The sequence below is a fragment of the Cryptomeria japonica genome, chromosome 3, assembly GCF_030272615.1.
Source record: "Cryptomeria japonica chromosome 3, Sugi_1.0, whole genome shotgun sequence".
Lineage (NCBI taxonomy): Eukaryota > Viridiplantae > Streptophyta > Pinopsida > Cupressales > Cupressaceae > Cryptomeria > Cryptomeria japonica.
In genome coordinates, this window is record NC_081407.1 from 913,133,311 (window position 1) to 913,277,489 (window position 144,179).

Here is a 144,179-nt window from a genome sequence, read left to right on the forward strand (position 1 = left end):
TATTTATAACTTTTTGCCAGCCAAATTCAAATTAAAATGCTCTCCAAATGCGCCCAAACCAAATGCCATTCCATTTCTTCCACATTTGGCGTTGCATTTCATTTCATTTCCTTGCACAAGTTCGCCCAACTCACATTCACCCAAAATCGCCCTTTTTAATAAATATAAGTGTCATAAAATAAAGTGTAAAGTGGGTGCCCAACTATGACTTCCAAATAAAAAATATTACTAAGGCAATATACTTAGAAAATCACCCCATTTGCCTTGAGTTATAATTTAATTATTAACACCATGATGACCCCCTTGAAGTCATATGCAAATTTCGCCCAAATAAACTTAGGAAAAAATTGATATTTTCTCCCCTCCTAAGTCGTCCATCCTTAAAATAATCAAATATTAATACCTCATGCCTAAGGTATTAATATATTAAAAATACTGTCTCCTTAAATACTCATTATTGCCAAATTGAGTCAGAGACTGAAGTGCTGGAAATCACCAAAACTAAACTGAGTTGGAGCTCTGAACTGAACTACTAAAAATAGTCATCTAAGTGAATACATGATCTTGCCAAAATAATAATGCCAGAAATAGCCATTGAGCTGAGTTGCAGAATCCCTACCAAAAATAGTACTTACTATAAATAGCATACTGCTAAAAATAGTAAGTGTTTCCAAAGTGATTTTTACCACATTCTGAGCAGCTACCAAACTTACTAAAAATAGTAAGTCCCAAAAAGGTCCTCAGATTGGTTTGCATGTTATACCATCACAAAGCTCTTAGAAAACCCAGAAAAACCTAGAGAGCTCAATTGCTTTTGTCTTCACTTACTAAAAATAGTAAGTTTGTCAAACTCCATAACTGGCTATGTATGTACCCCCATTGCGAAGCTTTTTGAAAACCCAGAAGGAATCCAGAATCCAAACTGACAAATTCCAACACGTAAGCCTTCAGAACTGTAGAAACATCCTCCCAGAGGTAGGAAACCCTAATTTTTGCTTCCGACTAGCCTATGGGTCTCCAGAATAGGCTAATAACCCCCAAAACAAACTAGAGTGGAAAAGAGGACATTACATATCTTGCCTTGAAGCAGTGTGCCCTAGTATTGCAAGTCCATGAATGTTACTCTAAGGTAGTGCGCCTTAGTCTTGCAAGTCCATTAGGTGCATGTTGCTCCTTGGCAGTAAGCCTAAAACTTTGTAATCAATTCTATTTATATTTTAGTATGATTCTCAGCATGGTTTTTCTTTGATTGGGTTTTCCACATAAATCTGGTGTTCATGTGTTGATGGTTGATGTTTTTAGTGTTGTTATTAAATATTGTTTAAATTAGTTAGATAAGATTATAAGTGTTTCAGATTGATTCACCCCCCTCTCAGTCCTGTCGTGGGTTTAATAGTTTCCTGCTTGATCTAGAACCCAAAGCTAATGTCTTCTTGTGGGTAGCTTGAAAGCGTAGAGCTTTGACTAGGGATATATTGTAGCTTTTGGGGCGTATGGGTCCTTCCTAGTGTGAATTATGCAAAGAGAACAATGAAGACAATGACTATCTCTTTCTACATTGTGGTTTTGTAGCTAAACTTGGCGCTCTTTTTTCTAAAGAAGGGGAATTGGTTGGTCAATGTAGTGTAATATCCCTTGTCTTTTAGAATGTTGGAAGTTTAAGATCTTAAGCCCCAATTTGCGCTTCATCTAGAATATGGATCCTACCATCATTGTTTAGCAAATTTGGTTGAAAGAAACTGTAGAGTGTTTTAGGATAAGGGAAAATCTGTTAGTAGAATATGGAGAATATGGGACATTGTGGAGTCCTCTTTAGTTGAAATTGGTAGTATCCATAGCAAGGATGCTTGGAAATTCAAAAGAGAGGAGAAAGCTTGGGTAGATGCTTGTCTGAATTACAGATGGTTGGGTGGGAGGTGACAAAATGACAACGGTGGTAGGTGGAAAAATGACAACACCAAAATTCCTCATAGTATGTGGTAGCTCCCTCGTGCCGACTGGGTTAAACTTAACTTTGATGATGCTACTAATGGGAATCCAGGTAGGGCGAGTGGTGGTGTAATTATTAGTGATCATCTTGGTCAGTCTCTTGGTTGGTACTAGCAATATTTTGGTGAGACCTCTAATAACATTGCTGAAGCTCAGGCTCTCTAGTCTAGCCTCAAGATTGCTAGAAATTTCAAATGGGGAGTTATGAGTAGAAGGAGATTTAAAGCTCATTATTGACCTTGTGAAGGGTGGCTCCTCCCACCACTAGAAACTGAATGCCATTATTGATGAGGCTTGATGCCTTGTCTCCATGTTTGTTGAGATTATTTTCCCTCACAACAAGGACAATAATAGAGTGGTTGATGTCACAACCCTCCTTTATCACTTTTTGATTTAAGTACAATTCTATTATATTTTTGGTTAAGCTATTTAAAATGATTGAATAAATGTTATAAAATAATAATAAACACACACACACTTGGAGAGTATAATTCAAAGGCATTATTTTTATTTTTATTTATTTTCCCACTCCCAATTATGGCACATGTTGTAGGAGGAATTAGAAGCTTCTAGAGGAATCTCCACCACCTTGCATGTAACTCCCCCACTAAGTTTTTAATCAATTTGCATGAGTCCAATATTGGAAAAGAATCTCCTTTTTTAATTAAATTCTCTAGATAGTGGAATTGAGGGATTTTTCTTATAAAATTGTATGCAAGTTTCAAAGAAGGGAGTTGATTGTGTTTTGGAGAAAATTTCCCAAGTTTTTAGTAGTAGGATCTTCTTTGGTAGTCTCATTTTTGTTGCAGGATTTTTAAGCTATTGTTTGAAAGATTTCTCTCAAGTTGCAAGGAAGGATCTAAAAAGGATAGTTAGAGGATTCAACATCAAGCTTCGATAAGCCAGGTTCTCTCCTTTTGGCATCTCTCATTTACGTATGAGAAATTTGCATTATCAAATAAATATAGTTTCTAGATTTTCCTTTATTGTAAATATTTTCTTCCTTTCTTTTTAGGAATAAATATTGATAAAATACTTTCACATAATGCATGTAAAAGATAGCTTTATTATTATTTTATTTCCTTTAGAAAATATACATATGATCTTGCTTTTGCTTTTCCAAGGATTCTAGATCTGTGCAAAAATCATATTCCCCTTATTTAAAATCCTTTTCTGAGACTAAAAATCTTCTCTGTGTGATTTAAAGCTAACCATTTGTGCATGAATCCTATCCCTGTTTTCTCCTCTTAAATTCATCACTGGATTGGGGATTTTAATATATAAAAATTTGCTTCTTGCATTCAATCTTCTTTCCTGTGAATAAATTCTTGTTATCATTTGGTTACATTAATATTTTATATATCTGGTTATATACTTCTCTCCATGAATGCAGAAATAAACCCTCTCTTTCTGTGAATATTCTGATTACTGTAAAATCAAATTAAAACAATTGCCTACCTCTGTGATAACTTGATTATCTATTTTATTCTTGTTTTTATTTTCATAAATACTCTTTTTTTGTATATCATAAATAATCTAGAAATGTAAACCACATATATATATATATATATATATATATATATATATATATATATATATATATATATTTATTTCAAACAATAAAATATATTAAATCGCAATTTGGAATTTTTAGTAATTACTTTGGGTTAAATTTTAAGTTAATTGCTAATAATTGTTTTAGTTAAAATTTAAGTTAATAAATTAGGATTATTGTGTAAAAGATTTGAAATTTAAAATTATTGTCTCAATCCCTTTGAGGATTTATTGGATTTCTTGATAGGTGATTTTAGGCTCACTTAAAAACAAATAAGTCTTATTATTATGATTTGATCCAAAAATTTCCAAAAGTATAAACTAATTGCTCATTTGGAACTAGTAACTCTATAATTAAATCATTCTCATGATAGAAGTAAACACTTCTTCATTTTGTATGTAAATGACACTATTTTTGCATTACTTATATATTAATTTGCATTCATTGATGAGGAAGTTACATTTCCATCATCTTCATAAGCTCTTAGTTAAGAAAACTAAACAAAGGAAGTTGGAAAACCAAAACCTAGCAGCATTCGGTATACACAATGCCTCTGGGTCATGCTTACAGGTAATGTCGTTGTGTTGAACTACTGCACTTAACGCCTAATAAAGCTACATCAACGACGTCTGTGGCATCGTCCCTATAAATCGTCGAGGAGTAATAAGGGACACTTGGAAGTTAAAATCCAAGGGGCGGGTAATTCCTCTTGGATTGATAATCTAACAAGATAATCCTTAAATAATTTTTACATCCGTTGAGTTAAACCATAGTAAACCCCCTTTAGGGTTGATTAAGTAAAATGATTTTATGAAATTGATTTAATCTTGAAGAGATATTGGTGATTGACAATTTGGTCAAGGGTGACGCTTATGATAGGTGTTAGGATGTAGTTGTTTTAGGCCACAAACAATAGGCCATCTTGAGCCTTTGTTTAAGTGCTACCACCGTGGGTAGCAACCGCAGAGAAACTGTTTGGGACATTGACCCTAGAAAGGGTTGCGTACCCACTAATTAGTTTACATCAAACCATAGAGTAGAATATAAAACTACATATTTTACGCCTTGATCTCGTGCCGAAACGAGTATGTAGGCAGTCTTGGGACAGAGTTGTCCCTAGTACTCAGGCATTCGTGGGTGGGGTCTAGGCTTGGTATAGAAGGATTGAATAGAATCCTAATTTGAAAGATAAGTAAAATAAAAAGGGAAAAAGTAATTCAATGCTACTCGGAAGGAATCCCGTATGGATTCGCTTGACTTCCCGAGGCTTTAAGCCAAATTCCGAGGCAGGATTCAAACTTGTATTATGTTATTTTATTACTCCTAAGGACGACGACCTCGGTGCACTTCTATTAGAATAGTGTAGTACTTAGTGAGTGGCTCAGGACCTGAATGGTCCTGATGAGTCTAAGTCTCTGGCTAGAGCACCTCCTATCCCGATTGGATAGATGCCTACCTCGTATGGGTAGATGCCTATCCCGTATTGGATAGATGAAATCTTATGTCCCGTATGGACTGATGCCTAACCCGTATGGTTAGATGCTCATCCCGGATGGATGAATGCCTAATCCAAATGGATGGATGCCCAGAGTATGCAATTGAATCAAACACAATGATTAAATTAAACAAAAAAAAAAGAATGGTCAATTTTGTTGGGTTAATTAAGGTGGGTTATTACAGTTGATTGGGCAACCAATTTTGGTGTAGGATAGAAGGACAAGTATGGTCCAAATGATGTAAAGTGGATGGTGTCTTTCCCTTAGCCTTTGTTAAAGCTCATTTAATATGACATTAAGGAACATTTGTTGGATCTTGGGACAATTCAATAACCTTATTTCATTCCTCTACCTTGGTTTTTTGTTCCTTGTGTGGGTGATCCTCAATCTAGTTCCTTTCTTGTTTGTTGTCTTGTGTGGGTGATCTTTGTTGTGGGCTATGTAGCTCGCGTGTGTATTGTATTTATGTTGTTGCTAATTCTTTGGCCTTTAGCCCTTCAATTCAATTGTTCTCAGACCTTAATAACCAGGTTATACTTAACAAAAAATAAGTATAATCATTTATAAAATAATATAAAATAAAAATATTTATTAGTATTAAAAATTAATAATATAATGTACAACTTGAGTTGGCCTAGTGGTGGAGAAATTGTGCTCTTGAAAGAGAGGTCACAAGTTTAAATTCCACAAGGGGGTAAGGTATGTATGCCTTATCGGCTTCAGCTTGTTAATATAAAATAAAAATATTATGTTTATAAATATGATATATAAAATTAAATAAAAAAGCAACATCAAAATAACTATATTTGAAATTATGTTGGGCAAGGGATTTTGGGCGAGATGGGATTTTTAAAAAGTGGTTACACTTAAATGAATGCCTTGTTATGATATGTTAGACATGCCTTTTTATACGAAAAATAATTATATACATGATTTTTTAAGTAGGACACATCCCAGTACAACATCATATTGCTTCCCCAATTTTTTTTGACTTCAATTGATCCTCATTTTAATCCTTTATTTATATTAAGATAATAAACTAAATGAAAATATCACATAATGTATATCATATTGACCTCCTCTTTAGTCACAAGGTATAGGCATAAATCCATGCATTTCCTCTTGGCACTTCCACTTGATAAAAAATAACATAATAATATATACAAGTCAATAGAAGTTAATGCATTGACTCCCACCATAATTAGAATTAAGATATTATCGAGTGTTTAGCATGAGGTCCCATGAAACAAAAAAAAAGATGATATGTGATTATTTAATATCTTTTCCTAAAAAATAGTTGCCCTTATGAAATTGGGGTGGAGCTAAAAATTGTCCCACAACTTAGGAATGTTATTTGCCACTTGTCAAACATCTAAGTTTAGATTTCTATTAAAAAATAATTTTAAAGGGGAAATGAGTTTTTTACCTCATGTTCCCATGCGATTTCTTAAGTGAAAATATCACATAATGTAGTGGTTACACTTAAATGAATGCCTTGTTATGATATGTTAGGCATGCCTTTTTATACGAAAAATAATTATATCCATGATTTTTGAGTAAGACACATCCCAATGGAACTTTATATCATAAACTAAATGAAAATATCACATACTGTACATCATATTGACCTCCTCTTTAGTCACAAGGTCTAAATCCATGTTGACCTCCTCTTTAGTCACAAGGTATAAATCCATGCATTTCCTCTTGGCACTTCCACTTGATAAAAAATAACATAATAATATATACAAGTCAATAGAAGTTAATGCATTGACTCCCATTATAATTATAAGTAAGATATTATTCAGTGTTTAGCATGAGGTCCCATGAAACAAAAAAAAGATGCTATGGGATTATTTAAGATCTTTTCTTAAAAAATAGTAGCCCTTATGAAATTGGGGTGGAGCTAGAAATTGTCCCACAACTTAGGAATGTTATTTGCCAATTGTGAAACATCTAAGTTTAGATTTCTATTAAAAATTAATTTTAAAGGGAAAATGATTTTTTTACCTTATGTTCCCATGCGACTGCTTAAGTCCATTTTTTGCTTGATTTTAAGCAGTTGGAGTGTTCCCATGCAAACTTAAAATTGTTGGGAAAGGATAATTTAGATTCTTTTGCTATTTTAGTGGAGCAGCTATTATTTAGGAATTGAAAATAAGTTGTGGGAAATAAGCAGCAACTGCTTATTTCCAAAAATACCATGTGTCTTCACAAATTTGTTTCCCTCTTTTTTCTTAACATTTTATTTTTTATTTTTTCTTGCGCACAAATTATTACTAATATTATTAATATCAATTTTAAGATGTCGCGTAAAAATAAGCAGAAAAATAAATACTCATGGGGCCACCACCTCCACAAATATTTCCTAAAAAAGTTGACCAACAGCTGCTAGCCAAAATGAGCTAAGCAGTTGCATGGGGAACATGCCCTTAACTTGTTTTTATCGATAGACAAAGCTTATGTATTTATGAAATCACCAACTTTCTTAAATTTAAGAACTTAAACTTTTAAGTTGAATTGCACTACAAAATTAATAGGACCAATAGCTCCAGTTCTAACTGTATTGCTGAAACTTTATTTTTTAAAAAGCCCCTCCATGATTACCAACCTAAAACACCAAATATTTGAGATACTATACACAAGAAGGCATCTAAAGCAATAAAAGAACTTTAAAGTTTTGCCAGATGACTTAACGTGCATGCTTTGGCTATACACAATATTACACTAATTGGTCACTGTAGACAATTGTTTATATGTGCATTGTCAAACAGCTTCTGCAAAGCCTACTCTTAAGTTCCCGTAATCAAAAACTGTATGGTACAAGCTCATGAAAATATCTCCGAGAATCCTGCCAAAAAAGAAATAAGAGACTAAAAAACTACATACTCTGAATCTATATTTGCAAATCGATAAGAAAATGTAAATGGTGCAACATACCATGTAGGCCCTAGTGGTGGAGGAACATCCAAGCCCACGAATCCACTTATGCATCGAGCTCCAACACCTTCGCCAACTTTTAGAATGTACTGTCAGCACAATTGTCATATAAAGCAATTATTACTAAGGAATACTAAAGGTTGTTTAGTTCATTTTGATTAGGTTAAATTTTCTTGGAAGTAATGTTGTTTAGTTCAGTTTGGTTAGGTTAATTTCCTTGAAGTAATTTGTAGAGTTGGTGATTTTATGAATATTCAATTTTAGTGTCTATTTATAATAAGGGTAAGGTCATATGGAGGAGGCTTCCTAAAAAATTTCAGCAAGCGTTGTTGAGATTTTTAAAGTATTTTAAATCTGGTGTCTTATAAATTTAGTATGTAGATTAGCTTAAAAGTTTAAAGAATATTTTAAATCTAGTGTCTCATAAATTTAGTATGTAGATTAGCTTAAAAGTTTAAGCTCCCAAATTTACGAAAGCCCTGTGAAATTTTCTTTTGGTGAGAATCTAAACTTTAAGATGTTTGACAAATGGTAGATTAAATTCATAAGCTGGTAAGAGAATTTATAGCTCCACTCCATTTCAACCTTCTTAGATATGCAGATCTAAAATGTGGGGCAATTATTTTTCTAGAGAAGATTTTAAATAATCACATAGCAATCTTTTTAATTCTTCATAGAACCTCCTCGAAAATAGAAACTGAAGCCCCTCGTAGAACCTTACTCTAATCATCTAAATTTTAATTTTCTAAATCTATGAATAAATAGTATTAAATATTGATTTTAGCGTTGGAATACTGGTAGTATATCCTTCTTAGAGTTTTTCACCTATTTGGGTTTTTTCAAGTTGAAAACTCGTGCTATGCATTTTCCATTTTGTGTGCACCCTATTATTTAGTAATTCTAATATTTATGTTGTTGCATGTTGAATGGCCTTTAGCACGTCGTATGGTGAGAGATACAATCTGGAGCTAGTGAAAAATTTGTGTTTGTATCCCTAAGAATTTAACAACAACAATTAAGGATCATTTAGCCTTCAGAAGTGAAAATTTGATTATGGGATTTGGGGTAGATCACTCTTGAAAGACTAGCAATTCCTCATCAATTCTGATACACTGAAGATCAAAGACATGTAATTGATTGCTCACTCACCATGTACTAGCACTGTGTTAGTCAATAGATGCTAGCATCTTGATGTAACAACAAAATACTCTTGCCTATAAACTTCAAATTCAAACACAAAACAACAAAACACAAGAAGAACTTTCAGCAACAATAATAGTATTCATCAAATCTGCAACATAAAGTTTACATTAGTAGCCTCACAATGGCTTCTCAATCCATCAATTCCACTTGATTACAATCATCTGGAACACTCTCTAAATAACTCAAACAATCTGATTGACCATAGCAAGGAAGATGGATTCTAACTTCTAATCTATGCAAACAGACTCCTTGAAAATTTCACTAAAACCACAAACAATCTTACAAAATCATTAGCCAAATCCATTGGCTTCATAAACCACTATCCAAATCTGCTATTGGTCTGTATAGACCTGCAATAATGGAGTTTTTGTAGAAGCTACAATGGCTTCCCAAAAGCCTTCTCTAAGTCCTCTCAACCCACACTTCAAATCTCCCAAGCTACCCCTATAAATCCCCCCCAAAACAAAAAAAAAGAAAAACCTCTCTTCTAAATACTACCCATGTTTCAAACTTCTAAACTGCTGCCCTGAATGCTATGCAACCCTCTCTAGAAGCCTCCACACACCAAAAACTAAAAGAAAAAAAGGAAAAAAAAAACCCATTAACTCCTATACGTAACTGCAGTCCTCTTTCAAAAAAATTTCTAAGAATGGAGCCTTAAGGGAGGTCTCCACTACTTTGAAAACGTCAGACTCAAATTTGAAACCCCCATTGTCGTTGGTCAGAGCATATCAATGATTAAAGGATAAAATTTGAATTTCAAATATGGGTTGCTTCCACGTGGATGCTCTGCATTAGACTCCCATGGAAGAAAGAAAAGTGACCCTATCACTTCTCAAGAGGGAAACCAAGTCCTTTAATTTCAGATTCTGATAACCAATATGAGTCTTCAATTGGTTTTCCAAGCCACTTAACCAAATATCTAAAGTATTGCTTGTTCCTTGTGCCCTTACTTACCCTACTATCCAAAATTGCTTCTATCTCCTCCTTTGGTGTGGTAGATGCTAGAATGTTCATCTGTGCTCCTGTTACATCTCCCTGAAACTCACCTCCATGATACTCTGTTAGATCTAAAATATTAAAAATAGAAGATATATTGAATCCTTTAGGCAACTCTACTTCATATGCATTACCTGAATCATGTTTACTTACAATCTTACATGGGCCAAATTTCCTCATTTTGAGCTTATTGTAAGTACCCACTAGAAATCTTTCTTTTCTCAAATGAACCATTATGTCATCTCCAACCTAAAATTCCTTATGTCTCCTCTTCAAATCAACTTTAGACTTATACAATTCATTTTCTCAATATGTTTTCTGACCTCATCATGTAGGCTCTTCATATGTTCAGCAAAGTCCTCTGCTTCTACACTTCTTCTATCACTTCCATCCAACCTTTTCAGATTTGAAACATCATTAGGATTGCTGCCATAAACAATTTGAAATGGTGATTTACCTGTACTCCTATTGATGGAGTTGTTGTATGCAAATTCAGCTTGCGGTAGGATCAAATCCCACCCTTTTGGCCTATCACCAACTAGACTTCGTAGCAGATTACCCAGGCTTTTGTTTACAACTTTAGTTTGTCCATTTGTCTGTGGATGGTACACTGAACTAAACTTCAGATCATTCTTCATCTTCTTCCATAATGTTCTCCAAAAGCAGCCAACAAACTTTGTGTCCCTATCAGAAACAATGCTCTTCGGTAAATTGTGAAGCCTCACAATTTCCCTGAAAAAACAACTCTGCAACATGGACAACATCATTAGTTTTTTTACATGGAATAAAAAGAGCATCTTGGAAAACCTATCAACCACCACAAATATAGAATCATAACCCCTTTGTGTTCTTGGCAAACCAAGAAAAAAACCATATTGATTTCTTCCCATGGCCTCTAAGGTATAGGTAATGGCTGATATAAACTAGTATTTTGGGTAGCTCCTTGTGCCATTTGACATATCCTGCATCCTTGAACATACTTTCTCACATGTTGTTGCATTTGAGGTTAATAATACTTCTCATCCACAAGTGTCATGGTTTTGTCAAAACCAAAATGTCCTACAAGACCTCCACTATGTTTTTCCTTGATTAAATTCAATCTTATAGAACTTTTTGGAATACATAACTGGTTACCTTTAAACAACATACCATCTTGGATTAAATAATCTAACCATCTTGTCCTATTTGCTGCAATAAGATCCTTACATGCCTTCCATACTTACTAAAATCTAGATCTTCATTGTGTAGCTCCTTGAGCTTATCAAAACCAACAACTTCTACCTGCATTTAAATTAACAAATTTTGCCTCCTACTCAATGCATCTGCAATCTTGTTAGATTTCCCACTTCTATTTTTTAAAACAAATGTATATCTTTGTAAAAACTCTACCCATTTCATGTGCATCTGATTCAACTTAACTTCACTACTTAAATATTGTAGTACTTGATGATCAGTGTACAAAACAAACTCCTTGGGTAAAAGATAATGCCTTCATTTCTTAAGTGCTTGAACTATGGCATAAAATTTTTGATCATAAACAAAATACTTTTTCTTTGCATCATTCAATTTCTCACTGAAATAGGCAATGGGTTTACCTTCTTGGCTTAAAACAACCCCAATAGCATTTCCGCTTGCATCAAAATCTACTCGGAACACCTTGTTGAAATCTAGGAGTGCTAACACTGGTTGCTATGTCACCTTTGCCTTCAACAACTCAAAACTCTTTGCTGCCCTTGTTGTCCATCTGAACTCCTTCTTATCTCCTCTCATTGTTTCAATTAGTGGTGAACATATACTACTGAAACCTCTAATAAACTTTCTGCAAAAACTAGCTAGACCATGAAATGATCTCACCTTTGTTGCGCTTTTCGGTGTTGGCCATTCTAGGATAGCCTTCACCTTCTCAGGATCCATTCCAATACCATCACCTGATACAATAAAAGCCAAGTACACCAACTCTCTCTTTGCAAAGCTGCATTTCTTGAGATTCATTAACAATCTTTCTCCTCTAAGCCTTTCAAATACTAATCGAATATGCATTAAATGTTCATCCATAGTCTTAGAGAATATCAAAATATGGTCAAGGTAAACTATAACAAACTTTCCCAGGAATTATTTCAATACCTCATTCATTAACCTCATAAAAGTATTGGATGCATTGGTAAGTCCAAAAGGCATGACCAACCATTCAAACAAATCTTCTTTCGTCTTAAATGCAATCTTCCGCTCGTCTCTTTCTTTGATCTGAATCTGATGGTACCCACTTTTCAAGTCAATCTTAGTGAAGGATTGAGCTCCACTCAACCAATCCATGATATCATCCATCCTTGGGATTGGAAATTTGTACTTGATTGTAATCTTATTGATGGATTTGGAATCAATGCACATCTTCCATTCTCCGTTCTTCTTCGGTGATAACACCGCAGGCACTGCACACGGACTCAAGCTCTCTCGAATCAAGCCCTTCTCCAATAACTCTACTACTTGCCTATTGAGCTCTTTTGTCTTGGTAGGAGTCATTCTGTGAGATGTCTTGTTTGGAAAACTGGCTCCTGGAACCAGGTCGATCTAATGACTTATCTTCCTCATCGGTGGAAGTCCCTTAGGCACATAATCTGAGACAATGTCCCCAAACTCCTGCAACAAATTTGCAATCTCTCCTGAAACATCTCCCACATTTTCAATGTTAGTTTTTGGAATCAAAGCCAAACTATAAGAACCCTGCTGGTTCTAACTCTCCTGAAATACTATTGTTGATGTGTTTTTGAATTTTCAAGGTTTTTGAACAATTTTAAAGCAAAAAATAACACATGTGCCAGGCAAGAATTGCACATAGAACCAAATAGAAATGAAATTGAAAGCAACTGCAACTATATTATAAATAAGAAATAAATTCTACTGCTAATTGCATACTCGTAGGTCCTTAGCTTATTTTAAATGAATAATTTTGGTGTTTGCTAGCCAAAATTGGGAAACTGACCAAAATTGGTGTACAAGTCTAGAATGTGATTTCTCTGAGCCAGAAAGTTGATGGAATAGCCTGAATAGGCTAGGCGTTGGGAACTGTGCACTCAGAATGCAAATGAGGGAGGCGTTTCAACCTTTAGCCAAAAAAACGTCCTTCCTAGAACCCCCACGTGGCAAGCTAAAAGTGTACGACCAACAAAGGAGAAGTGTATGACTGCTTTTATTGAATTCAAAATGCTGCTAATGAGGCGTCTAACCTGTATTGCCTCCTTCCTTATTCAAATTGTGCAAATAACTATCACAATTAACCTCTGGTGAAGCACATAAAGACTTCTGAATGAAACCCTCTCAGTTTGCAATAGTTCAACTGATCTTTTACAGCCTCAAAATCACAGATCCATGAAGAATGAGCGTTCTTCATTAGCAAACTCTCTGAAACCCTTGTCTCAGACAATCCACAGAGAAATAATCAAGCAATGTCAAATAATCAATAATGAGTATGAATTGCCTTCAAATCCCTTATAACCCCCAAATGCACAAATTCCAAGAAAGTATGCCCAAATGCAATTTTAAATACATTAAATGTATTTCAATCACTTTCAATAGTTTAAATTCATCTTGGACGCACTTTTTCATTTAAATGATTTAAAATTACTTTTAATATTTTAAGTGACCTTTTAATTTTTTATAAAGTCACTTTATAATATTTAAGTGGCTTTGTTACCCCTATATTTTTGCTCGCGCCTAAAGCCTCATAATCAGCTAAAAAACAGTTATTGCTAATGTTTTAATGTTGAAAGTGTTGGTCACCTTTGTTCAAACTTTCAAGGACCCTCATGGACATGCTCTACTTGTCAGTCACAAAAAAAAAATCATTATTTTTCAAATTATGTGAAAGATGACACAATTTTCTTGTAGAGATAATTTTAACCTCATTTTCTCCAAAATGACTAGTTTTTATGGCTAAACTCCATGTTGGCTGAGAGATTTTAATGCTTTTATTTTTGGGTTACCCATATGCCCAAACAATTAAATCCCAAGTCTTATGTGTCCTATGCAAAAATGATTTTTGGGTTATGCTCTACTTGGGTTACTAATTCTATAGTTAAAATTTCACAAGAAACGAAGCCCTCAGTACAAAGTTATGCAAGTTTTTCTATGGAAGCCCAAAGGAATAATGTCATGCCTTAGGTTTAACATTGAACCATTGAACCAATTTCAAAAGTTCAAAATTCAGGTTCAAAGTTCAGGTTCAACCAGAGCGGGTTGTATCACAGCTTTAGTTTTTATGAGTGTAAGGTCTTTGTATTTTTTTTGTCATTGAACTTGAACTTTGAACCTTCTTTGGTTCAAGGTTCAAGGTTCAAGGTTTAAAGGTTCAACGCGCAGCTAAATATGAAGACAAAGTGATAAATGAAGCATATTGTGGGCAAAGTCTATAATTTTGAACCTTCTGATTGAACCCTGCATGTTCAAGGTTCAAGGTCCGTAGGTTCACTTTCAGAGGTTCGAATTTAGAGTTCAGAAATTTATCAGATTAAACAGATGCAGGTTCAGAGTGTGTGAGTTCAAAATTCAGCAAGTTCAATAATCCAATAACATTGGCATGTATATTGTTTGTAGTTTTCAATGCAACCTATAACCACGAATTTTCTGAGTCTTTATTTTTAGACAGAAAAATCAAGATTTGTGCGGGGGGCATAACTATCAATTCAACTGTTGGATCACGCTGAAATTTTGATATGTTTTATAAAACTTAGTTTTCTAAATCCTCACTGGAGCTATTGGAAAAATATTATTGCGTTCAAAAGTTATTGATCTCTGAGTACGAGTCTATAAAAAATTCTGAGAAAAAGATTATTATGAGAAGCTCACAGTGGGGACTCTTTTGAAATGGAGATCCAGATAATAATTTATCCTGGAGATATAAAAAATATGTCCACCTATCAACCACATAATTAGATGTGTTTAATTTAAATTTTCTACAAATATTTCTTAGAAAAGAATGGAGGATAAAAAATTTGAAGCTAGAAAAAAGAAGAGTTGTTGGGAAGAAGGTAAAAGATAAAGAAAATATTAATTAATAATCTTTTCAAGAATCAATTATTGATAACTAAAAGTCTTTTAAAAAATAGAGGCTATATATATGTAAAGAAAAAAAAGAGCAGGGCTTCTTTTTTTTCTTTTTTTTGCTGTAAAAAAGAGGGGGGAACATTGTTTTCTGGACTGCACAGTTTTATTTTTCAGAAGTGTTGAGTCTGTGAGCTCACATTTTGGCATTGATGGAATGAAGAAGATTTTGTTGATCTATGCATTTGTCAATATTTTCTTTTGATTACAATGAGCTTTGTTTCTCTTGTGATTACCTTTCATTGCCTTTTCTGTTACATTAAACTGTGTATGCATTTAATTCTGAAACTTTGATTTCATAAATAACTTATATATTGGACAAAAATCTGATGTTAGCTCTTTGCCTGGGCATTCTGATCCCCCTTGTCCTTTCAGGCATGAGAGAGACTCGATCAGAGTCCAGGGCATTTTGATTCTATTGGAAAGGGTATTTTCTTGGGTGTGGGTAATTAAACTGTGTTTTACTTATCTTCATTCACTTCATTATAAATCTGTTATTCGCATCTGTGTCATGGCTATGAGCAGATGTTAGTTGCCTTTATTGTTTTCCGGTTAAAAGAATATTCAGAAAATATGCATTTTTATCCAACGAAGGGAGTTGTACCTTCATATCAAAATTCAGAGAGCACTTGCACTCACCATTGCAAGTGACTCAACTGTTGGTTCTTGTTTTTGTCTTTCAATTTAGGCATTTGGGAGTCATTTATTGAAAGGTATTTAAGAAGGACAAATCTGTTAACCAATGGGCTTATAATTTTAATAGTCACTTTATGACTTTATAATATCCATACAAGTTAATTAAATAACTTAGCCACTAAAATATTAATATCTCCCTCAATATACAGTCTTTTGACGTATCGTCAGAAGCTGTGGGGTCAACATTGAATAACCTCCATGTGTCTAGGTGCCCTGACTAAAAATATCACAACTGCCAGATTGTCTTACTATAAATAGCAAGTCCCTCAACTAAGCCCATACATTGACTGCAAAGGCCTTGGAACTGAAACCAAGACTGAATTGAAGAAGTGGAACTTCCACTGAGACTCTCTATCCAAAATGTTACCCTACGAGAGTCCAAAATAATAAGCTAACCCATCAGTCAGTGAGACTGACTAGAGTGGGGACATTACAATCCGCCCTCCTTGAATTTGCTTGTCCTCAAGCAAACTCAATGCTGGATGCTCTAAAATACTGTCACTCTCCCAAGTAGCATCCTCTGCTAGTAGATCTGTCCACTTAACCAAACATTAACCCGCCTCCGAAGATGACGCTCTCTGGAATCTAGAATGGCCTCAGGTGCTAATATCAACTCCCCCTCATCATCCAGGGGTGCTAAGCCTAAAGAAGGAATCACATGTTGTTCCAAAGCTAAAAGTTCTTTGATGGTTTTCTCAATTTCATCTTTCAAACGCTTTGGGTGCCTATAAGGTGTAATCATGATGGGCTTGGTGCCCTCCTTCGACTCAATGATGTGCTCGATGCCTCTATCAGGAGGTCTACCAAGCAGTATGCCATTGAACACCTTCGTGTGCTTAACTCTAACCTCCTAAACATCTGAATGATAGGATGTTGTATGCTGCTCCTCATAAGAAAACATCAATTTATACTCTGTTGCCTGCTCTACCATATCATGTTTGATAAGTCTCTCCATTCTTTTGAGAGTTATAACTCTCAAGTTGCTTTCCTTGATGGCCTTAAGTATGTGAATTGTCCCATCAACGTTAAATTTCATTTCCATGTCCTTAAGGTTTAGTGTAAACTCTCCAATTGCATGAAGCCACTTCATACCAAGAACCACATCTGTGTTTCCCATGTTAACCACATAAAAATATGCCTTAAACTTACAGTTATTAAGTTTCATAGGCAGATCCAGAATCATTCTCTCACAATTGAGAGTGCAACCATCAACAACTTTTACCTTAAATCCTTCAAACTCTTGAGTTTGAATACCACGTTTTTCCACCAGTGGTGCATCTATGAAATTGTGTGATGCACCTATATCAAGTAAGGAAATGACTCTTTGACCAGCCAAGAGTCCACGCAACTTAAATGAGCCTTCCCTTTGCATGATAGATATATGAGCTTCCTGTAGCTCCAATTTCTCTGCATTTGCAACTTCATTTTCTAAGTTTTCAGACCTTGAATCCTCTTGATTAGTTTGCTGGTCTGTATTTTCACTCATGTTTTCTCCCTCATAAAACCATTCCATATACCTATTTTGATCCTTAGGCTTGAGGGGACAATCATGGTTTGATCATAAGGGCCCTTGCAATAAAAACACAACCTCTTCTTATGCAAATCATTCATTGTTTCCCTATCCAAAGGTGCTGCAAATTTCTTCTTTTGATCACCATTTTCTGATTTCTTTGAATCAGATTTGTTGTCATTAAAGGATGAAGATGGTTTTGAATTGTTTGAGTTGAACTTACTACGTGGAGCTGTAAATTCCATGCTACATGCTTTCCTCATAGCTTCTTGTAAGGTAGGGGGATCAAAAGCCTTAATCCAACCCTTCATAGGCTCGTAAAGACTTTCAACAAAAAGAATGGCCAACCTTCTCTTTGAGATATTTGTTACCATGACCGAGAGCTTTTGAAATTCACTAATGTAAGATTCCAAGCTACCCATTTGTTTCAGCTGAAATCTTTGAAATACAATTCTGGATCTTTTTTGTCAAAATGTTCAACCAATCTATTAGTGAATTCTTGGTATGTAGTAATAAGGTCATGATGCAAGGTAACCATCCCATGGTGCCACTAGTCATGGGCTACCACATCCAAATGCAAAGCTGCAAACTTAATGGCATCTTCTTCTGACATAGGACGTAAGGTCAAGAAGGTATCCGACTTTCTAATCCAAGCTCTGGCTGTGAGTCTACCGCTGCCATCAAAAGTAGAAAGTGTAAGCTTGTTGATTGCATATTTGAGATCATTAGTTGTATTCCAAGGTTTCCTCTCATTCCAATTCCACTTCTTTCTATGTTCCCTCTTCTGACTCATGAACATGTCAAAGTTAAGGTGTTCCTTAACTCTTGGTGGTAATGCATCCCATTCATCATGAAGTGTCGTCATATTAATTGTAAAGGCTACCCCATTTTCCTCCTCAACCATGTCCTCTTCTTCAGGTTTATCCCTCACAAAGGTTGGGCATGTAGGCCTATCATAGGTGTGTGTGGGTGCCACTCTTGCCCTTGGGCGACCAACAACACTTCCATTTTCTTCCTGGTTCAGGTTATGTTCCCTTGGCATAGTGATCTGTTGTATGGCTGTAGTCAACTACTGCAACATATTTGTCACCTGTCGTTGTCCAGTTACTAGACCCCTCATAATAATTTCGGCTTCTTGGTCCTCATTGTTAACAGGCTCTCTATGTGGCTCACCATCATTCCTATCCCCCAGAATTTTCAATGGCATCTCTTCAATTTGATCTGGATCCCCCTACAAACCAAGTCTCTTGCGTGTATAATACCTGTGAGGCCCAAACTGTTGTTGATGCATAAGAACTCCTAACCCTCTAGGAAGGCAGGAACTTGGCTCTGATACCACTGTAAGAACCCTAGTGGTTCTAACTCTCCTGAAATACTATTGTTGATGTGTTTTTGAATTTTCAAGGTTTTTGAACAATTTTAAAGCAAAAAATAACACGTGCCAGGCAAGAATTGCACATAGAACCAAATAGAAATGAAATTGAGAGCAACTGCAACTATATTATGAATATAGATAACTACTGCAATAAATTCTACTGCTAATTGCATACCCATAGGTCTTATTTTAAATGAAGAATTTTGGTGTTTGTCAACCAAAACTGGGAGACTGGCCAAAATTGGTGTACAAGTCCAGAATGTGATTTCTTTGAGCCAGAAAGTTGATGGGATAGCTTGAATAGGCTAGGCATTGGGGACTGTTCACTCAAAATGCAAATTAGGGAGGCGTTTCAGCCTCCAACCAAAAAAACGTCCTTCCTGGAACCCCCACGTGGCAAGCTGAAAGAGTACGACCAGCAAAGGAGAAGTGTACAACTGCCTTTATTAAATTCAAAATGCTACTAATGAGGCGCCTAACATGTATTGTTTCCTTATTCAAATTCTGCAAATAACTATCACAATTAACCTCTGGTGAAGCACATAAATACTTTTGAATGAAGCCCTCTCAGTTTGCAATAGTTCAGCTGATCTTTCACAGCCTCAAAATCATAAATCCATGAAGAATGAACATTCTACAATTGCAAACCCTCTAAAACCCTTGTTTCAGACAATCCACAAGGAAATAATCAAACAATGTCAAATAATCAATAATGAGTTTGAAATGCCTTCAAATTCCTTATAACCCCCAAATACACAAATTCCAAGTAAGTACGCCCCAAAGCAATTTTAAATACATTAAATGTATTTAAATCACTTTCAATAGTTTAAATTCATCTCGAACACATTTTTTCATTTAAATGATTTAAAATTACTTTTAATATTTTAAGTGACCTTTTAATTTTTTATAAAGTCACTTTATAATATTTAAGTGGCTTATAATTTTAATAAAGTCACTTTATGACTTTATAATATCCATATAAGTTAATTAAATAACTTAGCCACTAAAATATTTATCTCCCTCAATAATTAGTGTTTTGACGTGCCGTCAAAAGCTAGGGTCAACACTGAATAACCCCCATGTGTCCAGGTGCCCTGACTAAAAATATCACAACTGCCAGATTGACTTACTATAAATAATAAGTCCCTCAACTAAGCCCATACATTGATTGCAAAGGCCTTGGAACTGAATTGAAGAAGTGGAACTACCACTGAGACTCTCTATCCAAAATGTTAGCCTACGACAGTCCAAAATAATAGGCTAACCCATCAATCACTGAGACTGACTAGAGTGGGGACATTACAAAAACACACATTTTTATGTCTCATACCTTGAAGGAATTTCCTAGCATCAACCAAACACACTCTTGCATTACTACAAACTTGAACTGAATCTTCTTTTAAAGGCTTCAACTTATGTCTTTTTCCATCCTTAGTTATTGTGTAAACATTATTATACCCATCATGCAAATCTTTTCTATCATATTGCCAAGGTCTTCCTAACAAGATATGGCATGCATCCATTGGAATTATATCACATAATATCTCATCAAAATAACCACCTATTTTAAATTTTACCACACATTGTTCATTTACCAACAATTTCTTCTCATCTTGCACCCATGCTATCTGATATGGATTTGGATGCTTCTTCTTGTCCAACTTCTTCACCGTCTCATTTGACACTAGGTTGTCAGTGCTCCCACTATCAATAATGACATTACAAACTTTACCCTCGCACTTGCATCTTGTCTTGAACAACTTCTTCCTTTGTGCTGGTTAATTGTCTTCACTTATTAGTGCTCTTCTAGTCATTAGGATTTCTCCTCCTTCAGCTTCTTCTAACTAGGATGAAGGCTCTCCTTCTTCATTTATGTTCTTTGAGCTATTTTTATTTTCAGACCTTCTTTCTTGGTCTCTCCTCTTCATGAGAACAATCATAGGATTTATGATCTTCTTCACCACATTTGTAGCACGTTCCTTTGAAGGTTCCTCTTCCGAAACCTGTTCCGGATCTTCCTCGGCCTCTTGAACTTTGATCTCTTGACCCATATTTGTCTTCATATTTCTGACTTTTATTGCTGCCTCCCTCATCAAATTTTTGATTTTTCTGGGGGTTATCATCATTTTTTAATGTTCTTCCACCGTTCTTTCCTCGGCCTTTTCCTCTCTGTTTATTTTCAAATATTTTCTTCATTTTCTCCTCAATCTTCAAGGCAATTTGGTATGCATCTTCCATTGTAAGGACTCTCACCAAAGTCATTTCCTCTTGTATGCTTGGCCTCAAGCCATTAATATACCTTGCCACCACCTCCTTAGTTGCTTTAGCATGCCCGGTTCTAATGAGGATTTTGTGAAACTCCTTTGTATGCTCTTTTACTGTCTTGGCTCCTTGTTTCAATCCTTGCATCTTCTTGAGTAGATCTAATTCATAGTCTACAGGAATGAACTGTCTCTTCATTTTCTCCACCATTTTGTCCCACTTTGTGATTCTTTCTTTTCTTTTTCTTCCTCTTTCTAATTGGACTTCTCTCCACCAAATTGAAGCATGTCCTTTTAGCTTGGTTTTAGCAAAACTCACTCTATCAGGATCCCCTATTTTCTCAAACTCAAAATACACTTCCATATCATTCAGCCAATCTACCAATTCTTCTGGATTTAAATTCCCACTAAATGTAGGAACATCGATCTTGGGTCTTTTTCCTATCCTTGATAATGCAATTAGTAGTGGGTCATTTGCAACTACTGCCGCTGCTTCTCTTTTCTCAGTTGTTTGGCTGGCATTATCCAAATTCCCTTCTTCTTCATCACTCACTGTGTCTCTTATTCTTGCAAACCCTCTTTTAATCTCTTCTTGTAAGGTTTTGACTTGTCTTCTTAAGGCTCCAAAATCATCATCATGAACAAAATTACCACCTCTTCCCCTGCCTCTAACTCCAACTCTACCCCAACCATGTGGGAGTCCTCTTGCATTCATTTTCCTAACACCCACAAACTCGAACCTAGTGCAAGCTGCCTCCCTTTGGCAAATCTGCTTGCACTAAGATCTTCTAGCTCTGATACCACTGATGTAACAGCAGAACACTCCTGCCTATAAACTTCAAATTCAAACACAAAACAACAAAACACAAGAAGAACTTTCTGCAACAATAATATTATTCATCAAATCTGCAACATAAAGTTTACATTAGTAGCCTCACAACGGCTTCTCAATCCATCAATTCCACTTGATTACAATCATCTGGAACACTTTCTGAATAACTCAAACAATCTGATTGACCACAGCAAGGAAGATGGATTCTAACTTCTAATCTATGTAAACAAACTCCTTGAAACTTTCACTAAAACAACAAACAATCTTACTAAATCATTAGCCAAATCCATTGGCTTCACAAACCACTATCCAAATCTGCTATTGGTCTGTAATATGTATAGACCTGCAATAATGGAGTATTTGCAGCAGCTACACTGGCTTACCAAAAGCCTTTTTTCTAATTCTTCTCGATCCACACTTCAAATCTCCCAAGCTGCCCCTATAAATCCCCCCCAAAACAAAAAAAAACCTTTCTTCTAAAAGCTGCCCCTATTTCAAACTTCTAAACTACTGCCCTGAATGCTACGCAGCCCTCTCTAGAAACCTCCACATGCCAAAAACTAAAACAAAAAATGGAAAAAAAAAACCATTAACTCCCATACGTAACTGCAGTCCTTTTTCAATTTTTTTTCTAAGAATGGAGCCTTATGGGAGGTCTCCACAACTCTGAAAATGTCAAACTGAAATTTTAAACCCCCACTGTCGTTGGTCAGAGCATATCAATGATTAAAGGATAAAAACTGAATTTCAAATATGGGCTGCTTCCATGTGGGTGCCTGTTGTGACCATTTCACACATCGCCCCATCACAAATGGGGACCCCCTCTTTTTGCTTGTTTTCGCTCGTTTTCGCTTTCGTTTTTAGGGTTTTGTTAGTTTGTTAGTCGTCTGGATTTAGGGCTAAGCCTTAGGGTTTTAAATTTTGCCTTTTCAAGCCAAAATCCAGTCGTTTTTGAGAGCTTTTGAGCTTCCTTTTCTAGAATGCAAATTTTGAATGCAATGAATTCGCCAAAATGGTCTAATTTTCAATTGGAATGTTCATGCAGAGCTTAAATTTGTCTAAGTGTTGGCCGTCAATGTGAATTTTTGTCCGATTGAATATTTTGACCAAATTTTGACTTTTTTGAATTTTGATCCTGGGCATTGGAATTGATTTGTTTTCGCCTCGTGAAGTGTTAAAATGTGAAAAATCTTGTTATTTTGGCCTGTAGGAGCAAAATCGCTCCTGTCCCTCAGTGAAGGACGGGAGCTCATTCTCAAATATCTCATCATCCTTGCAGAGTCCAGACAAATTTTACGTTTGAAGTGATGGAGAACGACAAGATCTTTCCATTGAATATAAATTGAAGATTTTCGTGAGCACAGAAATGCCTCCAGGAAGAAAATCGCTCCTGTCCCTCAGTGAAGGACCGGAGCTACAATTCAAATTTCGCCTTGTCCTTGCAAGATTTTGAAAACTTAATGATTTGAGGACGTCCAAGGGAAGATGCTTTGCCAAATGAATATAATTTGAGATGCAAAAACGAAGGAGAATGACCTATATTGACCAAATCGCTCCTGTCCTTCTCCAAGGGACCAGGGCGAGGTACCTTGTAGCTCTCGTCCCTCTCCCAGGGACCAGAGCGATTTCCTTCATTTTGCAAAATCCAAACAAGGGTCAAGGCAAGTTTACGTTCAAAAGCAAGGGAAAACATGAGGTGAACGCATTGAATATAAATTGAAGATTTTTGGGACGTCCATAACAGTGTTAAATGCCTAGTTCGCTCCTGTCCCTCAGGAAGGGACCAGAGCGATTTTTGATATAATTGCTTTTCTTGCAAGGTTGCGGATGATGTCGGGGCATGGATGAATGGAGTAGAGCATGACAAATCCATTGAATATAAATTTGGAAGGTGACAAAGTGAAATGAAGGCCACAAGAGCAAGTTCGCTCCTGTCCCTCTCCAAGGGACCAGGGCGATACAATGGTTGTATTGCTTCTTGTTCAAGTTTAAACCGATCCAAGTCAAGACGAAGGGTGGCGAAGACATTTTAGGGCATTTCCATCAAGCGCAAGGTTGTAAAGGTCATCACATGGAAGGAATGTGCACTCTAAGAGCAAGTTCGCTCCTGTCCCTCTCCAAGGGACCAGAGCGATATTTCCATTAAGGCATCGATTCCAAAAGACAAGCAAATATTAAGCTACCAAGAGGACTTAAAGGACGTCATTTCACGCAATGAAGATAATTGCAAGTTGGTAAAAACAAGAACAAGCTTGCAATGATGAACTTCGCTCCTGTCCCTCTCCAAGGGACCAGAGCGATATTAGATATATTTGATCAATTCATGCAAGATTTACGTAAGGACAAGATTTCGCAAGGTCTTAGAGGGTCCACGGAAAGGTAGAAAGGTGATGCATGAAGATTTCAAACGTTAAATAATCACCAAAATGGACCTAGGGACCATATCGCTCCTGTCCCTCTCTAAGGGACCAGGGCGATTTGCTTTGGATTCCTTGTTTGTTTCAAGTTCAAACTAAGTCAAGACGTCCTAAGATTGCATATGGTCCAAGGCATCGTTTGAAGATAATTCGCAAGGGTTTGAACGTCCAAGCATCGCCAAATAATGTAAAGGCTTCACATCGCTCTTGTCCTTTGGACAAGGACCAAGGCGATACTATTAAAAACACGCATATTCCTTCACGATCATGGTTTAGAAGAGGATAAGCAAGGTAAGGGACATCGTTGGGAAGACATTGCAAAGGAGATCGAAGTTTCAAGTCGCCAAGATCAAGGAAAAATCATGGATCGCTCCTGTCCCTCTCCAAACCACAAGGGCGATGGTCCCTTTAATACGTCCAAACACATAATAAAAGCAAATGGAATAAGCGCGAAAGGAATGAGCATAGATGTTATTCGCCTTACAATGGAAGTTCGAAGGTCAAAGATACAAGATGAACGTGAGGACATGGAGATCGCTCCTGTCCCTCTCCAAGGGACAAGGGCGATGTTGGACAAAACACATGATATTCTTTGAAAATCACGTTAAGGCAAGGACGCACAAGGTTTCAAATGGCATTTGGAAGATGATACAAGGAAAGGATCGTACCAAAATGGAGAATTTCAAGCAAAAACCTTAGGATCGCTCCTGTCCTTCTCCAAGGGACCAGGGCGATAATGATCATGAGATGCACTTGCTCGCACAAGAAAGAAATTCAAATTCGAAGGACCACCAGATGATCGATTTGGAACGTGGAAATGAAGGAGTTGAACGTTGAAAACGCAAGAATCAAGACCAAAATAATGGATCGCTCCTGTCCCTCTCCAAGGGACCAGAGCGATGAGGTACGTCCCTTTGTTTTCCAGTTTTGGCGCCAAATTAAACAATTCAAATTTTCCTTAAATGCTAAATCAATTTAAAAATTTGAAAATCATTTTTATTTAGCATTTAATATGGCGTTAAACATTTATTAATTATTTTTTGCCTTATTTAAAAATCGAAATTCTCATTTAAAAAAAACGCAAGGCATTAATAGTTAATAATTTAATTAATAAAAAAATCGATTTGAGCGCTCAAATAGGCAAGTCGGCCTTGTTATTTTATTGCAAATCATTTAAAAAATGGTTTTATTTTTATCAAGTCGGCCAAAGGGGTGAAGGATGAGAGCGCTATATAAAGGGGGGTAAAAACTATCATTTCTACATCATTATTTTACCTCTCTACATGCGAATTAAGGAGGACGAAGGAAAGTGTTAAGTGTGTTCAAAGATAGTGCGAATATTATCCAAGGTGGTGCGAGTTTCATTCATCCAAAGGTGGCGCTTCGATCCAAAGGGTGGCGCTTTATCCAAACCAAAAGTGATGCGAAGTATATCATCAAGTATAGAGTGCGAATTGCGTTGAAGACCAAAGGTGGTGCGAATTTGAAGACCACACCAAGTGCGAACTTGAGGATACATTGAGGCGAATTTGCTAAGGACTTGGAGATTTGTTTATGCGAACTTGAAGATCCATTTGAGACCACGTCAAAGGCGATAATTGAAGATCACGTTCTCTCCAGAGGTGGCGAAGTCAATTTTGAGGAGATCATATTGAAGATTACTTTATACCTCAATTTTGCCTAGGCAAATTTTGTTTTTGCATTCTAGAGTTAGCTCTCCATCGAGGTATGGCGATTTAATTATTATTGCTTTATTCATTCATCGTCATATTTCAAATTTTGAATTTTGAATTTTGAATCTCTTGGCTCAATCGTTGTATTTTAGGAAATGATAACTCTAGAGACTTATCATGAGGTTTCCTAAAATTTATCTCTCTTATTTACGTTATTTATTGCAAAATCTATTTCTTATAATGAAATGTTGTGTAGGTATGGCGACCCCAAAGGCGGGAGCATCCACCAGTCGCTCGGCTCTCATGAAAGAAGATCAGAAGACCGAAGAAGTGGAGACCAAGATCGTGTCAAAGTGGAGCAACATTGGAGATACAAACTTGGGGAACTTTAGCACGAAGAAGTTTCGAGAGGTCCCTTACATCGGCAAGCCATCACCTGTCGCCCGGAGAATAATAGAGAGTGGCATCATTAAGGCGGCCGGCTTTCCTCCAGCTATTCAGTGCCACGAATTGATGCTCGAGTGTGCCCGTCATTACAATCCACAGTCCAGGACAATTGTGTCCAACGAGGGAAACACTTTGGCGTACCTTTCAGAGGAGGCCATAAGTGAAGCCTTCCATCTTCCAGAGCATAGGGACATGATATACAAGAGCATTGAAGGAGCCAGATCAGTGTACGATGATGATCCAGATGCTTGCCTAAGCATAATCAACAAGAACTGGTTACTCAAGAGTCGTCCCCGTCTGAGCAAAGTACCGAACACACCACACAGGATTGATTTCCAAGAGGAGTACAGAGATTTGATTACTATGCTCAACAGAGTTACAGGAGCACCTCATGCCTTCTATTTTGAGAAATGGATGTTTTACTTCATCCAGGTGATTGTTCAAGGAAAGGGTACAATACATTGGGCTAGGATAATTAGCCATTGCTTAGACGTACAGTTGAGAAGACTCGGGGCTACTAAGTCCTTCCACATGAGTTCATACGTCATCTATGCCTTAATCAGGAGCGTTGAGTACGCAGGACTACCTCACAGAGGAGTGATTGGAAGAGGACCCGGCGAGGTCAGAGTTTGTGAATCCTATACCTACTTGCATCATCCACCAGGGAAGAACTACAAGTTAATCAATGATACTTTCATGATGAACATCACCAGGACGTTGCAAGGAGGGATTCACAACAGATTATCTCAGGATGCCCAGGAGTTCATCAAGAGGTACGGTGCTTGGTTCATTCAGTTTCCCAAGTTCACTTACATTAGAGTGCATGGATGTCCTTTACCTCCATACATGTTGCCGAGGTACCCGACAGACAGAATTGTGTTACTTGAAGTAACAAGGCAGTTGGCAGCATATGTGAAGGCATTCAGACATAGACATCAGAATGGAGTTCAGGTACCTATTATTTTGGGTAATTCAGTTGAGGTATGTCCTAATGTCTTAGCCATGGATGACGCAGAGAAGGAGTTAGCCTTGTATCCTTTTTCATCTTTTGCTTGGAGGAATAGTTTTGATCCACATGGACATTTAGAGGAGACGGTCGGTAGAAGATTTAGACATGAGTACCAAATTGAAGATTTTATGATGAATCTCCTAGATGATCTCGAAGTGAAACGAAAGATACATTCTAGATTGCCTTTGGATTTCATCAGGAAATGTAAGATTTACAGAGTGGCCGACCAAGCTCAGGACAACGGCAGGCACATCCAATCTTCATATGATAGAGAAAGTAAAACAATTAGTTTGAATTGGAATGAGCCCGAGGCCGTGGATTTAGATGATTTGATGGCACCAGTCTTGTCTTGTACTCGCAGATGGGTAGACGTTCAGCATCAGAAGTTGAGAGAACAGGGCATAGCTATGTCTTTTACTTTGGAAGAGAAACCAGCTGAAGGTGGAGCCAGTGTTAGTGAAGGCAATCCTAATCCTAGGAATTCAGGTGAAGGTAACCTTCGATGTGCCAATGAAGGCAATCTCCATTCGAGAGGATCGAAGAGAAAAGAAAGATCAGAAAAGAAAGAGCCTTCCAAGAAGAAGCAAGGTGCCAACAAAGATCAAGCACCAGGTACTTCTTCCAGACCAGAAGATAGAACAGTTCGAGTGGAAGAGTCCATGGAGTCGATGGTACAGAATGATAGACAGGAGGAAGGACAGGCACAGCATGTTTCATCCGATGGATCTCTCCAAGACTATGATTTAGATAATGATAATGAAGTAACATCTCCTCCCAGACAAGAAGAAATAGTACATAAAGAAATTCAAGTTCAAGAGACAAGATCAAATATCCCAGATTGGTTGAAGGAAAGATTGACTAAGGTGATCCTAATTGAGGACGAGGACAGTGCAATTGATTTAGAGAGCCTCGTGGGACGTTCACATATGACAACAGAGAAGAAGAAGGCTTCAAAGATGTCCAAGATGATTCGAGATGAGACTGGATCTAGAAAACTGCAGATAGCTACACCGACAGCAGACAAATATGAGGGTGAGATCCTAGCAGAAGACTATCATATACAGACTATTGAGTTAGGACCATCCACAGCAGAGCAGACTTTAGATGATGCCACCGACACATTTGAGGCATTGAAGGACAAGCTTAGAGAAGAAGTAGAAAAGAATAGAAAGCTTGAGAGAGAGGTCGGTGCATGGAGGACATATTTCAGTCACATCAATGAACCTTTGGGACGTCAGGATCCAGTTAGATCACCATTGCAGGCATTGCCCCTTCAATCAATCAATGAAGCAGAAAGGTTCAGGAACCTGGTCCAGCGTACATGTGGTTGGATGGATAGATCTCACACGGTGGCCATTGAGTTTGTTACAAGGATGTCGAAGATCACCCATCAGGCTATCCAAGTTCTTGAGATTATTCACAGATTGATGGCAACAGTAGCTGCATTTGCCCATACCAAGGACGTTGTCATCCCTGTCTTGAAGGTTATAAGACACACATCCAGAAGAATTTTAGCGCAGGAGAGGATCTTAGAAGGTGATTCTCACAGTTTGTTTCAGTGGTCAACCTTACTCCATATAAAGAGTGTTCTCTTCGAGGACATCAGTGTTAGATGTGGTCAAGTTGAGGAGGTGATCAATCCGATCCAGGACAGAGTATTTGAGGTACTTCGTACCATTCTTGGCAGAAGGATCGAGGTCGAGACAGATGTGGATTTACAAGAATTTGAGGATAGAATCAAGATCATCTTTCGCAAGGACGCAGATGTTACAGATGAGCAGTATGATCAGATGTATGCCACCATGCTCCTGATTGATAGAACAAAGGAACTTGAACCTACTTGGGACACAGCTCTTCTAGATGCATTTGATCAGGTTATCCACTTAGAAGAGAGTATCAAGAATCTTCCCGAGATTCCAAGCACAGAAATCGAAGGAATCGTGACAAAATTCATTGCATATGCTAAGAAAGAGAATTGGAAAGGGAATAAGATTCTAGATGAAAGGTTGTTACAGATGACATGACATCTTATTTCTCATTGGTTGATACCTCCTAGATTTTTGTGCCGAATTTAATATTTGGCTATGTATTTAATGTTGTTCAGTAAAAAGGAGGTCATTTGTAACAAACCCTAATTAGGGTTTAGGTGTCATGATCTTGTCCATTGATTTACTTTCAATCTGGACCTTTCATTGTAACTGGGGATGCTATTTATACCCCCATTTTTCATTTCATTTGGGGATAGTTAATAGTGAATAGTGTAAGAGATAATAGTTGATGTAATAGAGAGATTAGAGTTAGAAGCAATTTTTATTTTGTAGCAAGATTGAGTCTTGAAGAGAGAAATTCAAGCAATTGTTGTATATGATGACTTGGAAATCAATAAAATATTGAAGTTATGGTGTTTTGTTGCAAGTTTCTTGAGTTATCTTCATGGTTGTTGGATGTACTTGAATCACGCTCAATCAAGGTAGTTTGTTAATTTGAAAGACTAAGTGTGAGATTTGATATTTGGTGGGATTCGCAATCCAAACCACTAGCTTCTTGCTGATTGTAGGAACGCCTTGCGTGGTCGACTGGAGAACACTTTGAGCCCTTAATCTTCGATTATCATTGTGTCTTGGATATGTACCTTCGTAGTAGTGTCCTTGGTCTTTGATGCATTGAATACCATTATATTACCTTAGAAGATCGCACTAATTTCAATTGAGTTGTTACCTTATGGCAAAATTGAAGTTAGTTGAGTCTTGCCAAATCTCATTCACGCTAAGTCATTCATAGGGTTAGGCTAGATTAGACTTCCTTAAACCCTGTCCTTTTGCCATTTTTTGAAAGTTCCTTTTAGATTAATAAAATCTTCGAGTTTTTGGAATCCGTAAGACGCCTTGGAGGAAACAGCAAATCACATCATACCACTAAAAAGCTTGTCCACACGTGGAGACCCCACTAAAAGAACCTTGGAGTCCATCTAACTGATCCTTTTCGCAGATCTTCAGCAGTTAGAGACTATTTTCTCAAGAGAGGATAAGATGCCTGTCGGTATTTTATTCTGTGTATGATTGTGTAGAAAATACACGTCAACAGAATTGGCGCTAGAAGGAGGGCTCTTTAGTTCCGAAGTTCGAAGTCCGAAGATTTTGAAAAGAGAAAAACATTGCAAACATGATCATGAAGTACGATGGTGTTGCCGAATGAAGGACGGAATCAAGTAGTGCAACCCAATTTGCAAATAGGCAATACCCAAGAAGACATCATTTCCGAATTGAATCAAGTAGCTTGGAACGCAAGGAGAAGTCAAGTCGAATATAACAGAGTCAGAATCATCTTAGAGCAAGAGGAAGATATAGCCGAAGAACATCAAAGGGTCATAGCTAGAAATCTTCGCAACCAAAGGAACCCACAATAATCCTTGCAAGACTTCACGCTGGATCGCATTGGTTCTTTCTCGCCCGAGAAACATCAGAGGTTGTTGAGGTCCACACCAGGCGTTAAGAATCTAAGTGAACTTCAATTTACTTCCAAGGCGAAGCGAGCTAAAAGAGAGGACACTCCCAAAGAGTTCGAACTAAGATTGGAAGGATCTCCTGAGTCATCACAAGTTCTTCAAGAACAAGTCCAAGCGGCAATCCAATCTAGTATCCAGGCAATTTCACAAACAAAGAGCCAAGCTAGTTCATCAAGTTCAGTTTCAAGGAATACAATGGCTCAACGTGCTCCACCTCCACCTCCTCCTCCTCATGTACTTAATGGTGCGACTTGGCTAGTCAACAATCCATCACCGTTGGAATTTGCAGTTTATCATGATATGCCGAAGAATCCAGAACACTTTTGCTCCAAGTTCAATGTTAGTGATTTCCATCGCATGGCAGAAGATCACATCAAGATGTTCGAGGACCTTCTTCGTAACAGACAAATTGAATATGGAGATGTGGCATGTAGACTTTTTCCCTACTCATTGGGAGAAGAGGCATACTTTTGGTTTATTCATTTGCCTACAGGGTCCATCAGGACTTGGGACGCGATGAAAGACGCATTCATTGCTAAATTTGGCATCCCAACTACACCAGCAGAGTTATATAGACAGTTTGTTGAGGTTCGAAGGAGAGAACATGAACCTATTACTTCCTTCAACAACAGATTTCACCGAGCATACACAATGTTACGTCCTCCTTATCTTATTGCAGATCCAAGGGAAATTTACTATGGAGCCTTAGATCATCTCACAGCTATGTTCGTGAGGACACATCCGACTCCGAATGATCTAAATGCAGCTTATGCAAAGGCCATTGAAGTGAGTAAGCACATGGGACAAAACATCACTGGACCACTACTACATATGGGACCCGTCGCAGCACCTAACCAGATGCAGGCAGTTGGCACGGCTTTGGCCAACCAAACTCCAGTCATGAACCCAATTCCGCAAGCGACCTACCCAAGCATACAGCCGGCGAATCAGTTGGTCCTTCACCCAGGAGCTCCAATTTCTCAAGCCCCACCCGCTCAACCTGTGTACCTGCAAAACGCTACAAATTCGTCAAGGACACAAGAAGAAAAAGATGAAATGAAAGAATTGATTGAGCAAGTCAAGAGGCTGTCAACCGAGGTAACCCACCTGAGGAATCAGAATAATCAACTCCAGAGCATGCAGAGGGCCAACCATGGCCAACACACGAACAACCAGAATTTCCAAGGGAATAATAATCAAGGATTCAGAAACAATTATCAAGGAAATAATAATCAAGGTTTCCAAAGAAGACCATGGAATACAGCTCCAAACAATGGAAATGTGGTGACACCTTTGGACAATCCACCAAATGCGCAAAGTCAAGAGAACCCCTCTTCGAGCAAAGTGTTTTTAGCCGAAGCAGCCTTGTCCAGTTGGTGCAGACTCCACAACACGAACCAGCATTCCGAGTTGCAGTGTCCTGAATTCAAAATTGCAGCCGACATTTTCCAACAGGAGATGCGTACCACCAATCCACCTGAAAATCCTCCCACCACAGGGTACGAAATTGTTCCAACCATGCAGTACGGTCAAGCTATGATTGTTGAAACCTGCAGGTATTCACAAGAAGAAATTAGTCAAGTACAAAATGGGAGATTTCCTCCAGAATCGGCCAATGGACCGATGGTGCCACCAGGATCTCAGTTTCCGCCAGCATCTGCAAATGGACCTGTAGAGAATTCAGAATACTATTTCCCACCATTGAACGACAGTGTCTTAGTAGAGGGAATAAAGGAAGTGTTTCACCAATCATCAGGAGGAGTCAACCAAAGAGTTTACCACAGGAATCAGAGGAATCCTGAACCTTTAACAACATCGATTCCCCCAAACAATTTTTCAACTCCGCCAGATCCCCAAGCCAGCAATGTTCCAGAGTACCCGCAAAACACCCAAGAATACAGACAAAGGAATATTTCACCTCCCGCGGGAAATGAAATGAAAAGATTGGCCGCCTTGGTGTTAGATGAACTTAAGAAAGTCAAGGTAAGTTTACCGCTCTATGAGTTGCTCAAAGTGTCAGAAATTAAAGAGGCAGTGATCAATAGTTTGAGTGAACCTAGCGCAACAAGGTCAAATGTTCAAGCCACTATCAATATGACTCAAGAGGAGGCCGATTCTCAAGAACAACCCGAACAAAATGAGTGCATGGTCCAAACTATAACCTTCCCAGCTAAAAAGGAAGATATGTTGGAAGGAAAAGTATTACTCAAAAGAGGCGAGATAAAGAGAGCTCAGCCTATAGTCAAAGAGAACCTCACTACTAACTTGGTTCTTCCCGAAAAGGAAGTCGCAATCAAGAAAGATGTTGTTAAGAGGGATAAATCTACAAACAAAACCAGTCACTCGAAAGAGGAGAGTCCAGCAAAGGAAGATCATTCAAGGATTAATCAAGTTAAACATCAAGAATCAAGTGAAGAAAATTCAGCTCCTTCTCAAGGAAAGGACGAACCGGCCCCGTTCCTGTTATCAGTCAGAATATTTGGAAAGCTATTACACAATTGCCTTTATGATTCCGGAGCCTCAAGCAATGTCATGCCCCTGGCTGTTTGTCAAAGGCTTGGAATAACTCCCGCACCTACCAAGAGAAAGGTCACTCAGCTTGACAAGACAGAAGTTCCAGTCATGGGAGAATTGAACAATATTCATATGCAATTGGCCGCAGACCTAAGGGTCCAGAATTTTATAGATATATCAGTGGTGGATATTCCAGATTCATATGGAATGCTCCTAAGTCGAGATTGGTCCCGAAAGTTGAATGGATATGTATCGACCGATTTCGCACACATGTGGCTACCATGGAGAGGAGTCCCGAACCAGATTAAAATTGATAGCACCCCAAGGTTGAGGTTGATGATAACTGAATATGGGGAAGACAATGAAGTCCTATTTTTAGAGTCCGATCTAGGAACGTACAAGCCCAAAGTGGAGGAGATCTTGATGATACAAGATGTGCGAGATGAAAATACCCAGCAAGAGGTCATGGAATCAACGGAGATGGTCATTGAAAGCGATCAAGGATCCGATCAAGAGGACGAAGGCATGTTTGAAAACTTCAGAAGGTTCGTACAAAGAAACATCCAGCAGAGTGTGCAACTTGGCAATCTAGCATCTGTCCGAGATTTGCTCCTTCCGAATTGGTGTAGAATTCACAATGCCGTCCACTCAGAATTATCTTGTGCTTTATGCCAGACCGCATTGGAGCAAGTAAACAAAAGAGTCTCGCAGACATTAATTATAGAAGAAACTCAAGACTCAGAGAATGAAAGCTCTATAGACACCGAGAGTTCTGTGGAAGATGAAGTTTTGTCCGACTCATCGAATGAGAGTCATGAAAGTCCAGAGACAGACAATCAAGAAAATCAGATATGGACATTAAGGTTCGACGGATCTAAGTCCAAACAAGGATCCGGAGCCGGATATGAATTAATTGGTCCTAAGGGAGAAACATACCTTGCCGCTCACAGATTGCAGTTCCCTTGCACCAATAACGTAGCCGAATATGAATCTTTGGTTCATGGATTACTGCTAGCCATCCAAAAGGGGGTGAAGATACTGCAAGTATATGGAGATTCAGAAATTGCAATAAGGCAAATCAGAAAGCAATACGTTTGCCATGATAAAAGGCTAACTAAATATAGAAATCGAGTCTGGGATCTAATTGAAAGTTTCGATGCTTTCAATATCAATTCGATTTATAGACATCAGAATCAAGTGGCCAATTCACTTGCACAGGCCGCGAGCTCATTGATTCCATTAGCAATGGAAGGATTAAAGAAGTTTACAATCGAGTTAATATCAGTCCCTTCGGTCCCAGATAACATTACCAATTTCCAAGTTTTCGAAGACGACAAGCACATTCTAGACTTCCTAACCAGCACGGACGTCTTCTTAACACAGATCATAGATGAAGATGAAGTAGGTGAAGCTGAGTTCGATGCCGAAGGAGTCCTGAACTTAAAAACAAACACTATTCCGAAAGGAATGGTTGAATTAGAAAGGATTTTTGATCCTGACAAGCTGAAAGAAAAGAAGAATCACAACGTAGAAGGCAATATGTGTGACGCAATCAATCTAGGTGACGAGACACAAGTTAAGAATGTTTTCATTGGAAAGTCCTGCACAGCGACTGAAAAAGATGGAATCCTGAAAAACATGAGGGACTTCCCAGACGTCATCGCATGGAGCTATGAAGATCTTAAGACCTACGACACTGCGATTATCACTCACACAATCCCGTTGAAGCCAGGAAGCAAGCCATTTAGGCAAAAACAAAGACCCGTCAATCCTTTGTTGGAACCACTGATATACCAAGAAGTGAAGAAGTTACTCACAGCTAAAATCATCTTCCCAGTGAGACATTCGACGTGGGTCGCCAACCTGGTACCTGTTAGAAAGAAAAATGGAGAGATCAGATTGTGTGTGGATTTTAGAAATCTTAATAGAGCATCAGAGAAAGACAACTATCCGCTCCCATCATTAGATGAAGTATTGCAGATCGTCAATGGATCACAGATGATGTCCTTCCTAGACGGATATTCAGGATACAATCAAGTCCTAGTCGAACCTGAAGATCGACTAAAGACTGCTTTCACTACCAAATGGGGAACATTTGCCTATAAGAGAATGCCTTTTGGACTCATAAATGTCGGGGCCACATTCCAGAGAGCTATGGATATCGCTTTCAGAGATTTAATTGGTAAAAGCATTATTATATATATGGATGACATCACAGTTTTTTCCAGACAGAGAGAAGATCATGTGGATGATTTGAGAAGAGTCTTCCAAAGATGTAGAAGATACGGTGTCTCCCTTAATCCAAAGAAATGCATATTTGGAGTCACGGAAGGAAAGCTTTTGGGACATGTCATTTCAGAAAAAGGAATATCTATTGATCCTGAAAGGGTGAAGGCCATATCTACTATCAATTTGCCAGCAAGCAAGAAAGAGCTCAAATCATTTTTCGGCAAGATCAACTTCGTCCGAAAGTTCATTACCGGATTTGCCGAGATTGTCAGACCACTAAATGAAATGTTAAAGAAAGATGCAAAGGTTGAATGGACTCCACAAGCCAGAAGGGCATTTGAAGAAATAAAGACTGCAATTTCAGAAGCACCAGTTTTGATTAGTCCTGATTATCTCAGGCCATTCTATTTATATTCCTTCGCTTCCGATTACACTTGTGCCGCCATTCTCACCCAAAGAAGTGAAGAGAGGGATGAAAACCCGATTGCTTTCATGAGCACCCCGTTGAAAGATGCGGAACTCAGATATCCAAACGTTGAAAAGCAAGCATACGCATTAGTAAAGGCAGTTAAGAAATTCAGACATTACCTCCTGAGAGCCAAGATTTATGCAATAGTGCCTGATGCGGCAGTCAAGACTCTTCTCATGCAAAATGAATTAGGAGAGAGAAGAGGAAAGTGGGTCGCCATTATCCAAGAATTTGATATTGAGATACAGCCCATGAAACTTGTCCGAGGACAAGCTTTGGCGCAGACATTGGCAATAGATGGGCCAGGATTAGTCCAACAAATTTATGAATTAGAAGATGTCACACCTGATGAATGGTACAAAGACATTGTGACATATTTGCTTAATCACAGATGTCCTGTTCATATGACACCTACACAAAAAAGAGCATTAAGATTAAAGTGTCAACATTACATGCTTCAAGGATCTATTTTATACCGTAAAAACTATGAAGGAGTGTACCTGAGATGTGTTGGCAAAGACGAAGCAAAGCAGATAATTGAACATTTCCATTCCAAGTTTGGAACCGGACATGGAGCCAACCTCGCCACAGCTCACCAGATCCTAAGAGCAGGATATTACTGGCCTACGCTTTTTAAAGATACATTCAATCACATTAAGACTTGCCACACATGTCAAGTCGCAGCTATTAGAGAAAGAAATCCTGCCATGCCACTGAATCCAGTGATTGAAGCCAGACCATTTGCCAAATGGGGAATGGACTTTATTGGTGTCATCAACCCCGCATCTTCAGCACAACACAAGTACATCATTACAGCTACAGATTATTGTACCAGATGGTCAGAGGCACAGGCACTTAAGGTTTGTTCTACGGAAGTTGTAATCAAGTTTCTAGAGGAGAACATAATCACGAGGTTTGGATGTCCCTATGCATTGGTTTGCGACAATGGATCGGCATTCACATCATTGAGATTCTCAAATTGGGCTTTTGAGTACGGGATAACCCTCAAGTTCTCATCGAATTATTATCCTCAGGGTAATGGATTAGCAGAATCCACCAACAAAAATTTGCTCAGTGTTATCAAGAAATTATTAGAGAGAAGCCCCAGAGAATGGCACACCCAGTTGAGATTTGCTTTATGGGCAGACAGAATCAGAACGAAGAACGCATTAGGCATTTCGCCTTATTTTCTAGTTTATGGCCAAGACCCAGTCTTCCCCATGCAACTCAGGATTCCGACCTTGAGATTCATTCAGGAATACATGGAAGACACTGATGCAGTGCAGGCCAGGTTGACACAGTTGATGAACCTAGAAGAGAAAAGAGATCAAGCACTAGAAACCTTTGCTAAACACCAAGGAGTGGTGAAGAGATGGTTTGATCGACAAGCAAGAGTTAAGGCGTTCCGAATTTCAGATCTCGTCCTGTATTGGGACAAAGCACATGAGAAAAGAGGAGAACATGATAAGTTTGATAAGCTTTGGAAAGGCCCTTATCAAATTTCAGAGATATTGGGAGAAAATGCATTTAGGTTGCAGACTCTAACCGGAGAAGACATCCCGTTGCCTGTCAATGGGAGATATCTCAAACATTATTTCCAATCCTAAAATGCCAAGGCCTTCCCTTGTACATAGTTAGTTTAGTTTGCTTTCGTTTTGTTTTTTTGTTTTTCGTTTGTTTTGTTTTGTTTCCGTTTTGTTTTTAGTTTAGGCGTTTTTGTTTGTTTTAGGTTAGGTTTGTTTTGTCCTGAGGGGTATCCATTTGACATTGGGTGATTTTGTTATGTAACGCTCTGACTTCCTGCTGGATTGTTGGATGCATTTGGAAAATCATGAGGTCTTTTGGAATTACCAAGGGAGTTTCTTTTAATAAAGCTTTGAGTCAGGACGTATTTGCATTGAAGTAGATTAGCTTATTGAACTCACGTATTTTTGTCCTTCAGTTATTATATTTTCACATACTTATAATCTCCGAGTCATTATGGTTTACAAGCGAAACTGTGATCAGTGAAAAATCTAAAGTCTAGCTTCAGCGCCACCGCAATCCTCAAACCCTAGTGAGTTTTCAATACTCACGAGCCAAAGAATTGACAGAACTGAAAAGCAGTATCAAAGAAAAGATGAAAAAATGAGAAAAATCAAAAGAAAAGAAATGAGCTAAAAGGAAATATCAAAATTGGCTAAAGGGAATTTACGAATAACTCCATCGGGGCTATAGACGCCTGACTGGCAATGGAGCAATGTTCGTGAGCTTGCGGCGATAACCTCGTCGGGACTATGGACGTCTGACTGGCAGCGAGGCTCTATCCAGGATGCTTTTGGAGTTTAGACGAACTACGTAGCTTATCACAGGGGAACCTGAAGATCATGATTGTCTTGTTGAGGGGAATTAACGCATTTGCACACACATGGGTAACTGTGGACTTGATACTTTGTCTCAATATGATGGTCTCTTCTTGTAAGTGTTTCTTAACTCCTGGATTTGTTGAGGGAAGTTTTCTGAGTTTTCTTTTAGAAGGATTGATTCCCAAATGTTTTGCAACATTTCTCAGTGGTGTCGCCAGATGTTGTGACCATTTCACACATCGCCCCATCGCAAATGGGGACCCCCTCTTTTTGCTTGTTTTCGCTCGTTTTCGCTTTCGTTTTTAGGGTTTTGTTAGTTTGTTAGTCGTCTGGATTTAGGGCTAAGCCTTAGGGTTTTAAATTTTGCCTTTTCAAGCCAAAATCCAGTCGTTTTTGAGAGCTTTTGAGCTTCCTTTTCTAGAATGCAAATTTTGAATGCAATGAATTCGCCAAAATGGTCTAATTTTCAATTGGAATGTTCATGCAGAGCTTAAATTTGTCTAAGTGTTGGCCGTCAATGTGAATTTTTGTCCGATTGAATATTTTGACCAAATTTTGACTTTTTTGAATTTTGATCCTGGGCATTGGAATTGATTTGTTTTCGCCTCGTGAAGTGTTAAAATGTGAAAAATCTTGTTATTTTGGCCTGTAGGAGCAAAATCGCTCCTGTCCCTCAGTGAAGGACGGGAGCTCATTCTCAAATATCTCATCATCCTTGCAGAGTCCAGACAAATTTTACGTTTGAAGTGATGGAGAACGACAAGATCTTTCCATTGAATATAAATTGAAGATTTTCGTGAGCACAGAAATGCCTCCAGGAAGAAAATCGCTCCTGTCCCTCAGTGAAGGACCGGAGCTACAATTCAAATTTCGCCTTGTCCTTGCAAGATTTTGAAAACTTAATGATTTGAGGACGTCCAAGGGAAGATGCTTTGCCAAATGAATATAATTTGAGATGCAAAAACGAAGGAGAATGACCTATATTGACCAAATCGCTCCTGTCCTTCTCCAAGGGACCAGGGCGAGGTACCTTGTAGCTCTCGTCCCTCTCCCAGGGACCAGAGCGATTTCCTTCATTTTGCAAAATCCAAACAAGGGTCAAGGCAAGTTTACGTTCAAAAGCAAGGGAAAACATGAGGTGAACGCATTGAATATAAATTGAAGATTTTTGGGACGTCCATAACAGTGTTAAATGCCTAGTTCGCTCCTGTCCCTCAGGAAGGGACCAGAGCGATTTTTGATATAATTGCTTTTCTTGCAAGGTTGCGGATGATGTCGGGGCATGGATGAATGGAGTAGAGCATGACAAATCCATTGAATATAAATTTGGAAGGTGACAAAGTGAAATGAAGGCCACAAGAGCAAGTTCGCTCCTGTCCCTCTCCAAGGGACCAGGGCGATACAATGGTTGTATTGCTTCTTGTTCAAGTTTAAACCGATCCAAGTCAAGACGAAGGGTGGCGAAGACATTTTAGGGCATTTCCATCAAGCGCAAGGTTGTAAAGGTCATCACATGGAAGGAATGTGCACTCTAAGAGCAAGTTCGCTCCTGTCCCTCTCCAAGGGACCAGAGCGATATTTCCATTAAGGCATCGATTCCAAAAGACAAGCAAATATTAAGCTACCAAGAGGACTTAAAGGACGTCATTTCACGCAATGAAGATAATTGCAAGTTGGTAAAAACAAGAACAAGCTTGCAATGATGAACTTCGCTCCTGTCCCTCTCCAAGGGACCAGAGCGATATTAGATATATTTGATCAATTCATGCAAGATTTACGTAAGGACAAGATTTCGCAAGGTCTTAGAGGGTCCACGGAAAGGTAGAAAGGTGATGCATGAAGATTTCAAACGTTAAATAATCACCAAAATGGACCTAGGGACCATATCGCTCCTGTCCCTCTCTAAGGGACCAGGGCGATTTGCTTTGGATTCCTTGTTTGTTTCAAGTTCAAACTAAGTCAAGACGTCCTAAGATTGCATATGGTCCAAGGCATCGTTTGAAGATAATTCGCAAGGGTTTGAACGTCCAAGCATCGCCAAATAATGTAAAGGCTTCACATCGCTCTTGTCCTTTGGACAAGGACCAAGGCGATACTATTAAAAACACGCATATTCCTTCACGATCATGGTTTAGAAGAGGATAAGCAAGGTAAGGGACATCGTTGGGAAGACGTTGCAAAGGAGATCGAAGTTTCAAGTCGCCAAGATCAAGGAAAAATCATGGATCGCTCCTGTCCCTCTCCAAACCACAAGGGCGATGGTCCCTTTAATACGTCCAAACACATAATAAAAGCAAATGGAATAAGCGCGAAAGGAATGAGCATAGATGTTATTCGCCTTACAATGGAAGTTCGAAGGTCAAAGATACAAGATGAACGTGAGGACATGGAGATCGCTCCTGTCCCTCTCCAAGGGACAAGGGCGATGTTGGACAAAACACATGATATTCTTTGAAAATCACGTTAAGGCAAGGACGCACAAGGTTTCAAATGGCATTTGGAAGATGATACAAGGAAAGGATCGTACCAAAATGGAGAATTTCAAGCAAAAACCTTAGGATCGCTCATGTCCTTCTCCAAGGGACCAGGGCGATAATGATCATGAGATGCACTTGCTCGCACAAGAAAGAAATTCAAATTCGAAGGACCACCAGATGATCGATTTGGAACGTGGAAATGAAGGAGTTGAACGTTGAAAACGCAAGAATCAAGACCAAAATAATGGATCGCTCCTGTCCCTCTCCAAGGGACCAGAGCGATGAGGTACGTCCCTTTGTTTTCCAGTTTTGGCGCCAAATTAAACAATTCAAATTTTCCTTAAATGCTAAATCAATTTAAAAATTTGAAAATCATTTTTATTTAGCATTTAATATGGCGTTAAACATTTATTAATTATTTTTTGCCTTATTTAAAAATCGAAATTCTCATTTAAAAAAAACGCAAGGCATTAATAGTTAATAATTTAATTAATAAAAAAATCGATTTGAGCGCTCAAATAGGCAAGTCGGCCTTGTTATTTTATTGCAAATCATTTAAAAAATGGTTTTATTTTTATCAAGTCGGCCAAAGGGGTGAAGGATGAGAGCGCTATATAAAGGGGGGTAAAAACTATCATTTCTACATCATTATTTTACCTCTCTACATGCGAATTAAGGAGGACGAAGGAAAGTGTTAAGTGTGTTCAAAGATAGTGCGAATATTATCCAAGGTGGTGCGAGTTTCATTCATCCAAAGGTGGCGCTTCGATCCAAAGGGTGGCGCTTTATCCAAACCAAAAGTGATGCGAAGTATATCATCAAGTATAGAGTGCGAATTGCGTTGAAGACCAAAGGTGGTGCGAATTTGAAGACCACACCAAGTGCGAACTTGAGGATACATTGAGGCGAATTTGCTAAGGACTTGGAGATTTGTTTATGCGAACTTGAAGATCCATTTGAGACCACGTCAAAGGCGATAATTGAAGATCACGTTCTCTCCAGAGGTGGCGAAGTCAATTTTGAGGAGATCATATTGAAGATTACTTTATACCTCAATTTTGCCTAGGCAAATTTTGTTTTTGCATTCTAGAGTTAGCTCTCCATCGAGGTATGGCGATTTAATTATTATTGCTTTATTCATTCATCGTCATATTTCAAATTTTGAATTTTGAATTTTGAATCTCTTGGCTCAATCGTTGTATTTTAGGAAATGATAACTCTAGAGACTTATCATGAGGTTTCCTAAAATTTATCTCTCTTATTTACGTTATTTATTGCAAAATCTATTTCTTATAATGAAATGTTGTGTAGGTATGGCGACCCCAAAGGCGGGAGCATCCACCAGTCGCTCGGCTCTCATGAAAGAAGATCAGAAGACCGAAGAAGTGGAGACCAAGATCGTGTCAAAGTGGAGCAACATTGGAGATACAAACTTGGGGAACTTTAGCACGAAGAAGTTTCGAGAGGTCCCTTACATCGGCAAGCCATCACCTGTCGCCCGGAGAATAATAGAGAGTGGCATCATTAAGGCGGCCGGCTTTCCTCCAGCTATTCAGTGCCACGAATTGATGCTCGAGTGTGCCCGTCATTACAATCCACAGTCCAGGACAATTGTGTCCAACGAGGGAAACACTTTGGCGTACCTTTCAGAGGAGGCCATAAGTGAAGCCTTCCATCTTCCAGAGCATAGGGACATGATATACAAGAGCATTGAAGGAGCCAGATCAGTGTACGATGATGATCCAGATGCTTGCCTAAGCATAATCAACAAGAACTGGTTACTCAAGAGTCGTCCCCGTCTGAGCAAAGTACCGAACACACCACACAGGATTGATTTCCAAGAGGAGTACAGAGATTTGATTACTATGCTCAACAGAGTTACAGGAGCACCTCATGCCTTCTATTTTGAGAAATGGATGTTTTACTTCATCCAGGTGATTGTTCAAGGAAAGGGTACAATACATTGGGCTAGGATAATTAGCCATTGCTTAGACGTACAGTTGAGAAGACTCGGGGCTACTAAGTCCTTCCACATGAGTTCATACGTCATCTATGCCTTAATCAGGAGCGTTGAGTACGCAGGACTACCTCACAGAGGAGTGATTGGAAGAGGACCCGGCGAGGTCAGAGTTTGTGAATCCTATACCTACTTGCATCATCCACCAGGGAAGAACTACAAGTTAATCAATGATACTTTCATGATGAACATCACCAGGACGTTGCAAGGAGGGATTCACAACAGATTATCTCAGGATGCCCAGGAGTTCATCAAGAGGTACGGTGCTTGGTTCATTCAGTTTCCCAAGTTCACTTACATTAGAGTGCATGGATGTCCTTTACCTCCATACATGTTGCCGAGGTACCCGACAGACAGAATTGTGTTACTTGAAGTAACAAGGCAGTTGGCAGCATATGTGAAGGCATTCAGACATAGACATCAGAATGGAGTTCAGGTACCTATTATTTTGGGTAATTCAGTTGAGGTATGTCCTAATGTCTTAGCCATGGATGACGCAGAGAAGGAGTTAGCCTTGTATCCTTTTTCATCTTTTGCTTGGAGGAATAGTTTTGATCCACATGGACATTTAGAGGAGACGGTCGGTAGAAGATTTAGACATGAGTACCAAATTGAAGATTTTATGATGAATCTCCTAGATGATCTCGAAGTGAAACGAAAGATACATTCTAGATTGCCTTTGGATTTCATCAGGAAATGTAAGATTTACAGAGTGGCCGACCAAGCTCAGGACAACGGCAGGCACATCCAATCTTCATATGATAGAGAAAGTAAAACAATTAGTTTGAATTGGAATGAGCCCGAGGCCGTGGATTTAGATGATTTGATGGCACCAGTCTTGTCTTGTACTCGCAGATGGGTAGACGTTCAGCATCAGAAGTTGAGAGAACAGGGCATAGCTATGTCTTTTACTTTGGAAGAGAAACCAGCTGAAGGTGGAGCCAGTGTTAGTGAAGGCAATCCTAATCCTAGGAATTCAGGTGAAGGTAACCTTCGATGTGCCAATGAAGGCAATCTCCATTCGAGAGGATCGAAGAGAAAAGAAAGATCAGAAAAGAAAGAGCCTTCCAAGAAGAAGCAAGGTGCCAACAAAGATCAAGCACCAGGTACTTCTTCCAGACCAGAAGATAGAACAGTTCGAGTGGAAGAGTCCATGGAGTCGATGGTACAGAATGATAGACAGGAGGAAGGACAGGCACAGCATGTTTCATCCGATGGATCTCTCCAAGACTATGATTTAGATAATGATAATGAAGTAACATCTCCTCCCAGACAAGAAGAAATAGTACATAAAGAAATTCAAGTTCAAGAGACAAGATCAAATATCCCAGATTGGTTGAAGGAAAGATTGACTAAGGTGATCCTAATTGAGGACGAGGACAGTGCAATTGATTTAGAGAGCCTCGTGGGACGTTCACATATGACAACAGAGAAGAAGAAGGCTTCAAAGATGTCCAAGATGATTCGAGATGAGACTGGATCTAGAAAACTGCAGATAGCTACACCGACAGCAGACAAATATGAGGGTGAGATCCTAGCAGAAGACTATCATATACAGACTATTGAGTTAGGACCATCCACAGCAGAGCAGACTTTAGATGATGCCACCGACACATTTGAGGCATTGAAGGACAAGCTTAGAGAAGAAGTAGAAAAGAATAGAAAGCTTGAGAGAGAGGTCGGTGCATGGAGGACATATTTCAGTCACATCAATGAACCTTTGGGACGTCAGGATCCAGTTAGATCACCATTGCAGGCATTGCCCCTTCAATCAATCAATGAAGCAGAAAGGTTCAGGAACCTGGTCCAGCGTACATGTGGTTGGATGGATAGATCTCACACGGTGGCCATTGAGTTTGTTACAAGGATGTCGAAGATCACCCATCAGGCTATCCAAGTTCTTGAGATTATTCACAGATTGATGGCAACAGTAGCTGCATTTGCCCATACCAAGGACGTTGTCATCCCTGTCTTGAAGGTTATAAGACACACATCCAGAAGAATTTTAGCGCAGGAGAGGATCTTAGAAGGTGATTCTCACAGTTTGTTTCAGTGGTCAACCTTACTCCATATAAAGAGTGTTCTCTTCGAGGACATCAGTGTTAGATGTGGTCAAGTTGAGGAGGTGATCAATCCGATCCAGGACAGAGTATTTGAGGTACTTCGTACCATTCTTGGCAGAAGGATCGAGGTCGAGACAGATGTGGATTTACAAGAATTTGAGGATAGAATCAAGATCATCTTTCGCAAGGACGCAGATGTTACAGATGAGCAGTATGATCAGATGTATGCCACCATGCTCCTGATTGATAGAACAAAGGAACTTGAACCTACTTGGGACACAGCTCTTCTAGATGCATTTGATCAGGTTATCCACTTAGAAGAGAGTATCAAGAATCTTCCCGAGATTCCAAGCACAGAAATCGAAGGAATCGTGACAAAATTCATTGCATATGCTAAGAAAGAGAATTGGAAAGGGAATAAGATTCTAGATGAAAGGTTGTTACAGATGACATGACATCTTATTTCTCATTGGTTGATACCTCCTAGATTTTTGTGCCGAATTTAATATTTGGCTATGTATTTAATGTTGTTCAGTAAAAAGGAGGTCATTTGTAACAAACCCTAATTAGGGTTTAGGTGTCATGATCTTGTCCATTGATTTACTTTCAATCTGGACCTTTCATTGTAACTGGGGATGCTATTTATACCCCCATTTTTCATTTCATTTGGGGATAGTTAATAGTGAATAGTGTAAGAGATAATAGTTGATGTAATAGAGAGATTAGAGTTAGAAGCAATTTTTATTTTGTAGCAAGATTGAGTCTTGAAGAGAGAAATTCAAGCAATTGTTGTATATGATGACTTGGAAATCAATAAAATATTGAAGTTATGGTGTTTTGTTGCAAGTTTCTTGAGTTATCTTCATGGTTGTTGGATGTACTTGAATCACGCTCAATCAAGGTAGTTTGTTAATTTGAAAGACTAAGTGTGAGATTTGATATTTGGTGGGATTCGCAATCCAAACCACTAGCTTCTTGCTGATTGTAGGAACGCCTTGCGTGGTCGACTGGAGAACACTTTGAGCCCTTAATCTTCGATTATCATTGTGTCTTGGATATGTACCTTCGTAGTAGTGTCCTTGGTCTTTGATGCATTGAATACCATTATATTACCTTAGAAGATCGCACTAATTTCAATTGAGTTGTTACCTTATGGCAAAATTGAAGTTAGTTGAGTCTTGCCAAATCTCATTCACGCTAAGTCATTCATAGGGTTAGGCTAGATTAGACTTCCTTAAACCCTGTCCTTTTGCCATTTTTTGAAAGTTCCTTTTAGATTAATAAAATCTTCGAGTTTTTGGAATCCGTAAGACGCCTTGGAGGAAACAGCAAATCACATCATACCACTAAAAAGCTTGTCCACACGTGGAGACCCCACTAAAAGAACCTTGGAGTCCATCTAACTGATCCTTTTCGCAGATCTTCAGCAGTTAGAGACTATTTTCTCAAGAGAGGATAAGATGCCTGTCGGTATTTTATTCTGTGTATGATTGTGTAGAAAATACACGTCAACAGAATTGGCGCTAGAAGGAGGGCTCTTTAGTTCCGAAGTTCGAAGTCCGAAGATTTTGAAAAGAGAAAAACATTGCAAACATGATCATGAAGTACGATGGTGTTGCCGAATGAAGGACGGAATCAAGTAGTGCAACCCAATTTGCAAATAGGCAATACCCAAGAAGACATCATTTCCGAATTGAATCAAGTAGCTTGGAACGCAAGGAGAAGTCAAGTCGAATATAACAGAGTCAGAATCATCTTAGAGCAAGAGGAAGATATAGCCGAAGAACATCAAAGGGTCATAGCTAGAAATCTTCGCAACCAAAGGAACCCACAATAATCCTTGCAAGACTTCACGCTGGATCGCATTGGTTCTTTCTCGCCCGAGAAACATTAGAGGTTGTTGAGGTCCACACCAGGCGTTAAGAATCTAAGTGAACTTCAATTTACTTCCAAGGCGAAGCGAGCTAAAAGAGAGGACACTCCCAAAGAGTTCGAACTAAGATTGGAAGGATCTCCTGAGTCATCACAAGTTCTTCAAGAACAAGTCCAAGCGGCAATCCAATCTAGTATCCAGGCAATTTCACAAACAAAGAGCCAAGCTAGTTCATCAAGTTCAGTTTCAAGGAATACAATGGCTCAACGTGCTCCACCTCCACCTCCTCCTCCTCATGTACTTAATGGTGCGACTTGGCTAGTCAACAATCCATCACCGTTGGAATTTGCAGTTTATCATGATATGCCGAAGAATCCAGAACACTTTTGCTCCAAGTTCAATGTTAGTGATTTCCATCGCATGGCAGAAGATCACATCAAGATGTTCGAGGACCTTCTTCGTAACAGACAAATTGAATATGGAGATGTGGCATGTAGACTTTTTCCCTACTCATTGGGAGAAGAGGCATACTTTTGGTTTATTCATTTGCCTACAGGGTCCATCAGGACTTGGGACGCGATGAAAGACGCATTCATTGCTAAATTTGGCATCCCAACTACACCAGCAGAGTTATATAGACAGTTTGTTGAGGTTCGAAGGAGAGAACATGAACCTATTACTTCCTTCAACAACAGATTTCACCGAGCATACACAATGTTACGTCCTCCTTATCTTATTGCAGATCCAAGGGAAATTTACTATGGAGCCTTAGATCATCTCACAGCTATGTTCGTGAGGACACATCCGACTCCGAATGATCTAAATGCAGCTTATGCAAAGGCCATTGAAGTGAGTAAGCACATGGGACAAAACATCACTGGACCACTACTACATATGGGACCCGTCGCAGCACCTAACCAGATGCAGGCAGTTGGCACGGCTTTGGCCAACCAAACTCCAGTCATGAACCCAATTCCGCAAGCGACCTACCCAAGCATACAGCCGGCGAATCAGTTGGTCCTTCACCCAGGAGCTCCAATTTCTCAAGCCCCACCCGCTCAACCTGTGTACCTGCAAAACGCTACAAATTCGTCAAGGACACAAGAAGAAAAAGATGAAATGAAAGAATTGATTGAGCAAGTCAAGAGGCTGTCAACCGAGGTAACCCACCTGAGGAATCAGAATAATCAACTCCAGAGCATGCAGAGGGCCAACCATGGCCAACACACGAACAACCAGAATTTCCAAGGGAATAATAATCAAGGATTCAGAAACAATTATCAAGGAAATAATAATCAAGGTTTCCAAAGAAGACCATGGAATACAGCTCCAAACAATGGAAATGTGGTGACACCTTTGGACAATCCACCAAATGCGCAAAGTCAAGAGAACCCCTCTTCGAGCAAAGTGTTTTTAGCCGAAGCAGCCTTGTCCAGTTGGTGCAGACTCCACAACACGAACCAGCATTCCGAGTTGCAGTGTCCTGAATTCAAAATTGCAGCCGACATTTTCCAACAGGAGATGCGTACCACCAATCCACCTGAAAATCCTCCCACCACAGGGTACGAAATTGTTCCAACCATGCAGTACGGTCAAGCTATGATTGTTGAAACCTGCAGGTATTCACAAGAAGAAATTAGTCAAGTACAAAATGGGAGATTTCCTCCAGAATCGGCCAATGGACCGATGGTGCCACCAGGATCTCAGTTTCCGCCAGCATCTGCAAATGGACCTGTAGAGAATTCAGAATACTATTTCCCACCATTGAACGACAGTGTCTTAGTAGAGGGAATAAAGGAAGTGTTTCACCAATCATCAGGAGGAGTCAACCAAAGAGTTTACCACAGGAATCAGAGGAATCCTGAACCTTTAACAACATCGATTCCCCCAAACAATTTTTCAACTCCGCCAGATCCCCAAGCCAGCAATGTTCCAGAGTACCCGCAAAACACCCAAGAATACAGACAAAGGAATATTTCACCTCCCGCGGGAAATGAAATGAAAAGATTGGCCGCCTTGGTGTTAGATGAACTTAAGAAAGTCAAGGTAAGTTTACCGCTCTATGAGTTGCTCAAAGTGTCAGAAATTAAAGAGGCAGTGATCAATAGTTTGAGTGAACCTAGCGCAACAAGGTCAAATGTTCAAGCCACTATCAATATGACTCAAGAGGAGGCCGATTCTCAAGAACAACCCGAACAAAATGAGTGCATGGTCCAAACTATAACCTTCCCAGCTAAAAAGGAAGATATGTTGGAAGGAAAAGTATTACTCAAAAGAGGCGAGATAAAGAGAGCTCAGCCTATAGTCAAAGAGAACCTCACTACTAACTTGGTTCTTCCCGAAAAGGAAGTCGCAATCAAGAAAGATGTTGTTAAGAGGGATAAATCTACAAACAAAACCAGTCACTCGAAAGAGGAGAGTCCAGCAAAGGAAGATCATTCAAGGATTAATCAAGTTAAACATCAAGAATCAAGTGAAGAAAATTCAGCTCCTTCTCAAGGAAAGGACGAACCGGCCCCGTTCCTGTTATCAGTCAGAATATTTGGAAAGCTATTACACAATTGCCTTTATGATTCCGGAGCCTCAAGCAATGTCATGCCCCTGGCTGTTTGTCAAAGGCTTGGAATAACTCCCGCACCTACCAAGAGAAAGGTCACTCAGCTTGACAAGACAGAAGTTCCAGTCATGGGAGAATTGAACAATATTCATATGCAATTGGCCGCAGACCTAAGGGTCCAGAATTTTATAGATATATCAGTGGTGGATATTCCAGATTCATATGGAATGCTCCTAAGTCGAGATTGGTCCCGAAAGTTGAATGGATATGTATCGACCGATTTCGCACACATGTGGCTACCATGGAGAGGAGTCCCGAACCAGATTAAAATTGATAGCACCCCAAGGTTGAGGTTGATGATAACTGAATATGGGGAAGACAATGAAGTCCTATTTTTAGAGTCCGATCTAGGAACGTACAAGCCCAAAGTGGAGGAGATCTTGATGATACAAGATGTGCGAGATGAAAATACCCAGCAAGAGGTCATGGAATCAACGGAGATGGTCATTGAAAGCGATCAAGGATCCGATCAAGAGGACGAAGGCATGTTTGAAAACTTCAGAAGGTTCGTACAAAGAAACATCCAGCAGAGTGTGCAACTTGGCAATCTAGCATCTGTCCGAGATTTGCTCCTTCCGAATTGGTGTAGAATTCACAATGCCGTCCACTCAGAATTATCTTGTGCTTTATGCCAGACCGCATTGGAGCAAGTAAACAAAAGAGTCTCGCAGACATTAATTATAGAAGAAACTCAAGACTCAGAGAATGAAAGCTCTATAGACACCGAGAGTTCTGTGGAAGATGAAGTTTTGTCCGACTCATCGAATGAGAGTCATGAAAGTCCAGAGACAGACAATCAAGAAAATCAGATATGGACATTAAGGTTCGACGGATCTAAGTCCAAACAAGGATCCGGAGCCGGATATGAATTAATTGGTCCTAAGGGAGAAACATACCTTGCCGCTCACAGATTGCAGTTCCCTTGCACCAATAACGTAGCCGAATATGAATCTTTGGTTCATGGATTACTGCTAGCCATCCAAAAGGGGGTGAAGATACTGCAAGTATATGGAGATTCAGAAATTGCAATAAGGCAAATCAGAAAGCAATACGTTTGCCATGATAAAAGGCTAACTAAATACAGAAATCGAGTCTGGGATCTAATTGAAAGTTTCGATGCTTTCAATATCAATTCGATTTATAGACATCAGAATCAAGTGGCCAATTCACTTGCACAGGCCGCGAGCTCATTGATTCCATTAGCAATGGAAGGATTAAAGAAGTTTACAATCGAGTTAATATCAGTCCCTTCGGTCCCAGATAACATTACCAATTTCCAAGTTTTCGAAGACGACAAGCACATTCTAGACTTCCTAACCAGCACGGACGTCTTCTTAACACAGATCATAGATGAAGATGAAGTAGGTGAAGCTGAGTTCGATGCCGAAGGAGTCCTGAACTTAAAAACAAACACTATTCCGAAAGGAATGGTTGAATTAGAAAGGATTTTTGATCCTGACAAGCTGAAAGAAAAGAAGAATCACAACGTAGAAGGCAATATGTGTGACGCAATCAATCTAGGTGACGAGACACAAGTTAAGAATGTTTTCATTGGAAAGTCCTGCACAGCGACTGAAAAAGATGGAATCCTGAAAAACATGAGGGACTTCCCAGACGTCATCGCATGGAGCTATGAAGATCTTAAGACCTACGACACTGCGATTATCACTCACACAATCCCGTTGAAGCCAGGAAGCAAGCCATTTAGGCAAAAACAAAGACCCGTCAATCCTTTGTTGGAACCACTGATATACCAAGAAGTGAAGAAGTTACTCACAGCTAAAATCATCTTCCCAGTGAGACATTCGACGTGGGTCGCCAACCTGGTACCTGTTAGAAAGAAAAATGGAGAGATCAGATTGTGTGTGGATTTTAGAAATCTTAATAGAGCATCAGAGAAAGACAACTATCCGCTCCCATCATTAGATGAAGTATTGCAGATCGTCAATGGATCACAGATGATGTCCTTCCTAGACGGATATTCAGGATACAATCAAGTCCTAGTCGAACCTGAAGATCGACTAAAGACTGCTTTCACTACCAAATGGGGAACATTTGCCTATAAGAGAATGCCTTTTGGACTCATAAATGTCGGGGCCACATTCCAGAGAGCTATGGATATCGCTTTCAGAGATTTAATTGGTAAAAGCATTATTATATATATGGATGACATCACAGTTTTTTCCAGACAGAGAGAAGATCATGTGGATGATTTGAGAAGAGTCTTCCAAAGATGTAGAAGATACGGTGTCTCCCTTAATCCAAAGAAATGCATATTTGGAGTCACGGAAGGAAAGCTTTTGGGACATGTCATTTCAGAAAAAGGAATATCTATTGATCCTGAAAGGGTGAAGGCCATATCTACTATCAATTTGCCAGCAAGCAAGAAAGAGCTCAAATCATTTTTCGGCAAGATCAACTTCGTCCGAAAGTTCATTACCGGATTTGCCGAGATTGTCAGACCACTAAATGAAATGTTAAAGAAAGATGCAAAGGTTGAATGGACTCCACAAGCCAGAAGGGCATTTGAAGAAATAAAGACTGCAATTTCAGAAGCACCAGTTTTGATTAGTCCTGATTATCTCAGGCCATTCTATTTATATTCCTTCGCTTCCGATTACACTTGTGCCGCCATTCTCACCCAAAGAAGTGAAGAGAGGGATGAAAACCCGATTGCTTTCATGAGCACCCCGTTGAAAGATGCGGAACTCAGATATCCAAACGTTGAAAAGCAAGCATACGCATTAGTAAAGGCAGTTAAGAAATTCAGACATTACCTCCTGAGAGCCAAGATTTATGCAATAGTGCCTGATGCGGCAGTCAAGACTCTTCTCATGCAAAATGAATTAGGAGAGAGAAGAGGAAAGTGGGTCGCCATTATCCAAGAATTTGATATTGAGATACAGCCCATGAAACTTGTCCGAGGACAAGCTTTGGCGCAGACATTGGCAATAGATGGGCCAGGATTAGTCCAACAAATTTATGAATTAGAAGATGTCACACCTGATGAATGGTACAAAGACATTGTGACATATTTGCTTAATCACAGATGTCCTGTTCATATGACACCTACACAAAAAAGAGCATTAAGATTAAAGTGTCAACATTACATGCTTCAAGGATCTATTTTATACCGTAAAAACTATGAAGGAGTGTACCTGAGATGTGTTGGCAAAGACGAAGCAAAGCAGATAATTGAACATTTCCATTCCAAGTTTGGAACCGGACATGGAGCCAACCTCGCCACAGCTCACCAGATCCTAAGAGCAGGATATTACTGGCCTACGCTTTTTAAAGATACATTCAATCACATTAAGACTTGCCACACATGTCAAGTCGCAGCTATTAGAGAAAGAAATCCTGCCATGCCACTGAATCCAGTGATTGAAGCCAGACCATTTGCCAAATGGGGAATGGACTTTATTGGTGTCATCAACCCCGCATCTTCAGCACAACACAAGTACATCATTACAGCTACAGATTATTGTACCAGATGGTCAGAGGCACAGGCACTTAAGGTTTGTTCTACGGAAGTTGTAATCAAGTTTCTAGAGGAGAACATAATCACGAGGTTTGGATGTCCCTATGCATTGGTTTGCGACAATGGATCGGCATTCACATCATTGAGATTCTCAAATTGGGCTTTTGAGTACGGGATAACCCTCAAGTTCTCATCGAATTATTATCCTCAGGGTAATGGATTAGCAGAATCCACCAACAAAAATTTGCTCAGTGTTATCAAGAAATTATTAGAGAGAAGCCCCAGAGAATGGCACACCCAGTTGAGATTTGCTTTATGGGCAGACAGAATCAGAACGAAGAACGCATTAGGCATTTCGCCTTATTTTCTAGTTTATGGCCAAGACCCAGTCTTCCCCATGCAACTCAGGATTCCGACCTTGAGATTCATTCAGGAATACATGGAAGACACTGATGCAGTGCAGGCCAGGTTGACACAGTTGATGAACCTAGAAGAGAAAAGAGATCAAGCACTAGAAACCTTTGCTAAACACCAAGGAGTGGTGAAGAGATGGTTTGATCGACAAGCAAGAGTTAAGGCGTTCCGAATTTCAGATCTCGTCCTGTATTGGGACAAAGCACATGAGAAAAGAGGAGAACATGATAAGTTTGATAAGCTTTGGAAAGGCCCTTATCAAATTTCAGAGATATTGGGAGAAAATGCATTTAGGTTGCAGACTCTAACCGGAGAAGACATCCCGTTGCCTGTCAATGGGAGATATCTCAAACATTATTTCCAATCCTAAAATGCCAAGGCCTTCCCTTGTACATAGTTAGTTTAGTTTGCTTTCGTTTTGTTTTTTTGTTTTTCGTTTGTTTTGTTTTGTTTCCGTTTTGTTTTTAGTTTAGGCGTTTTTGTTTGTTTTAGGTTAGGTTTGTTTTGTCCTGAGGGGTATCCATTTGACATTGGGTGATTTTGTTATGTAACGCTCTGACTTCCTGCTGGATTGTTGGATGCATTTGGAAAATCATGAGGTCTTTTGGAATTACCAAGGGAGTTTCTTTTAATAAAGCTTTGAGTCAGGACGTATTTGCATTGAAGTAGATTAGCTTATTGAACTCACGTATTTTTGTCCTTCAGTTATTATATTTTCACATACTTATAATCTCCGAGTCATTATGGTTTACAAGCGAAACTGTGATCAGTGAAAAATCTAAAGTCTAGCTTCAGCGCCACCGCAATCCTCAAACCCTAGTGAGTTTTCAATACTCACGAGCCAAAGAATTGACAGAACTGAAAAGCAGTATCAAAGAAAAGATGAAAAAATGAGAAAAATCAAAAGAAAAGAAATGAGCTAAAAGGAAATATCAAAATTGGCTAAAGGGAATTTACGAATAACTCCATCGGGGCTATAGACGCCTGACTGGCAATGGAGCAATGTTCGTGAGCTTGCGGCGATAACCTCGTCGGGACTATGGACGTCTGACTGGCAGCGAGGCTCTATCCAGGATGCTTTTGGAGTTTAGACGAACTACGTAGCTTATCACAGGGGAACCTGAAGATCATGATTGTCTTGTTGAGGGGAATTAACGCATTTGCACACACATGGGTAACTGTGGACTTGATACTTTGTCTCAATATGATGGTCTCTTCTTGTAAGTGTTTCTTAACTCCTGGATTTGTTGAGGGAAGTTTTCTGAGTTTTCTTTTAGAAGGATTGATTCCCAAATGTTTTGCAACATTTCTCAGTGGTGTCGCCAGATGTTGTGACCATTTCACACATCGCCCCATCGCAAATGGGGACCCCCTCTTTTTGCTTGTTTTCGCTCGTTTTCGCTTTCGTTTTTAGGGTTTTGTTAGTTTGTTAGTCGTCTGGATTTAGGGCTAAGCCTTAGGGTTTTAAATTTTGCCTTTTCAAGCCAAAATCCAGTCGTTTTTGAGAGCTTTTGAGCTTCCTTTTCTAGAATGCAAATTTTGAATGCAATGAATTCGCCAAAATGGTCTAATTTTCAATTGGAATGTTCATGCAGAGCTTAAATTTGTCTAAGTGTTGGCCGTCAATGTGAATTTTTGTCCGATTGAATATTTTGACCAAATTTTGACTTTTTTGAATTTTGATCCTGGGCATTGGAATTGATTTGTTTTCGCCTCGTGAAGTGTTAAAATGTGAAAAATCTTGTTATTTTGGCCTGTAGGAGCAAAATCGCTCCTGTCCCTCAGTGAAGGACGGGAGCTCATTCTCAAATATCTCATCATCCTTGCAGAGTCCAGACAAATTTTACGTTTGAAGTGATGGAGAACGACAAGATCTTTCCATTGAATATAAATTGAAGATTTTCGTGAGCACAGAAATGCCTCCAGGAAGAAAATCGCTCCTGTCCCTCAGTGAAGGACCGGAGCTACAATTCAAATTTCGCCTTGTCCTTGCAAGATTTTGAAAACTTAATGATTTGAGGACGTCCAAGGGAAGATGCTTTGCCAAATGAATATAATTTGAGATGCAAAAACGAAGGAGAATGACCTATATTGACCAAATCGCTCCTGTCCTTCTCCAAGGGACCAGGGCGAGGTACCTTGTAGCTCTCGTCCCTCTCCCAGGGACCAGAGCGATTTCCTTCATTTTGCAAAATCCAAACAAGGGTCAAGGCAAGTTTACGTTCAAAAGCAAGGGAAAACATGAGGTGAACGCATTGAATATAAATTGAAGATTTTTGGGACGTCCATAACAGTGTTAAATGCCTAGTTCGCTCCTGTCCCTCAGGAAGGGACCAGAGCGATTTTTGATATAATTGCTTTTCTTGCAAGGTTGCGGATGATGTCGGGGCATGGATGAATGGAGTAGAGCATGACAAATCCATTGAATATAAATTTGGAAGGTGACAAAGTGAAATGAAGGCCACAAGAGCAAGTTCGCTCCTGTCCCTCTCCAAGGGACCAGGGCGATACAATGGTTGTATTGCTTCTTGTTCAAGTTTAAACCGATCCAAGTCAAGACGAAGGGTGGCGAAGACATTTTAGGGCATTTCCATCAAGCGCAAGGTTGTAAAGGTCATCACATGGAAGGAATGTGCACTCTAAGAGCAAGTTCGCTCCTGTCCCTCTCCAAGGGACCAGAGCGATATTTCCATTAAGGCATCGATTCCAAAAGACAAGCAAATATTAAGCTACCAAGAGGACTTAAAGGACGTCATTTCACGCAATGAAGATAATTGCAAGTTGGTAAAAACAAGAACAAGCTTGCAATGATGAACTTCGCTCCTATCCCTCTCCAAGGGACCAGAGCGATATTAGATATATTTGATCAATTCATGCAAGATTTACGTAAGGACAAGATTTCGCAAGGTCTTAGAGGGTCCACGGAAAGGTAGAAAGGTGATGCATGAAGATTTCAAACGTTAAATAATCACCAAAATGGACCTAGGGACCATATCGCTCCTGTCCCTCTCTAAGGGACCAGGGCGATTTGCTTTGGATTCCTTGTTTGTTTCAAGTTCAAACTAAGTCAAGACGTCCTAAGATTGCATATGGTCCAAGGCATCGTTTGAAGATAATTCGCAAGGGTTTGAACGTCCAAGCATCGCCAAATAATGTAAAGGCTTCACATCGCTCTTGTCCTTTGGACAAGGACCAAGGCGATACTATTAAAAACACGCATATTCCTTCACGATCATGGTTTAGAAGAGGATAAGCAAGGTAAGGGACATCGTTGGGAAGACGTTGCAAAGGAGATCGAAGTTTCAAGTCGCCAAGATCAAGGAAAAATCATGGATCGCTCCTGTCCCTCTCCAAACCACAAGGGCGATGGTCCCTTTAATACGTCCAAACACATAATAAAAGCAAATGGAATAAGCGCGAAAGGAATGAGCATAGATGTTATTCGCCTTACAATGGAAGTTCGAAGGTCAAAGATACAAGATGAACGTGAGGACATGGAGATCGCTCCTGTCCCTCTCCAAGGGACAAGGGCGATGTTGGACAAAACACATGATATTCTTTGAAAATCACGTTAAGGCAAGGACGCACAAGGTTTCAAATGGCATTTGGAAGATGATACAAGGAAAGGATCGTACCAAAATGGAGAATTTCAAGCAAAAACCTTAGGATCGCTCATGTCCTTCTCCAAGGGACCAGGGCGATAATGATCATGAGATGCACTTGCTCGCACAAGAAAGAAATTCAAATTCGAAGGACCACCAGATGATCGATTTGGAACGTGGAAATGAAGGAGTTGAACGTTGAAAACGCAAGAATCAAGACCAAAATAATGGATCGCTCCTGTCCCTCTCCAAGGGACCAGAGCGATGAGGTACGTCCCTTTGTTTTCCAGTTTTGGCGCCAAATTAAACAATTCAAATTTTCCTTAAATGCTAAATCAATTTAAAAATTTGAAAATCATTTTTATTTAGCATTTAATATGGCGTTAAACATTTATTAATTATTTTTTGCCTTATTTAAAAATCGAAATTCTCATTTAAAAAAAACGCAAGGCATTAATAGTTAATAATTTAATTAATAAAAAAATCGATTTGAGCGCTCAAATAGGCAAGTCGGCCTTGTTATTTTATTGCAAATCATTTAAAAAATGGTTTTATTTTTATCAAGTCGGCCAAAGGGGTGAAGGATGAGAGCGCTATATAAAGGGGGGTAAAAACTATCATTTCTACATCATTATTTTACCTCTCTACATGCGAATTAAGGAGGACGAAGGAAAGTGTTAAGTGTGTTCAAAGATAGTGCGAATATTATCCAAGGTGGTGCGAGTTTCATTCATCCAAAGGTGGCGCTTCGATCCAAAGGGTGGCGCTTTATCCAAACCAAAAGTGATGCGAAGTATATCATCAAGTATAGAGTGCGAATTGCGTTGAAGACCAAAGGTGGTGCGAATTTGAAGACCACACCAAGTGCGAACTTGAGGATACATTGAGGCGAATTTGCTAAGGACTTGGAGATTTGTTTATGCGAACTTGAAGATCCATTTGAGACCACGTCAAAGGCGATAATTGAAGATCACGTTCTCTCCAGAGGTGGCGAAGTCAATTTTGAGGAGATCATATTGAAGATTACTTTATACCTCAATTTTGCCTAGGCAAATTTTGTTTTTGCATTCTAGAGTTAGCTCTCCATCGAGGTATGGCGATTTAATTATTATTGCTTTATTCATTCATCGTCATATTTCAAATTTTGAATTTTGAATTTTGAATCTCTTGGCTCAATCGTTGTATTTTAGGAAATGATAACTCTAGAGACTTATCATGAGGTTTCCTAAAATTTATCTCTCTTATTTACGTTATTTATTGCAAAATCTATTTCTTATAATGAAATGTTGTGTAGGTATGGCGACCCCAAAGGCGGGAGCATCCACCAGTCGCTCGGCTCTCATGAAAGAAGATCAGAAGACCGAAGAAGTGGAGACCAAGATCGTGTCAAAGTGGAGCAACATTGGAGATACAAACTTGGGGAACTTTAGCACGAAGAAGTTTCGAGAGGTCCCTTACATCGGCAAGCCATCACCTGTCGCCCGGAGAATAATAGAGAGTGGCATCATTAAGGCGGCCGGCTTTCCTCCAGCTATTCAGTGCCACGAATTGATGCTCGAGTGTGCCCGTCATTACAATCCACAGTCCAGGACAATTGTGTCCAACGAGGGAAACACTTTGGCGTACCTTTCAGAGGAGGCCATAAGTGAAGCCTTCCATCTTCCAGAGCATAGGGACATGATATACAAGAGCATTGAAGGAGCCAGATCAGTGTACGATGATGATCCAGATGCTTGCCTAAGCATAATCAACAAGAACTGGTTACTCAAGAGTCGTCCCCGTCTGAGCAAAGTACCGAACACACCACACAGGATTGATTTCCAAGAGGAGTACAGAGATTTGATTACTATGCTCAACAGAGTTACAGGAGCACCTCATGCCTTCTATTTTGAGAAATGGATGTTTTACTTCATCCAGGTGATTGTTCAAGGAAAGGGTACAATACATTGGGCTAGGATAATTAGCCATTGCTTAGACGTACAGTTGAGAAGACTCGGGGCTACTAAGTCCTTCCACATGAGTTCATACGTCATCTATGCCTTAATCAGGAGCGTTGAGTACGCAGGACTACCTCACAGAGGAGTGATTGGAAGAGGACCCGGCGAGGTCAGAGTTTGTGAATCCTATACCTACTTGCATCATCCACCAGGGAAGAACTACAAGTTAATCAATGATACTTTCATGATGAACATCACCAGGACGTTGCAAGGAGGGATTCACAACAGATTATCTCAGGATGCCCAGGAGTTCATCAAGAGGTACGGTGCTTGGTTCATTCAGTTTCCCAAGTTCACTTACATTAGAGTGCATGGATGTCCTTTACCTCCATACATGTTGCCGAGGTACCCGACAGACAGAATTGTGTTACTTGAAGTAACAAGGCAGTTGGCAGCATATGTGAAGGCATTCAGACATAGACATCAGAATGGAGTTCAGGTACCTATTATTTTGGGTAATTCAGTTGAGGTATGTCCTAATGTCTTAGCCATGGATGACGCAGAGAAGGAGTTAGCCTTGTATCCTTTTTCATCTTTTGCTTGGAGGAATAGTTTTGATCCACATGGACATTTAGAGGAGACGGTCGGTAGAAGATTTAGACATGAGTACCAAATTGAAGATTTTATGATGAATCTCCTAGATGATCTCGAAGTGAAACGAAAGATACATTCTAGATTGCCTTTGGATTTCATCAGGAAATGTAAGATTTACAGAGTGGCCGACCAAGCTCAGGACAACGGCAGGCACATCCAATCTTCATATGATAGAGAAAGTAAAACAATTAGTTTGAATTGGAATGAGCCCGAGGCCGTGGATTTAGATGATTTGATGGCACCAGTCTTGTCTTGTACTCGCAGATGGGTAGACGTTCAGCATCAGAAGTTGAGAGAACAGGGCATAGCTATGTCTTTTACTTTGGAAGAGAAACCAGCTGAAGGTGGAGCCAGTGTTAGTGAAGGCAATCCTAATCCTAGGAATTCAGGTGAAGGTAACCTTCGATGTGCCAATGAAGGCAATCTCCATTCGAGAGGATCGAAGAGAAAAGAAAGATCAGAAAAGAAAGAGCCTTCCAAGAAGAAGCAAGGTGCCAACAAAGATCAAGCACCAGGTACTTCTTCCAGACCAGAAGATAGAACAGTTCGAGTGGAAGAGTCCATGGAGTCGATGGTACAGAATGATAGACAGGAGGAAGGACAGGCACAGCATGTTTCATCCGATGGATCTCTCCAAGACTATGATTTAGATAATGATAATGAAGTAACATCTCCTCCCAGACAAGAAGAAATAGTACATAAAGAAATTCAAGTTCAAGAGACAAGATCAAATATCCCAGATTGGTTGAAGGAAAGATTGACTAAGGTGATCCTAATTGAGGACGAGGACAGTGCAATTGATTTAGAGAGCCTCGTGGGACGTTCACATATGACAACAGAGAAGAAGAAGGCTTCAAAGATGTCCAAGATGATTCGAGATGAGACTGGATCTAGAAAACTGCAGATAGCTACACCGACAGCAGACAAATATGAGGGTGAGATCCTAGCAGAAGACTATCATATACAGACTATTGAGTTAGGACCATCCACAGCAGAGCAGACTTTAGATGATGCCACCGACACATTTGAGGCATTGAAGGACAAGCTTAGAGAAGAAGTAGAAAAGAATAGAAAGCTTGAGAGAGAGGTCGGTGCATGGAGGACATATTTCAGTCACATCAATGAACCTTTGGGACGTCAGGATCCAGTTAGATCACCATTGCAGGCATTGCCCCTTCAATCAATCAATGAAGCAGAAAGGTTCAGGAACCTGGTCCAGCGTACATGTGGTTGGATGGATAGATCTCACACGGTGGCCATTGAGTTTGTTACAAGGATGTCGAAGATCACCCATCAGGCTATCCAAGTTCTTGAGATTATTCACAGATTGATGGCAACAGTAGCTGCATTTGCCCATACCAAGGACGTTGTCATCCCTGTCTTGAAGGTTATAAGACACACATCCAGAAGAATTTTAGCGCAGGAGAGGATCTTAGAAGGTGATTCTCACAGTTTGTTTCAGTGGTCAACCTTACTCCATATAAAGAGTGTTCTCTTCGAGGACATCAGTGTTAGATGTGGTCAAGTTGAGGAGGTGATCAATCCGATCCAGGACAGAGTATTTGAGGTACTTCGTACCATTCTTGGCAGAAGGATCGAGGTCGAGACAGATGTGGATTTACAAGAATTTGAGGATAGAATCAAGATCATCTTTCGCAAGGACGCAGATGTTACAGATGAGCAGTATGATCAGATGTATGCCACCATGCTCCTGATTGATAGAACAAAGGAACTTGAACCTACTTGGGACACAGCTCTTCTAGATGCATTTGATCAGGTTATCCACTTAGAAGAGAGTATCAAGAATCTTCCCGAGATTCCAAGCACAGAAATCGAAGGAATCGTGACAAAATTCATTGCATATGCTAAGAAAGAGAATTGGAAAGGGAATAAGATTCTAGATGAAAGGTTGTTACAGATGACATGACATCTTATTTCTCATTGGTTGATACCTCCTAGATTTTTGTGCCGAATTTAATATTTGGCTATGTATTTAATGTTGTTCAGTAAAAAGGAGGTCATTTGTAACAAACCCTAATTAGGGTTTAGGTGTCATGATCTTGTCCATTGATTTACTTTCAATCTGGACCTTTCATTGTAACTGGGGATGCTATTTATACCCCCATTTTTCATTTCATTTGGGGATAGTTAATAGTGAATAGTGTAAGAGATAATAGTTGATGTAATAGAGAGATTAGAGTTAGAAGCAATTTTTATTTTGTAGCAAGATTGAGTCTTGAAGAGAGAAATTCAAGCAATTGTTGTATATGATGACTTGGAAATCAATAAAATATTGAAGTTATGGTGTTTTGTTGCAAGTTTCTTGAGTTATCTTCATGGTTGTTGGATGTACTTGAATCACGCTCAATCAAGGTAGTTTGTTAATTTGAAAGACTAAGTGTGAGATTTGATATTTGGTGGGATTCGCAATCCAAACCACTAGCTTCTTGCTGATTGTAGGAACGCCTTGCGTGGTCGACTGGAGAACACTTTGAGCCCTTAATCTTCGATTATCATTGTGTCTTGGATATGTACCTTCGTAGTAGTGTCCTTGGTCTTTGATGCATTGAATACCATTATATTACCTTAGAAGATCGCACTAATTTCAATTGAGTTGTTACCTTATGGCAAAATTGAAGTTAGTTGAGTCTTGCCAAATCTCATTCACGCTAAGTCATTCATAGGGTTAGGCTAGATTAGACTTCCTTAAACCCTGTCCTTTTGCCATTTTTTGAAAGTTCCTTTTAGATTAGTAAAATCTTCGAGCTTTTGGAATCCGTAAGACGCCTTGGAGGAAACAGCAAATCACATCATACCACTAAAAAGCTTGTCCACACGTGGAGACCCCACTAAAAGAACCTTGGAGTCCATCTAACTGATCCTTTTCGCAGATCTTCAGCAGTTAGAGACTATTTTCTCAAGAGAGGATAAGATGCCTGTCGGTATTTTATTCTGTGTATGATTGTGTAGAAAATACACGTCAACAGTGCCCTGCATCACAGCTACCCTTCCTAGAGGTTTTCATCCATTTGGGTTTTCTCCAAATGAAATCTCGTGCTTTGAGTTTTGCATTTTGGATGCCCTGTGTTATTTGGTATCTCAAATATTTGTGCTGCTGCATGATGATTAGCCTTTATGGAGGCATATGCTGTGAAGAATTTGTGTTTGATGTGTACCTAGTAATACAAACTCAGGGATTACGGATCATTCAGCCTTCAAAAGTGAAAATTTGATCATGGGATTTGGGGTAGATCACTCTTCAATGACTGGTAACTTCTCATCAACTCTGATACTCTGAAGATCAAGACATGTCATTGTTTGCTCACTCACCATGTACTGGCACTGTTTTTAGTCATGCGATGCTGGTAGCATACCCTTCCTAAGAGGTTTTCTCTAATTGAAATTTCATGCTGTGAGTTTTGCATTTTGGATGCCCTGTGTTATTTGGTAACTCAATTAGCTTTTATAGTGGCATATGCTGTGAAGAATTTGAAATTGATTTGTCACTAGGAATATAAACCCCACAATTAGGGATCATTCGGCCTTAAGTGAAATTTTGGTTATGGGATTTGGGGTAGATCACTCATAAAAGACTGGTGATTCCTCATCAACTCGGATAATGTCTTTCTTTGTTCACTCAACATGAACCGCGACTGTTTTTAGTTATGGGATGCTGGTAGCATACCCTTCCTAGAGTTTTTCACCCATATGGGCTTTCTCCCATTAAAATCTTCTTCTGTGAGTTTTGCATTTTGGATGCCCTGTGTTATTTGGTAACTCGAACATTTATGCTACTGCATGTTGATTAGCCTTGATGGCGGCGTATGCTGAGAGAGACAATTTAGAGCTAGTGAAGAATCTGTGATTGATGCATCCCCCTAGGGCTACAAACCCAGGGATTATGGATCATGTGGCCTTCAGAAGTGAATATTTGATTATGGGATTTTAGGTAGATCACCTTTTCAAAGGCTGGCTGGCAATTCCTCATTAATTCTGATACACTGAAGATCAAATACATGTCGTTGTTTGCTCAAAAGTTGACAAGAAGATGTGCAATGGACCTACATGAAGATCTGCATGGGCCTTGTCAGAATTGCATTGGTTCCTTCTATGCCTATATACATATAGGATGTCATTCAATGGACCCACCTGCAGATCCACATGGGCCTTGTAAGAATTGCATTGGTTATATATATATAATTTGTGAAAATGCCTAACAACTACCACTGTCATACTACATCTACTGAGATTCTCTGCCTAACTCTTCAATTTCTCTTCCTGGTGTGCTGTCTTGACTAGCATTTGGAGAATCTCTGAGAATTCATATCTACTTTACATTTCACGTCAACTGAATAGATGTTTCGTTTCATTTCAAGGAACCCAAAGTCTGGGAAATCCTTCCTACACAGGTTGTAAGTACAAAATGCTTAGAAACCAAGGCCAAGTTGGAAATATGGAACCAACCAACTTGAATTTCTGATTTCAAAAGTATCGGGTCTAGCCTCCAACAGGTTTATCACCTGTAATTGTATTAAGAATGTTTTCAGACATCGGATGGGCTACAAAATTTCATGTCTACTTAACCACTGATGTGCAGAAGGTTAAACACTAAATCTTCTAACAAGTGGATAGTTTTAACTGAAATTCCTTTATGGACAATTTTCTCCAGTACTATTTCAGGTTTCAACTTGCAATCTTTCAAAAGAAGGAATTTAAAATCCAGAAGAGTAAACAAACAAGATAGCCATTTTGCAGGCATGGATAGACAATAAATCCATTTTACACTAAATGTCAAGTCTTTTGTGGTTGAAACAAACCTGGTCTGCTGTGAGATTGAATTTTTTACTTCCAATAGAAAATGTAACAGTTGGCATGCTTGATATTTGATCACAGTCAACAACAGATTCTCCATTTGGGCTTGGCAACCGTTCACATAGCTGAACATGACAAATTCAATGGTCTTGAGCATCATCTCAAAACACCCTATCCATGTTATTTCAACTATCAACACCTAACAGTAGCATTGCATCCAAAATGATTAAATCAAGACAACAAGGAAGTCTTACAACCTGATTACGACCAGATAGTATAAAAGAGAACTTATAACCTAATGGCAGTATTGCATCAAAAAATGACTAAATAGAATACAAGGAAGTCTTATAACCTGATTCATTGAGCTGAGAATCAGTTCCTTAGTCTGCTTTAGGTAGAATTGGTTTTTCATTAACGTGACTGCCATCTGACCAGCAGTGACTGCCAGCTGACTGGTAGTGAGCATTGCATAATTCTGCATCCACGTGACTGTCATCTGGCAAGCAGTGCACATTGCATCATTGGAACCAGAAGATGCCTCTGTTTTGTGAACTTCTTTATCTAGTATGCCAGCTATACCCATGCTGCAAAGATCATACCTTGTCTTAAAATGGAAGAATCGTGAATGTCAATAAGCAGGCAAAAGGAGTTAAACATGTATGTTTTCCATAATCAAATGTAAAGTGCAAGTTCACTAAATCTTTTCAAATGATGAATTTACTGAAAACTAAGCTGCCCCTAGGATTATAACAATCACAGAAAAGTACAGTTTGAGATATCATGGAAGTAGGCTTGGCAAATATGATAGTGAACAATTCCTATCAAATTAAACTAAAGGGAATCTGACCTGGCATCTCTTTGACCATCATAAGAGCACAAGCCAATCTGAGAACAAACCTTTTGAGGACTTGTCTGCAAACATGTCATCCATTTTAGAGCACATCAACATCAAACCATATATCCACTAAACACACAAGGAATGTCTTTCAATAGTCAATTCTGCTAGTAGCAAAAAGTGAGTAACTACTTCACATGGTAACTATGTTATGCCACAACCATGTCACTAGTTGTATTATACATGCACTAGTCTTAATAGCATGTTCTGAGAAATAAAGAACAATTTTTTACATGCTTTTTTGCCAAGCATTGGTCATAATAACATATTAAATAAAAAAACAGACCTGTGACATCAAGAGCTCAAACATCATATCACCATACTGTGATATTACAGTTTTGCATTCTTGGCTTACAATACCGGATGCACCAATTGCATGGTTGATCTGTGTTACAATACCCTATATCACAAACAACACAGACATGTGCCTCAGTCAGTTTGCTTTCAAACTATGAAGAGCAGAATCCACAACGATTACAAGATTAATCTATGTCAACTTCCCTAACATGTTGATGGCAAAATTATATCTCTTATTATATTATATACTATAAACAATTTACTATCCAACAATTTGATATTCATATTATCCATTCCATATTGGTTATAGCCATTGTTACAGCTCCATCTTGAGTGAAATAATATTCTTTGAAGTTGTCCAACATTATTCATCAAAGCCATTATTGATATCCACTCTATGATGACTATTGTATTCTTATCAAAGCCATAATTTCTAATAACCTGTTGTTTATTTTTTCTTGAAAAGTTTTCAAAGCCCTATTTCAAATCTTCCTAACAAATCTCCCTGTATTATACCCGTACAAAAAGGTTTTCTTGTGAAATTCTCTTACACCCGAATAAATACTTTATGCTGCAGTATTCAAACCATTTTCTACTACACTAAAGAACTTTTTTATTTTTATATCTAAAATCAAATATTTCTGATTGCTATTATATCTTTGAATCTTTCCGTTTAAGAAATGTTATTGTCCTCTTAATTACACAGCATAAAAAGAATCAAATTAATTAATAAGTATCCTCATTCACTAGTACTTTTACACAAAAAAGTTGCAACACACTATATAAGATTTTCTCCAAGGCATTGGCTCATCGCCTGAAAGTGGTTTCCCCCAATCCCATTTCAAAAGGTCAAAGTGGTTTTGTTCCAAACAGAGCAGTAATTGAAGGGATAATTAGTATTATTGCTTCTGAGAGTCTACATTTTATCTCAATCAACAAATCAAGAAGCACGGTGATAAAACTGGATGTTAGTAAATCCTATGATAAGGTTAACTGGACATTTCTTATGTTGATTTTGGAGAAATTTGGATTTAGTTTACAATAGTGGGAACTCATTTATGATTTAATTGCCATAACTTAGTTCTTGGTTCTTGTCAATGGGGGTCCTGAAGGCTTTTTCTACGCCACTGGTGGATTGAAAAAGGGTGATCCCATCTCCCATTACCTTTTTGTACTAATGGTGGAAGCTTTGGGCAAATGTTATTGTCCAATCACAGCAGGAGGGTCTGTGGAAAGGGCTTGTTGCTACTGAGGATCTGAAGGCATTCACACAGTTACAATTTGCAGATGACACCATTCTCCTTGGGGAATGTTGCATTAGGAAAGCTTTGCACATTAAGGGGATCCTCTCTTCCTACTCGTTTGCAAATGGACAGCCGATAAATGAGTAAAAGTCACTTTTTTCCCTTTAAATCCCCCATGCATCTTCAAAAGCAGATTGTGGACATACTTGATCTTAGATGTGGGTGTTTGCCCAGTAAGTACTTGGGGATCCCACTATTCACTGGGGCCTATAGAGCTGTGCTATTGGATTCCATGGTGGATTTATTCAAAGGCAAGACTTGCTTCCTGGAGGGGAAAGTGGCTGTTATTTGCTGGGAGAATTATGATGATCAAGTCTGTATTGATTGCTCTCCCAATCTACCTTATGTCTGTCTTAAAAGCCCAAAAGAATCTCATTGAGACGATGAAGAAAATTATGAGGGATTTTGTTTTGCAAGAACTTGAAGATAAAAATTGGTTTCCCCTTATAGCCTAATATACTGTTTGCCTACCACAAGGTGTGGGTGGGGCAGGGTTATAGAGAATATCTCTCCACAACCAAGCATTGGGTGCCAAGTTGTTATAGAAGATTTTTTCTGACAGGGATTCTATCTGGAGCAAACTCATGAGAACGAAGTATTTGGACTCCATGGATGATAAATGCATCTTCACCACAACTATGCTCCCTCTGAATTCTCACATATGAAACTTCATAGCTTTGTGCCGCTATATCATCATTGACCACCTCTAAGGGAAGTTAAGGATGGAAAAACTGCAGATTTTGGGGATAATACTTGGAACTGTTATTAAGGCAGGATTTAACGGACATCAAGAAGAACTTCGCTAAAAATGGGGATCCAAAGTGAAAAATTATGGGGAGTCTATGGTAGAAAATGGAATCAAACTATGTAGGTGGAAGGCCCTTTCCTCCTTGCTTGCCCTTGTGGCATAGATTGATGCTCTTGTGGGCATCCTTTCCCTCAAGAAGGTGAACTTGCAATCACAATAAGATACATTGTGGTGCTTCTACTCTTCCAGTGTTGATTACTCAATAAGTTCAGGATATATCTCACTCATGGAACAGCCTGAGGATGAGGACTGGCCAGCTATCAAGTGTTGGCATAAGGATAAGTGCATTTGCATGGGCTGCAATCAAAAGGAAAGTGCTCACTGGAGACAGACTGCAGAAGATAGGTTACAATGGCCCCCTTAGATGTGTTTTATGTAAACAGGCTGAGGAATCAAACAAGCATCTTTTTATTTCTTGCCCCTTCACAGGAAGAGGTTGCAGTGGTTTGGTGATCAGCTAGAATTTTCAGTCATTTTGCCTGATTCTCTACTGTAGCTCATTAAGGTCTGGCCTTCCTCAAAGCTGAAAGCCTTATTTTCCAGTTTGTGGATGACAAACCCCTCTCTTTTGATCTGGCATGTTTGGAAGCTTGAAGTTGCCATATCAGAGGTTGTGATGTGTTGGGCGGCTCTGAAGGCTGGGAAAAATGGAGTATTCACTGCATGGAATGGGAGCATGATTATAAATGGAAGAACCTCTCTCCCTCCCTGGTTCATGGGGTTTGCGAGCTCAACTGGCTAAGGATTGATAGATCTCTGATCAGATCGATTCCCCCTTCTCAAGGGGAATGTAAGCTCAAATTTGATGGTGCTTCTTGAGGCAATATTGGGGCTTCGGGGGGCAGGTGTATTATCAGAAATTCTACGGGAGATATTGTAAAAGTGGCTTCCAAAAGATTAGCCCCAGGGACAAATAATGATTCTGAAGCTGCTGGCATTGCTGCTTGGTTTGCAACTTGCTCTTTCTTGCAACCTCAGTAAATTACATATTGAAGGTGACTTCTTGGTGGTCAACAATTCTATTGGGAAAAAATCCTCGTCAGGGTGGTGCTTCATTAGCATTCTAAGGGAGATTTGGAGGTATCTGGAGAGTTTTTCTTTCTTCACAATAAATCATATTTATGATGAAGGAAATAAAGTCGCTGATTTCATCTCAGACCAGTTAATTGATAATTTGAATGACCTCGCCATTGGTTCATCCCCAGATGATTGTAACGGGAATCCTGAAATCATTGCAAGGGACGATCTATCACTTAATTTGCATTCATGATGCAGTTGCTTCGTGTGTTGTTGAGTGGCAAAAATGTACTCTCTATGTCACTGTCTAGCTCTTGACAGGGATCAATTTTGTAATCTTTCTTTTTATAGTTAATGGAAATGGGACAGGGCCCTTTCCTCACTTGAATTATAATAAAAAACAATTTAAGGTAATGCAGAATTACCATTGGACCAACCAGAAGGGAAGTTCCAGAATCTGCAATGGCAGCACACCCTCCAGCACAAAAGCCTGTAATAAAATGTCATTCATTATTTCTAAAATGTTGTTACACTAATATTGACCTATTATAACAAAACACAAAAGGTCCAGAAAGCCTATTGTTACCTGTTGATTCACCACTAATGAGAAAGTCTCCCATGTTAAACTGAAACGAACTACAATAATAAGTTAGAAAAGTGGAAGGATTTACGACTCTCCAACTAATGTATGGTATACTAAAATAATACAATCCTTGCCAAGAATATCAAAATCATTCTACACCGTACCTGCCAATATCCTTTTCTTGTAACAGGCACATACGTATGGTTTCCCTTGAAATGTTCAGTATCAACGCCTCCAAAAACAATCTCACCGCCATCCTCTTCATCTGCATTTTTGTTCATCCAAATGGAAAAGACTGGATCTTGGACAAGGCCCTGGTAAACCATGTTATACCTGTTGAGAAACGGAAAAATAAACCAGTTAAAGACTGTAAAGCTGCACAGGCTTATGCAGTGACAAAAGGCTAACTTATTATCAATCATAAGAGATCAAGCATCATAAAAATTTAGCTTGTTAGAGAGGCTAAAAGAACTATGACAACATTTTGTGTGTGCTAAATGTGCTCGCACTACAGGAGGAGACAGAGATTCATGCAATCAAGCAGTTCATTCTAGAGAAGAGAAAACAAGACTCACCAAACTGGAACAACCTCGTCAGCAGAAATTTCAGGAAATCCAAGCCCTAGAATGCCATCAAACTTGGCCACCGAGAATGTCCCCGGTTCATTTTTTGTCTCGGTAAAAACCTGCACAATAGAAATTGAACTTCCACACAATTGTCTATACTGTTAAAACATGCGATTCAAAAGTATTTAATAAAAATACAGACCTGGTTTTTCACAACAAGGTCACCAACAGTAACATGATCTTTACTCAAGAAGCCAGATATGGAACCACTGCCATACTGAATATCACAAGATTTCCCTTCAAGATCAACAAATATAAACATATGAATTGTGGAGCAGGTTTCCAAACATTCCTCCTCAAACGAAATATCTAAAAGAAAATACACCATTGAAAAACCAAAAAAATTGCACAGTTCACATCATTTAAAAACTGCATTTGACGGTTTTATGCTTTTAGAAACAATTTAGTAAAATTCAATTACATAGTTTTAAGTCAATTTTCACTAATAAATAATGAATGAGAGGCCGTCTCTTACTAATATGAATGATCTTATTGCATTCAGGTGATGCCCACAAAGGTAGTTGAAGTGCCAAGACTTCCTAGGAGGTCATCCATCACAAACTAAAATGTACTTAGTCATTGAGTTTCTTCTACAATCAATCCCACCTAGCTTACTACTGCATTTGCAAAACATTCAGCAAGTGTTGTGTCTTATCAATCAATCAAAATAGAGCTCCCTAGCTCCTTCATTTTTATGTAAGTGGAGTTTTCAATAGTGTATCAAATCGTGTTATGATAATTTAGAATTCAACAATGTAGCTTTGAGTCAATCTTCATCAACATATTTTTCATGAGCAAGTTTTATTTTGAGTGTTGGGGATTGTTTTAGAGTGAAAGTTTAATTTGTTAGCTGCAGGTGTGGCTTTAGGTGGAGAGTTTGAAGAAGGCTTTTGTAGAAGCCCTTTGCTGTTGTTAATGTACTTTGTTGCAGGTCTATGTGCAGACTCATATCAGATTGGGATAATGAAATGTGAAGCCAATAGGCTCAAGTTTATGTAATAAAAGGTGATTAAAAGTTTAATAGAAAATCTCAAGCTTTTGTTTGCGCAGAATTGGTGTCCAATTCTTAATATTTGTTGCTTCAAGTCAGATTTGCATAGCGCTGGAAGTGTGTTTCAGGTTGTTGTTGTGTGGGTTTGTTTTCCCACTGCATCAACCCAACTCCCACGACCATGAATGGACCACTTAGCACTTATTGCATTTAGGTGATACCTCCAAGGAAGAATGTTGAAGAGGTCAACCATACCTATACTACTTTGGTTCAAGTGGGCTTGATTTTGGTGGATGATGAAGTTTCCATCAAAATCAAGCCCGCTTAGTTTGCTACCCCATTTGCAAATCTTCAACAAATGTTATCTCATGAAGCATTCATTACAAAAGTTCGCATAACTCCTTCATTTCATCTAATTAGCATTTTTTATAGTGTAATGATTTATCAATATTCAGTTGTGTAGTTTCAACTCCATCTTCATCAACACATGTTTCACAAAAATTACATCACAGAAATACACAATCACTAATTTTTTATTTATTTAGAAACATGCAAAACATTTTTGCAAATTTGGAAATTCATGTGTGTGTGCGTGTTCAGATGGGCTTGATTGTGGTGGATGACAAAGTTTCCATCAAAATCAAGCTCACTTAGCTTATTACCCCATTTGCAATCATCTCATGAATCATGATAAGGTTCCCAGAATCCCAAGCGAATTCATTTCATCTAATTAGCATTTTTCATAGTGAATCAAATTATGTAATGATTCATTAGTATTCGATTGTATAGTTTCAATTCCGTTTTCAGCCACACATATTTTACAAAATTTAGTTCACAAAAATACAGTCATAAGAAAACTTTTGATTTAAAAACATACAATTTTTTTTTTTAAATTCTCACACACAGGCTTGATTTTGGTGAATGACGAAGTTTCCATCAAAATTAAGTTCACTCAGCCTGCTAAGACATTTGCAAAACCTTAAGCAAATATTGTTTCATGAATCATTTAATTTTATTTAATTAACATTTTCAACATTAAATCAATTCAGTTATGTAATTTCAACTCCATTTTCATTGAGACATTCATTACTTCATAGAAATATAAAATCACTAGAAAGATATGAAATATTTCACAAATTTGAAAATTATATATATGTGTGTGTACAGCCCAGCAATCAGCATATGTCCTAAAAGTGAATACCCATATAAGTGCGAAAGACATGTCCAAATTCTCAGAAGGTTGATGTCTTAGCAAATGACAATAACCATTCAAGAAGAATAAACTATGAAATGCAAGGAAAATTATTCAAAATGAAAGAAAACCAAGGAGGCCTTTGACCACATAAAATGAAAAAAATAAAGTGTATAGAAAACTCCCTCAAAAGGTGACATAATGCTTCAAAAGTATATTTTGGTGGTCTTGCGAGGTAAACAGAAAGCTGGTTCATTTCATAATGCCAACGTAGCAAGCTCACCAGGCTCATTGAACAAAGGGCAAACAAATATTCTAGACACATGCATTTTTAAATAAAGAAACAAGACCAGCTCAACGCATAGAGGTGTGTAGAGGCTAACAAGATGTTCCTGCATGACACCAGAAAATGATTTTAACTTCATACGAGCAAATATTATCCATACACTTCAGAAAAACAGAACCAGTCATCTTTCCGGGATTGCAAAAACATAAAAAAGATAATAAAAGCTGGATATGTAAACCAAAGTTCTGTTCAATTTAAAAAAAAATTAAAAAAACAAAAAACCAATTGTCAATAGAAACTGGAAGCAATCACTGATCAAACAATTCAAAATTAGAAAATAGTTTTAGCAGCACAGAAAAGAATCACAGAAAGGATTCAATAAAATTCTACCAACACCTAAATACCCGTGGTATTGAAAAATATGTGCTGATAAATAATATTGAAAAGCCAGAAAAGAACATCCCTTGAAACCTCCTTGAGGTTGAACTTATAACATCAATTATACAGATAGCAAAAAGCAGAAGTTCTCGGCAAAGATAACCTTAAAGACTCCCGGAGAAAAAATCCTGAAGCAACGGCGACTAAAGTACTAGGCATGCCCGTGAACATTATATCGAAGGAGAATTAAAAAACTTAAAGTCAATTAAAAACCAAATGTTTTTCATCGTTTCTATAAACTGCTTATATAATTTAAAACTTTAGAGGTTAAACTCGGCAAAATTTCACTTCCTTTATTGAATTTAAAAGCATGTAGGAAAATAAAACCCTTCAAATTACAGTTAATATAAAATATCTTCTGATAAATTGAAAGCAAAATATTTTGACAGGATTGTAGGGCCTGTTACAAGGAATTTTTTTATTTCGAAGAAAGTTTACTAATAAGAATGTAAAGTTGAAAATATAATTTATTTGTATGATAATGTTTAATTATAAAATATTTTAAATTTAGAAATCAATAAAATTATATGTTCATACATCTAAAATAAATAAAAAAGTTGATTGTCATGAGTATTTGTCTTTGTAGTATTGTAATAAAAATATTTGTTGTCAATTTAGAAATAGATAAGTAATAGTTTGAGATCAATAGACTCTTGCAACTAATTTTATCCCAATATTAATAGGTTAGTGGATATTATAGTTGTTAGGGATTACCTTGACCTCAAGATTTGTATTAGGTGCAAGTAAAGTTGAGTTTCAATTGTGACTCACTATTAAAGTTGAGTTTGATCTTTAAAATAAAAAAATAATTGATTAGTTGATTGTAAGTTTGATAACAAAATCTCTAGAAGCATAGTCTAAATGAGAATTGTGATAATTTCAACTATTTGATTGATTAGTTGATTTTAAGTTTGATAACTAGATACTTAAAATTGTAGTTGAAGTTGAGTTTGTAAATGAGAATTGTGATAATTGCAAGTTTTCACTATGTATTATGTAACTGATTTTGTTTTTTATTAAGGTAAGTAGAGATTTTGAAAGGGTCCAAACCCTTCTACAAAAAGACCAAAGAAAAATAAAAGAGAAAGTGGGAAACTAGGGTCCCAACCCTATTCAAAGTTGCCATAAGGCAAGGCAAAATAGACAAAGTTGTATTTGTTTTGATGTTGATCCATTTTCAAAAAATCAGTCATGCTTCCATGAACACGCTTGATGCACCATCAGATGAGTCTAGCATTTATTTGTTGTGGTTGCAATACAATGATAAATTAATGGTGGAGTTAATCTCCATTACATAGGTAATATCTATAATGTGATGCGTGTAGGAAAGGGGCTTCATTAGTTGCAAATGGGTAGTGAATGCAATTATGACTTGATGAAGATCAACTCCTTTAGGAGGCTTGTCTTTGATAGAACAAGTTTGGTATTCCAGATTGTAAATCATGTACATATGAGATTAGATATTGTTTTTTGAAGAAATGTTGTTGCACACTTTGCATTCTCATTAGGAGGATGCAAGATTTTTGTTGTCTATTTTCCTCCAAGTGCAATTTAAACATGTTGTTTCTTGTTTTACTGTGTTTAAAGGCATTCTATAGTTTTTTGTAAGGCTAGTCATGTTTTGTTGTTTGTAAGGCCTCAGTGACTCCATGCCCAATGGACTAATAATGCTTATGGATCCTTTTGTTTGGCAAAAAAGCATGCATATAGGTCACCAAAATGTTGACTTATTTTATTTCACCACTCCAAAAATCATGTTTTGTTTAGAAAATGTTAAATCTAGATGGTCGTATATAAAAAATTTCATCATAGTTGGCTAGAGCATAAAAATTAGACTCTAATCCTTTAAAAACTTTCCCAAAATTCTCCAAGATAAAGAATATTATGCTTGCAAGTTTTACCTATCTAACTAGACCATGAATAGTTCATCTAGCTTTCCCTATAAGGCTCGGATCAATTGGTATCCCCAAAAGAGAAGCTAAAATGAAGAAAATAACAAAGTTAGCCTTTTATAGGAACTCAAGTGAACCTCCCCTCTTATGTCTAGTTAACTTAGATTTTCCTACACCCAATTTGCATTTAGCCAAATTCTAATGTTTGTGGAACTTTGACGCCTATAGGAACTTGGCCTGCACATCCAAACTAAACCTTTTAAATAGATAATTATCTAGGTTCAATTAGTTTTTTTTGCATTTAACCATTTGTAAATCCAATTTAAAGTGTTGCAAAAGTTCGAGGTCCTTTTGGATTGAATTAATAAACTTGTTCACTCTCTAGGTTTACTAGAATTTGCATGCTTCCTTGTTGATATCATGAAGATATCATCCATGGAGATTCTTTTCCCATTTGAACTTAACCTTTTTAAAGCCCATTTCTTGATTGGTTTAGTTAGACTTCCCCACATATTGAGTTCACCCACATCTTCCCACACATAGCCATTTTCTAACATCATGTTGATGCTTTGTTGATGTCATCCTCATTTGCAAATACCCCTTACCCATAAAAACCAACTCTTGTCAAGGTAGCATTTCAAACCAACTCACTTGCATTTTTTTTGAAAACCATCCAATACTAACATCATCGATCTTGAGCAATCCCAATCCATGATGATAATGTCATGTTGATGTCATCAATAAAACTTTCCTTTCAAAGTAGATACTGAAGGTTAGTGAGGTTGATAGGTTCAATTCTACAAGTTTTTCTATAGATATGGTTTTATGCGACTTTCTTGCAAGTACAATTTATATGGTATTCCTCACAAGGGTCCAGTTGCACTTCCAAGACCCATAAAGGCACTAGAATGACCATATTTATGCCATTAATACTTTTCAATGACCACTACCTACTAGATCAAATCATATGGCACCCAAAAACCATTTTAAATTTAAATTTGCACAAATCTAGAGAGGAATTTCAATGATTGCCCATACGTGGACATTATTATTTGCAAAGCCCAAATTCAAAATTCCATCCCTAGGCCATATTTTTTAATGGATTTCTTGGGTAGGTTTGATGTATTCACATATCATACATCAATAATATTCATTACACCTTAGTCATTAGATCATGTTGTACACCTAATTGCATTTCATTGGTTGACTTGTGGTAGCTAGGATTTCTCTATAGCTTTCCACATTCTCGATAGCCTCTAGTGCCACTTCTAGAATAAAATGCTAGTCGTCCTCATTTTAGGAGGTTCCTTCTCAATTTCTCTTTAGAGACTTACATTCTATGCAATTTTACTATTATAAATATACTCAATTCCTTTGATAAATTTTCTTGTTTCACCTCTTCTTAGTTCTAGTATGTTGTGAAATCTTTGTTACCTTCATGTTTGAATGATTTGGCTTCTTTTCTATAGATGCACGATGTGTATAAATGATTTATAGGAATTTGTTGTCTATTCCTTTCCTTCTCGATCTTTATTAAATCTCTTACCTCCATACCATCCACATGAACTAATAAATGAAGACCTGTGTGAATTTATGGTCCTCTCTCCTACTGTGAGAAAGGAGGAACCTCATTAAATCTTCGTGCATCACAACCCTTTCATTTCCTATAATTATTTCTCTCCCTTTTTCTCTTGTAAATCGATAGAATATGTGTAGTTTCTAGGTTTAATCTACATGTTGGGTTGGATCAACTCATGCATCTTGTCTTAGTAAAGGAGTTGGCCTTCTTTGGAGATTTGATTCCATCTACAAGGGTCCCACACCTTGAGGCCATTCTCATTGTTTCATTGGAATGTTGAATTTTATTTAACAAGGGTACAATTTCAAGTGATAATGAATCCCTAAGGTTAATTTAAGCAATCATCATACCTAGTACCATCAATAGATCATATATCCAAAACCCTTTGTGTTCTTTGTATATATGTTTGTCTAACTATAAAATTTGATGGGGAAGAGTACATTATAGTGGTATTAAAACCACCTTTTTATACTAGCTTGTGGGTGTGTGTGATGTACATTTATGTAGGAAAGTGTTTGATAAATTAAGTACCAATGAAGGAAAAAAAGAAAGGAAGACATTATGGGTGATATGCATTAGGAAATTAGCCTCTAAGAAGTCATTAGAAATGAAAATAGAGAGTTGGCTAGGGAATTTCAATATACCATGAAGGAGTCTATGCAAAATATTGTGAGCACTTAGAAAGGAATAAAGAAACAATGGAGTGTTGGGAGATGTAATCCAAATGGTGCTAAAGGAAGTCACTTAGACAATAATGGGGTTTTAATCAAGTGACCAACTAAAACATTCAAAGCCATTTTTTTCAAAAAGAAGAAGAGGATCCATTTGGGGAAAAACAACAACTTCCACCAAGGCTTGAGGATGATATGTAAAGGCATCATACTGAATATAGTGCAGCAAACCCAACCATCTATTGTGACATGTCACATGGAGTATTATAATACGAAAAAAAGGAATGATCATCACAAGGGAATAAGATATCAGGATCAACAAATGAGAGATATACAAAATTGGTTGGGAAAGATCATTACATACACTCATGATGGATTCAATGGGGTCACAACAAGAATTTGGTTGCAAAAGTTGAATATTTATTTCTCCTTAAAGCCCATGTATGACGAGGAAGAAATCAAGTTTGCAGTAGTTCACCTAGAGGGTGTGGCTCATGAGTGGTGGCGCCATGGAATGGTGGCCCAAAGACATGGATCAATCACTACCTTAGGGGAGTTATTCCAAATATTGATGGAGAGGTTTGACAAAAAGGATCCAAAGATTTACTTTAGAGAGCTATCATAATTGAGGCAAGAGGGCATGATTCAACACTATGGTAGAATTTCATAGACTACTAGTGATGGTTCCATATGTGATAAAGAGGAGACTCATATTTATTTTTGTAGAGGGTTTATTAAAAACACTCAAGGATTTGGTAAGGGCATTTGATGCAAGCTTGTTGTAGGATGTCATTAGTGGAGCCTTAAATTTGGAGGATTTAGAGACCAAAAATAAATTCTACTCCAAGAATGCATAACCAGTTTGACATAAAAAGAATCATCATAATAGTTTTCTTAAACCTGAGGCACTACCCCCAAAACCAAATAAGGTTGAGGATTCCAATGTTGAACTTTCAAGGAAAAAACTATGCCTCACTTGTAGAGAACCATGGTAGTTTGATCATAGATGTTTGGGAGGACAAATACACTACATTGAAGTGGTTTTCCATGAGGATTTTGAGGTAGGAGAATCTAAACCTAAGGTTATTGTTGATAAGATGGAGCATGGGGATCAAGAAGGAGAGCATTTGGGTGACACACTTGCAACACTTTTAGGAGCACCTAGATGTTATCCACTTTGTGTTAGAGGAGTCTTACAAGGATGCAGGGTGACACTTTTGATTGATAGTGGGGCAACCCACAAATTTATTGATGAGACAATAGTGGCTAAGATGGATTGGAGGATAGAATATTTTGAAGGATTTGATGTTACAATGGCCAATAGGTTTACTATTCCATGCAACCGAAGGATTCTGTAGTTGGATTTGACTCTAGGAGGGCACACAATGTGAGTAGAATTCCATGTGATTAGCATTAGTGAGATGGTTGGTATTGGGAGTACAATTTGGCTGCCTTCAATTGGTGAGTACACATACAATTATCAAACTTTGGAGTTGAAATTGAAATCTAATCATAAGGAGTCAATTCTTCATGGTCTTTCTAATGGGAGTCCCATCATAGTTTCAACTAAGAGGATGGAGAGGGATTTTTATAGAGACCAAGTTGCTTGAGTAATAGAGTGATTGATTTTTATAAATCTTGGATAAAAATAGCAAGGTTTTCAATGAAATTTCTCTAGATTTACCATGATATAGGGTCCTTCAACATGTAATTAAGCCAAATGGAGGAGAAAAACCTACCATCATTACACCTTATCATCACCTTAGGTGGTATAAGGAGGATATTGAGAAGGAAATTAAGGAATTATTGGAGAAGTACATACAAGCTCTAGTCCATTTCCTTCTTCCATGGTGTTGGTAAAAAAAATATGGTACCTTGAAGATGTGCATTGGATATAGAACCCTCAACAAAAAGACAGTTAAGAATTGGTACCCCATACCCAAGATTGATGAGTTGGTAGATGAGCTTCATGGTGTAATGTACTTCTCCAAGATTGATTTATGATCGAGGTATCGTCAAAAAACTACTAGTTATTAGGATGTACACACAATAGATTTCAAGTGTCACTATGGGCACTATGAGTTCTTGGTCATGCCATTTGGGTTGACTAATTAAGCACTTGCCACTTTCTAGTCATGTATGAATCAATTATTCGTTTTACAATTCAGAAATTTGTATTGATTTTCTTTGATGATATCTTGACTTATAGTAAGAAATGAGAGGGTCACTTGAAGCACATAAATGAGGTGTTTGGCATACTAGAGCGACATCCATTCTATGCTAAATAATTTAAATGTGAGCTTGTATTGACTAAAATATTGTATTTGGGACATAATATTAGTGCCCAAGGGATTAGCATGAACAAGGAGAAGATCAAGGCAATACAAGGTTGGCCTAGAGCAAGGGTTTTGTCACATTTCAAGGAATTTGTTGGGATTTGCAGCTACTATAGGAGGTTTGTGGAAGGTTTTTCATACCTTGCATCCCTATTGATATATTTGACAAAGAAGGGGGCCTTCTTTTGGACCACTTCAATATAAAGTGATTTTGACAAGCTTAAAGAGGTAATGAGTTCATGTCCTATTTTGACTATTCTAGATTTCTCACTTCCTTTTGTTTTAGAGTGTGATGCTCTAGGATTCAAGGGGAGTAGATTAGTTTTGATGCAGAATAGACACCCTATAGAATTTGAGAGTAGAAAGCTAAAGGAGACAAAGGGGATCTTCTTTATTGATATGTTGGCTATCATGTACACACTAGCCAAATTTCGATAATACTTGGTTTATGGGAATTTTGTGACGAAAACAAATCATAATAGCCTAAAGTTATTCCTTAATCAGAAGGATTTGAATGATATATTACAAAAATGGGTAAGTGATCTAAAAGCCTAGGATTTTTACGTTGAATATGTTAAGGGAAAGAATAATGTGACAATTGATGCATTCTCCGAGAAACCTTATTTGTTGTCTATGACTAATATATCTATTGGATAAAAGGTTTCTATAAAAGCTAAATATGCTAATAACACATTTCCATTTTTATTTTGGATGGGAAGTTACAAGATAACAAGTATAAAGTGGTTGATGAGCTCATTCTTTATAACGATCAAGTGTATCTTGTATCAAAATTAAAGGTGAAGGAGAAAACTTTGAGGGCATATGTCATGACACAGCACTTGTTGGTGACCATCTAGGGTACTATAGGACATATAATCAAGTAAGGGAGTATGTGTATTGGAAAGGGATCAAAGGTGATGTGTTGAGACTTTTTAAGGACCTAAGCTTGTTAACAAAATAAAATAGAGCAAGTATTTCTAGCTAGTTTGTTGCAACCCCTACAGGCATTTCAAGTAAAAAATGAGAGTATCTCCATGGATTTAATCACAAGACTCCCAAAGGTGCAAGGTAAGGATTGTGTCTATGGAATTGTTATATACACTAAATATTTTCATTTTCATGCTATATATTTAGAATATAAGACTCCACAAGTGGTTGATTTTTTAGAGTTTTTTTAGACTTTATGGGCTACCAAGGAGCATTATAATTGATAGGGATATTAGATTTATCAGCTTGTTTTGGAAATAATTTTTTCAATTGATAGGTAATTTGATCTCAAGCACTAGTTATCATCCTCAAACTAATGGGGAAATGAAAATTGTGAAGAAATGGATAAAAAACTACTTAAGGAACTATTTTATAGGGTAGCAAACAACACGAGTCAAGTAGATACAATTTTGGGAGTATTGCTACAATTATAATCATCACACATTTATGGGTATAGCTCATCTCAAGGCACTCAATTGTTATGATGTTATTTCATTCATGGATTTGATTCTTTCATAATTTAGAGTACCCTAGGCTAGAGATTTGATTCAATAAAGATTATACATTGTTAATGCACTCAAAGAAAACCTACAACAACCCCAAAACCAACAAAAGTGGTATGTTGATCACCATTAAATTGAAAGGAGTGAGGTGGGAGATATGATATTCTTCATATTACAACCTTATAGGCAATCTTCCCTTAGGGGAAGTAGTGCTAAGAAGTTGTAGTTATGATTATATGAACCTTATAATATCATGAGGAGGATTGGTGAGGTTGCTTATGTCTTGGAACTTCTAGAGAAAAATAGGATTCAAAACATTTTTCATGTTGCATGCCTTGTGAAGGCCCCTGGATAACAAGTCAATTCATCAATCTAGAGATATCCCCACTTGACGATGAAAGAAAATTGATGTTAGAGCTTGAGACAATCGTGATGTAAGAGAAAAGGCATTGAGAAACAAGGTTATTCTTGAGTATTTTATGAAATGGAATAATCTTCCACTTGAGGATGCTACATGGGAAGGAGTGAAGATTTTAGCTTTTGAGCTTTAAGTTTCTTGAGGGCAAGCAATTATAGGAAGGAAGGACTGTGACAACCCCCTAGATGTCCATCTAGCTACTCCTAAAAGGGTGTTTTTTAACACCCACATTATGAATCACCAAATTAAGACCCTTAAAGCCCTACACAAACAAGCATAAAGTCTATCTTGTAGGATTGGGCACTAGCTAGAAGACATGGTATGTTTTTGAGATAATTTTATCATGTTGTGAAAAGTGGAATGCAAACCTTACCTGGGTAGTTGCTCAACTACGTCAAGATGTCAATTCTAACGTGAACATTAAATTTCCACTCTTTTTTTTGGCTTCCTTCAATTAGAGATTTCAAATTAATTTTGAGGGTTTGTTGCCAAGTTAGGCACCCCTACATATTGAAGGATTTTACAAGTAGAAATATGGCGATGGGTTGTTAGGGCACCTATTGATTCTTCTCTCAACACTCAAGTCACTAATTATTGGTTAAGTTGACAATCAACCAACCTAGGACAATAAGTAGATCTTAAATCCACTCCTCTTTCATGGTGGAAACCATGCTAGGCAAGTTATTGTAGCTTGAAACCAAGTGGGAAAGTTGAAATATCAAAAGGATATGGATGAACCATTTGACTAGGAACCTACAAGATACATTTACTAATTTGAACCACCTAGGAGAACAAACTTAGTAGGGTGTTGAAATAATAGCGCAATTGCAACCCTACAATTAATGTCATTCATAGGTGCTGCCTCTTCTATGTTTCCAAAAGTGTACAAGGGAATCATTGAGGGATTGATTTGGGTTAATTACACTTGAGGGTTTCATGGCTCAAATTTTCTAGATGATTTACCATAGATAGCATTCCTTACATGATGATCACCCTCATACATTGATATTAATCACCTACACCTGTGGTGCTATAAGCTTCACCATCTATGCTACATTTTATAATTGTTTCAATGAACTAAGTGAGCAATTAATTAGGTTTAATTTTTAATCATATTTGATCTTATATTATGAAGCCTTAGTAAATAGTGGTATTGATTTAATTGTTTGAAATATGTTGGTTATACTCATATAAATTTGGTTTAGTCAATTAATAAAACCTAAAGTTAATTTGAATAATCAACACACTTGGTATCATTAGCAGATCATAGATCGGAAATATTTAATGTTCTTTGTATATCTATTTGACTAACTAGAGATTCTAGTTCCCACAGAAAGGTACATTAGAAGAAGCTTGTATAACATTCAAAATATGTATAATTGTAAGGTTTGTCTTGAGTTTCTTAGGTTTGAAGAGCCCTCGAATGAGAGTAGTGTGTTGGAAAAGGTCATAACTTCCAATGCTACCTTAAGCTTTTGGTCAAGTATAATACAATTCTAAGGTCAAGATCAACAAGACAATTATATTCTAAGCATGGTCCATTATATTAGAGAGGAACTAGGAAGTAACCTCAGAATAGTGAAGGAAATGTTATCAATTAGGTGAGTGCACCTTTGAGAGAGTAATATGTTGATTCTCTACCTAGTTGATAGAATGGAAACACTCTAGGGCATGTGGGTTGCCTGTAAATTATAGTGTCTCTAGAGAGGGTTGGTTCCCTTGGTTTATCACCTAAATTTATCTATACTACTGCTACTTGCTAGGAAAAGGGGAAGAAAATGACATTAAAATGAAATCTAAAACCTATATGAGGTGATACACCAAATGTTTTGTGGCTTATATTACTGTTTAACACACAATTTTCTCAATAACAAAGTTGGTTCATGCACAACTCAAATTTATTGACATACTTATGCATCAATATTTCATAGGAGAGTTGATCGTTCACATTTTTAGAAGGAAAATGGTATGTTTTCATAACTAATAGCTATTTGAACCATTTACATGACCTATAACCTGCATAAGATATGTGTTTTTTCACATGTAGGCACCAAAGAATGAGACACAACATTAAGGATTTGCATATATAATCATAGAATTACATCAATAATTTACTTGTACACAACAATCAAATCTTAAGAAGGAAAAATACTTTCCTTTATTGATAAACAAAGTGTTTACAATTGCAATACTAGCCTCAAAATGTTTTTCATTTCTTGAAAAACAAAGTTTACAATGTTGTTTTAGTCTCAAAATTAAGTTTATTGACTTGCTTGATACATGTATAATTCTTGAAAGAAGTAACTAACTCCTACTCTAGGTGTCCCTTTTTGCTGTTTGAACACCATCCTAGAAACTAACAACATATATTTAAAGAAAAAATACCATGAACTGCCTTGTCTTGTTATGTCAACCTCTTTTAGGTGCCTAAAAGACTTTCTCCTTGTCTTCTTACTAGATAAGGTCCTAAGTGGCATTGGGAAAGGATGAGTGCCAAGTTTTAAACCTCTTATGCTTTGTTGGCTCCTATATATGCTCTTAGATCCCCTAGATGCTTGGAACTATTGTCTTCATGTCACCCAAACTACCCCTAGATTCTTGGAAGAAGTCATAACTGATCATAACTACCCCAAATTGCCTCTTTAATATTCTCCAATTGGATCTTACTATCTTGAATACGATCTGCATGGTGATAGGGCATACATTTTTAAAATTTTAAGTTGAAAAATGCCTTCTTGTGGCTTGAGGATAAGGTTTTCTTAACTACCTTTTCAACATTATATTTGACTTTTATGCACTATCTTGTAGAAGTATACTATGTATTCATCCCTACACTTTTGTATCATCATTCTTAATATGTCCTATCTCCTCCACACAATGTCATGACTAATCATACATTGCTTTTTTGACCCTTATCATTATAAGCATAGATAGGGTTATTGCATTCAACCTTAGGTAAGGAGACTTGAGATAAAATGTCTCATAAGGAAAAATGGTAAAATTTCAATGCTAGATCACTATCATATACCAATATTTTCTCTTATTTTACTAGTCTTCATGGACAATACTATGAATTGTCATCATCTATACTCTTTTGAGCAGTCATATCTTTGTGGATGCCTTGTCTTTGTGACTAATTTCAACACCTAATGTCATTGTCATAGCAAACTGGTGGCTTCCATTTCATGGAGTTTCTTGAACCTATCATATGTTTGACTCTTCTTGTGTGAGGTTTTAGAACCACCTTAGGACTATCATAACAAGCTCCTTATTTTTACATTTGTCCATTGTCATGCAACATAAATCTCATGTCAGATAGTCACAATGAGTTGGAGACTACATTTGGCTTGCTTCATTTCTCAAAACTACCTCATGACACTTCACTTTAGCAAAACACTGTCAGGTGTCTATTATGTTGACTTCTACCAGGGTAGTCCTTTTGATGGAATATTGTTTGTCATCTGCTAATGTCCTTTTTTTTTATAATAACTTTGTCCTCATTCCTACTCAATGATCGACACAAATATTTATGCATAGGTATGCCATACTGGCTCATACAAAAAATGCTTGGTAGACCCTAATACATACTTCTAAAATCATCTTTTAGGACTATATTACCTTCTCATCACAAGGTATACCATAATATCTAGAGTTCACATATTAGATTATTGATTGTCTACTTAGTCACACACTAAAGAGTGTTATCTAATTGATTGTCATTCCTTAATTTGAATCGTTCTTTTATTCACTTGATTGTTGTCTTGACTCACTATGGGATATTGACATCCATCGCAATGATCATGTTGCTTGCTTGGTGTTGTGCCCTCTTTCACATGACTGTGCTCTTTTCACTATCCTTTGTACCTTAGTTCATCTTAACCACAAACCAACTCACAAGAATTTTGAGGTCCTCGAGTATGGATTTCTCAGATAACTTTAGTGCTTTAATAAGGTTAGGATAATATCTATCCTCTTCTTCAATCTTTATTTGAATCATGCTTGGGTGCAAACATGATCCTAAATAGGCTTAGCTACAACTTCATAGACAAACCCTTTTCATTATCCATGTCATTTGTAGATTAAATCTTGGTGGTTACAATTGCACAACTATCCTCTACTACTGTCATGTCCATTTAAAAATCTTCATACTTAAGTACTACTAATTGTCATGTTAATTGAAGTGTTTAAAAGCCTTTGTCAATGCTTTATGCTCCACCACAAGACTACCATTTCATGAGATGATATCTCATTTCAAACTACTTCTTAGAGGTCATTAAAAATCCCTTTACTATCATTAAACAATGTATGTTGGTCTATGGAAGAGTTCATGTGAACAATCCATGAGCTCAATTGTCATGCATCATTCATTTGTCATTAACAAAATTGTATTTCTCAACTACCTCATCACCTTGTTTATTGATCTTTATGCATGTTGTGGGTTGTGTATACTATCATGCTTTATGGAATTATTTTTTGATATGCCTTTGAAGCCTTCTCTACCTTTTAGTTAGCATGTGAATCTAAATGTCCTTCATATTCACTATACTTGGAGAAACTTCTCATACTTTTCCCATTTTCATAGTCTTTATAATTGCACTATGTCCTTTTACCTTCATATAATTGTTATGAACTTCTTGTCACTTGCTTCGACATCTTGGTAATCACTTTTTCTTCAACAATGTCATGGCTTGTGCATAATAATCTTCTATAATCTTCTATGATTGCCATTAATAATCTTCTCTCTAAGTGATTGTCCTTAACATGAACCTTGGTTACTTCGTACAAAATCTTCGTGATTCAAACTAGACAAATAGTTATCCTAGTCTTGGCAAACTTTTTGTATGTCTAGAACATTATATTCTTATAATGGTGGAAAAACTAGGGTTCTACCAATTAAGATAGTAAGACTAGTAATTTTACCTTAGGAACCACTACATTGAAAGAGGGGTGAATCCAATAGATCTAGCCACAATCCAAATAAGGAAAGGGTTGAAATTCTAATTAGATTCACTACTTATTTGATTGCCCCCTCTTTCTTAGTTGAAAATTGGATGGTTATTGTGAAATTAGGGTAGGACCAATGAATAATTGAAGTAGACCGGCGAAAATGGACTGCTATAGGTGTCTCACAGAGCCACAAATCAAGATCTGGGGAAAATAAGAGATTTAGAACTTGTTCCTAGAAGTTTGGCCTGATTTTTTGGGACCAAGTAGTGCAGATTCACCCTAGTCCTCCAAATTTCGCTCCGTTGAAAGCTGAACTTGTTCATCAGCGTCAACTCTGTCAAAATCTATGAGTACAACTCTTGAGCTTGTTCCTTGTACATAGAAAAAAAGGAAATAGGTTTGTGGAGAGGGGTTTATCTTAGGTCAAACCTTGATTTAGAAATTAACCTTGAATTGAATAATGTAAACACTAAAGTAAATGCTAGGAGATATACCTCAGATCTACAATTGTTGATGAAAGGATTGATGATGCAATTATCTTTGAATGTAATCACAAATGTTGAATGTAATGGTATGGCAAACACATGAACATGAAAAACCCTAATCAAACACACATGCTTGCATGAAGATTGATGTAACTTTGCTCCATAATGTTTGGAGGATGAAATGCTGCCTTGAATCTCTGAAAATGCTTGATGATGATTGCTTGAATGCACAAATGATAGGTGTGGAGTCTTAGTGGTATCAAAATGAATTGATAAGATGTCTTTATGTAGTGTTCCTAGGTAAATTACCAATTAGGCCGACCTCCAACAATCAAGTGTAGCCACAGGGACCAAAATCCATCGAGGAGGGGAAGGGCCTACCCCATTTCAAATCGAGGCATGTTTAAGGGGCATCTGGGCGTTTTGGGTGCCCTGGTCCAGGACCAAGGTGCTTCATGCCCCGATCCTCTAGAAATAGGACCAACCAACCATGAAACAGGAGAGGACAACCTCTGAGATGGGGCCCACCCAACAATGTCAACATGTGACATCAAAGTTGAAGCAAAAGGGACCAAAATGAACCTAAGGGGAATGAAAATGAGACACACTAAAGTAGGAGTACACACATGAGGTGTAAATTATACCAATTGCAATTTATGACGCTATAGTTCTTATGACTACTGACTATCATTTCATACGGTCCTCTCATCTTGCTTCCATGATCTATCAATGTTGACATTCTAACACATTCTCCTATAGGCTCATTGAGGGATATCCAACTTTGAAGGATCTAAGGATACACAATTTTTTAAGTGGACAAGGTATTAAAAAGTAGTTGAAACACAAAGGGTATAGGAGAATGGTATCTACTCTCCTCTTGTAGAAATAACACAAGCGTGACAAAATATTGAGAAGAAATAAGCATACATGATCTGTAAATCATTTGATCAAGGTCCTTTGATTCTAAGCCTTCATAACTTTGGTGTATGTGATCATTAGTTATTTATCGTAGACTACCAGTTCCCTGTCTCATGACTTGACACAAAGTCTTCATGTATGCTAAGATTGTTATCTATCATAACCCTTGCATGATGACTACTTGATCCCTAGAAAAACAATGTTTATTTCCCTTATAGTGCCTTTTGATAAACCTTCTTTTAAGATAGTATAATCTAGAGGATTCTCATTAGTCTTGCATTATTTTCTATCTTGAGTAGCAAAGAGTTTCACATGCCCTTCTTCCTCTTGGCTTCATTAACAATTATTTCAACAAATCTTGAGAAAACCTCAAGAAAACTTTCTCAAGCACTCACACAAAGTGAAGTTCTTTTCAATGCCTATGAAGGTGTATACACTCAATATGTAATCCTGGATTTCTCATTTTTTGTTGTTGTTTTGTACATGATGTACACCTAATAAGGAAGGATAACACACATCCAACCTCTGAGTAGTTGCTTATATTCCATATTTTTCACCACACATGTCTCTCTTCTTTAAAATAAATAAACAAAGCAACATCTGAAGGTATCCCCACGTGTACATAATATTGAGTAGTGATGTAAGCTGATATACAATAATCTTCAAATTATTTGGCATACCTATCAAGAAGTGGAAATAAAGATGAAGGCCGTGCAATGTGGGTGAAGAAAACCTCTAATCTCCATGCATCGCGCCATGTCTTTCTCCTTGAATCTACTACAACAACTAGTTTTTGGTCTCATGCCAAAATGGTGGACTCCTTAAACGCCAAAGAACAAATTCATTTCATGCCAAAATGGTGGACTCTAATATGCTACAATTGACATAATAGATTTATTTTTAATTTAATTTACAAATATTATCATCAATGTCTTTTCACTTGAACAACATTTCATGAATTGACTCTTTTTATTTTAAAAAAAATATATTTTTTTTATTCGCAACATTAATAAAAAATAATTTAATTCAAAACATTGTTATTTACCAATATTTAATTAATAATATAGACATAAACTATAAAGAACAAATTTTTTTTAAAAAAAATATATTTAAAATTAAAAATATTTTTTGAATACTTCCATATTATATCTATCAAATTTCCATAGTCTATGATACTAGATTCAACTATATAAGAACTTTTACATCAACATTACGGATCACACTCCATAAACCATCATCTAAATGAAATAGAACACTTTTACAAAAGTTTAAATACAAATTCAAGCTTACTTTAGAATATACTTACAATAACATTGTAACCACAACTTACCATAAATTTGGCTAAAATGTCCCATGTTCATATTACCCCCACTCATCATTATAAAGGATTTTTAATACTAAAAAGAAATTGCAAAATAATATTTAAAGAGAAACCGAAAGCAAGCTATGTATTCAGATTCATTTTGTACATATCTACGAAGTACGAACTATGAGGTTGTGGGTTCGAAATTAAATACCATCTTCTTCATATGTGCTCGACAGTGATGCTTGAAACTTCGGATGAAAATAACAAGCCAGCTGCGCAACAAGTGGGAAACAATTCATCAATGCAAAATAAAAATCATCTTGAAATTTTCAAAACCTACACGAATTATTCTTAACTAAATTACCCCATTCAAATCGAAAACTGGGAGGTCATAAATTTGGAAATATCCCCAAAGCTTGTTTTCACTGTCTAGGCGCATTCATTAACCCTAATAATACCATGAAAATTCGTACGAATAGACCTGATACCTGCACAAATTATCCACCGACAAAATAAAATTTCTATCAAAAATCAAATTAAACTTGCAGTTCTCACCGAAAAGTAGCATTTAGACGAAGGCACCCAAAGATTGGAGCTCCCTGTGTCAAAAATAACTTTAAAGATCTGAGCTGGGGTTCCAATTCCGATCTCCCCGTAATACTGAGCATCTAAATAATTCTTCAAAGATATGTAATCACTAGCATCGGACTTTAACTTCGAATTCTCTCCGGCAAAGCCAAACTTCCGTGTGAGCGCAGCGGCAAAATCACCGTCATATGCAGCCAACTTAGCCATTAAGCTAGCTCTATCCAACCGCTTCTTCTTCAGTCCAACTCTTACCAAACCCTCATCAGCACTAGAAACGCTGGAAAAAAGAAACAAACCCAGAAAAAAGCACGCAATTAACACCCTCGGTCCCATCTTCAAATCCTAACCTGCAAAAGAAAAATGGCTGAGATGTTATCAGTTAAGAAAAACCAATGCTTCTACTTAAAGCAGAAAAATATCAGACCAAACTGTCGAAGAGCTGAATCCGTTGAGAGACATGGCAAACATGAAACTTACGCCAGCTACATTATTCAGTGAAAATCATATCAAACTGAACGAAAAGTTGCTTAAAGTCAATCAAATTTCGATGAAAATTAGTTCAAATCCTTTCAAATTGCACAGTTGAAGAGCTAAAGATTAGGACTATAAAATGAATAATGAGACTTATGCCGACTACATTCTTCAGTAAAAATCAGATCAAACCGAACGAAAAGTCACTTAAATTCAAAAAAATTTAGCTCAAATTCGATGAAATTTAGTTTAAATCCTTGCAAATTTCATAGTTGAAGAGCTAAAGATAAAACAATAAAATAAGAAACAAAACTTACACTTACACCAACTACATTATTCAGTGAAAATCAGATCAAACTGATCGAAGAGTCGCTTAAATTCAAACAAATTTAGCTCAAATTCGATGAAAATTAATTCAAACCCTCGCAAATTTCACAGTTGAAGAACTAAGGTAAGGACGATAAAATAAAAATGTTTCACTAGGTACCTGAATCAAACAGACGAATTTCCAGCTACAAACACGGATTCATGTTCGCAGTCCTGTTTTGATTTAACTAGAAAATGCAGAGACCCTTGTAACCGTAGTTAGTTAACCCTGGTTACAGAAAGTAACTGCAGTTGGTGAAACCTCGCGGAATGATCGTTGGATAGTGGGTTTGGCCTGGAAAGATAAACAAATATTTGTGGGCCGAACTAATGAATGAAGGAATTTTGATGAATTTTGATGATCATGAGATCAATTTTTAAAATAATTTTTTTGTTGGGTAGGTTTTAAAAGTTTATTTTATATATCTAAAATTTGAGATTGCCTCTTCTTTTTATGAAATTGTGATAAACAATTCATTTTATCATGTTTCTTTTGATTAAATCAAATAATAACTTTATGGTGGTCCTATTTTTTTCCCTTCTTTTTATTTGGTTTTTATATATTATTTTTTTAACTAAATATTAAAAAATTCTAGCATAAAAATGTGTCAATGATAATAGACATTCACACGATTAATTTTTTTTGTTAATTTTATCAATCATTTTATTTTTATAAGTTTAAATATTGAAAGAATCATTGGCTATTATAGTTTACCTTTTTGTTATAAGATTAAAATGAATCAATGCTAATAACAAATACTTCAATTAATATAGGTCATACCTAAAATTAAATAAAATGTTTATGCTTCATACATAAATGAAATGAAATTGAGTGATGTAAAAGTGTCAATAGCAAAATCAAATCAATGCTACTCATACCAAAAATAAATTGAAATGAAATGAATATGGAAGATGTCAATAATTTTTTTACAAGGTATAAGATGTTTCTCATTGTGAGATGTAAACAATTTTATTATTGTACAAAATATTATTGATAACAACACATAATTAGATGCAAAGATTTATATAGATTTGATTTTTCTTTTTGTTCATATAATCTTTAATATCACTACAATATCTTTATGACAATAGTTAGAAAATGAGATATAAAGATTTACATTGATTTACTTTTTTCTTTTTATTCATATAATTGTCAAAATCACTATAATTGTCCTTGCAAAGAGTATGGGATTTATACCTTTTCTTCTTATTCTAATAAAAAAAAAGAGTATGAAATTTTTGTTCATTAAATCATGAAGTAATAAGAACTTTACATACACATAAATTTCCAAGTTGAGGTAGCTAGTGATAATACCTTGTTATTTTTAACTAGGATCTTTTGTGTGCTCTCATGGAGAGCCTTACAATGATTTTGATAGGATGTCACATAAAAAAAAAAAATTGATCAATAATTTTTTTCTACAAATGTGCACTTTTATTATCTGATTTTTTTATTTTCACTTTACAACTGAAAATTGTATTTTAGTCTTTTGAACAAATCCATTTTCCAGATATTTCACAATCAATATAGTGGAAGAAAACATATCATCATTCTATGAAATAGGTAATGTGTCTTACATTACTCGCAATACAAAACTATAATGTAATGAATCCATAACTCCCCCATCAACATTGACATATCTTGCAATAGTTCTCTTTCCACATAGCATGATAGATTCAAATTGTATAGGTATCTAAGTAGAACTTTATTTTTAGAAGCTTTTTTTTAATCCTTTGAATCAAATTGAGATCTCTTTGAATGCCTAAAATTATCTTAGTTGTACCCATATGAAGAGCCATGCTAGCATTAAGTTATTCAATTTAGGGATCCCTTACTTAACAATTATGTTCAATTCTAAACTTTGTACAATTTTTAACTTTCAAAACCCAATCTATAATTTGGTCCATCCATTAGTATAGTTTATGTCTTATTTAATTTAATTTATAATTTTAGCTAATAGAACTTTGAACATTGTATTGATATTTTGACTCTAATTAATAAAATCATATTTCATATTAAGTGATTATAGAATCAAATATATATAAATAACCCTTTCTATGCCTCCAAAACTCTCTATTATCAAAACCCACTTTAACGAGATGAAAATCTACATTTAAAATTACTTTATGAATTAATTACAATTACCCAAAAAAAATTTTTCCTTTAATTTTTCTTTTTAATCAAATCTTGCTTCAATTAGTAGGAACTATACATTTTTCTTAAGTTGAGAGGCATCGAGTTGCTATTGCTTCATATTATAAATAGGAATATGATGGTTAAAATCTTTGATCAAGGCAAAATTAACCTTTTTGAATACCATGCATAAAAAAATTTAAATGCTTTGAGTTGATTCTCACATTTACATTCAAAGATCATGAATGTGGGACTATGGCTCACAAAATAACCTTTGGGTTTTATAGAAATGATCTATTCTTCTAATTTTTGGATTTTAGGAAAGGAGAATGAAAAAATAGAAAATAGCTAAATAACTAACTCTAAGACGATGTGCCAAGAATTCAAAAGATATTCCCACTTTTATGAAAGCATAGTATAACAAACAAAAAACAATAACATAATAATAAAAAATTAAAAGAGAAAACCACATGATTTAAAAGTTTTATCTTTCCCTTTAGGAGTGAATAAAAGAAATGGCTTCCCATTTGAAGCCCATGCTTGAGTTTAATTTTGATTCTCGATATTTGTGCACTAAAGTAAGTGACATTATGGATCAAACCCTATCATTTGTTTTGCCTAAGGTCATTAATTCATAGATGTCAGTGTATATATTATACAATACTTTGAAATCTAGACCCTCTAAGGGCATGTCCCCATGCTGCTGCTTAGCTTATTTTGGCTAGCAGCAACTGCTCAACTTTTTTAGGAGCAATTTGTGGACCAGGTGGCCCCATGGATAGTCAAATGGCTGCTTATTTTTATGCAATCTTCTTAAAATTATTTTGTAAATGAAATTATTGATAATATTTTTTACAAATAAAATTCATAAGCAAAATTTTAGGCAAGTAAATAGGAAAGCAAAAAAATATGGTGAAGCCATGTGTCTTTTTTTGCAATAAGCAGCCACTACTTAGTTCTAGCCCCCCCTTTTTTTCAAAGCTTATTTTCATTTTCTAAGCAGCTGCTGCTCCACTAAAATAGCGAAAGATTCTAATTTATCTTTTTCCCTTAATTAGAATTTTACATGGGAACACTCTAGCTGCTTAAATTTAAGCAGAAAATGCTCATAAGCAGTCGCATGGGGACATGGGGTAAGCAATGGTGTAGTGCATAAATGATAGGTGATCGTGAAGGTAAATGAGTTCTTGAGCTACACTAAGACTACTTTGAAATGTAAGGCACACTTGAATGCCTTAGAATAGATCGTTCAAGAGATGAAGGGACACATTGAACAATTGGTCTAGTTAGGATTCCCTTCCTTGTTTCTCAATGATAAGATAGTGTTGTCCAGGGATAACTTTAAGAAACCACCCCTCGGGCAATTGTGTAAACTCTTGGCGAATCAGACATTATTTTTTGGGGGAAATTTTCATATTGATGGTGGATTTTTTTTTCAAAATAGGGCAAAAAATTATTTTGTATTGGCGATTTTTTTCTAGGGTACGAAAATTTCATAAATTTTTGGCAAATTATACCTTGTTCTATGGGGAAAATATATATTGTAGGAGGTGAATAATTTTTGTTAAAAGGAACAAATATATAATTGTATGGGCGAAAAATTTTACTCCGAAGGAAAAATTATTTAAATGTATTGGCGATTTTTATCCACCGCTTGAAAATTATTTAATTTATTTTGGCGAATATTTTGTTATTTATGGAAAAATATATAATTTATTGGCGATTTCATGAATTCATTGCCATTAATAGACAAGGCACATCACATCACATTGAGTCCAGACTCTGCACGATGTACCAATAAGCATGGCCTCTTTGACACGTGAAGGGTGACACATACCTAAAATCCATCAATAATTTTAAATTGTTCGATGATTGTAGATCAATGGATGAAGTTTTATTTCGGCCCAATTTTCTGAAGAGAACATAGCTCACCAGGAAGTGTCCGGAATGGAATTGGATTCAATAGACACATATCAAATGTCACAAATCACGATCGATAATTTCGGTCACTTAATATATATCTATTCACTTACTGTAATCCACTATGTCCCCACAAGTTCCAATGTGGTACTTGCCAACTTGGTACTGGTTTATAGAACTGTTTCCAATTTCGCACACTTGTGCATTTATGGGAAAGATTTGCAAAGATACGAAAGATTTTAAAAAATTTAAAGCAATTAATACGGTTAGAGAAGTAATTATTACAATCAAGAGCTTCAATTATTTATATACGATCTCTGCTTCTTTCATCTTCAATTAGCCTTTGCCATTTGGTAGATAAATCGTCAGAGCTTACGGTATTTAAATTCTTCCTCTAGTTTAGGTTTATAGGCTTAGGTTGTTTAATTTGTTAATCCGATTTCTCAAGATGGACACTCCCATCCGCTGGAGAAGCATTTTTGCAAAGGACCAAAGGGCCTTTTTGGGCTCCGTGAGAGACCCAACCCTCCAATCAGTCTGCAAGGAGGTTGGGTTGTTCACCAATGAGGCTGTGCAAATGGTGCTAAGTAGAGAGTTTCTGCGAAACAAAAATAGATATTGTGTTAACACGAACATTACATCCCGGTTCTTGGCGTCTCTTCTGGACCTCAGAAGAGACAAGGTGGATATGTTGATGCTGTTGAGGAAGGTTTTTAAGGAAGACTTCCTTGTAGACGACATTACTATTGTCATCCTTGTAGAAGTAGGGGTGGGGATCCCTTGGGCGAGTGAATTATCCAAGCTTCTCCTCCCTGACCAAACAATGCCAGTGGCCAGGCAACTGTTTCTCCTGAATCTGAATGCGGAGCACTTGATGTGTCACAGAAAATGGGCGCGGATTGGCAGGGACTTCCTCCGGAAATGGTTGCTCCTAGACGACTTTCCAAACTACATGTGGCTTGAAGAATTCTCTTAGCTTATGCTGTCTGAAGAATTCTACATGGAAGGAGGGCTAGATTCTTAGGGCAAAGTTGTAAATCATCCACTACCTGTGCCCTAGCCCGACCCCCTAGTAGTTTTTTTTTTGCCTATGTCCTCGAAACCTCACAGGCTCAGTGGCTCACTCATTTTGGCTTTGAAGTTTTTGAGGGACTCAAGTCTCAGACGTAAAAATTGTAAATTTCCAAAGCATAAATATTAATGATAATTTTTCAAATTCTAGTTTGTTTCAGTTTGCCTCTTAGAGTCTTATGAATATAAAAATGCTTTCTATAATTCTATTTCATTTTTATTAATGAAATTTTTTCAAATGCTTTTTGTCTATGAGCTACGTTATTTCAATATTTTGTTAAACAATGGAAATAAATTTAATACCGTGATCTTTTTTATGTAATGCTTCTTCCTTTATATTTAATATATAAAAAAAAAATTCAGTTCGTTCCATTAATTATTTGTACATTGATTATGGTTGATTATTATTTAATAAATATATATAAAATAGAAGTTTATCTCGCAAAAAACAAGTGAATTAAAACTAAAAGACCAACTTACTTGTTGTTGAAGTTTTGAACTAGTGCATGTGTGGGTTGGTACTGGGTACATGCTATGATTTATAGTTAAGAATTTGTCATAATGAAGAAATTTGAGACATTTATGAAGGGTAGATGGGATCGCTTTCATGGAAGAGAACCAAGGGCAAGGATGTCCCAGCTTCACACAAAATTGGTCTGAAGTAGGTTTTAGGAATGATAGCAAAAATGACATCTAAGCACTTTAGTACCAACCTTAACGAGAAGAGTAATAGAACCTATAGTAGGACAAGAGAAACCATCTAAGATCTTAACCAATAAATCAAATTTATCATATCAATATGTTACTTCATGCAATTGTAAAGTATAAAGATATTCTTAACTTATTACATTCACCATACATGTTGGATCAATCATCAATGAGAACCCCTCGTGAGAGTATATCTTTGATCTTTGCACTTTGCAAGTGATATATAGACTTATAGTGGGCCATCAGGTGTTTCAATTTCAATAGTCTCACTAGGAATCTAGGATCAAAGGTAATGCATATTGCATAGGTCCTTAGGGGGTGCAAGTTTATCAATAAGATTCACCACATTATTTATCAATAAAATTATATTAAATTAAAATTTATATTAAACTAAATTTATGTTGAACTTTTATATATATTTTTAGTCTTTATTTATTTATTAAATTAAATTGAATTAAAATTTATATTACACTAAATTAATGTTGAACTTTTATATATATTTTAAACTATTTTTTAAAATTATATATCGTAAATATATTTTTAAAGAATTTTGTTAAACTTTAAATTAATATTTTAGATTTAATATTGAATGTTTTCTTTTTTATATTAAACTTTTACCTTTCAAATTGTATATCAAAATTTATATTTTTATTTAGTTATTTTTTTATTCTAGAGACTAAGTTTCATGTTCTATACTATTTTTGAATTTCATATTTTTACAAATAATATTAACATTATATTTAATAGTTATCTCAAACTCTTGCACATCTTTAAATGTCTCTTATTATGGGACCTAGGACATCTGACAACAGGTACCATCATCCGTTGGATGAGCAAAGATCAATGGCTTAGGGTGGATTTCAACCTGAATGTGGGAAGTGAACACATTTGTGAGAACTTCGCCCAGAATTGAACGTTTTAAATTTAATTAAATATAATTAAGTCTATAAAGCTCTTTTTCGGGCGGAAGTTTAAAATTTTAAATGATTAAACAGACTTAAAAAACAGTCACGAAAAGTGACACGAGTATGGTGACGTGCCCGAAAAATGGCAGAAGTTGTGGGACCCGCGACATCTGACAACAGGTACCATCGTTTGCTGGATGAGCAAAGATCAATAGCTTAGGGTGGATTTTGACCCAAATGTGGGAAGTGAACACATTTGTGAGAACTTTTCCCAGAATTGAACGTTTTAAATTTAATTAAATATAATTAAGTCTATAAAGCTCTTTTTTCGGGCGGAAGTTTAAAATGATTAAACAGACTTAAAAAACAGTCCTGACTCCCGAAAAGTGACTTGAGTGTGGTGATGTGCCCAAAAAATGGCAAAAGTCATGGGGCCCACGACATCTTACAATAGGTACCATCGTCCGTTGGATGAGCAAAGATCAACGACTTAGGGTGGATTTCGGCCCGAATGTGGGAAGTGAACACATTTGTGAGAACTTCGCCCAGAATTGAACATTTTAAATTTAATTAAATATAATTTAGTCTATAAAGCTCTTTTTCGAGCGAAAGTTTAAAATGATTAAACATACTTAAAAAACAGTCCCAAAAAGTGACTCGAGTGTGTTGACATGCCCGAAAAATGACAGAAGTCATGGGACCCACGACATCTGACAATAGGTACCATTGTCCGTTGGATGAGCAAAGATCAACGACTTAGGGTGGATTTCGGCCCGAATGCGGGAAGTGAACACATTTGTGAGAACTTCACCCAGAATTGAACGTTTTACATTTAATGTCCTCAGAATTTAGACTGAAAGTGAAGTAATGAATGTTTTGTCCTTCAACGATGAATAGATATTAATAATAATTAATAAAATTACAACATGATTCTAGATATTTTAACCTAAGTAGTACTTTTGTACCTTTCAAATTTTTCAAAATAAGTGACTCATAAATCATAATCGCATTTCATTTCATGGACAAACCAATAAATCGAGGGAGATTTTGAAACAACTACTAGATTGAGGAATGCAAGTTGCAACAGAGACTGTCTGCGCCAATCTAGTGAAATAGAAATTTCGGGTAAAATCTAGAACACATCCCGCCTTTTTAAATTTTTTTAATCTCGTGGTCCAATTTGAGGGTTAGCATTTTCAGGTTTGTATCTATCATTATTTTGAATTATTAACAATAACAGCGATGGGGAAAACAGAAAGCAGTAGTTCAACAGGAAGCCAAGTGAAAAAAAAATGTACCTAACCAAACTGGTTAAAACACCAGGTTTCACTAGTGAATACCATGATATTTATGACCCTACTATCCATGGTGAAAAGCGTATCATAGATATTGGATATGCATTGTCTAATAAGGTGGCAGATCCATCCAGGGGAAAATTTATTGTTTTCAACACAATGTTAAAACTAAGAACAAATAAAATCGAATCATGGGATGTTGGATTGGGAAGCATGGTGCTACCTGAAGTATTCCCTTGCCCTGATTTTGTCATGCTTTGCACCAAAAATTATGATGAAGATAAAAAAACAATCGTCAATAAAAATACAAAAGAGGAAATTCTATCCATAAATGTGGGAGAATTTGCTCGTTTGTTGAACCTAGGGTTTGAAGCACAAAACAACTCAAACGTCCAAATTGACCTAGGAAAGCTTGCAGGGAATTATGAGAGTCTCTATTCAAGACACGGAGATTCATTTATCAAAGCTTTAATAAAGTGTGGTACTCAGTTGGATCAGAATCATAAGCCTCCTTATGATTCTAGCATTTTTGTTCCATGGGTTGGGGATACTATTTCCTTGTTGTCATTTTGCCTGGGATTGGAAAAGGATAGGGAAGTGGGTGCAAGCCTTCTTGAAATGATTTTTAGGATCCATTGTGTAGGTCAGCGAGTAAGATATAATTTTATTGAGCACATTGTTCAATCCATGCAAAAATAATTACTAATGATAAAAAAGGTTCCTGTAAGACATTTAGGTTCTCATCCTACTTGTGTTATCTCCTTCTATCCAAGTATCGTGCAATATTCGAGACCAACAATCTTCAAATTGTGAACTATAAGATTGATGAGAAGACTCAGAACATAACAGAGTGTCCAATATATGAATGGACACCAAAGATAAGGATGCATGATAACAGAAAGAACTACAACCATTTTGTAGACTTCTTTTTGGCACCAATGTATAATGAAATTACAAGCACTCCAATACCTAGATTGCCTGTGTCTTGTAGAGATTGCATTCAACTTGGAAGTCAAATACAATTGGCTGACTGGTTCTTCATGGAAGAATTCACTGTGTTAAGGTTTTACGGATCAGCAATAAAACCATACAGACTTCCAATTCATGTGAAAGAGAGGGTATTTGAATTAGAATATGTACGACAGTTGGAGAGCACAGATAGGCACTTCCATGGTCAGCAAAAGAAGAGCATATTTCCTCCCTTGCCTTTCTCATGTGGAGGGTTCACATTTGAGAGAAAAGCATTCAATGTGGCACATGATTTTTTGACAGTTTTTAGCTTTGGCGATGAGGGTCTCTGGTAGTATGATCCAATCGGTGTAGTTCAAGCAAGGCTTAAGAAAAATGGGAACTCTTCAGCGTTATGTCAACATGAAAGTAAACCATTGCTAGAAAAGCTCATAAACATGGACTCCTGGGATGAGGTAAAAAAAGAGATGGAGAAAATTGTTGCTGACAATAACATTTCAACAGTAGAAATGTCATCACAAATTATGGCATTGCACACATAGAGGACAATAGAGGATGGCCAGGGCATCCAAAATAGGAGGTCCTACAATTTCTACCAAAAATCTGCTAATCCATCTAACAAATCTATTCCCAAATCAATTCTGCAAGAATGTAAAGAGAGTTATTGGACTCAAACCAAAATAAATGATTTTTGGACTATGAGGAAGAATCTCGGTGAACCAAAGACCAGTGCAGAATTTGAGACCATCGACGAGGATGGAGAGTTTAACAAATTGTGGAATATGGAGCATCCCACAACAACATATGACGAGAGTGAAGATGATGATGAGTATGAGGTTGAGCCCACTCCAACAAATAGTATAGTCCATAAAATATTAGGTGGAGTCAATCAGTCCATGAGAGAAAAATATAGCAAAGGGGCAAACATTTTGGAAAAAATGGGTTTTGAAGGTGGTGGTCTAGGTCCCAGAGGAGAAGGCATTTGGTATCCACTTGAGGTACAACTTCCATCAGATTCAAAATCAAAATCTCTTGTTAAACCAATCATTGGACTTGATTCTTCAAATTCATCACGAAAAGGTACTACTCATTACCCTTAGGGTCCACCTACATTTGTTTTAGGTTCAAATCCACAACCACCACCACATCATGGTATTCCCATTGGTGGTGAATCAAGTGCCACTGCCACTGGTGGGGAATCTGGGGATAGTATTCCTATTAATGTTCAATTAAGTGCCACTGTGATTGGTGGGGTTGGCATGGGTACTACTACTGATACTAGTTGTCTTGGTCTTGGACAAGGGAAACAAAAAAATATCTCTCGCAAGAAGCCACTAGTGGTAGATACTCAATCTCATACTATTGAGAATCCTATATCAAGTGCCACTGACACTACAAATCAATCATTTGCAGCTTCAGATCACACACCTCAAAAGATTATGAAAACCACACATGAAGGTGTCAGTGGGACGGGATCAGGAAAGGTTGTTGGTAATCCTAGTAATGCATTAGTTAAAACCACAGGCATAAGTGGAACTGGAGCCTCTGCTATTCCTATGTCACCTTTCAAACATTCAATTGCTTCAACAAGACCAAATTTTCAATTTCGTGATTACTATGAAAATTTTCAACACACAACAAATGCAAATAAAGAAAAAAAGAGAGCATTTCATAGGGTTGCCCTGACTGAAGTTTTAGACAAACAACCTGCAAGGAATAGGGTATTTCCAACATATGACCCACATAAAGATATGATGGAGTTCATGGTTGTTATGCCCCCAACTAAAGATAAAAATCCACCACACAGCCAGATAGATCCCTTTGAATTTCAAGTTAGCACCCTCCAAATGGATTTTTCCAAAGTCCATAATGTGGAGAAAATTAATGTGTCAAAAAGGACTAATGAAGTGGTCTACACTTCATTGATAAAGGTGGAGAGAGAAAAAAATAAACTGGAGAAACAAATAGAAAAGTTATAGGCAGACCTAGCAAACGAAAAAATCAAAGAGGAAAGCAACATATAACAAGTGCAGTGATTTATAGAAAAGGATAAAAAATTTGGGCTCTACAGTAGAAATTGCAGAGCAGGAGAAGATGGATGCAAAATTGAAGGACCTGAGACAAAAATTGGCTAAAAGCAGTAAAAAAATTGATGAGGAAAGAGCCAGTTTTCAAAAATTATACAAAAGTTATGAGTCTGTTGCTATCAAAATAAGAAAAACACAGGACCTATTGGATCATGAGAAGGAAAAATAAAAACATTTGCAAGAGGAAGTAGAGGAAGAAAGAAAAAAATGTGCGCAAATGAAAGAAGACCTGCACAATGCAAATGATAAAATTTAAACTGTGGAGGATAAATTGAAAGATAATATGAAAAATACAACGAAGTATATACAAGAAAAAATTTGGCGGCAAATAATGCAGAGGAGTGACAAGTTGTGTGAATGGTTTGAATTGAATGAAAGTCTGAGAGTAATTTATATGAAAATCAAAGGGCACTTTGAGAAGAGCATACATGTTTATTCAAAAGAGGATATGGCAAAACAGATTCTGCAAGTAGTCTATTGTACCAGTGATAGCTACTTATCATCCAAGGAAATTAAGAGTCGCTTTGATGCCACAGTTAAGACATCATTTATCTTTCAAAAATGCCAGAAACTAAGGGAAACATCAAAAGTTATGGATAAATGTGGCAAAAAGATATTGAAGCTGCAAGAAAAGAAAACTAATTTGATTAAACTTGGTTTGCCTAAGACCATTGACCCATCAAATAAATTCATTGGAAAAGAAGCTTACAAAAAAAGCATGGAGATAAAAATGAAGTCTGATTTAGACTTGCTTCCTAAGGACACAACTCCCCAAAGCTTTCTAGAATTCATCCAACCATTTACAACTTTGAATTCGGTATTGGGTGAAATAGTGATGTCAAGTCACTCTTCTAAATATGGAATGTTGACGAAGTTGCAGTTGACTTTCCATAGTTTATATAATATTGACCTTCCATCAGATGAAGAGTGGAGAACCCTACAAAAACTGGCACAAAAATCTTAAGAATTATAGTATGTATTGCACAATTTTCTTCTTTTACTCTTAATTTCAAGGTTTTATGTTTTTTCTATTTGGAATTTGGCATCGCTTGAAATAACTCTGTTTTATGAATAGGAAAAAACCAACACTCGCTATTGCTAAATTGCTAATCCAGCCTATGAATCTATGATGCACAGTGCAAAACTTAAGCCTGTAAATTTGTATTCTCAAATTCTCCCAAGCTTTAACATTTCTGCATTTCTCTATTTCTGATTACTAGGTTTTGGGCACTGCTATTATCTATATTTAATTTGTCATGGCGTGAATTAATATTTATTTTGATTTTTTAACAGGAGACATCAGACATGTAGCAGTTGTTAAATTGCTAATCCGGCCTATGATGGCCACGTAAATTTGTGTTGAGTTTGTGATTTTGATGTTGGGTCTTCACATGTTTCAATTCGACCTGAAGTTGTTGTTGCACCCTTGTTTCTATAAAAGGGAATGCAGGGTCATTTGCAAAGGGTTCTAAAACTTTGTATTGACTTTTGCATGGAGAATCACACAGATTGGTGTATTACTATTGAATTGATTTTATCAGATGGCTATATTTTGAAAGAATTAATGAAAATCTAAGTTCTCGACATGTTACATTACCATACATGGTTCTGAAATGTATTACTATTGAATGAATTGTATCATATGGCTATTTTTTATTACTAGACATGTTTCTGAAATGTATTACTATTGAATGAATTATATCAAGGGAGGTTGGTTTTGCATGGAGAATCACACAAATTGGTGTATTACTATTGAATGAATTGTATCATATGGCTATATTTTGAAAGAATTAATGAAAATCTAAGTTCTCGACATGTGTATTACTATTGAATGAATTGTATCATATGGTTCTCAAATGTATCACACATATTTGAGACTTAAACATGTCTAAATAAACAATAAACATCTTTGTATCAATAAACACATTATGGTCTTTTATTATGCTATTTTAAATCTGGAAATAGAAAGTTGAAAAATACAATTACAAATCAATATTAAATTCTAATTGCAAAAAGTAATATGCTTTTGTAATATGAATGATGAGATATAGTAATAAGATTAATAAATACCAATCTCTTACAGTTGCCATTCATCCTCATCAAATTCAAAGCTTTCTTGATTCTTGTCTGTGGTTTCTTCACTCTGAGTCTGCATACCTTCGTTGAACTGCATCTCAATGCTACCAGTAGGTCCAGTACATGAGTCAATAGTCGCACTGGCACTTTGGTTTGAAGTGTTTCCCAAACCTCTTCTTTCACATTTGGACCTCCAGATTCGCAGTGCCCTATCGTAAGGAAAAGTGTGGACCTAGAGCCTCAAGGAATTTTCCAAATTTTTGTCTAGTTTGTTTCTTAGCTTTGATTTTAGGAACCCCAAAGCACTGAAAACTCTCTCATCTTCCACTGAACCCAATATCATGGTAAGACATAAATCAGCAAGCTTCAAATATTCTAGCATTGAATCACACAACATTGCGTTCTCAACTATTATTTTCCAAAGTCTTGTTACTGATCCCTCTTCGCGGGGTTCTCCATTTTGCCATATTGTTCTCTCATAGTGTATGCAAAATGAGATGATTGCTCTCAAATATGAGTTTCATCTAATATTCCATTTATAGTTACTCCATTCAATTCTCTGGATATGCAAAATTGTTTTCTCAAAATCAATAGCTTACTTTGAAAATCAGCTGCAATGTTGAGGCTCCAATACTAAGGAAGCACAATAGACATGGATTCGAGTAGGTTGTCAGGAGGGAATCTGCTTCTAATTTGTGAGGAAAGATCATACACAATTTTCTTCACAGAAATAGTTACAGTCTCAACAATCTTGTCGAAATCTTCCCTTGTAACTCTTGCTAGTTGCTTCCTGGGGCGCTTTCCTGGTTCCTCGGGGTCGACCGTGGCATAGAAGTGCATTGGTATCTCAACTCCCCGTACATTGGCACATACCTCTCCATCTGCACCGATTTGTAAAAAGTTATCAGGATCGTTCAAATCTATGAGTGTCTGCCACTTAACAAATTTTTCATCAAATAGTGTTGGTTGATTTCAATAGAGATTGTCAAGGGTCATGCATGTCATCTTACGCAGCGTAGCATATTCTGCAATATACAGAGCTCTTTTTTGGGTAGCCTTCTTAATATTCCTCATTTCCTCTAGCATGGGCAGAAGAGCTGCTAAAGTTAAGAGTGTCTCTAAATTACTTAACCTTCGAAGAAGGTGAGGAAATTTCAGTTGATCTGATTCGTCGTGAGTTGTGTGAAATAGTCCAATCAAGGATAGATATTTTGAAAAAACTCGATGCGCTGGACCATCCAAAGAGATCCATCTGGTATCATTATCCTTGAGAAGCTTGTTCCCATCAATTATTCCATCGGCAAAGTGTTGAAATTCCATAAATCGCTTGGGACTTCGACAGAAGTGTGAGTAGATCTCTCTGATTAAAATTTTAATTTTTTTTACCGAAGCAAACTTGCTCACAATTCCAAAAGATAGATTCATTCTGTGAGCCATGTAGTGAATTGCAGTAATGTACGGTGCAAATGAAGTTTCAATCTTTGTACAAAGACCATTCCTATGACCTTGCATTATTGAAGCTCCATCTGCTCCAACACAAACCAATTTTTTGGCTACCGTCATGTCATCCATGCCTCCATATTCAATCAACTTCTCTTTATTAGTTGAAATAAATTTTCCGCTGTCCCACTCTCCTTTATTTTAGCAACAGATAGTAGATGAGGTTGGAGGGTATGATTCTCTACAGTATAAACATGCATACATACCCATGAAGTATTGTCTACTGCCATAACTTCATCTAAAGAAAATACAATAAAGTTTGACTCTCTTATTTTTTCCTTTACATCTTCTTTTTCAACCTCAGCAAGACAACTTGCCCATTCCCATCCACTATTTACTGACCAGTGTCTATTAGGATAGTTAGGAACTTTCAAAAAGTGTAATAAACCATTAATTGATGGGAAATCTGTCATAGCAGACCCTCTGCTCAAAATATAAAAAACAACATTTAATTGAACAACTTTTCCCAGTTGTTCTATTTGCATTGCTTTTCCAAAACTAGCTTCAATAGAACCTTTAACTTCAACAGGCTTCATCTGTATTTTCTCATGAAAATAATACTCTTCGACATTCCTCACATGCTTACATTCCTCCTTTGTTTTCCATCTTATTGCTGATTTTTCAACCCCGTCTATCATTTGTTTTTCATAAACTTTACCCATATGCTTTTCTATGGTGTCAAATTTTAGCTGCAACCTAATTTCCTTGTTATGTTTCCAAGTGCAAATCTTACACCTACATTCTATTGGAGGCTCACCTTCAATTGGATTCTCCACTTGTTCAATGAATGGATACTTTGATGCCCAATTAATTTGAAAATTCCTCACTGACATATCCCACTCCCGGTCCTTTTTTTATTGTGGCTCATCCTTTTTTGATCTGGCTTTTCTTTTCCCTTCCGTGCATTATCATCAATTGCATTATCACCCAAGTTGATTATATCATTCCGGCTAACTTGGGCATCTACCAGATAATCTTCTTCGAGATCATCCTGATCTGAGATATCAGGTTCATCGCCATATTCAACATGTGGTGTAGGTTGCAAATTTTGTACTTGTACTTGTGATGATGTACCTTCCTGATTTTCACCACATTCTTTTCCAAAGCCAAAGTATGAAGACAACATTCTGCTTTTTGTTGGCCTCTCATGGCCTTCCCCACATTCAGGTTTCCTACCCTTCTTCTTGTTTGACATCTCCAACGAAATAAAGGCTGCCAAAAAAATATCAATTTGTTGAAGAAGCAATAATAGACTATAAAGTATAATATATGTTTCATTGGCCCTACGACCTACAATCTAGATGTCTGAGGTCTGAATGTCTCGACTGACCACTTGACACTGATGGGTCACCACTAAATAAAAATGAACTCAACAGTGCAAACAAATATAGATAAATTTAGAATAACATTATAACACTTCAAAAATATGATTGCTCACCTTTAGGTCACTAGTAGTTGCCAAGGCAGTCAACAACAATGATTTTCCTTAGTCTGAAACTTTGCTATTGATAACAATTCGAAGCCTAGAACCCACCAGATTGTGTAGAGATAGATATGATCTTTGCATGTATTTATACCAATCCTTATATGGTGAATTCTGCGGGAATTTTATATGGTATACAAATATTTGGCGAATCCCGCGTAACTATAACACGACTTATGTAATTTTTGAGGCGATTATGGGTCATCCAAATAATTGGTAAATACAATATAGTTGGCAAAATTTGGGGTGAATGGAGACACGCGTCGACAAAATGTTAGGTGAATTGGGCCCTCCTAGCTAACAAATATTCACATGCCTATAGGTGAATTATGGTCGTCTATTAAGGCAACCTCGAAGAGTGTAGGCAAAAAAATTAAATTTACCGTGTGTCCAACGTATATTGTATTGGAAAAATCCTCACATAGAAACATTTAATTACATAAAACATATGGCGATCGGGCCGTGAATTTGATGGAAATTGATAATATTCAGGCGACGTGGCCACCCCTAGTCGGTACAAAATATTCGCCATTTCCCAGGTCGCCGACGTGAAAAATTTGTCATTGGCGAATATTCGCCACTAAAGTAATCTCTGGTGTTGTCTGAATATCAAATACAAGAATTTATATTAAACAAATAAAATGATTAGAATTATTCTAAAGTTTGACCCAATCATCGAGTGTTTCATAGGTGGAGGTAGTCATTCAACTGGTCACTCAATTGGAATTTCATATGCGGTCAACAATTTAGAGCCTACACAATTTTTTGTTTAAGGAGATTGTTTTTTTGGATATATAGTCTTTAAAACTTTAAATAAAAAGGCACAACCTTCTAAAGCAGTGTGGGTATCCTTGTAGCTTGCCCTTCAAAACATTTTAAGTTGTTTTGCTTGCCTCATTTTTTGTAGTTTTGACATTTTGGATCTATGAACCAAATATTTTGGGTTTCCATCTCCATAGGCGAAGATCCCCTAAGAGCCACTAGAACTATAGAGATGAACTCTACATTTTGATTTGATGCAATATATAATAAGTAAATAAATAAATTAAAAAAAAAGCCATCAATAGAAATAATGTTCTTAGGATTTTAATGACGTCCACGAGACCCAACGGTCTAAGGAACCAAGAACCAAAATTAACCCATTTTCAAGTTCTTTTCCATGTTGTTTCCTCTGTTATTGTTGTCACAAGGATTTGCACCCTATGCCAAACTCAAGAGCTCCACAATCCTGTGCAATATGTTATGATATTTAGGCATGTGGGTTTCCTACCATGAAGATCAATCTCCAGAGTGAGTTGGTTCTCCTAATGGACCTCCTACAAACTAACCTTGATGGGAAAAGGATAGAAGGATTGCTTAAATTAAAACCTATCCTAGGAGGAGGTGATGCACCAAATGTTCTAATTCTATTAGTTGTCCTAAACCCACAACTAGACTCAATAAAATAAAACGTGTTCATTCACTAAATTAGATCATGAATACATAAATGATTTATAAAAAGGCCCTTTGTTTCAACATTTGCATATAGGAAACAATGTTTCACAATTTGAAACTAACTGAATGAACCTAACACAACTCATAAATTGTATTTAACATGAATTCTTCTGTCTTAACAGTATATGAATGAGACACATTTAGAGGAAACGCGTCGGATCACTCATTCACAAGACCAAAACATAAGATATTTTAGAAGGAAAACGGTTGCTCTCTTTATTGAAATTTGGAAGGAATTGTTGGTACAAACTACTTCTAGAATTTTAAAATGATGAGTTATAATTATTTTCTTAAGCCTAAAAGAGCTTGGACAACTACAATACAAATTGAAAGAAAGAAAAAAAAAGAACTCCAGGAAAAGAAAAAATAGGACAAGTCTTATAAAAGAGGGAGTTGATTTGGGACTGAAAGATGTGACTGAGGTCGACCTCCAACTCTGACTCTTGAAATTAGCTCCAACTGGTTGCTTCCACCTTGATTTTATCTTTGATTTACATGATGAATCCCTTAGGGTAGCATTCAAGAAAGGGGTTGGAACTTCTCTAAACTAGTTGTGAACTACTGCAAAATACCTCTTAACTAATACATAACCCTTAAACTATTGATGAACTCAAAGATCCACCTCTTGCCCTATGATTGACTTTTGATCTGTTTGTCATGATTCAGTCAACTAATGACTTTACCTTCATTAATTAATATTGTGACAGTGCATTCCTTTGTAAGACTGTATTTATGGCTGAGATGAACACCTTTTGATAGTGACTCTTTCCAATTGAAGAACTACATTGTAACTCATTGAGTTTTTGTAACAACAAATAGCTCATTTATTTCAATAAAATAGCAGTTTGGACCTATTCTACTCTATTCATTTTTGTGTTATATGGGTGATTGATGTGATTTTTGTGAGTTATTATGGAAACTCCTTCTTTCATGTCTCATTTAAACACATTTAGATGGATGCAATTGATGTATGTAGGTTGTAAGTTGTGTCTATCCCTTGCAGCAGTTTGAAGTTGTAAGAACATTCAATTCTTGTTCAACAAACCTAAAAGATCAAACCTCCTTATGAATTATTGATGTATGAAGATTACTAAAGTTGAATTGTGTTCTTGCTTCATGTTTCTCAAGTCAAATTGTGAGTTAGTCAGGTTGCAGATCTCAATTAGTTTTTAGTGCATCACCTCCTCCTAGGATAGGTTTTATTTCAAAGAAATCCTAAACGATCATTTTTCCCATCAAAATTAGTTTGTGGGAGGTACATCAAGAGAACCAACTCACTTTGGAGATTCACCTTCATTATGAGCAACCCACTGGTTTGAAGGTGTTTCAATGTCTCATAGGATTGTTGAGTTCCTAGCTTAGCAACATGATGCAATCCTTTGTGACAACATTTATGAATCTTGAGTAAGAAATTCATTGTTTAGTGAAGCCTCATCTCTTCAAAAAGTTCATTCAAACTGTCCACCTTTAACTCATTCTCAAACTAATTATGAATATCCTCATATGTTGCACACTCCTTGATGAAATGTCATTATGTTTCCATCGCCCTCTTGCTGCAAAAAATGCACGTCCTTTCTTCCCACTCTTTTTTGGGCACCTTCCACCTGCCAGTTTCACATCTCAAATGATGAGATCCAATCCTCAACTGAGCAAATAAAATTTTGGCCTTTCCATTGAATGTGGATCTCAAATAAACTTTTTAATCATGTTCCCAAGTATGGTTAAATTCTTTAATATACTATGCTTTTTTTCTACCTAATTGTTTTGTCCACATGGCATTCTTGAATTTTTCTAATACCCACTTTTAATCTCCTCTTTAATGCTAGGACAGTCATGTAGATTTATGTCCCATTTGTTCATCCACTTGTTGTTTTGTTTCTTCCATGTCTTCTTCCTAGATGACTTAGCTTATAATGCCCACCAAAATACCTTAGAGAAATTAACCATCTAATATGCAAAAGAGAATTTTTTTTTTTTAAAACATCATCTTATGCAGCACAAGCAACTAGAAAACTCAAATGCATAGACCATCCATAAACTAATGTGCACATTATACACTTTAAGCATAATCTTATGAACTCATTATGCAAGCAAAAATAAATACAACTCATCAACTATATTCCCTAGGGTATCTCAATGCCATTACTTATTCTAACATTTACTCTCAACAATTACTACTTAAATCAACATAAGACAACATCCATTATTCTGACACATTATAATATACCAATTAGCATGAACACATTCTAACATATTTCAAATGCCATTAATCCGCTTAGATTCATTTTAAAGCACCAATACAAATGTTCCTAATACCCATTCTCTTTATCTTAATATTATTATAACATCATTAATTTCATTTGTACTATCTCCTATCCCATTCCTACTCCATTTCTTACTAGCAATAGGAATTCATATAACAATAAATACATATCTATTCCAAGAGATAAGTTGTAATGCCCCTCTAGGAATCATTCGTATGATAGTTATGTTAGATGCTAATTAATCTCATGTGTGCTTTTGACTTCCTTATTGATTATTGAATTCCTCTTGACTGCGATATGTTATGATGTTTTGATCTGATATATGCTGGTTATGCACTTTATCTTAGTGGATGATTAGATGTTAGATTTTATTTATGTGTACTGACCCATGGACTAACATATTTGTTTAATTAATGAGATGTATCATGTGTTAGATTTCATGTTATGTGTTTGATTTTGTATGGGGTGCGAGGGGATGATCTTTCGTCACTCACTTCGAAGAGACACGAAATGCCAAGATTTCTCTTCACCAGTGTGCATGTAATTGTTGGATATATGTATGTATATTTTCTCAGTGATGCAGGATTACAGGTATAATGCAGCGACTCCACCTGGTTCTCAAGTTTGAGCGTGCTTACATAATCTCGATGAAAGTTGTAGGAGATAGCACAAGGCCCATTATCAAACCCTAACCTTTGCTCGACACCAGAGCAATGTTGCATGTCTAGTGTCTACCAATCAGAATGCCACTTAGGCAAAGTCCGATAATCTTGGTATGTTGTGTGTGAGTATGCGTTTGTGTTTCATTTGGGTTCAATTTGTTGTGTATGGGTTTTTTGTCTTTTTGTTTTGGTAGATTTTAACTATTAATTTTTCATAAGGTTTTATTTAATTGTGATCACTTAATTTAATTACTTATGTTTGCGTGTTTTAAAATAAAATAAAATAAATATATATGTTTGCATAATAGTGCCTTGTTGATTAATTAACAAATTAATATTAATGTTGTAAAACAATTAAATTAAAATATAAGATTGAACAATTAATAGAGTAAGCTACTAAAAAAATTAAAAAAATTGATTAAAGATTATTAAATAAAATTAATGAGTATTAATAGATAAATAAATTTAATGTTGGAAAGATATTAATTAAATATAATGAAATGAGAAATGAATTTAAAATAAATTAATTAAATATTAGAAATGGTTTTTTTAACTTCAGGTGAAGTGTTGATTTTTGGGGAAGTTTCCATTTTCCCTGAGAAGTATCGAAAGTTGCACAAGATAATACTGGAAAATTTCTAGAAGTGGGGGTGAATCTCATTTTCATGCTTTTTGAGGGAAAAAATTTTCAATTTTTTTTTTTATAGAGAAGGGTTTGGGGAAGAAATTTTGGGAGTTTTGGAGGTGTGTCTGGAAATTGCCGGCACTTAGATTTTTGAGGAAGTTGTGTGTTGGTTCCCAAATAAACAGATTCAAAGTTCTAAAGTAATAGCCACTAACTTATCAACAAACTCAGAATGGGACTTGGCTAACAAACAAGACTTAGTTAAAAACTAAGGTCTTCCACACTTTAGGCTCTGCAAAACCTAGGTGGGTTCCCCTATACAGTGACTAAGAGATTTTCAATCCTCTAGACATGTGACACTGTAGAGTAGAGAAAAAGCACATTTCTCAATGAAAATATACCAAGGAAATGTAGATAAACATTTGGTTATGGCTTTAACCTAGGTTCAAACCATTCTTATATACATTGAGAATGATCCTAGATTAACAACTACTCCTAATATAGAAAAGTAAAAGGCATAAATACAAAAGGTGAAATAAGAATGATCCTGAATGGGTAATATAACCGGTGCTTATCCTATGGGAAACATAGTCTATCTACAAGTTAACACCTAACAACAATGTGATTTCTCATTATTACAACAACATTCAAATATCCCATGCTTCACATAAAATATTCAAGTGATTACACCTAGTTTCCTCACCCCTCCCAATAAATATGTTGTAATGCCTTTTGAACATAATTTAATTCAATCATTAAAAATGAAAGTAATCAAGAAAACATACATTCCCTTCTTAAGAGAAGACAAATCATAGCATCATTAACAACTCAATTCATACAACATGAACACAAAAGAATGGGAGCAAATTGAAAGTGATCCTTTTTATTGATTTTCAAAAGATACGATAGAAATCATTTGAGAATTACTTAGTAAAAACTTGTAGGAAAAACCACTATATTCTATTACTTCAACTCCTAATACATACTACCACCGATTTCAGAATCCTTCCTACTTGGCCCTAATTTCCCTTTTCTAGAACAAGGGAGCAAAAACAAGCTTCGGGCCTAGTAGGAAACTTGTCAAAAATCTATTGCCTACGAGCTAGATTATGCCCTAAGGTATCTTTACAATGCATATTTCAAAAATTCCCTCATATCGTAAATGATGCCGACATAAAACACAACTTCTGGAAGCTAGAGTGGCAGGCCTGATGTGACTAGTGCAGGGGCTTTCTTCTGTAGCATCCTCTGTCAGGGTCAACTTGTACTTGGGCGTTGGATCTGTCAAGTATGTTGGGGGCTAATGAGTGAAAAATGAGTGCTCATATCACCCCATCCCAAGTAGGAAACCTATCCAAAAAAGTAGGAGGTGAAAAAATGGAAATGATTCGGAGTAGTCCTCCTCCTCAAGCTGATCCTCCTCTAAAGAATGGTACTTTTTGTGCAAAGTGTCAATCTCATCAATCGACAGGAAAAAATTCTTAAGCCTTGAAGCTTACTCATTACTTCCTTTGTCCTATAGGCTAGTACAATTGCGGCCTCCAAGGTGAACTTATGATACATCAAATCAACCTCCATGATTTTGTCAATAATTAAAAGATATGTGTCACCTTGGGCAGGATCCTTAGCCAATGAATCCAAAATTGTACTGATGGCATCTTGGAATCCTTGTTTCCATACGTCCAAATCCTTAATTTTTCCTTCTCCTCCCAAAATAGTGGGAATATCCCACTTTTGAAGTCCTTGGAAGGAGTCTATCATGCCAACCAATGCCTTCTTCTTTTTTGCTTGAGTAGTTTTCTCCTTTGGAGGGGAGCTAGCTTCAACTTCCATCGATGCTTGTGGGATAGGTTTAGGGTTTGGCTCTACTATAGGGGCACCTTCTAGTGCTGGCATGGGTGCAATTATGTCAATAGGGACAACATGAGTTATTTATAGTGTTGCAGAGCTAGTTCCTGTCTTAGGGACATTTTCAACAAAACCTATATTGGAAATGAGACACTTAAACCTTAACAAGAGAATTAAAACAAAAACAAGACTTTTTTATTTTACAATAATAATTCTTTTAGATTTTAATTTTTTTAGTACTTACACTATAAAGAAGATAAAATATTAAAAAATCTATGGCTCAAGGGATAAAGTCCCCGTTTGTCTTCAAGTGGGGAGGTTATAATCTAACATGACAAACACATAAGACACAACAACAACCCAATAATTATTCAAGTGGGAGTGACGACTAAAGGTCTTAGGCTTCTATTTACAAGATCTCTAAGTGAAATTTGTGAACTAAGGACAGGTCTACATGCATGAGCCTAGAAGGGTCTCTCCTAGTCTCTTCACCTCACAAGTCTTGGCGGATTGAGGGTCTCAGGACTTTGCCGGACATGATGATGGCTCCTTTTTGAGATACAATTTTTTCTCTCTCCCCTTTGTATACCCCACCAAAAAATATGGTTGAGGTCATCCCTTGGGGTGATGAAATCCCCAAGCAACCCTCCTAAAAAAAATAAGTAGTGTTTTTTATTCTCAATATCATGCAAGACAAGAGCACACACACTCTCCTTCAAGATTAAAGTACAATGGTTCTTTAATTAACAAAATTGAAATGTGTATGGTTCATTTTAATCCCTCAAAGCAATAGTTTGAAAAGACACACAAACAAGCAAATAAAATATAATAAGAAAAGATACAAAATAAGACATCAAACTAAAAAAAATAACTAACCTATTATATCCTTTATAAAATTTTAAACATTTTTTTAAAAATCATAAAAGATGGAGTTAACATGCAAAATTTAATGTAGTTTAAAGATTCAAAACAATTAATATTCAACAAGAAACACTCTCTAGATAAATTTACCTGAATTTTGGTGTACAATATGAGGAAAAAACTTGGTCCACTATGTGCACCCTGAACTAGTTTCCAAATGCCTACAAATAATTAAAAATATGATTAATTAGTGGTTTGAAATTTGTTGACATTTTCATGCAAACAAGTTTTTAAGCATTTGATATATATCAAACCCAAATATGATTAAATCTTAATTATACCCCAAAATAAAATAAAAAGTATAGACATGTGACAACAATGATAACACCAATGCTTCCAATATTCCATGCACTTTATGGGAAGAATTATCTTTCTAAATATATTATTAAATTAATTTATTATTGTATGAAAAGTAAACCTTTTCAACGTTTATATGCCTAAAGTTAATTCAACATTGTTTTCTCAAATATAAGTATGACATTTAGGAAGAGTGTGAAGCTTTTTTTGAATGATTATAGGGCCTAGACCAGAAAGGGGCAATGAAGCTGTGTGACTTTAGAATAAGTTTCCAAAGAAATTTGTTTGCATCATATTTTTAAATTCTAATCCCTTCATATTGCATAAAAAACTAACATAATTAGACTACACATGAAATATAATATTAAAAATCAAGAAATGTTAATGAAAATACAAATATGGATTAAATACTATAATATCAAAATACTCTTTTCTCAATTTCATGTCACCCTAAATCTCAATCCTACAATAAATCTCTATACTCAAATATAGATAATTTAATCATACAATAATTTTAAGCATTTTTAGAAAATTGATTTTTATATTCTTTGCAAATAACTTATACAATTAGTATAAAAACCTATATTCATCTCAATTTAATTCATTCATATCATTTTCAATCTCAAACTTACTTAAATATATATAAGTAAGTTTACTTTATCTAATTCTTCCTTCCTTGTGAATCTACCTTAGATCCATCAAATAAATATATTCAAATTAATTATAATTTTACTTTATTTAGTAAAGAGAGTTGACATGTGCTTTTTTTTCAAAGCATATGTTTTTTTTTTCAGTGGATCAAGAACGGTTGTTAAATATATTTTAGGCCCGTTTTATCTCTTTTAAATAGAGTCAGTTTTCAATCTTTAAATGGATGCACCTATTTATTTTTTAATAAATTATAATAAGATATACTTCTTTTAAGTTAATTAATATATTAGAATAAGAAAATAATATTTGAATGATTTGATTTAAAGTTTGTTTATTTTAATAGTGAACTATGATTTCTTATATAGAGTTTACTAAATTTCTTTACATAAAAATGTAATTGTTTTTTTTGTGTTGAAAAAATTAATTAATATATATCATTTTTAAATAGATTTGAAGGTTATTAGAATTGATTGTAAATGTATTTTTGTAAATTTTATATAAAATTTTAGTATTATATGTATATGTAAAGGTTGTTAGACATTGGCTGATATGTAGTCATTGATGTCAACATATGTGGAGATTGTTGATGAGGAGATTGTTGGAAAGTTTTGTTAACATATTCTTTTGTGTATTCTAGTGTTGCAGTTTGATTGGATGAGTTGGTTTAACTTGTGTGCAAATGACCTGATGTCATTTAAAGGGTTTTTGGTATGATGTTTGTAGATGGTTCATTCCCATTTGCAGAGGTCCGCATGATGTTGTGATCGAGTTATGAGATTGGGTATTGAAGATATTATTCAATTGTTCGTGTTATTTGGTACTCTGGTTTGTGCTCCATATTGCTCCAAAATTTCTATATCTTTAGTTGTGGATGTGTGGGATGTGTTCTGGACGTTGATGTGTGTCCTCAGTTTGAGTGGTTAATGATTTGAAAATCCACAAGCAAATATTTTAGGTTGATAGTCAATTATGTTGATGTTCTTGAGCTCCGATAGTAAGATGATGATGATTCTGGTGATCCTAGTTGTTGTGATGCAAATCACATTTCTTGTGAATATCTCTAGATCGTGTTTTATGTGTATTGGTGGTCTGCATTGATTATTGTGCATGTTATTGAAGATTTTCTTTGTCCGGTGATGTTCTTCGTGTTATGCGACATTCTTGGTAGTTGTAGCATGTTGCAGATGATCGAGGTGTAATTGTTGGAGGTGTTTTGTGTTTACGATATTGATTTGGGTCCAGATTGTGTCTTAACCAACATTGTTTTGGTCTGCATGTATTGTTGTAGCGTATGAGGATATTATTTTGTAATTTGTATTGAGGGTTTAGCCGACCTCTATTTCATGGGTTGAGGGTTTGTATAAATATATGTAATAATCATGTGAGATGCGTGTCTACATTGTATTTGCGAGTGTATGATCGAGTTGAAAGTGCGAACAAGTGATTTGATCTTTCAGAAGTGTGAAGGAGAAGATAACTGTTGTAGAGTAGACTATGTGCTTAACCGAAATTGTACTCAAGCATATGGAGATGTTATTTTCACAGTTCATGTGATCCATATTGTTGTCCAAATGTTTTTGTAAGTTAGTGAGACTTCCTGTAAGGCAGTGAGCCTTCTCTAAAGGTTGTAGCCTTTATGGGTTTCTTGTTTTGAGTAGTGAGCTCTAGGCAATGTGCCTAAATGCATGTGCATTCCCATTGTAATATTCACATTTACTCCTAACAGGGTATTATCTCATTGTGGGTAGGTTCCCACCGTGGTTTTTCCCTTAACTGGGTTTTCCACGTTAAAAATCTTGGTGTTGTTTTATGCTTTAACTATTAATTATCATATATGTTTTGTGGTTTAAGTTGCAGTAAGTTTTTGAGAAAATTGATTCACCCCCCCCCCCCTCAGTTTGTTGCATTGTTGCCAATAATTGGTATTAGAGCTAGATCCTCTGGAAGAAGCTTGACCGCTTGAGGACATCTGGGATGACAACCTTTTCTTTCAGGAAGGATAGTTTGATATTTGATGGGACAAACTACACTCTCTGGAAAAGTCAGATGTAATGTCATTTGAGATGCATTGGATAAGAGTACTATAAGATTACTAAGAATGTATATAATGTTCCGCAGAATGGTCCTACTACTCTGGATGAGATAAAGTAAACATAATTCAATATTAGAGCAAAGGAAGCATTGTTGAATTCCTTGTCAAATTATGAAATGACTAATGTGATGGACTTAGAGACCGCTCATGAGATTTGGATAAAATTGGAGACCTTGCATGAAGGTGATAGTCATGTAAAGATTGCTAAGTTGCAGAGCTTGAAGGGTAAATATGAGAACCTAAAGATGAGTGAAGCTGAGAACATTACCTCTTTTATGCAGAAAGTGAATGAGCTTGTGTGTGGAATTAGATGTGTCGGTGGAGTTTTAGAAGAGTCTGAGATTGTTGCTAAAGTGTTGAGATCCTTGAATCCTGCTTACAAAAATAAAGTTGTTGCTATTGATGAGATCCAAACTGTGACAAATGTGACAAGAGACATGCTAATTGGTAAGCTTACTGCTTTTGAGCTGAGTGAGTTTGGAGACTCTCTTCCTAATATTGAATCTGCATTCAAAGCTATTATTTTCGGGAAGCAGAGATATGATGCGGGAGAATGTTCTACAAGAGTATCCAAGTATGAGAAAGAGATGGAAGATGAAGAAAGAGAGCTTGAGTAGCTTGAAGCACTTATTGCCAGAAGATTGCCTAAAGGTGTCGGTAAGTATGAAGGGAAGTTACCTCTTAAATGTTTTTCATGTAATAAGATAGGACATTTTGCATCAAGGTGTCTGAAAAGAGATAGAAATCCTAAGAAGCCATTTAAGCCATATAAGCCTAAATGTCAGAAGAAGTGTTATTATGTTGTTGATGAAGGTGTGACAGATGATGAGTCAGATAAGGGTAATTCAAGATATAAATTTGTGTTCATTTCTATCTAGGAAGATGATCCTGTAGCTATAGATTCTACAAGATGCACTAATGGAAGAAAGCTTTAGCTACTAAATTTGAGGAGAAATATGAATAGGTAATTGACAGCGGTTTCTCTCATCATATGACAGGTGATAAAAGTAAATTTGTAAACTTGGAAAGGTATGATGGTGGTATAGTAAGATTTGGTGATAACAAAGCTTGTGTAGTCCATGGTAAAGGTTCTATTTCTCTTGATGGTAAGCATAATATTGATGATGTGTTATATGTTGAAGGATTAAAGCATAATCTTTTGAGTGTTGGTCAGATGGTTGATAAGGGATAAAACTTGAAATTAAAGAATGACAAATGTGAGATCTTGAGTAGCTCCAGAAATGAGATTGCATCAGGGACAAAGACTAAAGGTAATATCTTTCACTTGAATGTTGGTGGTAAAAGTTGGTTATGGCATAAAAGGACACGTCATGTAAATTTTGACTGTATAGCTAAGATAAGTTCTATTCAAGCAGTGAGAGATCTACCGAAGTTAATAAGGCCCTCTAATCCAGTATGGAAGGAATGGCAGTTAGGAAAGAAGACAAGAGTTACTTATAAGAGTAAACAATATAATTCTAATGGATTGTTGGATCTTGTGCATACTGATCTGTGTGGTCCTTCTAGAGTGAGAATCTTGCAGGGTGACATGTATTTCATGTTGCTAATTGATGAATATTCAAGGATGATGTGGGTTACCTTCTCAAGGAAAAAGTTTGAAGCGTTGGACAAGTTCAAGATTTTCAAGGCTAGAGTTGAAACTGAGACTGGATTGAAGCTGAAGTGTCTGAGATTTGATAGAGGTGGAGACTTCACTTCTGGTGAGTTTAATGCATATTGTGAAGAGCATAGAGTTAAGAGACAATTATCTGCTCTTAGGACACCACAACAGAATGGTGTTGTAGAGAGGAAGAATAGAGCAGTGCAAGAAGCTACTAGAACCATGATGATTGAAGGAAATGTCCCACATGTATTTTGGAAAGAAGTTGTGAGTACTACAGTATACACTCTTAACCAGGTAAATGTCAAAGGTGATACTGGTAAGACTCCATATGAGTTATGGTTTGGTCATGCTCCTATTGTTAGATATTTCATAATTTTTTATATTAAATGCTATATCAAAAGAGATGAAGATCTTGGAAAGTTTGATGCTAGATGTGATGAAGGAATCTTTCTTGGTTATTCTACTAAAAGTAAGGCCTATCAGTGTTATAATAAAAGATTGAGAAAGATGGTTGAAAGTGCTAATGTAAAGGTTGATGAAAGTAATGTGAGATAGATTAGATCTTGCAGATATGATTCTGATGATCATGATTTTAGTTCAGATAAGGAAAGCTAGTGCAGACCTAAAGTCAAGTTCAAATTGCTTTGGAAAATCCAGAGAATGAAGGTGCAGATGTTAATGCAGAAGAAAGAGTTCAAAAACCTGAAATTCAAGAAAATCCTAAAACTCCCAGGTATGTAAGATTGAATCATTCAAAAAATCATATTATTGGTGATAAGAATAAAGGTGTGATGACTAGGAGAAGACTTGTTGAAGAAATTTGTTTGATTTTTAAGATTGAACCTAAGAATGTTGATGAAGCATGCAAAGATGAAAATTGGATTAAAACTATGGAAAAGAATTGAATCAGATTGAGAAAAATAATACATGGATTCTTGTTCCTAGACCTAAGGATAAAAATGTAATTGGAACTAAATGGGTATTCCAGAATAAGTTGATTGAACAGGGTGAAGTTGTTCAAAATAAAGCTAGATTGGTTCGTAAAGGTTATTCATAGATGAAAGGAATTGATTATGAGGAGACTTTTGCTCTGGTTGCTAGAATTGAAGTTGTTAGACCATTTCTTGCCTATGCTGCTCACAAAGATTTCAAGGTTTATCAGATGGATGTCAAATTAGCCTTTCTTAATGGTGAATTAGAAGAAGTCTATATTGAGCAACCAAATGGATTTCAACTGATAGATGAAAAGAACATGGTTTGCTAGTTGAAGAAAGCATTGTATGGACTAAAGCAAGCCCCTTGAGCCTGGTATGCTAGATTGGATAAGTATTTGATGAAGCTAGAATTCAATAAAGGTACTCTGACAGTAATTTTTATTTCAAGATTGATCAGAATAATATTTTGACTGTTGAAGTTTTTGTTGATGATATTATCTTTGGAGGAAATGATTGCCTATGTAAGAAATTTGTTGAAGAGATGCAAAATGAATTTGAGATGTCTATGATTGGTGAAATGAAATTCTTTCTGTGATTGTAAATTACTCAGTTGGATAAAGGTATTTTCATATCTTAGTCTAAATATGTGAAGGAATTGATGAAGAAATTTGGTCTTGAAGATTCTAAACCTATTGGTACACCTATAGTGACTGGATATAAGTTGACAAAAGATGATGAATCTTCGAAAGCTAATTAGACCAGATATAGATCTATGATTGGTGGTTTGCTGTATCTGACTCAGACTACACCTGATATAATGAATGTTGTATGTCATGTTGCTATATTTCAAGCTGATCCTAAGGAATCTCATGTTACTGCTATAAAAAGGTGTTGTCGACTTGAATTTCATCCTTCGGATTGCTACTTGCAACAAGTTAGTTTCACAAAATACTAATGGAAATGCTACAAGAAATATAAACTCAACCAATGAAACTGCATGAAATACATATGAAATAAAAATACTAATATTACCTTCATGATTTATGTCTCATTGTGTCCTAACTCCATTGTTCCTGGTTGCAGATGGTGTGCTCTCAGACAATGCACTAATAGCTTCCAAGATGGCATATGAAGAATGGACTGATAACTGGTAGTTAACAAATGCTATGATATGAAATACTACATGATTATGCTAAATGATAATTGCTATTTTGCTTCAAGATTAAAACTCACGGATGCATAAGTTTTACAAATGATTTGCTTGAAAATGCACTTGAAGTCTCTTGAAGTCTTACTTGAAGATTAACTCTCTCTCAACTGAAGCTCTTGATTTTATAGACCTTGAGAGGATGAGATGATGTGGCTCAGATCAACGATCATGATTAGATCTGTAGATTTGGATGGCTATGAGCAAAGGTGAAGGTTGAGAGAAAGGGGGAAGGAGAAGACAAGTGTCACTCATCTCACCTTGACTGGGTTGCTGACTGAGGGAATTTAGGGATGGTTGGAGAATGTTTAGGCATGATAGGACAAGTGGACTCAAGTCCTTCCTAAGATTTAGGGGGTGTTGGAGAGAATATAGGAGATGGTTATGAAATATGTGTACGTACACAATATTCATTAAGTTTGGAGGTTGGAGATAAATGATGAATTAATATTTAAGAAATGTTAATTTCCTTAGCCACATGTTTGATGAGTTGGCAAAGGGAAGACAAAGTGGAGATGGAGGGTGAGTTGGAAAATAGATTAAATAATTTAAGAAATCATTTAATATTTGAGACTATAGGATAGGAGAATAACTATTAAATATTAGATATTTAATTGTTTGAAGGAGATAATTAAATATTAGATATTTAATTAACTTGGTTAGAGGAATAATTAAATATCAGATATTTAATTAATTAAAGGAGATAATTAAATATTAGATATTTAATTAATTGATTAGAAAGATAATTAAATATTAGATATTTAATTAATTAGAGGAATAAGATAGATGAATTAATTAATAGAATATTTCAATTAAATTAATTAATAGAAAGACACAGAATGAATTAAATAAATTAATCTTTTCAAATTAACTATTTAATAGAAGAATAATTATTAATTAAATATAAAATATTTATTTAATCGCTCATAGCCATTTTTATGTGTATACATCTTGCCCCTCTTTGAAATCATGTTGAGACAACATTGTTTCAAAGATTAAATCAAGTCTTGATAGTGTGCCTGATGGAGATTGAAAATCCTGATTGTGTGCCCCCTTAGGAGATTGATCGTGAAATTGTTGAAAACTTTGGTTGGAACGATTGATCTCATGATAATTGATAAAAATTATGTCAATTAAATTAATTTGTAAAAAACAAATTAAATTGCCCCATTGAGTAGCATTAATTATTTTTCAAATAGTAAATATAAAATTAACCAAGGCTAATTTTAACTTCATTGTTATTCTTGTTATCTTTATGAAGAAAATATTCTTGGTGAGGTGGCGAAATGGTGATTCTTGTGGAGAACCATCGTTTTAAGCGTGTTCGACGATATCAACGACCTCCTGAGTATGGGTATCTGGTATGTATCTTATCTCGAGCTTTGTTTTCAACTTGTCATGCAACTTTTCATTTTTTAGGAGTGTTTTTGTGAATTTTTGAATTTTTTCACGATTTTCGGTATTAGGTTAGTGCATTTGCATTTTTATTTAGCGCATATGCAATTTGGGTTAGTGCTTATGCTCTGTTTGATAGCGCATATGCCAAGGATGTTAGCGCTTTTGAATTGTTTGTTAGCGCATATGCATTATGTTGTAGCACTTCTCCATGTTTCGCGCATTTGTGCGTAGGGTTAGCGCGTTTGTTAAAAAAGTTAGCACATATGCTTGGTTTTAGCACTTTTTCTCAATAGGATAGCGCATATGCTTTAGTTTAGCGCTTTTGCTCAATAGGATAGCGCATATGCTCAAAATTTGATGTTTTTGATAAATGCAAAAGCTAAAATCACTTTGATGATTAGATCTAACATTTTTTAATGTGCGTGTATGATTAATAAGGACTTGATTGATTGATTGATTGATTGATGTTGTTAGATAGATCGATTTGATTTGTTTTGATAGAGTAGCTCTAAAAAACCGATTTAGTTTTTGATGCAAGAGCTTAGCAAAGTTTTTATTGAACTCAGTAATTGATAGAAAACCATGATTAATAGGTTTTAAAATGATTTGATAGCTTAAGTTGCTTCAGTTTGATTTGATAGATTGATAGCGTAAGTTGGCTTGAGTTTGATTTGATAGATTGATAGCTGATGATTGATTGAATTCTCTTGATAAATAGGAGAAACTTGATGTTCTCCAGTGTCGGGAGAAATTACTTGCAGTACGTTATTTAGTGCAGAGCTGACATAGGCTGAGGTTACACATATAGATGTCTGTGGTTTATGCCATCTGTTGTGTATGTCTGAGATTATGCATAATAGAGGATTGTTGACGACGTTAGCCGAGAGATGGCACAACGAACATAACACTTTCCACTTGCCCACTAGTGAGATTAGTGTGACGCTCGAGGATGTGTATAGGATTCTGCACATCCCAGTGACTGGCGAGTTAGTGTAGTATGATTTTCAGGATCATGTTGGGACAGAGGCTTGCAGAGCTGTGTTTGCTGATGATAGCATCACTAGAGGAGAGATCCAATGGGAGGATATGGTCATGTATTACGAGACTCTCTTTGTGATTCTTGTTGGTTTGATTGGAGGATTTATTTGTCTTGATAGGCGATCACGAGGTTTTGCTGTTGGATGGGGTGAGATTCTCCTGAGTATGATGCAACATTGTACTCGATATGCTTGGGGTGTTTGTATGTTGGCACATTTATATCATGATCTTCATCAGGTGGTGTATGATGAGAGTGCTAGTTTGTCTACAGGATGTACTTTATTGCAGATCTAGTGCTGGGAGCACATTGCTATTACTCGGCCTATCCATCACAGAGTTTGTGGAGAGAGGCAACCATATGTGTATTTTTATGCAGGTATCCTTACTCAACATAAGCTGGGTAAGATGGAGTATTGGTGTTGGGTGCTTGATTCATTGGATAGCATTACTTGGAGACCATATGTTGATTGTGAGCCATGCATGGATGATGCATAGACATTACCATTTATCATGCAAAGTAGATATCTCATTGGTTGGATTCCTTATATTGTTGAGCGATGGTTGATTAGTCGCATTCTTAGATAGTTTGGTATCATCCAGCCTATGCCTACTGGTGTGATGATATATGTTCGGCGGTACAGAGATAGACAAGATTGGGGACCTTCCTTGTCATTTGAGATTGCTCACACAGAGTTTCTTGCTACTCCGAGAGTGGCTTATGATATGAGATTACACATTCTTGATTGTTGGTATTTTGGTATGGTTTTGTCATTGATGTCAACACCTACTAAATATTATCAACTCTGGCATTTTGGAGAATCAGCAACATTCACCGGCAAGCACACAGTTACTGATATCTGGTACACCGGCGGGATATAATGTTCACCGACACATTATATGGCATGGAAAACACATGGTTATGTCAAAGACATCTTTTGGACACCTTGTCTTGAAGATTGGTTTATTGGAATAATTGTATTTGCATATTTGCTATTACTAGCAAATAGGTCCAGGGTATACACCGACAGACTTATCTTTTCCAGATCATCATGTCACGCTATGGAGATGACTTTTTATTGTTGTAAATGCATTAAGCCGACATGTTAAATCGGTTATTGCATCGGGCATTAATTTATTTGTAAATTGATTTTATTGTAATATCCTTTAGAGCCGACCTACTAAAATTGGTCTTAGGTTATGGTATAAATGTAAGATCTTAATTGTAAGATCGGATGTGGAATGCAAAAAAGAGTTGTGTAAAGGTATATGCGAGAATAAGCAGAGCTATACACGCAGACATCATTTGAAGATTGAAGGAGGTTTTTGTGAAGACAATCAGAACTGTATTGGTACTGAATCCAGCATAGAAAGATGCTAAATTAAGCAATGCATTCTTATTGGATTTAACCATCCAATTGTAGTCAGTGTGACTCCCATTGAGCAGTGAGCTCTAGGCGCTTGGACTTTCTGCATGTGCAGACCCCATTTGTATACACTTACTATCTGTAGTAGTATCATCTGATTGTGGGTAAGGTTTCCCACCATGGTTTTTCCCCTTACAGGATTTCCACGTATAAGTTTTGGTGTTATGTGTTGTGGATGACTTTGTTCTTTTTGTTTCATGCATTAAATCTTACCGGTATTGCTATTAACTGATAGAACTATCTACCGACATAAAAGACTAGTTTACTGGTATAAAGTATTAAAGTTGTTTAAGTTGCTTTTGGTTTAAATTTACAGACAACTAATTCACCCCCCCCCCCCCCTCTCAGTTGTCTCTGGGACCTAACAATTGGTATCAGAGCTTAGTCCTCTTTTTGTGGAAGTTTAACAGCTTGAGGAGATCCAATGTCTAGCAACTATTTCAGGAAGGACAATCCTAAACTTGATGGAACCAACTATGGGATATGGAAGATCAGGATGGAAACACATCTAAACTGCATTGGAAAAGATATATGGGAGGTTACAAAGAGTGGATATACTGCTCCTACTACAAGTCAGCCTAATCCACCTAATCTGGCTAAAGATGAAGAAAATGATTGCAAGGCAAGAGAAGCACTTTTGAGCGCATTATCAAATCAACAAATCATGGGACTATCAGATAGGTCTACTGCTAAAGCTATTTGGGATCATTTGGAAACACTGAATGAAGGAGATTCCATAGTCAAAATTACAAAACTTGAAAGCTTCTGGGTTAGGTTTGAAAATCTGGAAATGGAAGAAGATGAAAGAATTTCTGCTTTTATGGAAAGAGTAAATGAAATTGTTTTGGGTATTAAATGTTGTGGAGGAACCTTAAGTGAAGATGAAATTGTTTCAAAAGTTTTAAGAGGATTGCCACCAGCATATAAGATGAAAGTTACTGTTATAAATGAACTAAGAACAATGCCTAACACATCAGTAACTAGGGATATATTGATTGGAAAACTTTCAGCATTTGAAATTGAGGAATTTGTTCCTGTTGCCACTATAAAAACTGACTTAGCTTTTAAGGCATCAACATCATCTACAAAATCATTTGACAAGTCTAATTGGAAAGCCTTTTATGCAAGAGAACTTGAAGAAAGAAGGAAAGAAAATGAAGAACTTGAGGAACTTGAAGCACTATTTGCAAGAAAAATGCCTAAAGGTCCAATTGGAAGTAAGTATGAAGGTAAAGCACCCTTTAAATGTTTCAACTGTAATAAGATTGGTCATATGGCCTCAAGATGCCCTGATAGACATGCTAGGTTAAGAGAAGAAGCTAGAAGGACATACAAACCTAACCCTGAATATCAGAGATACAAATTTAAGAAAAATAAAGACAAATCTTGTTATCTTGCTGATGAAGGAGTCACTGATGATTTTGAAGAGGATCCGATAGACAATGGATGGGTCTTTGTTGCTATAACAGAAGATCAACCAACACCTACTGTTCAACCGATAGAGCAGGCCTTGGTAGCTAAAATTGAAGTAAAGGATGAATGGATCATTGATTCAGGATGCTCACATCATATTACTGGTGATAAGAGTAAATTCCTAACTTTTCAAGAGTACAATGGAGGTCTAGTAAGATTTGGAGATGATAAAACTTGCTTGATCAAAGGTAAGGGTACAATATCTCTTGATGGTAAGCATAATACTGACAATGTTTACTATGTTGAAGGTTTAAAACATAATCTTTTGAGTGTTGGTCAGTTAGTTGAAAAAGGATTTCAGTTACAGTTAAAAAATGGTAGATGCAAAATTATGAACAGAACTGGTTTGGAAATTGCAACCGGTAATCAAACTAGAGGTAACATCTTTCATCTGAATAACAATGAAAAAACATGCTTGATTGCTCATATTGATGAAAGTTGGCTATGGCATAAGAGACTCTGTCATGTAAATTTTGATTGCATGGTAAAAATCAATACTACTAAGGCAGTTAGAGATTTACCTAAGATTGTTAAATCTCACAATCCGGTATGTAAGGAATGTTAATTTGGAAAACAAGTTAGAGCTACTTTCAAAAGTATTCCAGAAAAATCTAATAATGCTCTTCACTTAATTCATACCGATTTATGTGGTCCAGCTAGAACTAAAAGTTTACAAGGAGATAGATATTTCATGCTAATCATTGATGACTATTCTAGAATGTGTTGGGTTACTTTTCTCAGAGAAAAATCAGAAGCACTTGGGAAGTTCAAACTATTCAAAGCAATGGTAGAAAATGAATCCGGTAAGAAAATCAAATGTCTAAGATCAGATCAAGGAGGAGAATTTACATCTAAGGACTTTAATGCATTTTGTGAAGTGAATGGAATCAGAAGACAACTATCAACACCCTGGACACCACAACAAAATAGAGTTGTTGAAAGAAAAAATAGAACTATCTTGGATGTAGCCAGAAGTATGTTGTTTGAATCAAATCTACCACATGTATATTGGAGAGAAGCAGTAAGTACAACGGTCTATACATTCAACAAAGTTCACATCAAAGGTGAAACCAATAAGACACCTCATGAACTTTGGTTTGGTATTACTCCTACACTTAAGTACTTCACAATATTTGGAAGTAAATGCTATATTAGAAGAGATGAGTATATCGGAAAATTTGATCCTAGAAGTGATGAAGGAATATTTCTTGGTTATTCATCTAAGAGTAAAGCATATAGATGTTTTTACAAAAGATTGCAGAAAAATGTTGAGAGTACAAATGTAAAGATTGATGAACAATTCAGAGAAACTTCAAGGTATACAGACTCTGAACCAGTAACAAAAATACTGACAAATGAATCTATACAAAATCCACCAGTACAAAATGAAGATCCAGTTACACCGGTATCATCTGAAAATTCCACTGCAACTGAGGAACAATAGCAAACAAAGACACCTCGATATATAAGACTAAATCACTCTGAAGATCAGATAATTGGGAACAAGCATAAAGGAGTTATGACAAGAGGAAGATTGGCAAATGAAGAGGTATGTCTTATTTCTCAAATTGAACCATCATCTATTAATGAGGCATGTGAAGATAAACACTAGATTAAAGCTATGGAAGAAGAATTAGAACAAATTGAGAAAAATAACACTTGGACATTAGTTCTCCGGCCTAAAGATAAAAATGTGATTGGAATCAAATGGGTATTCAGAAACAAACTTAATGAAGATGGTAAGGTTATCAGAAATAAAGCAAGACTAGTGTGTAAGGGATATTCTCAGAAAGAAGGAATTGATTATAATGAAACCTTTGCACCGGTAGCTAGAATTGACACAGTTAGATTATTCTTGGCTTTTGCAGCACACAAGAACTACAAAGTTTATCAAATGGATATTAAATGTGCATTTCTTGAAGAAGAAATTTACATTGAACAACCTGATGGATTTTCTTTGATAGAAAACAAAGATATGGTTTGCAGGTTAAGGAAAGCCTTGTATGGATTGAAACAAGCTCCAAGAGCTTGGTATGCAAGGTTAGATAAGTATCTTTTGAAGATTGGTTTTTCTAAAGGTATTGCAGACAACAATTTATATTATAAGGTGACTAATCTTTGGAGGAGAAAATGGATTATGTGAAGACTTTTCTATTGAAATGCAGCAAGAATTTGAAATGTCTATGATTGGAGAAATAAAATTCTTTTTAGGATTGCAGATCTCACAAATTGATAAAGGTATATTCTTGAGTCAATCTAAGTACTTGAAGGAGTTACTAAAGAAATTTGGAATGGAAAACTCTAAAATGGTAAACACACCTATGACTACAATTGACAAATTATCACTAAGAGATGAATCTACAGCTTTTAATCCAACTAGGTATAAATCTATGATAGGAGGTTTACTGTATTTGACACAAACAAGACCTGATATCATGAATGCAGTATGTATTGTTTCAAGATTTTAGAGTAATCCTAGAGAAAATCATGAATTAGTAGTAAAAAGGATTTTCCGGTACTTACAAGGCACTACAAATCTTGGATTATGGTATCCTAGTGATGAAAACTTTGAATTATATGCATACACAGATGCAAATTGGGCAGGAGATGTGGATGATAGGAAGAGCACCATAGGTGGAGCATTTTTTTCTTGGAAACAGACTAATTTCTTGGTTGAGCAAGAAACAAAGTTCTACATCTTTATCAACAGCAGAATTAGAATATATTGCAGCAACAACAAACCGTACATAGGTATTGTGGCTTAAACAAATGTTGAAGGACATAAAGGTAAAATGCAAGGAACCTATAACTATCTATTGTGATAATGCTGCAGCAATTGATATATCTAAGAACCCGGTATTACACTCTAAAACCAAACATGTTTCTATAAAACTGAATTTTCTAAGGGAGAAAGTTGAAGAAAAAGAGATAAAACTGGTTTATGTGAATACAAAAGAGAAGATTGCAGACATTTTTACTAAACCTCTGCCTAAGGCAACTTTTGAATATCTCAGAGATCAGCTTGGGGTCATACCCCCATCGGTAGAAACTTAGGAAGTTGATGATTGTCATCAATGGACATAATTAACAGAGAAATCTTTTATTCTGTCTTTGATGAGGAAGCTACTTCTCAGGGGGAGTAGTTGGTATACTGAATTGGTTGGTATTTTGTATATGAACTTGTTTCTGTTGTAACTTTGGCATTTGATGTCAAAGGGGGAGTGATATCTATGGAAAAACGCATTATCCTTTGGGGAGAGATTGGTACAAAAAAACACAAGGAAGACACATGTTACTCTCAAGGGAAGAGACTGTTACTTTGAGAAGAGACTATTCATATCTGAATTCTGGTTATAATTTCTTTTTGGGAAATTATTGGTTTTTGGTATTTGGCATTTCTGTTTTGGCACTTTGATGGTTTTTCCATCTTGTGTTGCCATCAATGCCAAAGGGGGAGATTGTTGGTATTTTGGTATGGTTTTTTCATTGATGTCAACACCTACTAAACATTATCAACTCTGGCGTTTTGGAGAATCAGCAACATTCACCGGCAAGCACACAGTTACTAATATCTGGTACACCGGCAGGATATAATGTTCACTGGCACATTATATGGCATGGAAAACACATGGTTATGTCGAAGACATCTTCTGGACACCTTGTCTTGAAGATTGGTTTATTGGAATAATTGTATTTGCATATTTGCTATTATCAACAAATAGGTCCAGGGTATACACCAGAAGGCTTATCTTTTCCAGATCAGCATGATATGCCAGAGCAGGAGACCATTGATAGTCTTAGAGAACATATTGATCAGCTTCAAGCATAGGTGCAAACTCTTATGGCTGAGAGGGATAGAGTTGTTAGGAGACAGCAGGATACTCAGGGCCTTCTTGATCATATTCAACAGGTTGGATCGGGTACTCTCTCAGCTGACATTGTTAGAGCATTAGTTCAGGCCAGGAAGGAGACTTCCCACTAGCGACGACGATATGAGGAGGCAGTTGTAGAGAGCCAGAGAGCGGGTAGTTATCATACCACTGTGTTGATGGATACTAGCAGTGGTGGGGTCATGGGACCTCCTCAGAGGAGTGGTGATCATGGGAGAGGATCTTCTTTCCCACAGCCACAAAGACGTACAGAGTTAGGTGGTAGTGGTACAGGACATTCGTGACTTGATTTGGAGGCACTTGTATTATTTATCTAATATCATTGTATACTTGGACTTTTTATTGTTTTATGATGATCTATTTGCAGACATGGATTCTATATGATGAAAATCTTTATTATGCATGTTACTCTATTTGATGATGATGCTTTATATGATGATTATATGGATGCATGATTAGATGGATGATGATATTTATGAATGTTACTCTTTTTGATGATGATGAAGCTTTATATGATGATGCAATGATAAATGCTTTTGTTGATTTTCAATTTTGATGATCTTGGATGCAAATGAAAAATGATTACTAACTTAAATGATATGTAAATGATGCAAATGCAATGATCTATATGGAAGTGCAAATGAATGATTGCTTTAATGCTTATGATGATGCAAATGATCTATATGAAATGCAAATGAATGATTGCTTTAATGCTTATGATGATGCAAATGATCTATATGAAATGTTTTTGATTTTATATGTAATGTTTTTATGAATCTAAGTGCAAAGATGCAACTAAATGATCGGTAATGGAATGATAATGAAAATAATAATGATGATACACTTATATGATGAATGAAATGTCCTTAATTGAATGCAAATTAATGCAATGATTTATATATACAACTAAATGAAAATGGATGATGATTAAAATGATGCTAAAAATGAATGCACCTACAATGATCAAATGCAAATTGTTTTTGTTTGTCCAAGTATACTCAATCTTTATTTATGAATGTTGATTTGCTAATGAAATGAAATGCTTATAATGCAACTAACAATGAGTGCTTACAATGCAGACGAATAATGAGCTAATGAATTGATCTAACTAAAAATGATACTGCCATTCTTCATATGCAATCTTTGTAATAGTTTTTTGATTTCATCATTGAGCTTTAAAATGTTGTAAGAAAATACAAACAACTTGACATAATGATTCAAGATGACCTGAGTATTCCTTACATGGATTTTGATATAGCAAGTTAATACAAGCAACTTGATATAATGGATCAAGTTGACCTCAGTATTGTTTGCCGAACAGACAAGGATTATCTCCTTTCATGCATGACTTGGAATGTCCTCCTTGATCTTTTGCTGATCATATCCTAAGACAAGTACATACCGTAGTAAGAGATAAACCATAGACAACAATCAAAGAAAAATAATCATGCCCCATCATAGCTTCTCTAGTCATGGACATCCTTGAGTCACATAGAGTACATGATTAGCAATAAAATCAAGATATAAACAATGAATCTTACATGTCATTCACATGTTCTTATGGTCATTAACTGATATAATCATCTTGATGAATGATCTTTGATAATCCTTTTGCTGATCGATTCTTCGTTTTCCTAAGTTTCATGATTCAGTTATTGATTAAAATGCCTTGATTTCTTTGTTGCTTTGTTGCTCTTTATATGTTTCAAAGTCCTAGGTGTTTTTGATTTTTCTAAGTTTTTCGAATGTTTTGGGATTTTCAAAGATTCAAAAGATCACCTTAGCAAAAAGGAATTAGGATTTTTCCCCCAATGGAAACAAAATTATTATGGATGTATGAATTGATCAAGATCCAAACCATGGCGGGATACAAATGCAGATATGATTGATTTTGATAAAATCTAAGACAGTGACTACGACAAGTATGTCAAAGATTGACAACTGTTGGTAAGCTGCATATTTCTTGCTAAATGGTTCTGAGCAAATGGATGCAAAAGATGGAATGGATAAGCTAAGATATATGAAAGCGGTAGATGTGATAGGATGGAGTAGATAGGTGCGCAAAGAGATCTTATAGATGGAGGAACTTACTTCTTAGATAGCACCTATTTACCAAGTTTTCACTATCTAAATTTATTGCATTTTTTCCATATTTTAATTTTTTAAGACTTTATATGCTTTTTGTTGATTTTTTTCAAGACTTTATATTCTTTTTGTTGATTTTTTTAGGACTTTATATCTCAAGCATAGAATTTCTTGAGATGGATAGAATTGATAGGTTCATCAAACCAATCACCTTCAAGGGTAGATAACTTGTATGCTCCTGATCCATATGTTGTTACTACGACAAAAGGTCCTAGCCAATTTGGTTCAAATTTTCCCTTCTTTTCTCGATCTTGCTGATTTCTTGGATTCTCCCTTAGAACTATATCTCCAATCTGAAAAATGCGCAGCTTGACTCTGTGGTTATAGCTTCTTGCCATTCTTTGTTGATATACTTTCAAATGATCTGTTTGCATTTTGGTAACGTTCCTGAATCAGTTCTAGTTACTGGAGTCGAGAGACTCGTTCTTCTTCTTCTGGTATAGGACATTGCAAGGATACTCATAGATAAGGTATCTTTACTTCTATAGGTAATATGGCTTCTGATCTATAGACCAAAAAATATGGAGTTGCCCCTATTGGAGTGTGGATGCTAGTTTGTTATGCCCAAAGAGCGGGATTTAGCTGAATGTGCCAGTCTTTTCTAGCTTCATTGACTGTTTTCTTCAAGATTTTCAAGATAGTTTTGTTTGATGCCTCAGCTTGACCATTTCCCTGTGGATAATATGGAGTAGAAAACCTATGTTGGATATGAAATTGTTCACATAGTTCCTTCACATCTTGATTTTTGAATGGTCTTCCATTATCAATGATAATGGTCATAGGAACTCCATAGCGACAGATTATATAATTCAAAATAAATGATGATATTTGTTTTCCTGTCACTTTTGTTAAAGGTACCACTTCAATCCATTTAGTAAAATATTCAATAGCTATCAAAATAAACTTATGTCCATTAGAAGATGAGGGATTTATCTTTTCTACCAAATCAAGGCCCCATTGCGAAAATGGCCATGATCCTGTCATAGGATATAATTCTTGTGCTGGCGCATGAATGAGATTCCCATGGATCTAACATTGTTTGCATTTTCTAGCATATGTGAATGAATCTCTCTCCATAGTAGGCCAAAAGTAACCCATACGAAGAAGTTTCTTAGCCAATGTTAAACCACTTGAGTGTGTGCCACAAATACCTGCATGAACTTCATCAAGAACTTTTTCAGATTTTTCTTGTTCAAGACATCTTAACAAAGTACCATCTAGACCACGCCTATATAGGATACCAGAAATTAGAGTATAGTGAGAGGACTGGTGGATAAAATTCCTTCTCTGATTACGAGATAAGTCAAGAGGAAGGATATGTTCTTTTAAATACTGATAAGTTGGACCGTATGAGGATTGATTGGTTCCTGATATATGGAAAATTTGGTAGGTATGCTGGGATTGAATGGTAGGGGTTAAGATATCTTCCACAAGAAATTCGTAACGTTGTTGATTCTCCTTATTTTGCAAGATAGATGCTATTGTAGCCATTGCATCTTCTGCTTTATTCTCATTTCTTGGAATCTAGGTGAATGATATTTCTTCAAAGTGTCCTTTAAAATCCTCCACCAGTTGTTTGTATGGCATAAGCTTATCATCCTTTGTTTGATATTCGTCATTTACTTGGTTGATGATAAGTTATGAATCACCATATACATGTAGCTCTTTGACATTCCATTTAATAGCCATTTTAAGCCCAATAGCCAATGCTTCATACTCTATAGTATTATTAGTGCATGGAAACCGCAGTCTATATGATTTGGGAATTGTGTGTCCTTGAGGTGTGATAAAAAATATGCATGTGCCTGATCCATATTGTGTATAAGAACCATCAAAGTACGATTCCCAAAAGTTTGTACTTACTATCAAGATATCTGCGTAAGAAAATTCGATGTGCAAAGGCATGTTATTTTGTAAAGGTGCATTAGCCAATTGATCAGCGATAACTTGTCCCTTGATAGCTTTCCGATCAACATACTTATATCAAATTCACTCAGTATCATAACCCATTTGGCTAGTCTCCCTGTCAATGTTGACTTGCTCAACAAATATTTGAGAGGATCTATCTTTGCTATTAGTTTTACAGAATGAATCAACATATAATGTCGCAGCTTCTGAATTGCAAATACAACTGCTATACATGTCTTTTCTATTGAGGAATAATTTAATTCATATCCAACAAGCATTCTACTGATATAATAAACTGCTCTTTTTTTTCCTTCATCATCATGTTTGGCTAGGAGGACTCCTAATGATACATTTGTTGCTGAGATATAGAGCAACAATGGTTTCCCTTTGGTTGGTGATATTAGTACTGGAGGACTCATAAGATATTCTTTTATTTGCAAAAAAGCTTCTTCACATTTTGGATCCCATTTGAATGGAACATTTTTATGTAGAAGATGGGTAAATGGAAGACATCTATCTGCTAACTGAGAAACACATCTCCTGATTGATTGCAATCTTCCTTGTAAAGATCGCAATTGACTTATGTTCCTAGGTGACTCCATCTCCATGATAGCTTTGACTTTTTCAGGATCTACTTCAATTCCACAAGCTGATATAATGTAGCCAAGGAGTTTTCCAGAGGTTACCCCAAATGCACATTTCTTTGGATTTAATCTCAATTGATATCTTTCCAACCTGTCAAAAATCTTGCTTAAAATGTTCAAATGTTCTTGTCTTGTATGAGATTTTGCAAGTATGTCATTGGCATAATCTTCCATAAATGTATGCATCATATCATGGAAAACTGTTGTCATAGCCCTTTGATAAGTCGCTCCTCCATTCTTAAGCCCAAATGGCATAACATTCTAGCAATATGTTCCCCATGCATAGGTGAAAGCTATATTTTCTTGATCTTCAGGTGCAATTCTTGTTTGATTATATCCTGAGAATCCATCCATTAATGAAAATATCTCATGCCCTGCTGATAAGTCCCTTATGATATCAATGTTTGGTAGTGGGAAATCATCTTTTGGACATGCTTTATTCAGATCTTTGAAATCTGTATAGACCCTTATGCTTTTATCTGGTTTTGATACTGGTACAATACTAGAAACCCATTCTGGATAAGAAACAGGTCTTATAAAACCCACTTCTAATAGTTTCTTCAGTTCGGTTTTTACAAGAAGAGCAATGTGCGGATGCATCTTTCTTAGCTTCTGCTTAACTGGTTTTTCTTTTAAATCCATATTAAGATGATGCATGATAAGATCTGGATTAAGTCTTGGCATATCTTCATAGGACCAAGCAAAATTTATTTGTCTTTGCTTAAAGAATTCCATGTATTCATTCCTCTCTTTTTCTGATAATGAGGCAACATAATGAAGTATTTTAGGATCCTTTGATGTACCAATGTTTACTGCTTCTGTTGGTTCTATCAGGATAGCAGATCTCTCCTGAAAATATGCAGGAAGAATGTCAAAATTTCCATCTTCTAGCGCCTCAAAGAGGTTTTCACCATCATATGTGTCCTTTGTTTTCTCTTTTGATTGATCTAGTGTTGCCATGAAATGGTTTTCAACAATAGGTCTCTTTTCTTTCTTTATTTCGCTTTTGCGACTGGAAAGTTTGGCATTCTCCTGACTATGAGAAACATCACTTGATTCTGCAATGTAAGACATCTTAGGTGGGATGGGTTCAACACCGTTAAGGTACACAACTAAGTCATGATCATTGGAAGAGACATTCAGTTCAGGGTTGTCTAAATTATCCCAATCGATTAGTTCAGGATGAAGAAGGGTTAAATCATAATCATTGTCATCATTAGGTGTTTCAACATTCATGACATAATGATCATAACTTGGCATAGAATAGGTACTGTCATAGATTAAATGTTTTCGAGAATTGTCTTTCTCAAGCGTCTCCAAATTAGTTCTAACAAAATCAATATTAGCATTTTGTAGTTCACACTCAAGTGGTTCTTTAATTGATGTTTGTCCCTTAAATGAATGGATTATATCAACACACACGTCTTTAATACTGCAAATTCCTTCTTGATTGACCTCATTTGCATTTTGGAGTTGACATACTTGTGTACATGATAAAGAGGATTCTTTTGCTAGATTTTGTCTTCTTTCAAACTCAACTTCTTCTGGACTAATAGTCAATCCAACTTGACTATCTCTTAATTCTTCTATGGTTCTACCATATCTGGATATATCTTGTTCCTCTTTTGATGAAATTCTTGTATTTTTAGATGCTTGATCTATCCTTGTTTGTATTTCTTGTGGCATTACTTCTTTGTCTTTGTCATTCCCTTTCCTTTTTGCATGTCTCTTTTCTCTGAATTTTGAGTTTTTCTTGTCTTGTTTCTAACTCCATCTTTTGTTTTGCAATAGACAAGTCTTCTTTCATGATAACTTCTTGGTCTTCATTGTGTTCTTTACTTGATGTAGTAGATAAGACATCTAGACCCCATTCATACTCATTTGAATATGTCTCTGAATCATTATCTAGGACTACTCCACTATACCATACAGGAATGTTGCATGGTGCAAAAATTTCCCTGATTTCTGCCATCTCTATTTTTAGTACTTCTGGAATATCTTGTTCAGATTTTGCATTTTTTTGTATTTCCAGAACTTGTTGATAAGATTTTTCTTTACCTTTGATGGTAATCTCCTTGTCTTGCTTTTCATGTTCCTCTTGCTTCTTTTGTTTATTGGTTACTATTTTGGCCGCTTGTTGTAGCTTTTCTTGCCAATTTTCTTCTTTAGAAACTGATTTCTTTTTCCATTTGTGTTGTTGATGATTATGTTGCCTTTGATTGGATTTTAGATATCCAAGCCCGGATTTATCTTTTTTGGATTGCGAGTGTGGACAAATAGGTTTTGAAATACCTTGATGTCGCTTACCAATTGGTCCTTTTCCTTCATATCCCATTTTTTGCATGATTTCATAACCTTTGCCATATTGTTTTATGGGAATATTGACTTCTACTGCTATTGCTATAGTTTTATCTTCATCCTTGTACAACCAACCAAGAATATCTTTGTCTTCATTTTCTTCTTCAAGAGTTCCAACACTAACAAATGTCCCTTTAAACATATGTTTTGATTTTTTTGATGTCTTTGATTGAATATCTGTAGGCTTTCCATCTGACTTAGGGGAAAGTGGAAAATTATGCAAAGAATATTTTCCCATTCCTTCATCATTTAATTTGAGCTTTTTCTCAAAAGTTTCCCATAACTTTTCTTGAATTTCTTTGGTAGGATATACTGATTGTCTATTATGTGGAACTCTTGTATCTTGTGTTGGCTTCAAATTATTGCAATATTGACTAGAATCTGCAACTATAGTGATCTCTTGTCCTTCATAAGGAAATTTCACACATTGATGATATGTAGAAGGAATTGCTTGCATCTTGTGAATCCATGATTGTCCTTGAAGAATGTTGTAAGAGAGGTTCAAATCTAAAACCTGACACAATGTATCCCTTTCCACAAGTCCTATTTTTATTGGTAGCACAATAGTTCCTTTAGAAGAATGTTCTTCTTCATCATAAGCCTTGATGGTTATTTTCTTTTTTGGGTCCACTGCATTTCATGAATATCCCAAAGCTTTTATCAAACTTAATGCACAAATGTTTAACGCGGCTCCTCCATCTATGAGTACACATTTGACACGGGTTTTATTAATGGAGACTTCAACATGTAAGGGATCATTGTGAGGATGTTGTAAGGATGCGTCATCATTTTCAGAAAACGATAAGCAATGAGGAGCTATAAGGTGTCCTACCATGTTTTGGAACTGATCTATATCCAAATCTTTTGAAACTGATCTATATCCAAATCTTTTGAAACTGTTGTTTCCACTAAATCTTTCTCCAAAATTTCCTTATGCATAGGTGAAACCTTGAGAAGTTCCAGAATTGATATTTAAGCAGGTATTCTTTGTAATTGCTCTACTAAATTGTATTGTTGTGAAGTGGATGTTGAATCTTTTTCTATACTTGGAAAGGTAACCTTTGCTTTGCTTCTAGTAATAACATTGATTGGCTCTGAAGGTGGATTATCTTTAACAATGATCACATTTACCACATCATCATATGTATAAGTGTAATTCAATTTGGCTTTCCCCTTGTCATCTTTTAATTGTGATGGTTCACCTTTGTCATAATTTGAAAGTGGAGTTTTGAAAGCTAGGTGTGATTCGTTTGTCTTATGACTATCCAATGTGATGGTTCCATTATCGATTAGATCTTGGATACTTGGTGTTTCAATCTTTGACAATCATTTGTTAGGTGTCATTTATTCTGATGGTAATTGCAAAAATGATTGTCATTCCATCAATTTGGCTTGACTAGTGGTTCATAACTTCTTGCTTCTGGTAAAACAATCAATTTGTTGGCAAGTAGAGTTTTTAGAGCTCATTCCAAAGGTTCTCCAATGTTTGTGAATTTCCTTCGAGGATTGGAGAAAGAGGACTTGGCTTTATTGTTTTCTGGATTATTATTGCTTGGGATTTGACTGGATAGATTAAATTGGTTGTTGTTGTTGTTTTGTAGTACTATTATCATCATTTCCTTCATTGTTGACATTCTTATTCTTTGACCAGAACTTGGGTTTGTCATTTTTATTGTTGTTGTTGTTGGAATTATTGTAAAGTTTTAGTTCTCCTTTCTTTACCATTGCGTTCTCTATTTTTAGACCATTCTCGATCATTTTGGCAAAAGAGGGAGGACATTGCATTCTTAATCGATAACTCATTTCACTGATTATATTATCAATGAATATGTCCATTTTTTCTTGTTTAGGTACATCTCGGGGATACCTATTAAACATGCATTTCCATCATTGTAAGAAGATCATAAAAGATTCACCATTCTTTTGTTTAACATTGTTGAGATCTAGCATCGTTATCTCATTCCTTATATTGTAGGAGTATTGTGAAATAAATCTATTCACAAGTTCTTCAAAATATTTGATTCCAGATGGTAATCTTGAAAACCACTCCATTGATTGTCCATTTAAACTCCTAGGAAAAAGACGCATAAGGTAAGTTTTATCATGAGCAAATTCCATGCTCATAGTACAAAAATCCCTAATGTGATCCTGAGGATCGGATTTTCCATCGTATTTGTCATATTTAGGAATCTCGCAATGTTGTGAAAATGGTATCATATTCAAATTCTTGTTGAAAGGATATGGGCATATATCTTCTAATGAATACTTCTTGGAGCTTGATCCATTTTGCATGTCTTGTACCTGTTGTTGTAAAGTTTGCATTTGTTGAGTAAGGTTTGATAATGGATTATCTACATAGTTTCTCCTTGTTTCTTCATGAGTTCTTTTATCACTATGTTCTTTTCTTGTGTCCTCCCTTTCTTTCCTTGTTTCTTCATGACTTTCTTTGTTCATATCTTCGTTATTTGGATCATCTATGTTTTGGGTGTTACTTGCCTCTACATCTTGTTTCAAGCTTTCTATGTTAAAGTCTTGTGGTAGTTTAGCTCCAGATTTTGCCAATAATTTTTCCATTAGCCTATCAAATTTGAAATCTTGCTTGAGGTCTCTAATGGTGCTATTGACTGCTTCTTCGTCAACAACGGTAAACCCAAAAGTTTGGAATATAGGATTATCTTCTTCCTCCATTTGTTGTTGTTTTCTAAGTTGTTCATATTGGGCTCTAGTCCAAACTGGCATGTGATTATTTCAAAGTTGTTGAAATTTCCAATGGACAAAGTCAATAGGTGATTATTGGTTTAGGAAGATATGCTTTGTTGATTTTACCGCTGTTCTTTGTTCGTTGTGATAAAATGTCTCTTTGTTGAAAAGCACGTCATTGCAAATTTTCACTGTCAAACTCTGTACTGCAGCCACGCAAGTAGTGACGAAAACGGTGTAGGAATGTCCTATGTTTTAATAAGATCTTGCGATTGATATACAAGAATCTTATTGTGAGTAGCTTTATAATTGGGTTTTCTTTTCTTAAGGTGATACTTAAAAGTCATATAAGCATTTGACAATTTACAAGTTTATTTGATTCCAATGTTGGTGCAATTCTGATTTTGATATAACCTAGGTTAAAAATAGGAAAGATATATCCAAGATTATGAACCTAGTATAGATTGATCAAGCTTCGTGATAGATGATTTGATTATCCTGATGAGAGACTTGACAATGATGTTGATTTTTTTGCACTTAAGATGTTTGAATCAATAGGTTGTTGAATGTTGATGTTTATAGAAACCTCTTGGGAATAACCTATTGGATTAGTGACCTAGTTGTTGAGCTAGTTTGAAAATACGTGATGGTTTAGAGACAAACTTACTTCAAGAAGTATTTCGATACTGACGTTTTGACACTTTGGTTTTGATCTGGTGTTTCAAGTGTTGGAAAGCTTTTGTATTACCCTTTTGATCAAACTTTTTCAGCAATTTGTTGGATTTTTGCTCACGCGTAGATGATAATTTACTTCAATTTTTTTTTTTTGGACCATTTGGAACATGTAACAGACATAGAAGACACAATGTCTAATAAACAAAATGCACAAGCAAGTAAAAATCTTATGGTAGGCTAAGACAATAGTTGTTGAATCTCACATGGGGTTTCCCTCAAGGCTACGCTATTCAAAGCAGATATTTAGATGCTTAACCCCACTGGCTCCACCCTCGGCACTCACTTCTTTGAGGCAGCCAAGCACTAGTTTCCATGAAAACTCCCCATGGCAAACTTTATATCTCTACTAGGAACCGTATGTGTGTGATCCGCTTCAGAGGTCCAACCTCCTTCGCCAACAACTAGAAGGATTTTGGCAACTAGTACAAGTGGTTTTTAGTAAAGGCTTCTGGTCATGTGGTCATACATGCGACACTTTTAGCTCTATAAATACATAAGGTTCCGAACCTATAGAGGTTACGCTCCATAGGGTTTATGGGGAAACATAATATTGGTATGAACTTATCAGCACATGTTGTTTGAGACTTTCGTCACAAACATGATTTATTTATAGTGGATTAGAAGGACTCGATATTAGCCCGTTTCCACTTTAGGTCATTCCCCTCTCACTAGCCCCCTCAAGGCAGCTCGAGAAGGCAGGCCCTCTAAAGGATTTTAATTGCATGCGCTATCGTTCTCCTCAAAAGTGCTAACTTGTAGAGAAAAAGCGCTAACCTAGACTACAAAAGCGCTGCTCTGCGAATACAAAAGCTTGATTTCTTTAATAAATGCGCTAATCTAAAGGATACAAGCGCTAACCTAGAAGCCAAAAGCGCTAACCGACGATGCTAATGCGTAGATTTTCAAACAAAAGCGCTAACCTGCATGGCATATGCACTAACCTGTGATGCAAATGTGCTAACTTGTGATGCAAATGCGCTAACCTATTAGCAAAAGCGCTGTCAGAATTCACATATGTGTGAATCTGCATTACAAATGCGTTAATTTTACTTTTTCAAGATTTTTAAAGGTATATGCGAGGTCCATGAGCCCCACGGTGGGCGCCAAAATGTTGTCGACTTGAATTTCATCCTCAGAATGCTACCTGCAATAAGTTAGTTTCACAAAATACCAATGGAAATGCTACAAGAAATCCAAACTCAACCAATGAAACTACATGAAATACATATGAAATAAAAATATTAATATTACTTTCATGATTTATGTCTCATTGTGTCCTAACTCCATTGTTCCTCGTTGCAGATGGTGTGCTCTCAAACAATGCACTGATAGCTTCCAAGATGACATATAAAGAATGGACTGATAACTGGTAGTTAACAAATGCTATGATATAAAATACTACATGATTATGCTAAAATGATTATGCTAAATGATAATTGCTATTTTGCTTCAAGATTAAAACTCATGGATGCATAAGTTTTACAAATGATTTGCTTGAAAATGCACTTGAAGTCTCTCGAAGTCTCTTGAAGTCTTACTTGAAGATTAACTCTTTCTCAACTGAAGCTCTTGATTTTATAGACCTTGAGAGGATGAGATGATGTGGCTCAGATCAACGGTCACGATTAGATCTGCAGATTTGGATGGCTGTGAGCAAAGGTGAAGGTTGAGAAAAAGGGGGAAGGAGAAGACAAGTGTGACTCATCTCACCTTGACTAGGTTGCTGACTGAGGGAATCTAGGGATGGTTAGAGAATATTTAGGCATGATAGGACAAGTGGACTCAAGTCCTTCCTAAGATGTAGGGGGTGTTGGAGAGAATATAGGAGATGGTTATGAAATATGTGTACGTACACAATATTCATTAAGTTTGGAGGTTGGAGATAAATGATGAATTAATATTTAAGAAATATTAATTTCCTTAGCCACATGTTTGATGAGTTGGCAAAGGGAAGATGAAGTGGAGATGGAGGGTGAGTTGGAAAATAGATTAAATAATTTAAGAAATCATTAAATATTTGAGACTATAGGATAGGAGAATAACTATTAAATATTAGATATTTAATTGTTTGAAGGAGATAACTAAATATTATATATTTAATTAACTTGGTTAGAGGAATAATTAAATATTACATATTTAATTAATTGATTAGAAGGATAATTAAATATTAGATATTTAATTAATCGAAGGAATAAGATAGATGAATTAATTAATAGAATATTTCAATTAAATTAATTAATAGAAAGACAAGAAATGAATTAAATAAATTAATCTTTTCAAATTAACTATTTAATAGAAGAATAATTATTAAATAAATATAAAATATTTATTTAATCGCTCATAGCCATTTTTATGTGTATACAAAAGGATATTTAGATATTTGAAAAGGATAGTTGATTTTGGTTTGTGGTATTCTAAGAATGATGACTTTACCTTGAGTATTTTTATAGATGTTGATTGGGCAAGTGATGTTGATGACCGAAAGAGTACTACAGGTGGTGCATTCTTTTTGGGAAAGAATAAGTAAGAAGCAGAATGCTATTTCTTTATCTATTGCAAAAGCTGAATGCATTGCTACTGCTAGCAATTGTACTTATGTAATTTAGATGAAGCAGATGTTGAAGGGATTCTATAATGCATTTAACTATGATGGCGATGTTGCATGTGGTGCGAGTCGAGCGCGGGCTAGGACATCGTAGCCCTGGCTCATAGGAGGGCCTGCATGCTGGTGTGGCGACGTGAGGGTGGAGATTGCAGACGAGGGTGTTGCTGCGGGGGTAGGTGGAGTGGTGGCTGTGGGGGGTGGGAGGTGTTGTGGGGGGAAGGAGCTCAGGGTCCCTGCGGATCTGCAAATTGCACATGGGGAAGGGTTGTGGGGGGATCAAGCTAAGAGGTGGGGAGAGGGTGATTGTTGCATGCAGGGTACGAAGTCTTTGGCCAGCTCCTTTCGGAGGGTGGGTTCTCTGAGAGGTGAGATGCATAGATCTAGGGGAGAGGCCTCAAAGGTGCCTCATGATATGGATCTTCGGGCTATGGGGGGTTTGAAATCTCCACCCCATAATTTAAAGACCTTTGACAATAACCTTTTTGCCTCAGAGTTCGGGGCTGGAAACGCTGGGGGTTCACGGATTTCAAAGATTAATGGCTGCCTAGAGAAGTGCAGTGAGAGACCTAGGGTGAGTATTCTTCCGGAGATGATAGCGGAAGATGTTGGTTACTTTTCCAAACATTCATTATACTGCAAGTTTTGGGGGATGAGGGTCTCTTTGCAGTTTTTGGAAAATTGGGC

General features: G+C 36.5%; 1 protein-coding gene across 3 annotated transcripts; it reads right to left on the minus strand.

Annotated features, from left to right (window-relative positions):
* Positions 1-7,504: 7,504 nt before the first annotated feature.
* On the minus strand, positions 7,505-90,711 carry LOC131072604 (aspartic proteinase A1). 3 transcript variants are annotated; one of them, XM_058008855.2, is made up of 14 exons: positions 90,531-90,708; positions 89,540-89,919; positions 89,196-89,256; positions 70,178-70,272; positions 69,985-70,094; positions 69,574-69,742; positions 69,413-69,452; positions 69,252-69,316; positions 65,687-65,800; positions 65,353-65,417; positions 64,858-65,089; positions 64,511-64,630; positions 7,978-8,066; positions 7,505-7,888 (listed from the first exon to the last, which is right to left on the minus strand). In XM_058008855.2, exons 2-14 carry the CDS (start codon positions 89,903-89,905, stop codon positions 7,804-7,806), a joined length of 1,611 nt encoding a protein of 536 aa, XP_057864838.2. In that variant the 5' UTR covers positions 89,906-89,919; positions 90,531-90,708; the 3' UTR covers positions 7,505-7,803. The 3 variants fall into 3 exon arrangements, with proteins under 3 accessions (XP_057864838.2, XP_057864904.2, XP_057864983.2); XM_058008921.2 differs by lacking the exon at positions 90,531-90,708 and adding an exon at positions 90,367-90,491; XM_058009000.2 differs by lacking the exon at positions 64,511-64,630 and having other exon boundaries at positions 90,531-90,711.
* Between the last annotated feature and the right edge of the window lie 53,468 nt (positions 90,712-144,179).

Excerpts from the sequence above, each read along its gene's own strand:
- LOC131072604 (XM_058008855.2), bottom strand. The coding sequence starts at position 89,905 with ATGGGACCGAGGGTGTTAATTGCGTGCTTTTTTCTGGGTTTGTTTCTT. Across the intron at positions 70,273-89,195 it reads GAGCACATATGAAGAAGATG|GGAAATCTTGTGATATTCAG; the intron begins GTATTTAATTTC and ends TTGATCTTGAAG. Across the intron at positions 7,889-7,977 it reads CCACCACTAGGGCCTACATG|GATTCTCGGAGATATTTTCA; the intron begins GTATGTTGCACC and ends CTTTTTTGGCAG.